At 31.4% G+C, this 144,179-nt stretch overlaps 6 protein-coding genes across 6 annotated transcripts; 2 read left to right on the top strand and 4 right to left on the bottom strand.

The window, feature by feature from the left end:
* Positions 1-11,241: 11,241 nt before the first annotated feature.
* Positions 11,242-13,275, bottom strand: LOC147065667 (general odorant-binding protein 56d-like). Its single transcript, XM_085957045.1, has 2 exons — positions 13,225-13,275; positions 11,242-11,601 (listed from the first exon to the last, which is right to left on the bottom strand). The coding sequence occupies exons 1-2, from the start codon at positions 13,273-13,275 to the stop codon at positions 11,242-11,244; spliced, it is 411 nt and encodes a 136-aa protein (XP_085813171.1).
* Positions 13,276-15,610: 2,335 nt separating this feature from the next.
* Positions 15,611-29,531, top strand: LOC147065666 (uncharacterized). The gene is made up of 4 exons (XM_085957044.1): positions 15,611-15,704; positions 17,427-17,774; positions 25,025-25,380; positions 29,067-29,531. Exons 1-4 carry the CDS (start codon positions 15,654-15,656, stop codon positions 29,455-29,457), a joined length of 1,146 nt encoding a protein of 381 aa, XP_085813170.1. The 5' UTR covers positions 15,611-15,653; the 3' UTR covers positions 29,458-29,531.
* Positions 29,532-47,515: 17,984 nt separating this feature from the next.
* LOC147065665 (B1 protein-like) lies at positions 47,516-54,024 on the bottom strand. Its single transcript, XM_085956512.1, has 2 exons — positions 53,928-54,024; positions 47,516-48,282 (listed from the first exon to the last, which is right to left on the bottom strand). The coding sequence occupies exons 1-2, from the start codon at positions 53,976-53,978 to the stop codon at positions 47,929-47,931; spliced, it is 405 nt and encodes a 134-aa protein (XP_085812638.1). The 5' UTR covers positions 53,979-54,024; the 3' UTR covers positions 47,516-47,928.
* Positions 54,025-64,664: 10,640 nt separating this feature from the next.
* On the bottom strand, positions 64,665-81,060 carry LOC147065664 (small G protein signaling modulator 3 homolog). The gene is made up of 14 exons (XM_085956511.1): positions 80,864-81,060; positions 80,563-80,730; positions 76,635-76,774; positions 75,362-75,519; positions 74,491-74,701; positions 74,279-74,409; positions 73,872-74,104; positions 72,948-73,195; positions 71,647-71,779; positions 70,768-70,915; positions 69,564-69,842; positions 69,323-69,465; positions 67,749-67,909; positions 64,665-66,154 (listed from the first exon to the last, which is right to left on the bottom strand). Exons 1-14 carry the CDS (start codon positions 80,930-80,932, stop codon positions 65,959-65,961), a joined length of 2,418 nt encoding a protein of 805 aa, XP_085812637.1. The 5' UTR covers positions 80,933-81,060; the 3' UTR covers positions 64,665-65,958.
* Positions 81,061-81,414: 354 nt separating this feature from the next.
* Positions 81,415-91,105, top strand: jagn (jagunal). Its single transcript, XM_085957275.1, has 4 exons — positions 81,415-81,636; positions 81,917-82,058; positions 85,328-85,582; positions 86,756-91,105. The coding sequence occupies exons 1-4, from the start codon at positions 81,548-81,550 to the stop codon at positions 86,885-86,887; spliced, it is 618 nt and encodes a 205-aa protein (XP_085813401.1). The 5' UTR covers positions 81,415-81,547; the 3' UTR covers positions 86,888-91,105.
* A 193-nt stretch (positions 91,106-91,298) lies between these two features.
* Positions 91,299-120,352, bottom strand: kat-60L1 (katanin p60 ATPase-containing subunit A-like 1). Its single transcript, XM_085957274.1, has 8 exons — positions 120,194-120,352; positions 100,850-101,070; positions 98,302-98,828; positions 95,944-96,123; positions 95,165-95,307; positions 94,220-94,329; positions 93,589-93,715; positions 91,299-92,611 (listed from the first exon to the last, which is right to left on the bottom strand). Exons 1-8 carry the CDS (start codon positions 120,343-120,345, stop codon positions 92,413-92,415), a joined length of 1,659 nt encoding a protein of 552 aa, XP_085813400.1. The 5' UTR covers positions 120,346-120,352; the 3' UTR covers positions 91,299-92,412.
* Between the last annotated feature and the right edge of the window lie 23,827 nt (positions 120,353-144,179).

The following is a 144,179-nucleotide window of genomic DNA, read 5'->3' as shown; positions in this document are numbered from 1 at the left end:
TCTCGAGATTCGGGATGGAAAATCTCGAAAATTTCTTGAGAATTCCCGTCCGGGAATTCCCGAAGCCCAACTCTAGTTGCAAGTATTCTTTTTTTAAATTGATCTCACGTAAAGTTGCTAATTACACCTGTGGGTCTATTCTATACTTATCGACCGCTAAAGTGATAAAGTGATAAATATTATCAAACTTAGGGTAGGTTTGTATCAAAATATTAGCACTTATTGTAACAATTACACGAAGCTGGTTTTTATTGTTGCAATAAGTGCTATATTTTAACAGCACCTATCTTGCTGCTGTTAAAATATCGCACTTATTGCAACAATAAAAACCAGCTTCGTGTAATTGTTACAATAAGTGCTAATATTTTGATACAAAGCTACCCTAAGTTTGATACTATTTATTACTTTAGTGTTCGATAAGTATAGAATAGACCCACTGAAATTATAATGATTCGGCCTTTATATATCACCTTTATAATTAATTTACCTCACAGAGCAATATAAGAACTAAATAAGTAGGTATCTACCTGATGATTTTGTCTTGACTTTATTAATCCTTGTTTCATTATTTTCAGTAAATTTATATACAAAATTGAACATACCAGCTTAGTTTACAATAACATTCGGCGCATTAAAAGTTCTTTCACAATTCCATCAATGTATGGTTTGCTAAAAACTAGTCAAGTGTAAGTTCACTCAATAGATATATTTTAAAAAAAATAACTTCAATTACTTTTAGTAAACAATCTTCAAGGAGGTTTTTTCAAGTTTAACGGACAATAATAATTATTATCTTAAAGCCTTCATTAGAACTAATGACGTGTTTATTAGTCATTGTTGTGTATGCCTTTTGTTTGTGTAAGTTTAATACTTTTTAATGTAACGTAAATAATTACATAATATGTATAAAACTATTGTCATATTAAAATGGAACGAATTTAACAAAATTTAATTCTCGTTGTTTTTGTTGTTGAGACTGGAATATGAACGAAAAATAAATACGTACGATTGATATCTGAGATGTGGTGTAGGGAGGTGTATACTATGGATTAGAGAGACCGAGCCAAAATCTTGATCCCGGTATCCCGGGACTGGTCCCTGGATTAGCATTTTTTCAAAAATTAATATATTTTTTTTATATATAAAAATAACGTTGATAAAATCGGTCAAAAATAAATCTATTATAATTTATACTATTTAAGACATTTATTGTTAGTATTGTGTACGTCCAATCTTGGAAATACATAGATTTAATGCTTCCGCTTCATAAATCTAATTAGTCAGCCAAATATGAAACTGTCGTAAAACATATGAGATCATGATGGAATCACTTCGTTAAAAGTGCGAAGCATTGGTTTTTCTAATCTTTCTCATTTTTATTAATTTATGTGAAAAAATAAAATGAATTGGCAACACATGGCTAATAAATCAAACTTCCTTCAAACTCAGTTTATTTCTAATGTAGTTATATGTTATTAAAATAAATTTTCCGTTATATTTTCGTTTTTATTTGATTTTCTATAAAAATTGATAAAAAAAATCAATCCTAAAAGTTTCGGGATTATGTTTACCAATCCCGGGATTTATATGTATCGAAAATAGTTTGGGATCCCGGGATTGAAATCCCTACTATGGATCATTAGACCGCGAAGAATGCGAATATCTCCATTATGAAATATTTGCACGTGTTATATAGAGTTCTGCAGTTATTTGATAATTTAGAAGGGAAAATAATTTGGAAAGGTTCATCGTCAATGGAAACATTGCCAAATAGACAAATTTAATGACATTACAGGCCTTTAAATACCATTTACCATGCTGTTGTGGGCAACTAGGACTTCAAATGAGGCACAATATTCAATAGTGTGTAGCATGAAAACGATCAAATAATATATCTACAGTTAGACTTATATTATAATCGTATTATTAATATATGCAAATGCGATATGTAATATGCGATGCAAATATATGGTTATGAAAATACTCGATATTATAGGATTGCTAAAATAATCGATATTTTTCGCCCACTAAATTTAATCTTCTTGTAGTTTTCTATAATATTTTCATGCTGGGCCAAATATTTATTGGAATATTTTCTTTTCCGTCTAATTTTGTGATTAAAATTACAATCAGATGAGTGAAAACGTGTGGCTCGGAGTCAATGTTATACCTCTTTGCTGGGTGTTGCAAACTCAGTGTTATAGTACCTTGCACGGTCTAAAGAAGTATATTATTTTGACAAAATTAATAGAATCCAGGGTATTAGGATGTAAATGTCCAAATGAAAAAAAATACACAGGAATTCAACAAATTCCACACAGAATCAATCGCTCATTCAAAAAAAAAATCATCGGAAAATATAAGATTTTTATCTCCATATTAGGTTGGTTTCCCATTTTTAAATTATACATATTACGTGGACTCATATTATAGTACAAATACAATCATTATAGTGCAGTTGGAAACACTGGTTTAATTAATTAATCTGATTCAGGATTGATCAGTCTACATTTGTGGACGTCTCGCGGCGTAATACTTTAATTCTAAATTACAGAAATAGTGTCGCAATGAGCAATAATTTCTTTTTTTTAGCATGGATACATGCTTTAGTCTTGGCCTCTCGGGCGGATTCGTTACGAAAAATAAAGTCACAAAAGTAGCGCGGCCGCGAGAGATTCCAGTCGGACGCGAACGGCGCTTCGGGAATGACGCGTAAGCCGCGCCTCGCAATTTATTTTATTTTCTTTCGAATTTGGACAACCAGTATTCATAGAATCAGTGGGCAAAGCAAGTTCCATGTTTAATAATTTTAGCAGTCAAGATTTAACTTTGTAATACTTACATACCTACCTAATATAAACGGGTTTTTTCTTTCTTTAATTTGTATATTAATAACTAAATATTATTACGATATTGTAGGTGTAATAAAAATACGATTACCGCTTTTATTTCTTTAATATTTTGACGCAAAATTTGAATATATTATTTGACATCGATTTTAAATAACTTCTAAATATAAATAAAAATTCTAAATTATATTAAATTAGTTACTACTCACGCCTTTCTATCTTATATTTTATAAAGAATCATATTTCGTTTTTACCATTACCATACGAAAAGGTGACTCGAAATCCTGCATTTTTTTACGTTTCGCTTACTGATAAACTGACAATCTACAATAATAATTGTACTCCACTTGTCAAATTTAACGTACCATAATCAGTATGTTTGAATTCAACCTTGAACTCAATATTTACAAAACGTATCTTATGCTAAGTTACATAGGTACTGCAGTTGCGATTTGTTTTTATTAATGAGATTTAAAACGACAATCTTTGAAGATTCATCATAGTTAGTGGATAATAATTTTCCTTTCAAATTTAACTTGATAAATATATGCTTATTACGTTTGTTGTTTTTTACTGCATTTTTTTTAATGTTCCCAGAAACAGTTAAATTTTGTGATTGCGGTAGGTAGTTATTGTTGTAAAAATAGTCGCGTGACAGAAATTTATTTATTTTATGGTAAACTAAAATCTAATTTGATACGATTAATCACTTCTGGTATATGGTTTAATTGTGATCAAGGATATAAATAAAAAAAATAGTATTGTTTGCAAAACGGTACTTGAAAACGGTGTATTTTAAAACTAATATACCATTTCCTCTACGATAACATCATTAAAAGGTACTAATAATTATTATTATTAGTACATTAGAACTTATTAATAATTTGTTTGTTTGGACTAGTTACAAAATAATATTTTCTATTTTCAAATAAATATCAGTTTTCGTTTTGTTATTAAACCCAGCAGGAATCAAACCTGCGTCTCTCGGGATTCGCGCCCACGCACAACAAAATATCTTGGAGTGATCCGTGACATCGTTTAATAATAAAAGTAATTAATACATATGTACTTTGATTTAAAATACAAAAAGCCGATTGCCAATAGTAACTCAATTTGGAAAGCGTTTCGGAGAGTATTGTAAGAGCCAATAGTTAAATTTCTTTTATTTTGTTAACTGTCAATTCATGGTGGAACTGCATTGTATTGTTGTTTTAATTTAATAAAACGCAATTTTTTTGTAGTACTTATTCCACTTTTAAGCAATAGATTAAGACCGGTTGAAAATGTCCCTCTGAGTCGGATGAAACCGGTCCTAATCTATTGATTAAAAGTGGATTTTTTTTTCGACCATGTCCGATCCTAATAGGATCATATGGGCCTCCACAGAGTAGAGGTTTGTATTAACAGATTTTGTTTTTTACGAGAAATGGATGTCAGCCACTTGCTCAACCTATTAGGTCCATACCCTGACTCACACACAAATTGAAAAACAATATGTGTACTTGCCAGACCCAGGATTTGAACCTGAGAACCACGGCGTGATAGTCCAACGCTCAAGCCGCGCGACCACCGTGGATGGAAGCGACCACGCGACCAAAGTGGAATAAGTAAAATTGCGTTTTATTAAATTAAAACAACAACCAATAGTTAAAATTAGTTTCAATTATATAGGATAGCATTGTGGTCGATGTGCGTGGGCGCGAATCCTGCTGGGTGTCGTAATTTTTCTCAAAAAAGATTTTTGAAGTTATACTAATTCTTTTGGGGACGTTTGGTAGAGAGTGAAATTGAGAACTGCGCGCGCACACCGTTACAAAAATGCGCCACAGTGTGAAGTTAGCTGCGAATCAGTCAGCTGTATACAAACGCAAGTTTGATAGTAGAATTATTCCGTTGCCTAGGCAACGAATTTATTATTGTCGGCCATTTGCAATTCCTTACGGAAACAAACGATTATACGTCAGTGACAGTTGTTACTTTAAAAATAAAAACAACGAGAAATAATTATATAGTTTAGTAATATATGTTAAAGTGTACCTATAGAAATAAACCAACGGCGCTCCAATAAGCGGCCTTTTTTCTAGAGTGTATAATTTAACACGATAATTAAGAGTTAGTCGAAGAATCTAGGTTATCACAAGTTTTGTTTTTGTTTTGTTACGCCAAAGAAGTAGGTATAACTTCTAACGCGCGTACATAAGCGTGTACATAGTACACACCGATTTTTTCTATTGGTTATATTATTTTCTCAGAAGTGTTTTCAAAATTATGTATGTTCAAAAACTAATGTTACATTCTTAAATATTTTGAATTATTTGTTGAATAATACAAATAGTTATTATACATTTAAATAATATGAATTAAAGACTGTTTTTATCAATTTTATCAATCATTGTTTCGTCGTCTTAAACGACAAAATATAATATATTAGTAAACAATTTCAAAATGAATATCTTCTTTTGATCTAATGCCAGATTAAACCGCCAAATAATAACGTCGAAAATTATTACAGGGCTATTATTGTCTATTATCATGGTCTGGGTGTCAAATGGATCAACTTTTTTGTTCAAACAGTGTCACATGTAGGGAATCCAACCCCGAGCCAAAATTTTGATCCCGGGATTTCGGGATTACAATTTGACAATCCCGGGATTGGCATTTTTTTCCCATAGTTAAGGCGAAGTCTTCACTGAGCCTTTTTTAAAGAGGCACCTAGCGGAAAAATAAGAAGCTTGCAATTTGAGACATTTTTTTGATAATTTACAATTTCAACTATATTAACGCATTCGCTGCTGAGTATATAATGGGTTTTTAATTAGCAACTTTGAAATGCACATTAATTACATCGATCGGCCGCCTGGTCATTACGCGCATGTGCGTCTTCAGCGTCCAAAGTATTAATGAATAAATATGTATCTGAAAAAATTAAAAAAAAAAATTATTTTAAGTCAAAGATAAACTTACAATTGTAAAAAATGTAATAAAATTTGAATTTGTTGAATCGGACCGCACCCCATTATTACATACATATGTTTTATGGTCATATTTATTATTAAAATTTAGTTTATTAAGTTTTCTAAGCATCACCTAAGAGATTTTTGACTAATTCATAGTTTTAATATTTTTTATATCTATTTTAAAAAACATCGATTTTTATAAAAAATATAAATGTGTATAACTTGAAATCCTTTTTATTTATATCAAATTTTACTTATGTATGGTCCTTATATTGAAGCTTGATGGAGTTTAATGGAGTAAATAATATTGTCATACAAATTCAATAATAATGTGAATTTAATATGAGATTGCTGTTTCTGATAGTAAAGAGTTAATGAATGGGTTAGCAAGATTAAAAATAGTAAAGCAAATTATGGTGTATGGCTTTTCCGCTTCATAAATCTAATTAGTCAGCAAAATATGAAACTGCCGTAAAACGTATGAGATCATGATGGAATTATTTTATTAAAAATGCGAAGCATTGTTTTTTTCCAATCTTTCTCATTTTTAATAATTTATATGAAAAAATAAAATGAATCCGCAACTTACACATGGGTATAAAATCAAACTTCATTCAAACTCAGTTTATTTCTAATGTAGTTATTTGTTATTAAAACAATTTTTTCTGTTATATTTTCGTTTTTATTTTATTTTCCATAAAAATTGATAAAAAAATAAATCCCGAAAGTTTCAGGATTATGTTTACCAATCCCGGGATTCATAGGTATCGAAAATAGCTCGGGATTGGAATCCCTAGTCACAAGGATGCTATTCGCGTAATCACACAAGAGGGCCTTCTACAATATACCGGATAAAAAATTGGTTGGGAGAACTTTACTAAAATTTTTAGATTATGTACACTGAGTATTAATATCCTCGTGGATAAGGTACTGGAAGGAGCATGCGGAAATTGGTTAGTTGAAAAGTATCCAGGAGTCTGCCAATACCCATATTTGATTATTATCTATAGTGGTCATGATGGTGATCAATGGCGCATTGGTAGTAGAACATAGTATATATGAAATATTTGACGGCTCGGCCAGAAATCTCTTTCATCAATTTGAAATTTGTGCGACATCTTTATTTTGAATCTATACGTGCGTTTGTAATTAAAGTTTATAACAAAAAAAAATGATTTTTCACTCACCACGTTATCTGTACATTCAATCATAAATATATATTTATAACACTATGGTTAGCATAAAATGGATACAACAAATAATATATTTCAGATACTTACCTACTATTTTATTATCTAGTTTTTTTAAGTTTGTGAATGATTAGTTCTTCTTCACTTAATTTTTATGGACACTTGCAATCTACACAACAGGCATCGTTGATTTCCAGATTGATTTGCTATTGCCAAAGTAAGTAGTTCTAATAGTATAGAACACTAATATTAATCAACTTCTAATATTATAATAACTCAATAGCAAATCTACATTTCGACGATCCAAATAACTCAATAATCAATCTTATCGATATTCTTCCTTTCATTCAATAGGTACCTACCTCATATAATATTCTCTACTACAAGTACGTATTGATTTTTATAATACATAGTTAAATTCAATAAAATTATTTTTGGTATATTAATTTCATTATTATGATGACTTTATGTACATGTATGTAAAATTATCGAAGCCTTTTTTAAATCACTATTAGCAGTCTTTTGACATCAATCATAACACGTTCGCCTAACCTGTTATAGGTATTGTTTTATAATAAGGACTTTATACCAATACAAAATGACCGCTCGAGTTTTACAACAGAATAAGTTTAAAATGTAGCCTAATATTTGTATTGAATTACAATTATAATATTTAATTAGAAACATTTATTATTAGTTAAAAACGAGGAAAATATATTATTACAAACCTACATTTTTAAACCACTTTTTGTGCACAGGAATTTAGGTATAAGGTACACCAATCAATCGTTTGTTTATATTATATTGAAATGAATAGTTTGTTCAAGTATGCAGAATGTACTCATAATGAACATTTAATTTCTATATAAATATTGTATACTTACATTTTCTTTGCATATTCTTTATATAATTCATGATTTTTTATACAACCAGTATGTATAATGCACATAACTGGTCGTTACATTGATTAATTAATATTCAAATAAGCAAGATTCCATATACTTATAAAAAAATATAATAAAGTTCTTTTGAAATGTATATTATATTATATTATGATATTTGTACTAATTATTTAAATATAGTGTACATATTATTGTAGCGATTAGGGCTTGCAATTACAAAATCTTTCATACCACAATTATTATTTTGTATTATAATAGTATAACTAAATATATATACTTATATTTTTCTTTTCTTTTGACCATATTCGATCCTAATAGAATCATATTTTGGACCTTCACAGAGTGGAAGTTTTTATTACGCATATAGGTAAATATTGGAAAATAATTTTCGGGGTTATTTTAACGTGATTCTTGTATACAATATTTTATTTTTGTTAAATAAAATATATATATAGGTATATGTATATATAAGATTGAATTTGATTGTTTTCTGAATGAAATCAAAACATAAATAAGAAAATAAAATCATTTCTTAATAAATCCACGTTATGTTTAACGACGAGAATCATATTATATTGATATTTAAAAATCAGTTGTTGATTTATTCGGTCGTATGAAAAATATCATAAATAATAGTTTTAATTTTTGGAAAGGTAGTAATTTTATAGCAAAAATTAGTGCGTTTGTAGTAAATCTTAAATTATTATTTTTTTCATGATTATGGGATAATACAAAGATATACACGACTGTAATACTTCTCTTCTACTCATTTATATATGCCAATTAGGTATTGTAAAATTATTGATTGGATTTATTACAAGCGTAAATTCAGACGTAGATATATTTTCACTTCCATATTATGAAAAATTTCATGTTTCTCCTATGTTCTTCCATTGAAAACGTATTTTCTAATTCCAAGACAGCGATTATATAAGTATCGCATATTACCCTCTGCTATGTATTTGTATGCCTAGTTTTTTCATTTAATACATAACATAAGTTATTCCAATTTCGTTAAAGATTAATGTAAATTAAATCAATAATGTGAATTTACCTCCGCCGCGGGTTTCAAACCAAAAACCAATGAGACATACGTTCTAATTTCTGTTCCATATTAGATGTTAGATGCCTGTTTTACCTCTAATTCTATATTTATAACGATAATGATAATCAAAGATGACTTTATTATTACAATAAAAATGAAATACATCACATAGACTTGTATGTAAATTTTAAATATATTTTAATAATACAGAACTGTGCAACAATTGACAACGATAAAATTTATTGTTCATGTTCAATGCTTTAACCTTGAATACAGCCAATGTCAACAAATCGATATTTTTAGTTCTATTTTTTATTAAAAAAAAACCCATTGTTTCACAAGTTATTGATAATAATATTATAAGAATAACAATTGCAAGAAAATATTTACAATGTAAAATATCCGCTGAAGTAAATTTTTTACATTTTCCCATAGTCTATCTTTGATTTACACTATTTTCTTTATATTTAAATAACAACTCTTAATATACACATTTGTACCTACAAGATAATGTTACACTCAAATCAATAATAAATTTAGTCATAGAATTTTTTTTTATATTCTGTACAACAGCACATAAAAATTGCACCGCATGCAACATTTTTTTTTATTAATATTTGGATGTTTCAAAAAAAATCGTTTTAACGTATATTTTTTTCTACACAGCTAAGATCCACTATACTTAGCAACTTATAATATAGTTTTTATATTTTATCTCTCACATTAAGAATGTTTATGTTTTTCCTTCGAGTGATAAATTTAATATACTTCATATAATTTAGTGAATATAATATGTCGTTAAGATTGAAAATTTTGGATAACCATGAAAATTTTCTTAATCGAATCTACGATTCATAAAATTTGTCAACAGTTTTAATGAGGATTTGAGGAAGTGATGGACCGGACCACCGAACTTCGGAATGAAGAAGCAGGGTCGAGTAAATATTAGTCATATCTTTAAAATATAATTTCAGATAACCGCAATTATATTGCTCGATAAATAATAATTTTATAAAACAGATTTAAACGAATTAAGCTAGTCTCTTCATTCCACTGTCAAAATAATATCATACATTTTTTAAGTTTAACTTTTGGAACCCTATTCGAGAGACGCTGTCATATTCCATACAAAGAATACAATATGAGCAGCAAATACACGTCATGTTGATCAAAATTTAGTTAAAATTTTAGTCAAAATTTAGTTAAAGTTAAAATTTAGTTAACCTAACCAAACCAAACCTAACCTAACCTAACCTAACCTAACCCAACCTAACCTAACCTAAACTAACCCAAACTAACAAATAATCCAGTTTATCGGCTATTTTCAAAATGCGTTTTCCGCTGTATCCGCTTTAACCGAACAGTACCTAAATAATATTTGCATAAAATAATCGGATTTTGCTACACATTTTTTTGATTGTTTTTTTTGCTCTCCTGAAAAGTTGATAATTTAGAGTTAGTGTGTTATTCCATGAGGTAGTCGATATATTTCCATTAAAAAAATAAGCTAACTAGTTGGAAACAAACACTATAAAATATTTGACAGGACTTTATTTTTTTGTCGGGTTCGCGATGTCTAGCTTACTTCCGCTGTCCTTGGACATCAAGTTATTCGTGACAATGTTTCAATGACACGTGCATACCTAAGTTAAAATTTAACCAAATATGCCACTCGCGAGTTTAGAAAGTTGTCGGGTGTTTTTTTAAATGCACCTATCTGAAACTGTAGACTCGCAATATTGTATATTGAAGCAGAGATGGCGTTTAACTTAGATTAAGTGGTATATGTTGTTGGTAATGTATCCATACAACACATTTCTTAGATATTGGAGTCATGAAAGGATGATAAAAAGTACCATATAAAAAAATGTGATGGCTTTTTGTCTAGGGACGTCACTGTGATGATGTTATCTGACAGAACTTGTAGTTTATCAGAATTATTATTAAAAACGCAACATTCTGACTCTGTTACCTGACAAACTTAATCAATATAATATTTAAATTGGTTTCAGCATTTACACTCTCACAGTATAGAAAAATTCAGTTGAATACAACTGAATTATACAAAGAAAAAATCATTGTTAAAGATATAAGACTTTTAATTAGTATATTATTAAAAAAATCACTACAAAAGTGGAACATCACAAGATACAGTATACATTTAATATAATTTATTACACATAACACAATTTCGAATTTTGAAAAAATATAACTAAAATATGATAGGTACTAATTTTGTTCATCGGACAGTGTCATTAGAGCGAAAATCAAATCTTTGTGTTGTCATATTCGAGAAATTTACATTATAGCATGATCGGGCTTCTTCTCGTGGTAACACTTGAGCATCATGAAAGCCGATTCTTGGGGATTGGTTCCCTTCTCTCCCATGCAAGCATCGATAGCCTGTTCGACCTTCTCCCTGTCGGCATCGGCGGGCAGTTTGGACATGGCTACGTCTTTCTTGAAGGTGCCGTCGTCGGTGATGAGGTCGCTCTTCTTGAACATGCAGAAGACGTAGTTGTTCAGCTTGTCATCCTTGTCTGAGAAGTCTCCTTTGCGGACGTGTTGGACCTTTTCACCTTCGACGCCAGTTTCTTTCATGCAGGCTTCATGGTTGGCTTTGATTTTAGCTTTCTGTTCATCGCTGAGGGTAGATGACTGAAAATGATTAAAAGAAGTATTTAAAAACCGTTATAATAGTATATTAGTAGGAAGGTACACAATTAAATATGTCAGTAATGCTCAAATTACATTGGCAGATTGCGTCTGGGCCAATCGACTGCCACGATTGCCAAAATCTATTATCTATGGTTTTCCGGGATCATGAACGATCGTGAGTCAAAATTGGAACCTATCCTATTTCCGTCTGCCACGATTCACGAAGATTCAAGCGAAGATTGCCGAGAACGTACGAAAATATCCGAAGCTACCGCCCGCTTGCGAGATTAGATTTGACAGCCGAGTTTTGACATAAATTTTCGAGGGGAAACTGTTCAGTGTAGCCACCAATCTAACGAAGAAATAGTTTTAGGTCAACCTATATTTTTAATAAGAGCAACATTATGTTTATTTAAACCAATCAAAAGCAAGGACCAACGCGATCGAATTGTTGCGTGTAATTGCTTATAGTGTAAAGACGTTGGTCATGACTAGGGATTCCAATCCCGGGATCCCGAACTATTTTCGATACCTATGAATCTCGGGATTGGTAAACATAATCCCGAAACTTTCGGGATTGAGTTTTTTATCAATTTTTATGGAAAATAAAATAAAAACGAAAATATAACAGGAAGAATACTTTTAATAACATACAACTACATTAGAAATAAACTGAGTTTTAATGTAGTTTGATCTATTACCCATGTGTTGCCAATTCATTTTATTTTTTCACATAAATTAATAACAATGAGAAAGATTGGAAAAAACAATGCTTCGCACTTTTAACAAAGTGATTCCACCATGTTTTTTTAATGCATTTGTCATTTTTTATTTTAATTGAACTTGTATTTGTCATCTTTTCATAAATAAATAAAACTGTTTTACGTTCACATTATTATTTATATTACTACTTATATTATTTACTCCATTAAACCTATGTATGTATTTACAAGATTGAACGTACACAATATTAACAATAAATGTCTTAAATAGTATAAATTATACTAGATTTATTTATGACCGATTTTATCAACGTTATTTGTATAAATATAAAAATTTTATATTAACTATTGAAAAAAATGCCAATCTCGGGACCAGTCCCGGAATCCCGGGATCGTCAAATCGTAATCCTGAAATCCCGGGATCAAGATTTTTGCTCGGGATTGGATTCCCTAGTCACGACGGTCGGCGTGGATCGTTGGATCTGCACGTCTGCCAAAGCCTTAATGTGATATATAATAATATGCCTTATAATGTTCACCTGTCTATTCAATTTAAATTGTGTACATATTTCGTATATTATTATAAAAATAGATTTAAAAACTCTCACAATTGAATAATAAAACAAATATTTTTATGTAGTCCAGATATCTCTGTATATCTCCATACCGATTTATAAGATTGTCAAAAATCGGGCTTGATGCGGCTACCAATTTGGTCAAAATATATTGTACTAAAATATTATTGCAACCAGATATTTTTCAATACTGTTCATTGTTCATTATTCAATGATTGATTTAGAATTAATAGAAAATATATGTTTTTCAAATGCGTGATATTATAATTCAGCTAGGTACTGAATTGTGGTTTTAAATTGTATGGCTATGAATACTGAATACTCACTTTGACTGCAACAAAAGCAGCTGCGACAAGGAAGATTACGAAGGCTTTCATTTTCGCAGAATTTACTGTAGGTATCAAACAAAACTGTTAGAAATGGAACTCTTCTGAGTGAATGAATATTCCAAAAAATATTCTTGCTTTTATACTAATTTAATATTATAAGGGAATATTATTTATACATATACACGCTAATGCTTTTTAATTATCAGGTATTTTATAATTACGATGTCAAACTACTTGTTATACTTTCATAGATATCTAGAAATATTTCACTATCACTTTAAATATTTGTTGATACGAGTATTATGTTCTAATATTGCTCAAATTCATTTTATAAATAGTTTCTTGGTCAGGTTATAAAAGAATAATTATCTAGTAGGTATCTTGCGTGGTTAATTATTTTAAGTTTTATGCCACTGTATATCATCAAAAGTTTGGGTAGGTAGATTTAATGAAAATTTGTCACCATTAAATTCAGTTAAATAAACTTTAACTATAAACTTCAAAACGAAATTTCCGTCGAAATACATAATATATGTACCTACTATAAACCAGTGACGAAGGATAGAGGTAAGCTGTTAAGATTCGACATACATAGTGCATACTAAACTTTGTAAGACATACTACTATCACATTTTAATAGTCAAAGACATAGATTATAATCAGTATCTTTAGAGTTATCTTCAAATATGGTAATCTTGCCCATTTTTTGAATAATAAAATGCTTGATTCTTGTCAGATTTGGGATCACAGAGATAATAAATATAATTTTTTATCGTAAATATTTCACTATAATAATGTTGACATAAATTTTACTAATCTATAATAAATCTATTATCTAATAAAAACTAATAAATCTAAAAAGTCTTAACACCACTGCGCATGGATGTACTGAAATATGACTATATTCTAAAAGGTTAGATCGAGAGGTTTAAAAAAATACTATTTTATGTAATAAAAATACTTTATGCAGTGATCAAATGTTTAAAATAAATATAAAGGATAGTAAGGCTTCAAAATTGTGTAAATAGATTATCCACAACAATTAAGGAATGTTCAAGCTAATGCTTTGAAAATACCATAAAATCTCCATTTTGACCTTCGTTGGGCATGTGGGCCCTCAAGTCCATACTCTGACTCATACACAAATTGAAAAACAAATGTACTTGCCAGACCCAGGATTCAAATCTAGGATCCACAACGCTGTAGGCCAGTGGTGGCGAACCTATGGAATGCGAGATGATTTTGCATGGCACAGGTTTGAAGAGACAAAAATATAATAATAATTATAATAATAAATGACAGATCGCATTGTAATAGCAGGCAAAAACTCTTCAAAAATAAACATTACGTGTAATGTAAATATATAAATGCAGAGGTCGGTCCTTAGGCTTTATGCGTCACATATAACCTAACCTAACCTCATCAGGCGGCGAGGAATGTCGCGCCACGAACCCCTAAATTTGATCGATTTACAATGCTTGAGACCACTGTAACGAAAGATTGCCTCATCTGTTCGGAGCAATTCTGGTGTCAATTTGTGCGTAAAGAACCAAACTCATTAACAAAAAAAAACTATTTATACTTACAAAAAATGACTACACCAAATAAGAAACAAAAACTTGATGAAGCTAGTTGTAGTAATTCTGCTAGCAAGTTTCAAAATTAGTGGACCGAAATGTATGACGTAATCGAAAAAGGTGATACAGCCATATGTGTGATATATTCTGTGAGTGGTATCTAGAACATCATCTAATTTTTAAAAAACTATTTTCTCCATGAAAAACTGCTTGGCAGTCGACAGTCGAATTATAATATTTGGGCGTACACGCGTATCTAAAATGGTTCTCCAACCCTGCTATAAGCCGACATTTATCGTTGGTGTGAGTTATTTAATATAATAATTAGTAAAAAAAAAAAAACAGTAGGTATTATGACACAATACTGTTGTTTCTTAATAATTTCTAGTGGTATTTTAGAACAGTATTGACAAATTCGTCTTATCAACTCAATAATATAGTAATAGATACGTATTAAATTTACTTAATCTGTTAGTGTTGTTGGCACAAAAAATCCAAAATAATCATCAATCAGGATAGTAGAGTTTTACAATATATTTAATTACCCTATCAATAAAATAGTGAACACTTTTAAAATAGTAAACATTCATTTGGCCAATGATAGAATGTAGAATAATTGAACTGACAGCGAAATATTTCATATTATTATCTATTAAAATAAAACAATAGTAGTTTTACTTCGTAATTATAAAATAACTCATAATAGAAATTATTACTGTGTTTGACTATGATTCCGTTATCACAATAATTTTGTATATATAAGCAAGAAAATATGTCACATTATATCATTCACTCAGTAGACTTCCATTTCTGACAGTTTTGTTTTGAAGTAACAGCATTTTTGTGAAAATGAAAGCCTTCGTATTCTTCCTTGTCGCAGCTGCTTTTGTGGCAGTCAACGTGAGTTTATAATAATTATATTCATAAACAATTGCTGAAGTACATTCTTACATAAATTATTACAGTATAATACATCGGATCTAAATCATGAATTAAAAAATCAATCACTAAAATCATTTCTATTTTGTTGGGCATACCTACTTGTATTCTTTTGTGACATGTATAAACAATATACATATTTTTAGAAATGGGAATTGAACTATAATAGTTTGAAAAAAAATATAACTGAATAATATAAATATTGTACAATATATAATAATATATACCTAGAACAATTCCATTTAAATACTAAGTTTTACACATTTAAAATTGAATACTTACTATTAACTTCATGTAGATATATTGTGCAAATAAGTAGATAGGTATAATCATTATAATAATTAATTTTCTTACAAATAATTCAGATAAAATGAACGTAATTTTTAAATATAAAAGTAGATGAATTAATTAAGCAGATACGTGCCTAGATAGATAGACTAACATTTATATTAAGATATTTGGCCAATATGAATTATAGGAGAACCAATTTTCCATACCCGCACAATTTGGAACAAACTCAGACACAGAAAAACCTTTAAAAAAGGACTAAATCTTAAACTCACTTCATTGCTATATAGAGGATGAGTTTTACCTATTAAGCCAACAATAAAATTATTATCCATTCTTAACAACTATGGATGTGTTATTTCTAATCGACATATTGGTTTAAGCTCGAAACGTTGTTCCATTTTATGTATGTATGTATGTATGTTTGTTGAATAAAACATGTTACATCCTTATACTTTGTTAAATGTTTATTTCATTGAGTACAAATACATATATTTTTTTAACTTCACCGATGTTTACGTGACGGATTCCATAGTACTTTTATTTTTTCTTCTTACGGTATTTTTCATTAACACACAGTAGCTAGGTACATTCGCGGTTAGAAATCGACTGGTTCGTGGAAACCTCGAGACTGTCGCTCGATCTCGTGGAAAAATTTAAATTGCGTTGCTGCTTGTGAATAGTTAAATTCATCTAAGTACCTACTTTACATATTTTAATTAAAGTTTTATATGAAACATGTGGGTCGCATGGTAAAAACATATTTAATATGACATAATATCATAAACCCGTATTTTCACAATAATGAGTTTTTGTGTTATTTTGCTAACCAGATTTTTAGGCGATTAAAATCTCTATCCAATCAAGCCTTCAGCTATTTATGAGGTTTTACTCACAATCAACACTTACTAGCTAACTAAAATGTATCCTAGAAATATTAATTATTTATTGATATAAATACATCTTCATGGATGAATTAAGTGATGAGACAAATTCTAATAAATTAATGAGTGTTTTATATTATTCCATAAGATTTGAGTTTAAAGTTTTAATAAATGTTTATGGGTAATAGATAGGAAGGGAAATAATAATACAACATTATATTATAAATTTATTTTTGCCAGTATGTTCCATAGACATGATAATATTTTCGGCTACAGCGCTCACAACCTGTGTCTATCCAAATATTCAATTGATTTTCATGTTAGAATTTTAGAGACTTATTTTATTAATATTTTCAAAGTAGCTGGTAGATCGATGTAATTAGCAAAAAAATAAAGTAAAGATCTCTCGGAATAATTATCGAATGTTCCGGTGTGCTATATTTTATATTTCAAACGCGGGGCTGTCAAAAAAATCTGTTATACTACAAATACTTCTTTTAATTGTTTGCAGTCATCTACCCTCAGCGATGAACAGAAAGCCAAAATCAAAGCCAACAACGAAGCTTGCATGAAGGAAACCGGGGTCGAAGGTGAAAAGGTCCAACACATCCGCAAAGGAGACTTCTCAGACAAGGATGACAAGCTGAACAACTACGTCTTCTGCATGTTCAAGAAGAGCGACCTCATCACTGACGACGGCACCTTCAAGAAAGACGTCGCCATGTCCAAACTGCCCGCCGATGCCGACAGGGAGAAGGTCGAACAGGCTATCGATGCTTGCATGGGAGAGAAGGGAGCCAATCCTCAAGAATCGGCTTTCATGATGCTCAAGTGTTACCACGAGAAGAAACCCGATCATGCTATAATGTAAATTCATCTAAAAATAACTACCGATACATATTTCCACCCCTACGACCCTACAAATAAAATCATTAATTACCATCCGAATAGTATACTTATATCTTTTATTCAAAATTCAAAATTATATTATTTGTGAATAGCTTTATTATTGTATATTTGTGATGTTCTATTTTAGTGAGTTTATTTTATGTATTTTAATAAAAGTATTTTATTTATATCAACTATGTTTTTCATTTCGTTTCAATCGCATGCCTTTGGCTATCCTCGTATTTCAACCTGAAAGATTATGGGTTAGATTTCCGATGAATTCACAATAAGTCTATGACGTGGTGATCTGAAAACTAGGTGTTTCTATGTTGTGTTTCACTACTGCAATGGGGCCTCTTGGCCAGTGTGGTGTAAAAAAGAAGTCACCCTTTTCATGTAACGAGTATCAATCAAATAATTAAAAATCATTCATGATTGTCAGATACCAAAAACGAAACGATGTGTCCGCGATAAAAAAAATCCAGAACTGAAAGCTACGAGTATATCAAAAAACATCATATTATGACAATAACCATTGAATATTGTAATGACAACAAAATACTAGATCATACTTAAAATCAATGATGACACAGTATGAAGTAATGATAAAGGTACACTATATGTCACAAAAACAATTTAATTAATTTGTTTGTAAACAGAAAACAATTTTGTACTTAGGTACAATATGGAAGTACAAAATTAAAAAGATTTTATTGCATGTCGAAATAATTTACATCTATTTCTCAGAAAAATGATTTTTATGGATACCTACCTATCTTAATATCGCTATTCTGCTGTGCAATGAACAATAATATTTATTTAGTAATCACTAAAATAATATTGACCACACTCCGGGGATTGAAATTTAATTATAATTAACATTGTTTTATAATTTATGTTTATACACATACTCTATAAGCTTTACGAATTACAAACTGAAAGAAGCTATCTCCTGTTATCAATAATTGTTCTGTCTGAGGACAGCCGCAATACAATATCATGCGCTTGTTAGGTTAGGTTAGCGTCGAAGACCGAATCTATAATTGTTATTATTATGTACTGCTTCATGCATTGACGCCGACACTCTCATCTGCAGGTTGTCGATCTCCCGTACTCCGAACGAGAGGAAATGCTCAAGTCGGTCCAACCAGCTGTTGGGCCCATCGGCCCGTCCGACTTGGTTGCTACTAAGGCCAATTATCTTGCTTTTAAACTACTTACTTACTTTTACTGCGGGCGTGTAGATCTCTTCACATAATTTTTCTGTCCGTATGACTAGCTTCATTTTATTTTCGTAATTTCCATGTCCTTTTTTCTTCATGGCACTTTGCATTAAAATAAACTCACTTAACTCAGTCAGAGCTCACTTTGAGCGTAGCAACCTAAGTCTTGGGCATCTACTCCCAGGACGCTCCCGGTCAAATTGTTTCATATGCTTCACATCACTTATTGTAGGGTCCCGCGATACGCTCGATTAAGACCGAGTGTGGTGCGGGGCGGGTTTCGGTGGAGGACGCTTAACTTTATCTCGAGCTGGGGAGCTGATGATCAAGTTGAAATGGTGAAAATAAGATGCCAGTAGACTTGAAAATATGGTAGGATTTGGATTCAGGCGCGGAGGTCAACACTTTATTCTGTGAGCACCAAATATCGCTGTTTGTTTGACGCGTTCGTGCTACCTGTGCTCCCGTATGACTACGCGATATGGCATCTTGCCAGGGTCCAAAGCAGCGTTGCCATGTCTACTGAAATTTCAGTAGATCTACTGATATTTTTGGCAATATACTGAATCTACTGATATTTTCTGAAATCTACTGATATTTCTCCATTTCACAAAATTCCCACCAGCCGGGAAAAAAATTAGCCATCTTTGAAAACTTGGGAACTTCAAAATTTTTCTCCTAAAAAAACGAGCCGACCATGAAAAATAGGGAACCTGCGGCCCGCTGCGAAATATTTTTCCTAAAAAAAACAAGCCGACTATGAAAATCTGGGAACCTGCGGCCCGCGACGAAATAATTTTCAAAAACAAGCCGCCGATGAAAATCTGGGAACCTGCGGCCCGCGGCCTCCTAAAAAAAACAAGCCGACTATGAAAAATTGGGAACCTGCGGCCCGCGGCGAAATTTTTTTCCTAAAACAGAAATCTACTGATTTTTTTTTACACATTCTACTGAAATTAAAAATTTTGATTTGGCAACACTGGTCCAAAGGCCTCAACTTTTGAGTTTTGAGAATTGATGTCTCCGCCTAACCTTGGAGGTACATTGGTACGACCGCGGTACAGATATTCAGTTTGTAAGCGGACCTGGGTTCGTGTATTTAAAAATAATTAAATACAGCCAATAAATTGACATATTATTCTCATTATTAGATAATAGTTTAATGTACCAAAATTGATGCTGATCTGAAAATAAGGAGAAAAGTGAGATTAGACAAGAAAGAATTTGAAACAATTCTACTTATTTCTACCCAATGATCTAATAACTGAAAAATAGTATTCTAATGCCAAATGCATAGACATACTTGAGTGTTTATTAGTATTATAGTTATTGATCTGTTAAATAACGCTAATTCTAAAATCGGCAAATTAATGGAATGGAGAAAAACATGTAGGTACCTACTTAACGCGTTATTATTTTCACTAGAACGTCTTAGTTCCGACAAATGTAACGTCGACTTCTCTGCATTTGGCGATTAAAATGCTAATAGTAAACCAATTCACACTGTTTTAAAATACCAATATATATGAACAATACCAAATGGATGAAAACCTCAGGTTCTGTTCCGAGCTCATCTTCATTCCCTTTCTTCAAGAGCCTCTATAAAATCAATAATTTTGTCTTGTATGTTACGCTCCAACATTGGAGCATAGAGCAAGTACTCTGTCCTGCCAGCTTAATCGGTCAATCTCCATGTCTCGTGCCTTCAGCTACGTAATATCTGAAGCGCGTAGATCACTTTTATAGCACAGTTGCAAGGTGAGGGAATGTTCGTCACAAAGATGTAATTCTTGAAGCTGTACAACAAGGGTACGCAGAGTCATACCGGGAAAACCTTACTTATCAGAAGACAAGGTAGAGGTAATTTTTGCACCTACATTGATGTAGCTTTTGAAGATCTCATTTCAATATCACCCATACAAACTACATCCCAAAACCCTACTCAGAACATCGCAAAAGTCTTTGGCGGGAATATTTTCGCGTGCTAAGAGTATTCAGAAGTTAAAATAATGCGTAAATTATCTTATAATAAGAATAATGGTAATATTTTGGCTGTATTTAATTATTTTTAAATACATTAATACAGTTCTCATCTAATTCATATTCAAGTAATACTTTATAATACCTATACTAATTTTACATTTTGAAGTGCTTAACAAATTGCGTTAGTTTTTAAAAATACAAATATGTTTGACTGACAAAGTTTAGTTTGCACTATTTAAGTCGAATATTAACAGCCAACCTCCACCCTTCACCACTGAGTAATACAATATTTGGTTGAACTATAATAAAGAATCCTTAATGGAAAATTATTTTTAATTCTTGTGCCATTGTCGATCATCAAAAGTTAAGGTAGACAGATTTAATGACAATTTGTCACCAAATTATAAAATTTATTTACAGTTCCAACGAAATACATAAATGTACCTCCTATATACATAATAATATGTTTGTATTTACAATATTTGTCAGAAAATTTAATTCATTTGAGTTATGGAATTGTAATTCTATACTACCTACTTGTTTTTATTTTTGGTATGATAATACGGAATAAAAATATTCTAATAATAATGACAAATGACAAGTTTTAATTTTAAGAATCACAATAAAATCACTCGTATATCTGCGGTCTTCATGATACCCAATCCCAGGGAGGTGGTCTTTCATGATACTGTATATTGTGCGGTTAACCTGTTTGATAGATGTTGATATATTTCTTTTTAAATTTTGTGGATTTATCAATAGGTACGTTAAGTCCAAGTTTATTTTTATGTTTATTCATTGAATTTTCCTGTTGCTTAAAAATTTACTTTCACTATCATATTATACTGCACTATATATTGTTTTGTTAAGTACCAGTAATTATATTTATTTTCCTTTTATATTATTTAGTAAAGATTGGCTAACGTGGAAGAGGGGTACACTACATACGATGGACAGTTTGATAGTTTAATTTTTGAAGTTATACTTCTTTTGGCGCGTTTGGGAAAACAGATCAGAGTGTATTTTTGGCGTGCGAGGCTGATGTAACGCATTTGGCGTGTGACGTGGATGTAACGCCTTTGGCGTGTGACGGAAGTTGCGCGTGCCGATGCAACACAATTTATTATTATGATTATTCATTAAGATTTGAGGCAATATTTATGTAAGTATTATTAATTATATATCAATAAATAAATACATTTTTTTGTTTTTGTTTTGAGATTTTTTTCTTCCAAAGTAGGTACATTCTGCAATAATATTATTTATTCGCATACATAATATTATTGCTGACGGTAGGTACCTATATCAATAAAATAACCCTGAGACCGAAATGAATATAATCATAATAACACGCCAATAAAATTGAATTTTATTAATTCATCATGTGCACTTCTGAATCGATTATAACCGATGTATGGCAAATATGAGTTTTTTGTTTTGTCACGCCAAAGAAGTATAACTTCTAACGCGCGTACATAAGTACACACACCGGTTTTTTATTTAAATATTTATTGTTTGCTGTATTTTCTATTCGGTCTATTATATTAAAATATTATTCTTATCTTTCAAAATATACCCATAAAACATTAAAGTGTTTTTCATCTCTCCTGAAAATTTTTAATTTTACATATTTATAGACCCCTCTTTATAGAGACGCCTTCAATAATTATATATGTAATACTTTTTCAACAATGCATGTTTTTTTTTACTATTTACAATTTTATACTTATTGTATTTTCTGTACTTTTACTGTGTAACTGTGTATGACACAATACTGTTTTTTCTTATAATTACTAGTGGTATTTTATAACAGTATTGACAAATTCGTCTTATCAACTCAATAATATAATAATAGATCCGTAATAAATTTACTCTGTTAGTGTTGTTGGCATAAAATATCCAAAATAATCGTCAATCAGGATAGTAGAGTTTTACCATATATTTAATTACCCTATCGATAAATTAGTGAACACTTTTAAAATAGTAAACATTCATTTGATCAATGATAGAATGTAGTGTAATTAAACTGACAGCGAAATATTTCATATTATTATCTATTAAAATAAAACAATAGTAGTTTTACTTCGTAATTATAAAATAACTCATAATAGAAATTATTACTGTGTTTGACTATGATTCCGTTATCACAATAATTTTGTATATATAAGCAAGAAAATATGTCACATTATATCATTCACTCAGTAGACTTCCATTTCTGACAGTTTTGTTTTGAAGTAACAACATTTTTGTGAAAATGAAAGCCTTCGTATTCTTCCTTGTCGCAGCTGCTTTTGTGGCAGTCAACGTGAGTTTATAATAATTATATTCATAAACAATTGCTGAAGTACATTCTTACATAAATTATTATAGTATAATACATCGGATCTAAATCATGAATTAAAAAATCAATCACTAAAATCATTTGTATTTTGATTAGCATACCTACTTGTATTCTTTTGTGTCATGTTTAAACAATACCTATACATGTTTTAAAAATATATAATTTTTACAAAATATAACTGTATAATATAAATATTGTACAATATAGAATTTTAATGTAGAGTTTTACACATTTAAAATTAAATGTTTCTCTTAACTTCATGTAGATATATTATTATACAAATAAGCAGATAGGTATAATCATTATAATAATTAATTTTCTTACATATAATTCAGATAAAATGAACGTAATTTTTCAATATAAAAGTAGATGAATTAATTATTAAAATTAGCATAATATAAAAAGCAGAATTGCATAGTGCCTAAATATATTTATATTAAGATATTTTTGAGCAATATGAATTATAGGATAAGCAATTTTCCATACCCGTACAATTTGGAGAAATACAGAAAAACCTTTTAAAAAGTACTTAATCTTAAACACACATTCATTGCTATATGGAGATGAGTTTTACCTATTTAGCCAACAATAAAATTGTTATCCATTCTTAACAACTATGGATTTGTTATTTCTAATCGACATATTGGTTTAAGCTCGAAACGTTGTTCCATTTTATGTATGTATGTTGAATAAAACATGTTACATCCTTATACTTTGTTACATGTTTGTTTCATTGACTACAAATATATATATATTATAACTCCACCATGTTTACGTGACGAATTCCATATTACTTTTATTTTTTCTTGTTATAACAATATTCATACGATTTTTTCATTATCACACAGTAGCTTGGTAGATTCGCGGTTAGAAATCGACTGGTTCGTGGAAACCTCGAGACTGTCGCTCGGTATCCAATTGCGTTGCTGCTTGTGAATAGTTAAATTCATCTAAGACTTAGATTCTAAGTACTTTACATATTTTTATTAAAATTTTATATGAAACACGTGGGTCGCATGGTAAAAACATATTTAATATGACATAATATCGTATACCCATATTTCACAAGCAATAATGAATGAGTTTTTATGTTATTTTGCTACCAAGATTTTTATGCGATTTAAATTTGTATCCAACTAGCCTTCAGCTATTTATGGGGTTTTACGCATAATCAACTCTAGCTGACTAAAATTTATCCTGGAAATAATAATTATTTATTGATATAAATACACCTTCATGGATGAATTAAGTGATACAAATTCTAATAAATTAATGAGCGTTTTATATTATTCCATAAGATTTGAGTTTAAAGTTTTAATAATTAATGTTTATGGGTATTAGATAGGAAGGGAAATAGTAATACAACATTATATTATAAAATTATTTTTGACAATATATATTCCGAAGACATGATAATATTTTCGGCTACAGCGCTCACAGCCTGTGTCTATCCAAATATTCAATTGATTTTCATGTTAGAATTTTAGAGACTTATTTCATTATTTCATTAATATCTTCAAGGTAGCTGGTGTATCGATGTAATTAGCAAAAAAATAAAGTAAAGATCTATCGGAAAAATTATCGAATGTTCCGGTGTGCAATATTTTATATTTCAAACGCTGGGCTGTCAAAAAAATCTGTTATACTACAAATACTTCTTTTAATTATTTGCAGTCATCTACCCTCAGCGATGAACAGAAAGCCAAAATCAAAGCCAACAACGAAGCCTGCATGAAGGAAACCGGCGTCGAAGGTGAAAAGGTCCAACACATCCGCAAAGGAGACTTCTCAGACAAGGATGACAAGCTGAACAACTACGTCTTCTGCATGTTCAAGAAGAGTGACCTCATCACTGACGACGGCACCTTCAAGAAAGACGTCGCCATGTCCAAACTGCCCGCCGATGCCGACAGGGAGAAGGTCGAACAGGCTATCGATGCTTGCATGGGAGAGAAGGGAGCCAATCCTCAAGAATCGGCTTTCATGATGCTCAAGTGTTACCACGAGAAGAAACCCGATCATGCTATGATGTAAATTTCTCTAAATATAACTACTGACATAATATATTTCCACCCCTACGACCCTACGAACAAAATCATTCATTATCATCATAATAGTATATACTCTTTTTTCAAAATTCAAAATTATACTATTTGTAATTAGCTGTAGGTATTGTATATTTTTGATGTTCTATTTTAGTGAATTTAATTTACGTATTATAATAAAAGTATTTTATTTATATCAACTATGTTTTTCATTTTTTTTCAATCGCATGCCTTTGCATTTTTGCATGCATTTCAACATCACCCATACAAACTACATCCCAAAACCCCACTCAGTACATCCTATAAATACAATACAAATATAAATACTATCCCATAAAAGCCTTTTATTAATCTGTTGGTGTTGTTGTCACAAAAAAATCCAAAATAATCATCAATCAGGATAGTGGAGTTTTATAATAGTATTTAATAACCCTATAAATAAATTTGTGAACTATTTTTAAAATAGTAAACATTCAATTGATCAACTGAGAGTGAAATATTTCATGATATTATTTATTAATAATTACAAGATAAAAAGAACTTTTTATATACCACGTTTTTAAATTTTCTGTTGAATCATATAAACTTGACAATTCTATGTATTAATAAAAACTTTTTATTGTACTTGATAGAAATACTGAAATATCATTTTGACATGTCATATTGATCTCCATAGTAACGCACGTATATATTAATAATTTAGTTGCTAGGACCCTCTTAGCAACCAACAATAATAAATTTCCATACAAAACAGAATTAACTGAAATTGAATTCAATTCTGCTTAAAAATGGCTCAAGTATTAAAATAATGCATTGTTGTCGTGTTCAGGTATATTCTAAAAGTTTCAAATGTCTAGCTAGCCGAGAAGTTAGTTAAAAATCTTCAATCGTCCAATACAAATCTTGGACAAACAAGAAAAAATTTATACTGGACACACAGGAAAAAATAAATAAGAATACGAGCTAATAAAAACGTGGTAAAATAAAACAATAGTAGTTTTACTTCGTAATTATAAAATAACTTATAATAAAAATTATTACTGTGTTTGACTATTACTCCGTTCTCACATAAATTTAGTATATAAGCAAGAAAATCTGTCACATTATATCATTCACTCAGTAGACTTCCATTTCTGATTTGTTTTGAAGTCACAGTATTTTTGTGAAAATGAAAGCCTTCGTATTCTTCCTTCTCGCAGCCGCTTTTGTGGCAGTAAAAGTGAGTTTACAATAAACATATAAGTATATAAAAAAATTACTGAAGTACATTCTCACATAAATTATAACAGTATAATAAATACATCGGATCTAAATCATGAATTAAAAAATCAATCACTAAAATCATTTGTATTTTGTTGGGCATACCTACTTACATTCTTTTGTGTCATATTTAAACAATATACATATTATTTGGTAATTGGAATAAAACTATAATAGTTTGAAAAAAAATATAACTGAATAATATGAATATTGTACAATATTGAATATATATCTAGAATAATTCCATTTAAATACTAAGCTTTACATATTTAAAAAAAATGCTTACTATTAACTTCATGTAGATATATTATACAAATAAGTAGATAGGTATAATCATTATAATAATTAATTTTCTTACAAATAATTCAGATAAAATTAACGTAATTTTTAAATATAAAAGTAGATGAATTACTAAAATTAGTATAATTTAAAAAGTAGAATTGCATATTATTGTTTATACGTGCCTAGATAGATAGACTAACATTTATATTAAGATATTTGGCTAATATGAATTATAGGAGAACCAATTTTCCATACCCGCACAATTTGGAACAAACTCAGACACAGAAAAACCTTTAAAAAAGTACTTAATCTTAAACTCACTTCATTGCTATATGGAGGATGAGTTTTACCTATTAAGCCAACAATAAAATTGTTATCCATTCTTAACAACTATGGATGTGTTATTTCTAATCGACATATTGGTTTAAGCTCGAAACGTTGTTGCATTTTATGTATGTATTTTCAATAAAACATGTTACTTTCTTACACTCTGTGCATGTTTGTTTCATTGAATACAAAATATTTTTTTAATTCACAGAAGTTTACGTGGTGGACTCCAATATAGTGCTTTTATTTTTTCTTGTTATTACAAATTATTCCTACGATTTTTTCATTAAATAATACACCTAGGTACATTCGCGGTTAGAAATCGACTGTGGAAAAAATAAAATTGCGTTGCAGCTTGTCAATAGTTATTATATATAATATTATTTTCTTTAATGTTTAATAAATTAAGCTTGTCGGTCGGATGGTAAAAAAATATTTACGAAATATATCAGACGTGGGCAAACGCGGCTCTTCGTTGGGTTAAGTGCGGCTCCCAATATCTCTTGATAAAAATATAGGTACTTTCTTTCCCCATTATACTTATGTTTTCGCGAGTTTTCCTTTAAATCAATTAATTAATAACTAATATTTTTTCTTTAATTTAATAAAAGTTGAATTTTTGTATTTAATACTAAGTGAGAACGTGATTATGGTGTGGCTCTTTATATGCATGCAGTGTGGCTCTCGTTGACCTCACGCCCAACCTTGACATATATCGTAAATCCGTAAAGAAGCATTAATGAGCTTTTGTGTTCTTTTGCTACCAAGATTTTAAGCATATTTCAATCTCCGTCCAATTCAGCCTTCAGTGATTTATAGAATTTTACTCATAATCAAACACTAGCTAACTAAAGTGTACACTGGAAATGAAGCGTCTAATTTCAAAAAGCGATAAGTCCACATTTGGTCAAAATCGAGTGAAAAAATACCCACGTATTCTTTGTATAATTTTACACGATATGTATTGATCTATAAATTCCAAAACGCGACAAAACCCTACGAAAAAAATATTTTAAGTCTACAAAAAGCCCCAAGTCCGTGTTTCATATTATTTAAAGCTTGGTTGATTTCGCGCGTGTTTAAGTCAGACAATAAGGGAACGTTCAATGTTGGAAATGCCGTCCCCCATGCTGTAGCATCCGGTAAACTCTCGACAGTGCCACGGAAATATGTGCCTTATGCGGAATAAATTAAAAAGTGAGGTTCAAGTAGTGCTACGTCCAATTTTATTTTGCCTTTATTTATTACATTTAAGAGTTTATCGGCTGAAGCAAATTGCAATTTGGTTCTAAATTCGACATAGAATACAACGAAAAAAATAATCTCACGTTAAAACAAATAATTGAAGCTTGAAACATAAAAACGATTTTCCCCCCGCAAATATCGAATTGTGGACACGCTTTTTGTAATTAGACGCCTCAAATAATAATTATTTATTGATATAAGTATAATAAAAATTATAATTATTAATGAGAGTTTTGTACTATTCCATAAAGTTTGAGTTTAACGTTTTAATAAGTGCTTATGTGCAATGGGAAGGGAATATTATATTATAAAATTATTTTTGACAGTATATTCTGTAGAGATGACAATATTTTCGGTTACAGCGCTCACAAGTTGTGTCTATTTAATTATTCAATTGATTTTCATGTTAGATAGAATTTTGGAGACTTATTTCATTTAAAGTAGACATAATATAGCAAAAAAATCGAATGTTCCGGTCTGCAATATTTACTATTTCAAACGCTGGGTTACAAAAAAATTTCTAATGACTACAAATGCCTTATAAGCGCTGGTTGAATTTTTTACTGCACCAGTTTTAATTATTTCCAGTCATCTACCCTCAGCGATGAACAGAACGCCGAAATTAAAGCCAACCATGAAGCCTGCTTGAAAAAAACCGGCGTCGAAGGTGAAAAGGTCCAACACATCCGCAAAGGAGACTTCTCAGACAAGGATGGCAAGCTGAACAACTACGTCTTCTGCATGTTCAAGAAGAGCGACCTCATCACTGACGACGGCACCTTCAAGAAAGACGTCGCCATGTCCAAGGCGCCTGCCGGTGCCGACAAGAAGAAGGTCGAACAGGCCATCGATGCTTGCATGAAAAAGAAGGGAGCTAATCCTCAAGAATCGGCTTTCATGATGCTCAAGTGTTACCACGAGAAGAATCCCGATCATGCTATAATGTAAATTGATCTAAAAATAACTACCGGCACAATACATTTCCACCCCTACGACCCTACAAATAAAATCATTCATTATTATCCGAATAGTATATACTTTTTTATCAAAATTCAAAATTATATTATTTGTAATTAGCTGTAGGTATTGTATATTTGTGATATTCTATTTTAGTGAATTAATTATATTTATTTTAATAAAAGTATTTTATTTATATCAACTATGTTTTTTATTTGGTTTCAATCGCATGCATTTGGTAAACGAATATCTTAAAAATAATACTAAATACTTAACCATGCCAACGTGCAAAATTATGGATTAGTTTGCCGATAAAGTCACAATACGTATATGACGCGATGATCTCTAAACTATGTATTTCTATGATGTGCTTCACTACTGCAGTTGGGCCTCTTGGCCAGTGTTGTGTAAAAATGAAGTCACCCTTTTTACGTGACGAGTGTCAATCAGACAATCAAAAATTATTCAAGGTTGTCAGATACCAAAAACGAAACGATTGTGTCCTCGACAATAATTTGCCAGAACTTAAAGTTACATAAAAAAAACATCATATTAATAGCCATTGTATATTGTAATTTATAATAGATAAAAAAAAACGTGACCAGACTTAAAATCAATGATGATATCGGCACATACAATATATCACAAAAACAATTCAAATAATTTGGTTGTGAACAGAAAACGATTTTGTACCTTTTTCCTTTTTGTAATCGAAATAATTTACAAATATATTTCTCAGAGAAATGATTTTAATGGGTATGTCAATGACATATTATTCTGCTGTGGAATGAGCACTAATATTAACATGTATTCACTGAGATATTAACCACTCCGAGGATTAGGCCGGAACTGGCTTCTGACGGTCGTATAACCAGTAGTAAGCTGAAATTTAGCTAAGATTAATATTAATTTATACTTTATGTTCGATAATTATAAAACTATAACATATTCTATAAGCTTTAAGAATTGTAAAATGTATGAAGCCACCCACTGAAATCAAATGTTCTGTCTGAGGAGAGCCGCAATACTGTTTTATTATTATTAACCAATGACATTAATATGGACGAAGCAACTGGAAAAAAAATGACACTCACTTTTTTGTCGGGTCTGCCGAATGATCGGGTCTAACGCCATTATAATAAAGGTGATATTGCTATAAATTCCCGATGCGTGATATCGAATAGTGACGTCTACCTATACATGTGCGAATGTCGGTATGCGCGAATTTACTTGCTAGCTACTGTATTGAGTGCGTAGTCCATTAATAATGTCATTGTTATTAACCATGCCCTTTCTTTATCGTACAAGGTGGTTGTTGGTAATTTGAACAATCACAAACACCCAGGCTTTGAGAAAATCACTTAAATGTATTGTGTCGTCACCGGAAATCGAACCCGGAGCATCTGGGTGGAAGGCCAGCGCATTACGCACTGCACCACAAGAGCCGCTCTCAATTATATATTATGCGATTGTTAGGTTAGGTTAGCGACGAAGACCGAATCTATATTATGTAATGCTACATGCCAATATACCAACACTCCTCTGCGGGATGTCGGTCTCCTTGTCGAACTGGGTAGCTGGTGATCAAGTTGAAATGGTGAGAATAAGATGCGACGGTTATGGCCATCTTTCCAGTAGACTTGAAAATCCGCATGGATATGGCGGGTTTGCATTCAGCCAACTTAAGGTTGCGCCAAGGTCAACACTGTACTCTGTGAGGACCAAGTGCTGTTTTTTCAACGCATTCATGCTGCCTAGTGTGCTCCCGTATGTCTACGAGACATGGTATCTTACCAAATGCCAAAGGCCTCAACCTAGGGGCAGTAGGTTATATGAAAATATGGTGAAGCAGGCAGGTATAGTGAAAAAGTATGGTGAGGCAGGCTGGTAATCAAGTTGCGGCAAAATTTCCACGTTAACATTATATTATATGGGTACGTTATAATGACCAAGTAAATCCTCCTGCATTTTTTTTTCGCATCGCTATTTCTCGTAAGTTGCCGACTATTGTTGGCCTGCTTCATTCAGTTGCATGAGAAATCCGATTCCTTGCCCCTCTTTTTATTTAATACCTCTATGGCCTCAACTTTTGAGTTTTGAGAATCGATATCTCCGCCTAGCCTTGGGGGTACATTGGTACGACCGCGTTTCAGATATTCAGTTTGTAAGCGGACCTGTGTTTGTGTATTTAAAAATAATTAAATTCAGCAAATAAGTTGACATGTTGTCATTATTAGATAATAATTTACGTATTGTTATAATTTATCTATAATTATATATATATATATATATTATAAATATAATATCTATATATATAAATTATAAATATAATATCTATAGTTATATCTTCTATAATTAATACTCTGAGCGCGCGAAAATATTCGCGCCAAACGCTACTGCGATGTACTGAGTAGAATTTGGAGATGTAGTTTGTATGGTTGAAATGCGGTCTCCAAAGGCTACATCGATTTTGGTGTAAAAATTACCTCTACGTTGCTTTCTGATAAGGTTTGCCCGGTATGGTACTGTGTACCCTAGTGGGACAACCTCAAGAATTCCGTCCCTGTTATCGATCCAACCGTGCTTTAAGTCGCTAGATTTCAAAATCAGTCAAGTCCATAATGGATGAATAGGAGAAAAACAGTTTTTTGTTTTCTCAAGTACACAGTCACGAGGGTGAAAGTTTATATTATTTCGATAATAGTATATTTAAACTTAGCAAGTTCCATATTTCGATAATGCAGAAATGTTAAAAAGCAGTAGTTCTTCAGCAATTCACAAAAAAGTCAAAAATACCTAAAGGTGGACTTGGCTGATTTTGAAATATAGCAACTATTGATCTGCGCGCTTCAGATCTACGTAGCTGAAAGCACGGCATGACCGATTGAGCTCGCAGGGCATTATAGTTGCCCTATGCTCCAAATGTAAGACGAAATTATTGATTACATAAAATGCACTTGAAGAAAGGTAATGAAGATGAGCTCGAAATGGAACCTGACGTTTTCATCCATCCAGGAGATTCTAAACCTTAAAGAGCCCGATGTTCACCGCTCCGTTTACCGATCGTATGCAAATACATAGAAACTACAAACTGTATGTTAAATGCATTACAAATTAAAGACGAAAGAAATTCGCCATTGCAATATTACGGTAATTACGACTAAGTAGGTACTGAGAAATCCCGGGTCCTGTGGCTAGCTCGGGATGTTGGTAGGAGGACCCGGGATTCACAAAAATTAAATAAATAAATGATAAGTCTTTCTTTGTTGAACACGTGGCTGTATATTTTCAACGGTTATTTTAACAAAGAAACTTATGTTTAACAGTATCCAAATTAATCTTATATTGTTACGTTCCTAATGTTAATTATATCTTAACATCGCTTATATCCTAATTAATAATTATCTGAATTCGTTTTATTGTGTTTTTAGAGCGGGAATTCGCGAACTCAATTCCGCGTCCTCCCGCGACTATGTATTTTTTATGACTCCTGAGTCGTGAGGGCCGGTGCTCACACTTTAAGTGGCGACCCTAGACTGATTTTTTTATATCGAGCAGTGTCGCCATCTTTTTTTTACATGTTGAACATTTTGACAGTTAATCAAGGAATTTTGGACGTACGTACGCCCATCGTTGACTAGAGGTCAGGTGACATGGTTACACCTAATAATTACGTAATTTAGACTATCGGGAGAGGCCCAATAATCATGGGTGTAACCAGTGTTGCCAACCGTACTATAATTATAATACAATACTATAATTTTGATTCTGCAAAAAATGTAAAATACTATAACTTTACGCCAAATATGCCAAAATACTATATTTGTAAAGGATTTAAAATGAAGAGAAATGTTCTTGTACTATATTTTTTAAAGAAATACTATAATTTTTACGTCTTTGTACTATAATCAGCATAGAAAAAGATGTCAACACTGGGTGTAACAGTACCTACATACTTGCTTTGCATTCACAATCAATCAACTCGGCAAATTCTTCACGTCAGTATGTTAAAATATAATATTATGAATTCCAGAGAATTTGTGTAAATTACATAAATATTATAACATTATTATTGCGATAACTGACTGATAATAATTGATAACATAATAATTATTATTGCAACACCAAAATGACTTTTACTAAATATTATCACCGCAGGAAGTTTAAATGCGATATAATAATTGTTATTTAATATTTATTTAGGAGGTACAATTCATATCGTCGAATTCTTGAAAAAGTCACGCACACGATGAACTCTTTAAAAATACCTAATATTGTTTACTGCAACTGTATACAATAATTATAATATTATAATCTGTTTTCGACTGAAATACTTTATACACATACACATATATATTATGTTATCATATATAATTTTGAAAACACTTCTGAGAAAATATATTATGTATATCCAATAGAAAAAATCTTAAAGCAAGACACCCGCAGGAATCGAACCTACATCTCTCGGGTTTCGTGCCCATCTATATATACCACTATGTTAAAGGCGTCATACTTAATTGTGACAATTTATAACTAATGGCTTTTAATACTCTCTGAAGCGCTTTCCAAATTGAGCTACTATTGGCGATCGGCTTTTGTATTTATCGGATCGGATATATAAGTGAGTAGTGAGGGGTGGAGGTAGGCTGTTAAGCATGGCCCCCACATCCTGGAGCGGGCCCCCCTACCTATCGCTAAGGGTAAATGGTGGTAAAATAGTGTACGCGGTAAATTAATTCAGGTATATTTTTAACGTGTTTTTGTATTTTTTTGTATATTCATTTGAATTATGGAGTCGTCGAGTATCAGCACACAGTTAAAATTGCTTTGTACAACCAAATATTTTCAATTATTAATATCATTAAAGTAAAATAAGCAGACGACTTTTTTTTACTGTGAGAGCAAATTTATGATATAAAAAATATATCTCTGTTTACCTCACTTATCTGGTCGACTTGTCACGCCGGGCCCTTCCTGAGCCCGGGCCCCAAGGCTACAGCCTTGTCAGCCCCCCTTTGTGGGGGCCATGCTGTTAAGATTCGTCATAAATATTGCACATTAAACTGTGTCAGTCATACTTATTACAATGTCAATTAAACCCTGCCTAAGCCAAACCATAATAGTTTACTGGTATGCTACGGGCGATCAGACAGAAATAGTGCACATTTTATCAGTTATATTTATTTGTTTTCTTCGTATTAAGAATGCATATTACAGATGGTGTAGATTCGTTTTTTTTAATTCATTAACCAAACCAAACCATAGTCGATAAAAAAATATCTATAAATTATCTAAAATTATGTACGGTGTAACGGAATAATTTTAGATATTGTATAGATAAATTAATATTTTTTTGATTATTATCTACTATGGCTTGGATTAGGCAGAACTTAATTTCATTTTAAAAACTAAGAAACACCATCTTCATAAATTGTAGTCTTAGTTCATCATTGATTTGACCAGTCCAGAGTACTGTATATCCAGCAACTAGCCAAAGAATTATTGAAGAGTTCATATCAGATTAATCGTTCATGGGATTCTGGAACTACACCTCGGACACGACATCTCAAAACAATCGATAGTTTATCGACTCGCTGTTTCTATGACGTTTATGTTACCGCTGTTTGCATTAAGAAAAAAACAAGTTCAGTACGAGATGGTTTTGAGTCGACATTAGTTAACTCCATTTTTTCAAATATTAATCATACAATTTAAGGTTTAAGGCCATGCATTAGTTGAGGCACGGTCTAAAAAGATCGTTGCTAGGCGATGCGCGGATTGCGGGTCGCGGGTGCAAATGACGCCTGTCAAACGAAATATTACTTGTCATATAAATCCAACACACGTCCATTTTATGTTCTCTTTATTGTTCTATTAGTAACAATAATAATATATTCATTGACATGTTTTCTTTTTAAAGTAAATGGGTAACGTTTTTAGTCATCTTTACACGATGTTAGAATTAATTGACCCGTCGCCATCACGCAGCAAAGTGACGTGTTTCTGGCTCGACATTCTCTCACTGAATGGCAGCGAGTCCAATATTTCGTCGCGCCTACAGTTGAAAATTATTTGGCGTTTCACTGATGCGTCACCTTAACGGCCCACATGCCCAACGTAGGTCAAAATGGAGATTTTATGGTATTTTCAAAGCATTAGCCTGAACATTCCTTAAACGTTGTAGATAATCTATTTATATGATTGTGAAGCCTTATTATCCTTATATCTTATACCTTATATCTTATTATATTATTTATGACTGCATAAAGTATTTTTATTACAAAAAATAGTATTCTTTTAAACCTCTCGACCTAATGTTTTAGAATATAGTCATATTTCAGTACATCCATGTGCAGTGATGCTTAGATTTTTTAGATTTATTAATTTTTAAATGCATTTATAAAATCACTAGTAAAATTAATGTTAACATTATATAGTGAAATATTTACAATAAAAAATTTATTTTATAATCTCTGTGATCCCAAATTTGACAAGAATTAGGCATTTTATTATTCAAAAAATTGGCACGATTAACACATTTGAAGATAATTCTAAAGATACTCAAAGACGCCAGAACATATACGAACACCTACGAATTGGTAATTCCTATACCGGCTCGCCGAACGCCGCATCCAAATATCTATACGTTTCGAAAGGTTACGTGCAACTGTCGCTAGGTAGATGTGCGCGGTCTTCATATGCAACATCCGTTCCTAGAAATTTTGATTAATGACTGTGCGGCAGATGAGATAAGTTTTGATGAGAGCCGGCTAATTCTTTCTCTTCACTCCATCGGCCCAGTAAAGTAGTTATAGTCTTTCCACATTTAATTTCCCATCTGAGTGTGTGAAGATTATTTTCCGAATGCGTATGTTTAACACACGCACGGTACGCAAGTCCTCTCAACATGAACCGAAGCATTGGAGAGCCAGGATATATTGCACATATTTACAATCTATATATTATTTAACAAAGTAAACTAAAATGTCAACTTTCAAGCTAAGTATATTTACCTCCACAGGATGAAGGTTATAGTAATGGTTTTTTAGGACGATTATTATTTTAGCTGTTTTCCCAAGCCACAGAACAGATAATAAATAGAATTCCTATATATAATATATATACCAATACAGTAATTTTTGACGCAGGGTTTTGAATGTGTGAGTGTCCTACGAAAATTAACCACGCATTATAGACGTGCAATACTGTGTGTTATACACCTATATTAAATGAACGTCAATGCATAAACTGACAGTAGTTGTCAGTATTCGACGTATGACGTATTCTTGACACGTGTTTAAATTTATCTCGTATTCTTCCTTACTAGAGATCGGTTGCTTGCTTCTCCTTACCCATTGGGTATTTCAGTTTCCATTATTTCTGAGTGCCCTGACCCCAGCCGTTGGGATTAAACACGCGACCTGTGACACTATAGACTGCCGCTCTACCAAACAGGTTAACATTATGCTTGTTAATTAATTTGAGTGTATATAAGATTTGAGTCCGAGAACCACATATCACAAGCAGTGACGTCTCTAGACAAAATGTCGCCCCTAGGCAGCGCCAAAATACCGCCCCATTGTTTATACATTATTTATTATCACCCTTTCATGACTCCAATATATAATAAACCCTTATATGGATACATTACTAACAAACTATATATGTACTTACCACTAATACATACAAAATTAAACTTAGATATAAAAAGCGAATAAATATACCCAAAGCATCAGAGTCTAAGTTTCTATGTGGTTGATGTTTTACTCACATTTGGTTGTACCATTAAATTTACACCATTTTTACTATCCTATTATTGTAGGCATGTCCAAATGATTCTCCTCGATTTGCTGCCCTTCGAGTAACTGCCGCCCCCAAGCGACGCTCAATCTGCCTACCCCCACGGGACGTCACTGATCACAAGACTAATAATATACTCGTCTATGCTGTACAATACGTGAAAAATTTTAATATCTAAATATTTAGATTTTCACTTCTAACAAACAAATGATTATTTAGAAACGTTATCAAGGTTATATAACCTTTATTCCTCATAATTAATACCTAATAATATCATTATAGAAAACAGCTGTTAATTAATAATAATTCTAACAAGTGTGTTTATTAAATAATAATAATAATGTCCGTCTAGTTAGTATTCATAATATTATAGTTATATAATAATAAATATATATTCATTATTCATAATATGCAGTTAGTTACTCAGTCAAGGTTGCATAAAACAAGATTGCAATTGAATAAGAAATATATACAGTATTGATTTCAAGACCATTTTTGCAATAACTTCTGCGCAAACTTTCATGTTAACCTCACAATTTCTATAAGAAGCTAATAGTTGTCCTTTTTTACACCGACAAGCATTCAAGTGCCAATAGTAATATATTACCATAAAAACCTCTAGTGTAGGACATAACAAGTCAGGTGGAAAACTGTAAACGAGCTAATTCGGTGTCACAATATCCTTATTATGTGTACGGCCGAACAATAGGGTGGCACATAGACTATAGATACATCTAGACGCCACCCGTTGCATTGCTAAATGAAGCTGCGTGCCGTGCGTTTGGTTTGTGGACGAGCGAATGCATTCGTCTACAAATGTTCGAGACCATAGACCATTTCGCTAGTGCTCGCCCAGAGTGCTCGCACTTGACGCTCAGAATTAAAATATAATTTTCTATTTTTTTACGTTATATAGTATTTTTAAGCGGTCAAAATGCAACCATTAGGTAAAGTTATCCATAATTTAAGTTATTTTAAAGAAACACTAGGTCACTGATATTAAAATATATAATAATACACAAATAAATTATCACGAACATGTATCAGCTTACCTATGAAACGTAATACCATCTTCTTGCTTACCAGTAAGGCTACCATATTTTAATACAACACACAAAACCATCTTTCCTTCTTAATTAACTAAAAATATTTACCACTGACTTTATGTTTAACACAAAAATAGCAATTTCAGCAACACGAGCTCGCAGGTTATCGACGCTACGTGAAGCGATTCAGCACGATTTGCCGGCGATACTTTTGGAAACTAACTCACACGTATGTAGACTTTTTATCGTACTCTAGCGCGTGTCGCAGAGATTATAAGAGTGCCGAATACTTTCTCACTCGCACTTATGCATCGTTTTTGTTCAGTGGTATTTATGAATGATTCCTATACAAGTACCCAATCCAAAGTGAATGCATAGTGTTAAGATATTATTGGGTTTAATATTACCTATTATTAAAATAGTATTTAACGCCTTATTCTATCATAAGTGCAAGAACGTAGTGGTCGCGCGGAGGAGGTGCGGCGGCGTCTTGCGCAACTCAAACGTATAACCGTATGTGAAATGTTCGTAGACCGTGTGTTTTTTGGGGCATAATACACACGGTTATACGTTTGAGTTTTGCAAGACGCCGCCGCGCCATTGCCCGCCCGTCACTGTGGCCAAGCGCTGATAAACAGAGTAGTTAGACTTGGGCGTATTTATTTTTTTGAAACGTTATTTTTAACATGGAATATGTTTTACTCATGATATCCGACGCAAAAGCGTTACGAAAAATAGACGTAGAATAACTATACGCGCAGCCCTCCCGCGGCCCGCGCCCCGCACCGATTACTTACGCGCGCCGATTATTTTCATTTTACGTTCAGTAGCTTACATTCTGTGCGACGTATTATTCGTCTTTTATTATTACTTCTTTCGTTTTATTATTGTAATCACATAATTTTCAGAAAAGTAAAATTGTTTAAACCCTTTGGATTCGGTTACTTTGAGAAATAAATTTTCTTTCGAATTTGGACAACCAGCATTCAGAGAATCAGTAGGCAAAGTATGTTTCATCTTAAATAATTTTAGCCGTCAGAGCTTAAGTAACCATCATCTGAGGGGCTCAGGGGGGCAGAGCCCCCCCCCCCCCCGCGAGGCTCAAAGCGCCAAGTTTTTTAAATATATATATATATTATACAATATAATGTATTTTTACATATCACATTTTACATGGCATCGCCAATGGTAGGTGAGTTCTGCTCCTTGGGAGAACAAAAAACGGATGCTCCAGATTTCTAAAATAGTTATCAAGGACACATTACTACCAAGAATGAAAAAAATACGTGGCCAAATATTGATATCTTCTATCATTTAAACAACAGTATGTAAGCATACCTAAGAGAAAGCCAGCTGGATAAAGCCACGGATAGTATCAATATAACCTCAAATAAAGGAGTCTCATAATATTAGTCTGAATACAAACATAATTTAATTATTGAAGTCCGCGATGTTATTCATTGGTAATCTACGATTGACATTTATTTCCCGGACTTTTATTAGTAGACTATTTATGTTTTCGCACATAGGCGGTCACAATTAAGGTGGGAAAGGATGCTAGGAATTTGTAAAATACTTAACATCTCTTATGAAGACACTTCATAATATACCATATCCGCTCTTTAATTAGAGTATGGTTATTAAAGACAGCGTGCGGCTTATCTAAGAATCCGTATCACCTTTCGTACTAAACACAAAAAGTAATTATTTCACTATTTTTTTATTCAACGAATAATTCACAAGTGTTAAGAATATAACATTCTAATTATTATTGAACATACATAATTGAAAACACTTAAACAATAGAAAAAATCTTTTTGAAACAAGTCGCAGGAATCGAACCTGCATCTCTCAGGTATTGCGCCCACGCACATTGACCACAATGCTAAAGGAGTCGATGGAATTACGACAAATTTTAACTAATGGCTTTTAAATTGAGCTACATTGGCGATCAACTTTTGTATTTTTAATCAAAGTAGGTATGTACCTATTACTTTAATTCGACGTCCAAAAGTATGTTTTCTCCATGACGGAGTATTTAGCGAAATCAGACGAGTACTTGCCGACTAAACAGATTGTAACTATTTTCTCGGTATAAATCTAAACTTGCTAAATGAACTTGATTCTAGTGAATTAATTTTAAACAATAAAAATATTTCATGCTTCCTCGATTGTGTTAATGGTTATATTGTTTTGTGCCAAGGATGGTCAAAATTGTATATCTTGGTTAAGTCAACTGTCCAGATTCATTATAAATGTCGTAGTAAATGATTCATTGTTAAGTTACTTTTTTAAAACTTTTTATGTCGTTATGGGCTTCGATCACGCCGTTACGATATCGTGAATGTCCGTGTCAAGTTTACAATAAATAAACAGCTGATTGTAGTGCGTGTGGAAGTGATTCTCAAACTTATTTAGGTTTAAGGAACCTTTGAAATATTTTGTGAAACCTCGAGGAATTCAAATGTATTCATTTTTACATACGGTAAACATTACAAATGATAAATAATTTAAGACATTCACAACGTGACATTTAAAAACAATGAAACACTGGTGGTCCGCGAAGATTTTTGGGTGGGCCGCAACAATTTCCGCAGTTCAAAAAAAATAGCTAGTATCAATTTTTAAAAGCTTATATTAAATTTCAAGTAATAAATCTTTCAGAATTCGTGCACCTAAAAGGGTTCACAATGAATTGAATCCGGAATGAATGACACTATTTTATAGTATAGTCGTGGTATAGGACGGGGGCGTGGTTTACCTATAAACCCAACATTTGAAGTGGGGTTGTAATATATTTCGACAATTGTTTCAAAAATAGTGTAAATATAAATATTTATTATTTTATTGCAATGTTGATGGTCCGCAAAACATTTTTTTTAATTTTTTTGTGGTTCGCAGATGTAAAAAAGGTTAAGAAATATTTATTTAAACTACAGTATGTAAGCATACCTAAGAAAAAGCCAGTTAGATAAAGCCACGGATAGTATCCATATAACCTCAAATTAAGAAGTCTCAATCACGGCAAGTCAAATCGTTTTTGAAAATTTTTGCAAATTCTTTCGGAACCCCGTCACGACCTCGCGGAACCTTACTTGAGAATCACTGACGTAGGGCGACCTTTTTATCGTTACGCTCTAGGGCTTGCTGCAAAAAAAAGCCAAATGGTAATAAGTTACTATGAGATATACCTATACCTACTTATTTTAAAGTCGTATTATTTTCCTATACATATTCGTTGGAAACCTCTAGTTTAAGTTGAAAAAAGGATGATAATATTAAGGCTGTTTAGTGAAAACTGATGGGCATTATGTACTTGTATGTACTTATGTACTTGTACTAATATAACCAATTCAACTTTATAAATAAGCCACTTTAAAAGTTGCCGTTTAGTGGCAACACTTTATTTATAATCACGTAGGTATATCGTGTTAACTGGCAATAATTATTGGAAACACATTAAGGTGTCGCCACGTCTCGCGTATTCCGTATGTCAGAATTGCAGCACGTAGATCGCTTTTGTGGCACCGCTACAAAGGGTGAAGAGGAAAAATGGCCACGATGACGAAATCTTTGAAGCTATGATGTTAGGATATGGAGCTCTATCTCGCGGCATCATGCCCATACCACACGAAGCGTTTCTTCATTGTTAGGTACGTCAATTACCGAGGATTTGTCAAGATAATACTATATAGATGGCGTATTTAATATAGGTATTTTTTAAAAATAAATATCAGGATTGGCTTTTGATCATTGAAGAATGTCTTGGTAAGCGGACGAAACCGGTCATGGTCATTGTTTAATTATATGGAATGAGTGCCTTATATTATATTACATAATTTAATATTGTGTTTTATTTTAATGTCTAAATATGTAATACTTCTTCTTTTTAGTCCGTTTCTGCTCCTTAGTCGGAGCATATGGGCACCACACGTCGCCCCCAAAAATCTCTGGTTCCGGCGAATCTTATTGTCATCTTACCAGATCATGACAGCATCCCGTGTATCTTCCATATATACCACATAACTCAATTCCAAAATCAATAGAAAAGTGATAAATATGATAATGTCGTATTCAGGCAGTTAATTATCCCGGAAAGTTAACTGTCATGTTTTTTAACGGCCGAATATGACAGCGTTAACAGTTAGCTATCAAATGTTGTTAAGGCGAATTCTTCACTGAGCCTTTTTTAAAGAGGCACCTAGCGGAAAAATACGAAGCTTGCAATTTGAGACATTTTTTTGATAATTTACACTTTCAACTGTATTAATGAATACATATGTATCTGAAAACATTAAAAATAAAAATATTTTTTATTTTAAGTCAAAGACAAACTTACAATTGTAAAAAATGTAATAAAATGTGAATTTGTTCTATCGGTCCGCACCCTATTATTACATATATTTTATGGTCATATTTATTATTAAAATTTAGTTTATTAAGTTTTCTAAGCATCACCTAAGCGATTTTTGACAAATTCATAGTTTTAATATTTTTTATATCTATTTTAAAAAACATCAATTTTTATAAAAAATGTAAATGTGTATAACTTGAAATCCTTTTTATTTATATTAATATAAATATTTTATTTATATTTATAAAAATAATTGATTTGATATAAATAAAAAGGATTTCAAGTTATACACATTTATATTTTTTATAAAAATCGATGTTTTTTAAAATAGATATTAAAAATATTAAAACTATGAATTAGTCAAAAATCGCTTAGGTGATGCTTAGAAAACTTAATGAACTAAATTTTAATAATAAATATGACCATAAAATATATGTAATAATAGGGTGCGGACCGATAGAACAAATTCACATTTTATTACATTTTTTTCAATTGTAAGTTTGTCTTTGACTTAAAATAAAAAATATTTTTATTTTTAATGTTTTCAGATACATATTTATTCATTTATACAGTTGAAATTGTAAATTATCAAAAAAATGTCTCAAATTGCAAGCTTCGTATTTTTCCGCTAGGTGCCTCTTTAAAAAAGGCTCAGTGAAGAATTCGCCTTAAATAACACAGTTAACACGATGTCTTACTTAATTCGACATCCATAGCATTAGATAAAAAAGGTCGATTTAGAGATTCTATTCGAATGTATTAAATGAAATCAAGTAAGACGTGTTAACTGTGCTTAGAATTATTGTAGATAATCGCCTTATTTATGGAATTTCTCCGAGTGATATCCATGTTATTTTGAAGCAATAAAACAATGAAAACGTGTTCCCGTGTTAGAATAAAATTGCCCTGCTAATGTTTAGAAAAGCCGACTTTCAAGACCTTAGTAATGCCGGACTAATCTAATCACCTTGCCTCCCAATTAACAACGCGCTTCAGCAGCCTCGGATGACCACCGGCTATGTTTTAAAAAAATGTCACACAAAATAACGAAACAAGATACTCTAAGTTCTAAGAAGTAAAAGCAGTAACTACCTGTATGTATTATAGAAGATACATATTTTGAAATCTTCAGAAAAAATAGGTCCTGGTGGAACTCGAACTCGACTCATTGTGTATTTTCTATAACACATAATTTCACATTTTAAAATCTTGTATGTATTAAATAAAAAAAATAGTAATCTATCTATGATATGACCCCAAGATGCAATACAAATTAAAAATGATTGTTTTTTTCATTGACAATACGATATGATTCTTTAATGAGGTGTATTAAAGTATTTTACGAAAACCTTCATAGATGTCACTGGTGAGGGGTGGAGGTATAGGCTGTTAAGGCGAATTCTTCACTGAGCCTTTTTTAAAGAGGCACCTAGCGGAAAAATACGAAGCTTGCAATTTGAGACATTTTTTTAATAATTTACACTTTCAACTGTATTAATGAATACATATGTATCTGAAAACATTAAAAATAAAAATATTTTTTATTTTAAGTCAAAGACAAACTTACAATTGTAAAAAATGTAATAAAATGTGAATTTGTTCTATCGGTCCGCACCCTATTATTACATATATTTTATGGTCATATTTATTATTAAAATTTGGTTTATTAAGTTTTCTAAGTATCACCTAAGCGATTTTTGACAAATTCATAGTTTTAATATTTTTTATATCTATTTTAAAAAACATCAATTTTTATAAAAAATATAAATGTGTATAACTTGAAATCCTTTTTATTTATATTAATATAAATATTTTATTTATATTTATAAAAATAATTGATTTGATATAAATAAAAAGGATTTCAAGTTATACACATTTATATTTTTTATAAAAATCGATGTTTTTTAAAATAGATATTAAAAATATTAAAACTATGAATTAGTCAAAAATCGCTTAGGTGATGCTTAGAAAACTTAATGAACTAAATTTTAATAATAAATATGACCATAAAATATATGTAATAATAGGGTGCGGACCGATAGAACAAATTCACATTTTATTCCTTTTTTTACAATTGTAAGTTTGTCTTTGACTTAAAATAAAAAATATTTTTATTTTTAATGTTTTCAGATACATATTTATTCATTAATACAGTTGAAATTGTAAATTATCAAAAAAATGTCTCAAATTGCAAGCTTCGTATTTTTCCGCTAGGTGCCTCTTTAAAAAAGGCTCAGTGAAGAATTCGCCTTAAGATTCGGTATGCATAATGCATACTAAACTTTGTTACTCATTCTAATTTGATTTTTCTGAACTAAGTATACAATAGAAACAAATGATGCTGGTTAGTTTTTTTAAATTCAATTACACACTGCCTAAAGTTCAGTCATACTTATTTATTTCGTGGAATTAAAAATACATGTCACAATATTAATGGTGTTGGTTAGTTTTTTTTTAATTCATTAAGCCCTGCCTAAAGCAAACCGCAATCGTCAAAAAATATTTAATAGATAAATAAATATTTTTTGACTGTTATCTACTATGGCTTGGATTATGCAGGGTTTAGTTTAATTTTAAAAACTAACAAACACTATTTGCACATTGTAGTCTTAGTTCAATGAAAACAAATACGATTGACAGATAAATTTTAGTGTGCACTATTTATGTCGGATCTTAATAGTCTACCTCCACCCCTTGCCACTGGTAGGTAGGTACTTTTTTAAATTATAACTTTTTAATGAATTTGCTGATATATTATCAGCATTTTTATATCTAAACATCTAGTCATTTGTTTTCAAATTGACTTATCAGTAGTTGATTTGGAGCTAACGGTATTATTATTTTAAGAGGGCATAATAATTGAATACGTGTATTAATTAAGGCGCTAAGTACCAAAAAAATAAAAACTGACATTTTTATAGAAAAATGTTCTACATACCAACGCCAATAACTTCAACTATAGTCTAAGTGCCTCGAGCAAGTCAAAAAAATACAGCAAAATAATTAAACCTGTCGACGTTGTAAGTCCGTTGGCGTGTTTTATTTATAATGGTATAAGTAGCACTGCAGTGGTCAACGGCATTCAGTATGAAATAGCTGACGATGGTGTGTTGATACTTGCGAGTTCTTAATACCTAAAATTATAGAAGCTGCCGTGATTGCTTCACACTGTAAAACTACATTTTTCAAAAGGTCTGATTCATGAAATTTTACTGCAATGACTCGGTATTTTGTAACTACAGGCAATACTACTTTTTGGTACTTAGAGCCTTATTTAATACACGTATTCAATTATTATAAAATATGTCTGCCTCCAACCTTCTTTTAGTTAGTCCAAACACTTTGGAATACTTAAGTAGGTACATACTACATAACATTACCAATACATCATTTTACATTTTCCGAAAAATAAAGCCTGAAATGCGTACGGATCAAGGTCTAAGCTTACTATAAGTGCGAGTAAGCAAGCATTCGGCGCGCGTTTAAAGCTTCAATTACATTGGGCTTCTTTACGAGCTGTTTGTTGGCGAATTTATAATCTGCCTGTAAAGTCGCCCAGTGTAATCATCGAACATGTTAGCTTGTTCGATGATTACACTATGTGAATTTACAGGCAGATTATAAATTCGCCAACAAACAGCTCGTAAAGAATCTCAATGTAATTGACGCTTAAGATCTGCAGTACGCGTTAGAGTAAGATGGAAGATATATGAATAAACGACTTAAATATTGGATATAAGCCGGTAAATTTTGATTTGACTAATTTTCTAATGCCAAAATCGGGAGTACCTACACATTGCTGAAATATATAGTTTTGTGTGAAATATAAAGTTTGTGGTAAATATTTGTGTTTAAATGTTGCAGCTGTTCTTAAAAGCGAGATGATGGTACCTATAACGTTTCATATGTAAGTTAAATTAAAATTGAGGTTCTACTGTACGCCATATGCAAAGAAAATGACTTCATCTAGTTAGCTGGACAATAATATCCCCTTATATTTAGTATTCTTGTTTTGAAGTACGGATCCTTTGCGCAGTTCCAATTTTAAAAATTGATGACATTTATAAACAAAACAAACAGTCATTCACATTACGTACTGAAAAAAGAGTTTTTTAATACGTGTGTATTTAATGTAGTGATCCCTTAAAATAATGGCGAACATTTCGCTAAGCATCAAAAAGATTTATTGAGAAATATTAAAAAAACATTCGGGCATTTTGGTTGACTTGATCAATTATTAATTTATTATAGAAATGATACTTTAACATACGCAAGACATTTTCATTCGTGCGGTAACTTTATATGGAGACTTTAGGCAATCTTTTCTGTTAATTTACACCACGCACGTTCTTAATTTAATTATACATGCCTAGATGCCAAGCTAAGTTTCTAATAATTAACACGGGCTTTTTAAATTGTATTGATATAATTCTCTAAATCCCCTCTTTATACCACAGATTTATTTTTATGGTATTATGATATTAATTTATTTTATAATAGTACCCAACGTAATAATAAAATTGTAAAAAATTTAAAATATCAAAAATAATAATTAATAGACACAGTAACACAGACAATCGTTGGACAAATTTAGTCATCCAGTGGCATCCAAAAGGTACAAAACGTCCGCAAGGTAGACCTGGAGACCGCTGGATCGATGAAATGATAAAGTTCTGCGGAAGTACGTGGAAACGCAACGCACAGGACCAAGAGAAGTGGAATCAGCTTGGAGAGGCCTTCATCTATCAGTGGATAAATTCAGGCTGATGATGATGATGAGACACAGTACATACATTAACAAAAACTATCATGTTTGGTAAATCTTTTTATTTTTCACGGTTGATGGATAGGTACATTATGTAAATCAGCGCTGTTTCTTTTTTATTTTAAACAAAATTAATTCCACATTTTATAAAAATAAATGTAGAAAAAAAAGAAGTTATTTTTGTATTTTTCTGGGTTTTTTCTTGCGGTCATTTGTTGTTGCGACAGGACGTGCCTGGAGTATTAAATGCCCCATACTCACGTGTAAAAACTGAAGAAGACATTTATATATAACGAATAAAATTAAAATATTCTTCAGACTATAATCAACGTGAGATTAAAATCAGAAACTATATAAAATAAATCAATAATTCAAATAACTTTACAAGCTTGAAGAAATAGAATCAGTAAATATTTTGTATTCTCTTTGAGAATATATTAAAATTGAATGATTTCGTTTTTTATGTTATTTTATTTTTAGCGTATTGAACATAAAATTTACAGAATGGGGTGTTTTGGGTTCTTCTCGTGGTAACACTTAACATAATTCCACGCTGATTGTTCAGGAGTGTTTCCCTTGATTGCAAGGCAAGCATCGATGACTTTCTCTACAGCAGCCCTGTCTCCATCGACCGGAACCTTAGCCAAAGCAACATCCTTCTTGAACTTGCCTTCCTTGGTCATCAGCTCTGACTTGATCATGGTGCAGAGCGCGAACTTCTTCAGATCCTCGTTCTCGATCTTATAATCTCCAAGGCGTACCTTCTGGATTAGGCTCGGCTCTACACCGGTTTCGGCCAAGCATTCGGAGTGGTGTCTCTTGAGTTTTGCTTTCTGCTCATCCGTCAGACCCTGTGAACAAAGTTTAATCAATGTGTACAGTTTATTATTGTCAATAGAATCATGTAAAAATGACTCATAAATGTTTCTACAATTCTAAGTTTAAAGTCAAACAACATTATCTGTATGCTTATGTGAGATAAAAATTTGGGGACAATTAATAAACTTTTCATAAATTCAATGAACATTAAACTTGGGCATGTGTCTTCATGATTGTATACAAAGACGCAATACAATAGAAACATAGTTTCATGACCAAATTTATAAAAAAAATTGTGGGAAGCATAGAGACATAAAAACGAAGGGTTATAATAATATATCAAATATCATCATTAAACTTTTAAAACCTCTGATGTGATAATTTTGTCAAAATGTTGACGAATCACACACTCAATTATGACGAGCCCTCCGCTACGTATAATTAATACTACATAATCAAGAGTTATTAAGAGACTTTAAAAAACTTAATATGTACTTTCATTGATGTGCTTATAAATATAAATCAATTTTTGTATCTCCTCTGACTGACTATAATATACCTAGAACAGCAAAAAACACGTTTTAAGCTCTCGAATAATTGGTAGGTACTACTAGAAAATTACTGTGAACATTGCATAAAATATATCTAATACTGATAATATGAAATTAAATCGATGTCATTTAAAAATTTACATGTACCTACCTAATATAATAAACTGACTAAAAATATATTATCCATTTGAAACATGACATTTTCAATATAGCGTGCAAGATTATGTTGATAACCAATGATTTTTTAAAATGAAAGGTGCCCGATAGGCATAGTTGATATGGAATTATTAGTTAATATACAAAATAATTACTAGTATTATTATATAATATATATTATTGTGTTATATAATCTGTACTGTCATATTTTAAAGTAAATACGCTATGTAGTCCTACTGTCTAATTTACTATTATAATAGCCGTTTAAATCAAATTAAGATGTGCGGTGTAGCATCCATTTGTAAATATTAAAAAATAATAAAATTGGCATGTATTTTTTTAATTTATACTCGTACTTACCTGGTCACTTACACGTATACACATCCTACTCAGGCTGATGTATTGAACTTTGTTCTGTATACCTACTGATTTTGGACAAAGATATTTTTTACCTTTTCAAACAAGTAACCATGCAGAATTTTTGACTGATCGAAATAATATAATTGGATATCTGTCAAATATACAATATATTATTATTATTATTTGGTTGAATAATTAATATCGTTGAATGTATTATGCAATATCAGAAAGGCTGCTATACTAATTCTGGGAATCATTAATGTTGTATTGAAGCTGTAGAATAAAAAAAGCACTTATTGTTATTTTAAAATCGATATATATTATTATATATACATATACGTCATATAATATGATAATGCCCACAGCAGGGATATGTCGATAACTCGCAACGTGCATTACCTTGTTCCGTGTTTTTTATTCGCTACAATGTGTATGTTTTGTATTATATTGATATGATATTTATTGAACTAATGGGACTTCACACCCTGGCCACCTTCAGACCCCCGTTCGAAATCCCGACCGGTCTACCGTGGCGAAGAGTGGAGGTAGGCTGTTAAGATCCGTCATAAATAGTCCACACTATACTTAGTCAGTCATGCGTTTTTGTTTTCAATGAAATGATACTACAATTTACAGAAGATTTTAAAATTCAATTAAATTATGCGAAAACCAAGCCATAATAGATAATAGTAAACAAATACTCGTCCATCTATAACATTTTAATTCAATTCAAATTATGCAATATACCTACATAACTTTGGATTTTTTTATAGTGATATAACAATATGTTTTATCTATTATAGTTTGGTTAGGCAGGGCCTAATAAATTTAATAAAATGAACCAATAATATGTGTAACATGTTTTTAATCCAACGAAAACAAAATAAGTATGAATGAAAAAGTGTGCACAATATTGTCGTATCGCCCAAAGTATACCAAAGCTATTACGGTTTGGTTTAGGTGCTGTTTCGTTGATTTTTAAAAACTAATCAACACCATATTCTGTAAATTATAGTCTTAGTTTAATAAAAATAAATATGTATGTCTAACAAAGTTTAATGTGCACTATTTATAGCGGATCTTATCAGCCTACCTCCTCCCTTCGCCACTGCGACCAGAGCCCCTACCCTAGCCATCTTTCGCGACAAACGCAAAACGACAACGCGCATTATATAATTTTAATAAGTTACATTATCTTGAAAAGTAAATCGACAACACAAATATTTTTTTTTACGTTTATTTATATTTTTGAAACCGTTATATACATATATAGGTATATATAAATTGTTTTATATGATGTGGGTACATCAAATTTTTGGAATATATACCATTAAAACCTATTTCGACTTTCGAGTAGGTACCATTAACATCACCGCTTTAAAGAATTTCACGTCACAATGTATATGGGAAATAGGTGAAAAAGCTTTTTAGCAGGACAAAAAAATGTGACAAAACTGCAGAAAAACGTTAAAGATTTTAACCCATCTCTTAAATTAAAGTATTAGATATTTTAACATATAAATAATACAACTTTAATTTTGCAGTGATTCACAATAATAATTATAAAAATTGGTACTATCTAGATTATAGACTTTGTTTATCATTCTAGAAGCTACAGTGATTTATTTTGAATTTTGGCTTCGCTCAATGATATAAAAAGTGAACTAAGTATGTGATTGTTGAAATAATATAAAGAACAGTTTGCATTGTATTCGATTTGAAATCTAGCTCCACGATCCAATGTTAAAATGCTACAAAAAATCGAAAAAAAGATCGTATTCGGAAAAATATTTTTGAGAGCTTGTTGTGTTGGTGTCAGTCAATCATTTCACGTAAGTATCTTTAAAAAAACACTAAAAGACAGAAAATGCACGTCATCAACGAAAATTAAATTATCAATAGCATAAATAAACTGTACCTACCTACTTACCTAGTTATATTGAATGCCGTATGTCCTAATATACAATTAGGTATCTACAATATTACATAAGTTATCTCGGACCTAGTTATTTCAATTTTGCTACCAGCTTAACAGTTTATATTATACCTTCTTAGATATTATTTTTATGGATAAGTCCATAAAAAATATTATTTAGTTAATTTCAAAACGATTGTAAAATTGTCATTCTACCTAAAAAGTGGCATTCTATCAATGAAAAATAACAAATGTGGCCATAATTAAAAAAAAAAAATATTCAGAATAAGTACATATCGGTAAAGTTAACAAAGAGTGGTTTTAACTATATTGCATTTAACTCAAAAAGTTTGTACATCCGTGCAGGGCCAGGTTAAAACTTTGACTTAGAGGACCTATGATGTCTCTGATGTCGTTCTACTGATAAAAATACTGTTATGCTGTCAATCCAAAACAAATTTGAAGGTAGATATCGATTTTTTTTTTATTTGAAAGCACTTTATTTTACATAACTTATTATATTATAATATTGACACGTTGGGATCTTCATTCTGTGATACATAATATCAGTAGCGAAGAGTGGATGTAGGCTGTTAAGATTCGCCATAAATAATAGTGCACATTAAACTTCGTTTGTCATACATATTTGTTTTATTGAACTATGACTACGATTAATTTACAGGTGGTGATGGTTAGTTCTTAAAAATCAGTTAAACCCTACCTATACCAAACCACAATAGTTTTGGTATACTTTGGGCGATACGATAAAATTGGGCACACTTTTTCATTCATACTTATTTGTTTTCGTTGGATTAAGAATACATATGAATACGTGTATTAATTAAGGCTCTAAGTACCAAAAAGTAGTATTGCCTGTAGATACAAAATACCGAGTCATTGCAGTAAAATTTCATGAAGCAGACCTTTTGAAAAATGTGGTTTTAAAGTGTGAAGCAATCACGGCAGCTTCTATAATTTTAGGTATTAGGAAGTCGCAAGTGTCAACACACCATCGTCAGCCATTTTATATTGAATGAAGTTGACCACTGTAGTGCTATTTACACCATTATAAATAAAACAGGCCAACGGACTTACAACGTCGACAGGTTTAAATATTTTGCTGTATTTTTTTGACTTGCTTGAGGCACTTAGACCATAGCTGAAGTTATTGGCGTTAGTATGTAGAACACTTTTCTATAAAAATGTCAGTTTTTTTGTTTTTGGTACTTAGAGCCTTATTTAATACACGTATTCATATTATATTATTACACATATTGCTGGTTCATTTTTTAAATTCATTAAGCCCTGTCTTACTTAACCAAGCCATAATAGATAAAAAAACTCTATCTATAAAACATCCGAAGTTATGTATGATTTAATTGCATAATTTTAGATATTTTATAGGTAGACGAGTATTTTTTGACTATTGTTTATTATGGCTTGGTTTCGCAGGGATTAATTGAATTATAAAAACTAACCAACACCGTAAATAATTGTAGTCTTATTTCAATTAAAACAAATACGTATGTCTGAAAAAGCTTAGTGTGCACTATTTATGGCTGATCTTAACAGCCTACCTCCATCATTCGCCACTGCATAATATTATGAAGTATTATATAGATACTTATATTGTAATTTTAATTTAGATCTAATTATAATTAAGCATTAGTTATATTTATAAAACTCGTTTATTGACATTAAGATTATAAAACCAAATTAAACTTCGATTGCATAAAAAATATCTCTTTTGGTTTTTGAAAATATATTACCGAGGTGATTCACAGTAGATACGTGTAGCTCAGCGGTCTAAAAAGTCTCAATTCAGCCCAACATGGTGTGTAAATATAGACAAGTTAATCAATATTCGCACATTTATGATAATTTAGTTAGTAGTTGACGCCAAACCTGGGTGGTTCAAATTTGCAAAAAATCCGAATAATAAAATTTGCACAGTATGTATAATATTTTACTAGTAAGTATTCAATTAGGTATTACAATAAAATAAATTATTAAATCATAATGTAGGTCCTGACGATGTACATAATGATCACAAAAAATATACTCAGTGTATTTAGTTAAAGTATTCCAAGTATCAATCAGTTTGATTAAAGTTTAGTACTTAATAATAATTTAAAAAAAAACCTGGTAATGCAAAGCTCTACTCTGTGGAGGCCACAAAACAGATTAATAAATATAAATGTAAAAGCCATCGCAATGGACCAATGTTCTGAAGCAGGGTAGTTTATGGCCTGACCGCCAGCAAACCCAAGTTAAAAATTGAAAGGACGTTACATTAACGTGACAAACTAAAATACATACCAGTAACTAATGAAAATAGCATATTCTTTAACACGTGTTTAAGTTTATCCCACATTTTTCCAAACTTGAGATATTTAGCCTGTTATACCACAACCAGTAGCCAGGGATAGCCAGTTCCCATTAATTTTGTGTTCCCTGCATACGGGCCTCCACAAAAATAATACCTACCTACTTACTTACAATTTATAATAATATTTAATTAGGTAGATATTCTTTATTCGAGACACCAGAGATTAAAATAAAAATATGCTTCTGGAATATCTACAGAAATATACATATTAGAAAAATCATTTTTTTTTAATCAATTTAAGTAATAATTATATTAATAATGTAAGTAAACATAATATAGGTACCTACATACTTTTATTTTTCTTACCTCAACCACTATCAAAAAGCACGCAGCGAACACAACAACGAATGCCTTCATCTTGAATAACTGGTCCTAATCGATGGAACAAACTTGTGAGACGAGGTCCACCAGCACAATGATTAGTCCTTAAGGATCCCTTCGGCATTTATATGAAAAGGGGAGCAAATAATCGAAATCTTGATTGACGGCCAGGATCAACAGCCGGAGAATAAATAGTCAGTGGTCCGACTTTTGACACGACGATAAGAGATTAATCTCCAGTCCACGAATTGCTTGTTAAACAATTTATGGCTCGCCGCCATTATTGACAAGATATGGGAACGGGAAGATAAACTTCACCCACGATTCAACAACAAACATTCACTTAAGTACATTATATTATAGCAAGGGTATTTCAATCATATTTTATAATATTATGCCCTCTTAAAATAATAATACCGTTAGCTCCAAATCAACTACTGATAAGTCAATTTGAAAACAAATGACTAGATGTTTAGATATAAAAATGCTGATAATATATCAGCAAATGCATTAAAAAGTTATAATTTAAAAAAAGTACCTACCAACCAGTAGCAAGGGGTGGAGGTAGACTATTAAGATTCGACATAAATAGTGTACACTAAACTTTGTCAGTCACACTTATTTGTTTTCATTGAACTAAGAATACAATTTGCAGATGGTGGTGGTTATTTTTTTAAATTCAATTAAACCCTGCCCTTAACCAAACCATGATAGTTTAGTTATGCTATGGCGATCCGAAAAAAATAGAGCACACATTTTCAGCCATACATATTAAATATGTACAAATTTTGTTTTCGTAGAATTATGAATACATAATAATATTGCAAATGGTCTTGGTTAGTTTTCATTAATTAAATCATAAATTAATTAATTCATTAATCCCTCCCTGCTTAAACCAAAGCACAATCAATAAAAAATATTATTCTACCTATAAAATATCTAAAATTATGTATGTTTTAATGGCATAACTTGACACATTTTATAGAATAACGAATATTTTTTTACTATTATCTACTATGGCTTGGATTAGGTATGCAGGGTTTAATTGAATTTAAAAAACTAACAAACACCATCTACATATTGTCACAATGCACAAGCACAATGAAAACAAATACTTTCATTGAAAATGTTTACGTGCACTATTTATGTCGGATCTTAACAGCCTGCCACTGCTACCTAAGCTAAGTAGGAGGAACGGGCTCTGTGACGGCCCGGCGTGGTGGGTCGACCTGATAAGTGAGATAAACACACATCACAAAATTTCCCAAATTGAAAAAAAATCGCATGTGGCGCTATTTAACTTAAAGGGTGTTAAAAATTTTAAATGTCTAGTTGTGTGATGCATTGATTATTGTGTGTCGATATTCAACAGCTCCATAGGTCAAGTGGATTTATTCAACAATACAAAAAATCGTTAAAAATACACCGAATATCCTAAATTTTACCTGTAACAACGTTTTATATAACGATTTTGTGTAGAGCGTCCTATTGCCTTTAACCCTAGCGATTGGTAGAGGGCCGTCTAAGATCCTGGCCTGGGGGCCTGCTTCAAGATATGGGGGCTATTATTACCAATTATTATCATAAAATACTTCGATAACCTCTACAGGTTCAACCAATACAGGGTTATGGAAAAAGGTAGATACGATACACACCAATACTAATTATTAATTCCAGCAACCAGAATACTAACTCCACTAATTAATTTTACAATCAGAATATACTATATTGGTTGTTATTAAGTATTTTAACGTAAAAATAATAAATACAAATTCAATTTGAACTACCCTAACCTTACAAAGGCAATTATTATTCAAGACTGTTAGAGGTTAACCGATTTGTTTATTCGCTTAAAAATGAATCCAGCGTCTGATATTGTTTTACTTTTTTGAACATTGCCATCCTATGTTGCCTAACTTACATCCAGAACAGTTGTTACGTAAATAATAGTAGTTGAACAATATTTATTATGTAGGTACCTAATTGCACACTGCTACATAAAGGCACTTTTTATCAGTATGCTACCTCCAGACGAAACAAATCATAGGATGTGGATAAACCATAATATAAGTTTTATGAGAACTGTTTGTGTGAAAGAAAAAACGCACAAATGTCCCGGATCCAAATTGTAATGTGTTTTTAACGTGATAATTATTATCATGATGCGCGGATGGAAAACAATATTATTATTATTGAGTAAGCAGGCATAAGCAATCGAATATTGTTTATTATGGTGGACATATTGAAAGTCAATGACTGTAGGTATATGAAAACAAGTCCAAAAATTGGAATCCAGTAAGTGTCCAACTTGTTTGAGCGAAAAAAATCTTATTGCTTAACACGGTTATTCACAACATTTTTAAAAGTATCAGTATTAATACTGAAATTACTTCCGCAAGAAACCCTAAAAATGTTCTCGATTTTTTATGTTTTAAATAAATAATATCACTCTACAACAGTTTTCCATATTTTTTACACATCTACATTTTACGAAAAGTGGGTTAAAAATATAATACCTAGGTATTTCTGAATACACGGGCATTTTTCGGGAATGGGACAACTGGACGCCAGGACAATTGAACGCTGCACTGTCGAATGGAATAAATAGACGTTCGTTACGATTGTATACAGAAAGTAGACGAGGAAGTTTAAATCTACCTCTTAGTAGTTTTAATTCATTTTGCTCTCAACATATTTTTTGAAAATTATCATGCCTGAGGCTTTATATAAAGATAAAAGAACTCTCTTCTCGTTGGAACTTAAACATATGCACAATTAAATCATCATTTACGTGTGCATATTTAAATTCTGACCAAGTATTAAATAATCAATTAAATATAAATGCTTAATAAAATTAAACATATATTTTAAAAGTAAGTACTTAAGTACCTACCTATTATCACGAGTCTATTAATTATTTTTGAATTTCATTCGATTGTGCGGCGCCCAGTTGTCCCGGCGCCGAATCGTCCTAGACCCTATTTTTCGTATTGGAACTAAATTATTGTGTTTTGGCTTAAATAATAATTAATTTATAGTACCCACTTGTAACTTGTTATTTTAGGGGAAACCAAAAATACAATACGGTTGGCATATTATATGCCCTGCAAATTTTTGAATGATTTTTCCGATAAAAACACTAAATATGATTCATAAAAAAGCAATAATTATGCTAGTATAGTATTCTCTTCTGAGTATAGGAAATTAGTACCTACCTATTCGCGAAGATATAATTATACAAATGCTATACTGCCCTTCCAAGGAAGAAAGCAGTAACTCGTAAAATTTGTGAAATTGAGTTATGAATGCCATCCGTTAGGTTATTTTGAAAGCTATATATTCTGTTCACTTTAAAATCAGTATTATCACTAAAATACTGTTAAATCCTTAGTGAAAAAATAGACATCTTCTAAAATAATACAATGTTTTTTAGCAAAAAGACAGTAATTGCACCTATTCATTGCAGTTACTGCTTGTTTATTATTATTTTGTATTTTAACATCATACTAATAAAAATTATCACCGTTTTTTATTAATTCACAGGACTAAAGATTGAAAAAAAAAACACATTATGGTATCTATAGTCTAAGACATTATGTCATTTATCTCGAAAGTGTGTGAGAGTCAGTTACTGCCTACTTCCTTAGAAGTGCAGTATAGAGCTGTTCACTAAGTTGCAGCAAAATAAAATTTAAACATGATAATATTATCGGATAAAAGCATTTTAACATGATTAACTGAAAAATTCTAGTCTAGGTAATTATGAATTATTATGAAAGTTTTCCGTATAAGTAGGTAAAATCATTTCGTGGGTGTACTGCAATAAATGGCTAGGAGGATCGAATGCAAATGATTGACACCACTGGGTTAATGCAATAGAACAAAATCCTTAAATAAATAAGTGAATTAATAAATGTTTGATTAGTACATATTTGCCATGGTTATAATAATTATAAGCATACCTAAATCATCATCAGATGATATTATGACTAATTTTTCAAATATGGGTATACATACATACTATTAATAAAATTATCAGCTCTTTATTACTTACCTACTTCAGTTAGGCAAATATCTAAATCATAGTATCTACATACCTAATATATTATAAGTACACTACTTTATCTCTACAATAAATAGTCTCACAATATTGTGTGATATAATAAAATATTGATATATAATTATTGAGATTTGACCTTACCATTTGTTTAAAATTAACAAATAATCCTATTATTATCAACTGATATCAGATTGTAAATATTTATTTTTTGTTATATTTTTACAACACACATATTTATTTTCTGTTGTTATTAATGATGGCTCATTGGAAATAATTGTGTCAAAATGAGTAAAGAAACCCAATTTTACCTCTTAGACTGTCATCTTCTATCGAAAGTTGACTACCGAATTACTGTACCCCTGTCATTTCCTAGTTGCATTAATTCTCTAACATTCCCAATTCTCAATCAATTTCATCAAGTTGCAAAGCAAAAATAACCTAATTTTTACTACGTTTCTACCGTCTTCAATCTATTGCCAAAATCTTACCTAGTATCATAAACACAATATTAGAAGCATGGATAGGTAATAAATACCTACTATTTTACTGAAGTATTCATTGATTTAATTCACTGTGAAATAGACAAATCTGTATTTTACGTTTTTCTTAGCTCGGATTCTTATTTGTCCGGTGGTTCTTTGTCCGGTACAAATCTTGCAATCGATTTTTAACTAACTTTCCGACTATCTAGACATTTGAAACTTTTAGAATACATCAGAACACGATGCCAATGCATTTTTTAAATACTTAAGTAGAATTGAATTCATTTTCAGTTAATTCTGTTTTGTATCAAAAGTTATTTCGACACCATTATTGGTCGCTAGGGGGTCTGGAGTCCTAGCAACTAAATTATTAATATATACGTGCGTTACTATGGAAATCAATATGACATGTCAATATGACATTTCAGTATTATTTCTGTCAAGTACAAATTTTGTTGATCGTTTAAGCTAGTCAAGTCAAGTTTATATGATTCAACAGAAAATTTAAAAACATTATAAATAGTTCTTTTTATCTTGTATACTGTATATCTGGCATACGTTTGGAAGAAAATCTTATTCTTCATGTGCTGTCTTCTAAACCAGTGCTTCTCAAACCCATGGCTCGTAGGGTTTCTGCGAGGGGCCACGAATTTTTTTAAATAGAACTACAAATAATATTTGTTATGTAAAAACATTCCACTCATTGAATTGTTTTTGTAGGCTTTGCGTATAGTAAATTTTACTTATTTTATTTTGTTTGTGATAAATAATATGTATTACATAAATAAAGGTTTCGCTAACTAAAATGATTTATTTTTCGACAAGGGGGCAGGTGATTTTTTTTTAAATTTTGGGACCCGTGTTATGAAAAAGTTTCGCAACCCTATTCAAAAGAAAGGTTGAGTAAGTATATTTTTTTTTATCCCAAACTACTGATGCAGATTCTTCAGCCAAGAAATGTATCTTCTTTTTCCCTTTATCTTCCCATGTATGATTAAATGAATCAGTGTATATTAATTGTCTTGTATGGATAGGTATGGCCAAATAATTTAAGTATTCATTTCTTCATATTGAATGAATTAAATGCCAGAGTTTAACACATTCCTGCAAGTAGTAAAACATTGTTAGGTATATCCTAATGATTCTTCGGTTAACCCGCATGAAGAAAAGTCAACGAACATAACTAATTTTCAATGCAAACATCTAAAAGAAGGATGAATAAACAGTTAAGTATATGAATAGGCAGACTATATTGTTACGAAATTGGTGATGGAAGTCATGGAATGGATAAAAGACTCACGGCCGGTCAAAAGCTTACTAGAATGACAGGATAAATGGGTCGGGTAGAGAAATCCCAGCAAACAACCAAGATGAATGATGTAACAGGTGGATATACCTGAAATTCGCAGAGGATGGAAGACAACCAAAGAAGATATAGAATAATACAGACAGTTTGTAATGTGAACAATATAATATATTTAGAAAAACATAACTTAGCACAAGGAATGATAAAATTTAAAAGCATGTTGTTTGATCAAATAAATCTCATAGAAAAATTATGTATAATATTGTTATAGGTAGTAAGGAAAAATAATGTTAACTGAGGTGCTGAGGTTTAAACGAGTTCAAGTAATATATAGTTAAAAAATTATAGAGTAGTTTTCACATCACCACATACTCCTTTATATGTGAAACAGGATTCAAATATGTAAGCAACTGCTTTGTATGAAAAAATATAAGCATTTTATTCCAGAGTATAATTTGAATTATTGTTCTTTTTCAAACTCTAATAACATTAATAAATTAAACATATTTTTTTTTTTTTAATATTTGGCACCGTGATAACTGGGTGCCACGTAATCGAATGAAATTTGAAAATAAATAGACATTCGTGAATTATAGGTACTTTTAAAATATATATTTAATATTATTATATATATTTAAGTTTCAACGAGAAGAGGGTTCTTTTATGTTTATATAAAGCCTCAGTAAAAAACATTATGTTAAGAGCAAAATGAATTAAAACCACTAAGTAGTAGATAGAAACTGATTACAATTCCTCGTCTACTTTCTGTATAAAATAAAATAAAATAAAAACATAACGAACGTCTATTTAATTCATTCGACAGTGCGGCGCACAATTATCCTGGCGCCCTGTTGTCGTCAAAGTAGGTTTACTCTACTTGGTCACTGATATATCCGTTCAATGTTCAGCACCTCAAGTTATTTGATCGCACTTTAACCTAAAACAGCAAACTAAGAAGTGGTAAGGAGAAATTATTAACGTACTATTAAAAATCAAAGGCCAATAAAAATTAATATTATTTTCTACATATTTATTAGGTATGTAATTGAGACACTTGTGGTAATGCTACGGAAATAAATAATTCAACAAAATGTATTGAATAGTCACTGATATTTACAGATTATTTTATTAATAAGTAGGTAATTAATTCTATGGTTTGCTTTGGAAGAAGCTAGAATATAATATTGATAGTCAGGAAATCCAATACAGAAACATATTGAAAATAGGTATGTATAATTATATTGGACAGAAAAAACACTTAACCTTTTCTATGTGTCACGATATTACTAAGGCAGTATCTGACAGGCCGCAGATTTTTAACGACACACGTTAAATGTAGAGCGAAGCTCTTACTTTAATCGCTAATACCGATAATTTGTGGCTTAGTATTTCATAACTATTCAAACAGATGTCACTGTGTGCTTAATTTTTTAGATTATGCAAATCTATCGACAGCGGCTAGTAATTTGAGTTTAAAGTCGAGCGAGATAATTCACAAAATTTGTATGTGCGGCCAGTCGATCACAGCCTCATAGAGCGAGATAACTCGCTGAAGGTATTGAACCGGTTAATAAAATTTTCTGAGGTCAATTAAAAAAAAAATGTAAGTAGGTATCATAATATTGGACTTGTTTTCAGATATCACAAAATGCATTTTTGTGGAATGGAACCAAAAGATTTTTCATTAAGATTAGATTAACACTTACAAACGTGTGATAATATTTAATATGCAGATCAATAATATTGAAATAAAACGTCTTAAACATAGTGATACGCAATAAATTATTATAGCCTACGAAATTCACAATGTGAGTTAGAAAATTCGTAAAATAAAATTTAGTCATAAAGAAATTTCAATAAGATTTAGATATATACAAAAGATATAAGTATAAATATAAATTATGTTGAATTGCAGAAGCAGCTCTTGGCTACGCAACCTCCATAAGTGGCTAAATGTTCACGATGTTGAAGATCTAGATTAGGGAGATGTAACGGAATTTGGTCACCAATCTTCGAGATGACTCCAGAAGTTAAATTTTATTATAATATGTATTACAACATATTACATAATATATTATGGTTATTTATTTAAAATATCTGGACATCTGTTTAAAGTATATGAAAATTGATTATATTATGTATATGTACACATTTTACAAACTTCACACTATTACACGATAATTAAAATTATCGGCAAGATTTTGTGTTATTTTTTTCTAATGTTAATTTTAAATCAATAATTATATAAGCACATTTGAGTAATATACCTATATTTCAAGAGCTGCATTAGCTACAAACTTTTTCAATGAACTTTTTTCGACTTGAAAATACTATCGTTTTCATTCAAGTGAGCTACTTGTGTATCATCTATATTAGTATGTACACCTTTAACATGATTTTGCAGATTAACAAAATAATGCCCTTGTACATACTAAAGTATTTTTAAAAAATTTCGCTGCCTGTACAACATAATACATAATATTATGAAATATATTTACAAATTTTAAATCTAGCACATAGCAAGTTAAATTAAACTGAAGAATAAGAATATACTATATTTTGAAAGTTGTACATAAAGAGTTCCTATATACAAATTCAGTGCAATCACAACTCGTCAATTTTGTCTAAGTAATTAAGTTTACTTTACATCCACAAAAAGCTTACAATCAACTGCACTGACACACAGTAATGTTTATTGTAAAAATTTGCTGTGTTGCCAACAAAATCAAACCGTGCTATAGTGTGTTTAATGCATATTGTAAAATTACAACTATTGCTTCTTCTTTTTAGACCATGTTCACTCCTTAAATGGAGCATATAGAATTGTCAAATAGGAGTGTCATTGGCGTACTCCAGGTTGTACAGCTTTACAATGGACGTGATAGTTAAGTGGTAATGACGTACGTAGTATAAAACCAAAGATGATGATAAAGAGAAGCGGAACAAAGATGCAACTTTGTCGACTCGTCGCGGTCCTGAACCATTCTGTGACAATGTCGCTAATACCGACCGACACAGCAATCACTATCCATATACAGAACCACTATTATGAAATGCAGTATGCATTACCAGTAATGTTCGATTATTTGGGGAGAAAACAACACATTATTGTGGGATGGGCACCAATTCAATACAACAGGCGTGATATAAATAGAGTCAGCAATAGTAACCATAGGGCATAGACAACATACACATTAGCCCCGTGCACCCTACTTCTTACACATGAGAAGAAAACGCATCCGTGCATATAAATGGTGAAGCGGCGGTTCCACTATTAGGGTTTTTAATTGTCATTCGTATTATTTTATACATTAATTGTGAGAGAACATTACATAGAAAATTAATGAAATACACATTATGATAATAATTATGAATGTATTCATTACTACTTTCTAGTGTCAGTAAAGGCATTTTGTTTACAATGAAATTATATTATTAGTCAATGTTGCATTGTTTCTCTGTATGCGAACTGCTTTAGATTCTTGCATTTTCATTGGAATATTAATATAATTCATTGACAGGGAAAATTTTCCGAAACTATTAAATACAGTTTTTTTAAATGGTAAAAAGTAATATTAATATTTACAAACCTACAATTGCCATTGAAAGCTACGTGTGTGACTTAAATTTAAATGATATAAAATATTAATGAGAATTTTAATAAAAAGATCATATTATCCAATGTAGCGAATGCAGAACAATGTATCAACCCTGTGTTATTGGAAGGATATAAGTTAATGCACACCATAATATGTATATACACTTAAATACCTGTAAAATATTGCAAAGTCCACTGCTTTACCTAGAAGCATATATTATGGTGGGATCAAAATCTATAGTGCTGGAGTCACTTTAATTAAAAATTTAGAAACTAATGGAATCAAAGCTTTGATACACATACTAAATTTAAAAGTAAACTTAACATAAATTTGATTCTGTCGTTTAAAAGAACTATATTATAAAAATCTCGTCTGAATCAAACAAAAAATACATGAAACAGTGAGTCTGTTAGATAATAAATTAATTACTTTGGCTTAATAAGAAAAAATACACAAGGTCTATAATTATACTCTATATTAGCAAGGCCCACTATAGTCAGGTTGGCCTTGGGTTTATTATAGTTATTTAAGATATTTAAATGGGTCTAGGATGATTTGGCGCCACGACAACAGGACGCCACGCAATTCGAAAATAAATAGACTTTAGGTACTTTTAAAGAAAATATTTAATATTATCATTTATATTTAAATTATTATATTATGATTTAATAGTTGGTGAGAATTTAAATATGCACACGTAAATAATGATTTAATCGTGCACATGTTTAAGTTCCAACGAAAAGAGTTTTTTTTATTTTATATAAAACCTTAGGCATGCAATAAAAAAAACATTATGTTAAGAGTAAAATGAATTAACGCAGTAGATAGAAACTGATTAAAATTCCTCGTCTACGTTCTGCATACGTGTCTATGACAGTGTGGCGTCCAGTTGTCCCATTCCCATTTAAATAAGATCGTTAGGAAGTTATTCCTTCGCTGCCAACTGTAGAGCAAAGGTATGTATTGCGTTTCTGAAAAAATGTGTCATATGTTCGAATCCCGTTGGCTGGGTAAAATTCAGATGTCTTTCTACAAAATGTGTACTTATGTACTTTGGTAAAGAGCTGCATCCAAACGATAGAGCGAATAACCAATAACCAATCCTCACAAAGTCTTTTATAATATTTCTTATATCAGTGAAATTTAAAATCTGCATTGCAGGTTGTTTGACTATAATAATAATTCCAGATATTCTTACTTTAATTTGCTGGTGCATGATCTCAGTGATAGATTAGTATGCTTTAGTGACTGTTATTTTAATTCTTCTTCTTCTTTGACAATGTCTGATCGAATATCATATTATTATGGGCCTCCACAGAGTGGAGGTTTGAATTAACAAATTTAGTTTTTACGAGAAATGGATGTCAGCCACTTGCTCAACCTATTAGGTCCATACTCTGACTCATACACAAATTGAAAAACAATATATGAACTTGCCAGACCCAGGATTCGAACCTAGGACCCACGACGCTATATACAGTATGCTTGACTTAACCTCTGAACAACTAATCACTAGTCCACATCTTTCAGAAAAGTTTTAAAAAAGCTGTTGAATATGATTCTGAAAGAAAAGTATTTTTTAGGCCGCCGTGAAATGATAAAATATGAAAACCACTGCATACAATATTAAACTTTATGTTACTAATGTAATGCTTATGACAATACAGACCTACAAACTTATCTAAAGAATGGAAGGGGGAGCCACCATCGAAAACTACCCAATCAAGACTCGCAACTGGACAGAATCCGACATTCGAATGACGTTTTCAAAATGGGGTCCATATGGTAGTTCATAGTTCCATTTTTGAGCGTTCTTTAGATAAGTTTGTAGGACTGTAAGTATTTTAACTTTTAAGCCAATGTTCAAACTTTTAACAACACATTATACCCAATTTACACATGCATGGATTTACTGCTGAGAGTACCTAAGTATTATCGCGGCCATAACAAAAAAATGCATATGTAAACACGTATTATCGTGCAAGTTGCAAGATTGCATGCATGAATCAAAACAGTTCAGTAGCTTCTGAATTTTCACGTGATAATTGGACTGTGCGATATCTGCGCCTGCGCAGTAGAACGGTAGTGGCGAACCTGACGGAAAAAAAACGAACTACACCGCATCATTCATAAACTCATTTTGACGTCTACCGATTTTCACAATCTGTCAAATAGAACCATATAATAACATTGTCTTGCTTACTCTTGAAGAATAATATTGGCGAGACAGTCATTATATATCTATTATAGTTATTATCGCGATAGTTTAAAATACATACTATTGGTGCGAGTAAATCCATGCACGTGAAGAGGTGCTATTAGTACATAATAATATAAGTTATATAGGAAAGAATTAAATAGAAAACAAAAGAAAATACAATGTAGTCTTTAGTACGCAGCTGTTATTAAGTATGAAGTGCCTATGCAACAAATTACAATTTAAAATATCTTTCACAAAACTCCTAAAAAATGATGTGATTGGTGTCATTTAATTTGCAGTAAGTGTATAATACTTTTACGAACATTTTTTTACAATTGGAGTGCCTACATTACGTTAATTACAATTAATTTATAGATCCCACGAGAAGAGATGATGCTTGACTAACATATCCCGGACGCCGTCTTTCAACGGCTGGCTCTGAGTCTCTTTCTTTGCTGGCAGCTCCCAGTCAGGATTAAGGTTGAATGCAAACTGGGATAGGATCCGGAGTTCACATTTTATTTGCACCCAACCAGGCGAATTCATAAATGACCATGGGTGATACCTGAAATGAACAGTATTAAGTTATTATTCAGCTTATAATATACAAGTAATATATCAGGATAATCTGAAACCTTTGGTTGTAATTTAGTTAAAATACATTAATGCTGCGATTACATTATGATCATGTCACGTGCCATCACATGCTGGTACGGCGACAAATTTAGTCTATGGTTTCATCATTCCGCAGAATATTTTGAATGATCACTATCTCTATAAATTCAATTATGGAAAGTGCCAACCTACGAGCGGCAGGTTATATGAAAGTATGGTGAAACAGGCAGATTATATAAAGGTATGGTGTGGTAAATTAAGTTGCAGCAAAACTTCCACGTTAACATTATTATATTATATTATGGGTCAAATGACGGTCAAAAGGCCAAAGTAAATCCTCCGTGATGCCCTGCATTTTTTTATCGTGTCGCTATTTCTCGTAAGTTGTCGGCTATTGTTGGCCTGCTTCATTCAGTTGTATGAGATAGCCGATTCTTTGCCCTTCTTTTTATTTAATACCTCTATGGTGCCAACTCTAATTTATTAGTTTTTTTGAATTATTATTCACTATTCATGGTAATTTTAATTACTTGCGATATTGCATCCATAAATAATATTTTGAACAGAACCCAACCAACAGACCATAGATAATAGACGTAAACACCAGACATAGATAATAATTTAATAGAAAATCCATAGAGAAAAAAAATAAAAACAAAGAGCATGCGTTTTGACGTGAGTCGGAAATGTATAGGCATGCAGAACATAATAAAAAAGTTGATTGAGTCATGTGAATGCCGATGTAGCGCGGTACGCGTGAGGTGACCTCATTATTGTTCTGGCAATTTCGGCAGATTTTGCTAACTGACAATCTTCGTTTAAAGGTTCAAAATGTGCTATGGCATGGGAGCATCAGTCTGATAACATTTTAAATACCAAGAAAAACGACATTACACACATTTTTCTTGTAGCGGCAGCTTACTATGACAGCACTAACGTGATGATAATGTATTTGAAGCATAAGTCTCGTCACACAGAAAGTAGCAGTCTAGGTGTGCATTTCAGGGACAAATAGACTATGGGAATATTACGTCGGGGTGTATTGCACACCTATCAATTCAGGGCATGATCAAAGAAACTGTTCGGTAGTTTTTTTCCAAAAGTCAATGTCACGGTCATTGTTTATGCCTTAAGTTCTTTATCGATAGTTAACCAATGACATATACTTTAATATGGAAGACAAAAAAACTAACAAAGATACGAGTGATTCAACACACATTTGAAAGTAAAATCAATAAATATGTATTTATATAATACTTAATTTATATAATATAATAATAATGTAATTGTACTTACCTACTTACTGGCTACATATTAAGAATTAAATATTATGGTGAAATATTATAGTTGACATTACTAATATTTTTCCCATGGATCGAATGCCCTCCCTTATACACCTATTTTGGATTATTTTCCCTTCAGTATCAGATTTTTGAATTAAAAAGTAATGTAAAAAGTAGCCCTAATATTTTGGGATTACAATATTTTCAATCACAATTTGATTCAAAATAATAAAAATACACAAGTATAAATAAATTGCTTACCACTTTTGAACGACATCAACACAGGAACAAAGGACTTCAAGCCAAAGATGCAGGGCTTGTTCGTTGAGCCCGAGACAAACCAATGATCTTAATTTAACATCCATTTGTGCGTGTGCGTTATCATGAGAAAGATTGATAGCCTGCACGCATCTATACAGTAGCTGAAATTTTTTTATTATTATTTAATTGGGTAAAGAGAAATGGTCACTGCTTGCTTTATTTGTTTGTTCAAAGGTGGAACAAGGAAGTGAATGGCATTGAAGAGGTTAATTTATATTCAGCCTCTATCATATCATAATCATTTCTCATTTATCTAAAACGATAATAGTCCAGAACGTTAAGTGGACGTATCATAATCGAATATTTAAAATAACTCATAATTTAGCATTATTACAGTGAGTATGACTAATTATCTAGCTTTTTTGTCACTAACAGCTATATTATATTATCATGATAATATAAAATCCTTCGGGGAAATCATTCAAAACTCATAAATAAAAGATATCAAAAATATGCATTATTGTGCGATTATGTTAGTATTATTTTAATGAAAACTGAAGAAAACTGTTCTGCAGGCGATATTTTGGGTTGTTGTTTTTATTTAATAAAATGCAATTTTTTGTAGTACGTATTCCACTTTTAATCAATAGATTAGGACCGGTTTCGTCCGCCTCAGTGGGACATTTTCAACTGAGGCGGACGAAACCGGTCCTAATCTATTGATTAAAAGTGGAATAAGTACTACAAAAAATTGCGTTTTATTAAATAAAAACAACAATACAATGCAGTTCCACCATGAATTGACAGTTAACAAAATAAAAGATATTTTGGGTGTTAAAAGTATAGATTATGAGAACATTGAATGAAAACCATTATTCTAATTATTCATAATAATTAATCATGGGCGGTTTCAAATATTTTCTGAGGATTCAAAGCTTCCGAGAGCTACTGGTTGGACATCACTAAACCTTTTTCAGGAGGTTATGAGAGAGAGCAGATAAAATTATATCATGAACAGAGATTTTACCACGTTTTTATTAGCACTTATTCTTGTTTGCCCAGTACCTACTAATTTTTTCTTGTGTGTCCAGTACATATTTTTTCTTGTTTGTCCAAGATTTGTATTGGATGATTGAAGATTTTTAGCTAACTTCCCGACTAGCTAGACATTTGAAACTTTTAGAATATATCAGAACACGACGACAATGCATTTTTTTAATACTTTTAGCCATAGCAGAATTGAATTCATTTTTAATTAATTCTGTTTTGTATGGTAAGTTATTGTTGGTTGCTAAGTGGGTCCTAGCAACTAAATTATTAATATATACGTGCGTTACTATGGAAATCAATATGAAATGTCAAAATGACATTTCAGTAAGTATTCTATATTTATTCAGTATTTCTATCAAGTACAATAAAAAGATTTTATTAATACATAGAATTGTCAAGTTTATATGATTCAATAGAAAATTTTAAAAACATGGTATATAAAAAGTTCTTTTTATCTTGTAATTATTTATGAATTTGTTTCCTTATGTAGAATAAAAAGTAAGTATCTAATGATCAATATTTACCTCTTCAGGGGTAAGGACTTTTCCATCTTCATCCAATCGGTACGTTTTACACAAAACCAATCTACTGTAGACGGAATTAAAATCTTTTTCAACTTCTCTTGATGCAGCTTCTTCAATAAACAGCCAAGGGTGACAAGGACCGCCTGAAATGATATGAAGCAATATTTTTATTACATAGATATAATTCACATTATTAGTACGATCAGAACTATGGTGAAATAAATCATTGATTAGTACCTACCAAGAAAACTAGGTCTCCGGATACCATGAAGTAAAACTCTTCTAAAAGCAGGAGCCAAAGTTCCTCTGACAAGATGCGTGATCCTCTGCGAGACCGCATCATCACCAGCTGTACAGTAGCGCTTACTTCTTTCATCCAACGGCTGAACAAAGCGAGCTGGAAACCAGCCTCGCAGGCCATTCAATTCACCGACCCAACAATGTTCGTCGCGGTGGGATACGATTGTGATTACATCATTTTTCCGGAATCCTAATTCATCGTCATCACTCCGTTCAAAATCTGAAATGGCAGTGACTATTGTCAGTCCTCTCTTATCTTTTGAAACTGTCAATAAGATAAGGTAATAATTTATTTTTTATAGTCATTCTTGGTGGGAAAAAAATGACAAAAAAAATTAATAACAACACAATTATTAATATTATTATACATACATAATTTGGAACACCACAAAAACATATGTATCTATTAGGGAAAAAAATAGAAAAGTATTTGTACTAAATGGGACTCGAAACTATACCCATCGCAATCCGTACGCTGTGCTTACCTATAAATGCAATAAATTTACAGCTTAATTTGTGAAGCACCTATATACTTACTTTCTTAGTACCTTCAGCGATGTTGAATATTATGAAAATGGAGAAAAAAATAAAATGTTTCTGAGGTATTTCAAATTATGAATGTTACATTCCTAAATCTTATGGATTATTCGTTGAATAATAAATAGTTTAATTAAAATATAATTATTATAATATTCAATTGATGTTGTAAGATGAAACGTATTTGGTATATTTTTATAAATGTGGAAAGGTTACATACTAACGTTATATTAAAATATTAATTTAACAGGCAGAATAGTAATTATTATTGTGTTGTTATTTCATTTAACAAGATAAGATAACTCAGCCAATATTCATTCATTCTTCAGTTTTACATTCCAACATTTGTATTTAAAGCTCAATTCAAAAATGAAACTATTTTGGCAAAATGCCAGACAGTTTTTAATTGTTTTCATATTTTTTTCAAAAACAAACAAACTCTTGCTTAATGTATCGAGAGGAATTTAAAACACTCTCTTCCTGTCAAGACAACGCTGACTCATAGGAAATTGTAAAACAATAAAAAAATGACAATTTTCTCAACACAATTTATGCGGTTGTATAATTTTGTCTGTAGTTGACGTTTAAAACTAAATTTTTGTACGTACCTAAGAGTGCTTTAGCTCGTCGTTTTCTATTCCGAGATACATTTATAAAATTGTCATGATCCGTTGTATGGCTCTGCATATTATAATCAGCTACAAGAGAAACTTGACTCGTCAACTGTGGTTCAACTGTCAAAAAATGCCTCGCCACCTATTCAAATAAACATAAATCGTGTATGTATGTCATAAAGTACGCAAAAATGTTTTTAAATCTATACCAGGGGCTTCTAACCTATTCTTTACCCCTCAGCAAATGTTTGATTAATGTCCGTACACTCTTCAACAATTGGTACATAAATTAATAAGATCTTCCTTTTGGAAAGAATTTAGATTCATAACACGTTCTGAAATTTTTAGGTCTTCACTTTTCAAACACAGTAGGAATGTTGAATTCAATATTATCAACATCTGAAGTGAAGAAATTTTTGAGAGATTGCCTCTTTCAAGCCATAACTAAATCAACCATCACCAAACACCAAATGAGTAACATTTTTTTGAAGCCTTCAATATGTTTGTCCCTTTTCCTTGAAGATTAACACTTAAAACATTCATACAAGTGAAAATTTAAGCCAGCAATTGGACAAATTCAGGCATTTCTAACACCCCAACCATATCACATTCATGCGCTTCAGAAAAACATTGATTTATTCTTGATGTTCAAAGAAACAGTTTAAAGATTCTCATGACAACAAATTGACTTTTATGTGGAAAATTAGTCAGATCTCCTGAAATGTTGTCTCGTATCACCTGGGGGATGCGGACCATGTTAGGAACCCATGGTTTATATGCTTGTTATCTTGGTACTATATACGTCAATAACCGCATCATTGTCATCCATAAACTAGGATTAAAGCCTAAGATTATGAGTAAAAATTAGGTTACCTGCAATATAGCTTCTCGAAGGTCTACGAGAACTTCTGTTTGTTTGACATTTTTACATTTAGCATCATCATCTGTTGTCTCATCACCAAATAAAAGCATCTGAATCATTGATTTGCTTTTCTTAACTTGTCTCCTAAAAAGTTTTATGATTATATTATTATAGAAGGCGTAAGTAATTACATATATTGATTGATTGATGTAAAATTTCTATACCTAGCACTTGTATTCCGTAAAGATAAGTACTATTTGTTTGATGTATATATGTACTATTTTATAGTAGTGTCACGCTAAATATCAAGGGATTGGGACAACTGGACACCAGGACAATTGGGCGCCGCACAGTCGAATGAAATAAATAGATGTTCATTACAATTTTATACAGAAAGTAGATGAAGAAATTAAATCAGTTTCTATTTACTACGTCATTGAGTAGTTTTAATTCATTTGCTCTTAACATACTGTGTTTTATTGCGGATTGAGAATTATAATGCCGGAGGCTTTATATAAAAATAAGAGAACTCTCTTCTCATTACAATTAAATCATTATTTACGTGGGCATATTTAAATTCTCAGTATTAAATTAAATATAAATAATAATAGTCTACAATTCACGAATGTCTATTTATATTCAAATTTCATTCAATTGCATGGCGCCCAGTTGTCCCGGCGCCGAATCATCCTAAACCCCATATCAATGGCTAAAAATAGCTTTATGCTGAGCTTGAAAGCATATCGGTAGTATGAAAATGCAACATTATAAAAAAATGTAGTCACAAGAGAACGGATTACACAGCCCATGAGATTAAAGATATAATATATTACTAGTCTTAGACGCATGCTATGAATGTCTTGAAGGGGCCCAAAAGAAATAAGAAGCCATAAAAAGAAGATGTGATCAGCCAACATGACAAAAGATTTATTTAATATGGAAACAAATATAATTTTACACAGTTGAATACTTTATAATGTAGAAAGGGGGGTCGAGGTACAAGACTCCGTCTCTGTCCTGTCTTTGCTACTGATAATAATGGCGAGAAGAATCTGCAAACCAATGTTACACTATTCATAGAATAGGTCTAGCCTGGTCGACTACCAAATACAAGTGTTTCCCATGTTTCTAGATTGCGATAATTTTGTTTATTTTAATCAGAACGTGCTCGCCGCCATTCATGTAAATTATATGAAACTTTTTTACTGATGACATCTAGGAAAAATTAAATTTTAACAACGTATGTTTAACTATGTAAATTTCTAACTATTATAACATGTACACATCACTTATATTGGTCACAGTTATATACCTTGCCAATTGCTGTTTGGGTAAATTAGCCGCTGCGGAAGGGTCTCCACCAAGAAGTGCTCCCTGGTCAGCCATCAAATAGGCGAGGTGTCTTCTTCTTTGGGTATCAATAAGGATCTGTGTAAGAGTTCCACCTCCGGACTCTTCAGACATTGAGATCAGCTGCTCCACATCATCTAACCGGCCGGGCAGATCGGATAAAGCGTTGAAGATTTGAGCGGAGTTTGACAGCTCTGTCAAACTTGGTTCCTACAACAAAATCACATAATTGTAATTGTAGTACTACAGATTTAGTGTATCGTAAGTCAAATAAGAACACATTCAGGAAAATGCAATTGAAGATTTTTCAGCTATTTGATTTTGGGAATTTCAGGTTTTGTTGTGAATATACTTAAAAGACGAATTGTCCTATGTACTTAGAGAACAACTTACTACATACGTACACTTAATTAATTTTTTGTACAATCATACATACAACACCCTGGCTACAGATAATAATATGATTGTCTGATAAAATACTATTACATACATTCAATGTTCATGCAAAAAACCATTTCATTCTTCCTTCAAGAAGTGATTGTTTATCCAACTATGTAACTGGACGATAATATATGAACCACAATGATACAGTAAGTTTAATTTAATATTAATAATCGAGTACACAAATTTGCGTAGTTGGTAGAGCCATGGATCGCAGATTCGATACCAGTGGTGATGTCTATTTGATCCAGTACAAGGATTAAATAGGTTGAACAAATTGTCATTGTAAAAAGAGTTTGTTAATGTAACTTCCATTCTGGAGGCCAGTATATTCCACTTAGGAGTGAAAACGATAATTTATTTATATAAATACCATATTTTGTAGACAAGCATTATTAAGTTTGTTCACTATGAATTGCAGAAAAGAAATAAAAAATTCACAAACCTTTATTTTGAACATTGCCAAGGTGATTTGAAATAAAATAATAGATCCATCCAGAAAGAACAAGTCCCATATCCTCAAAAGAATTTTCATATGCACAACATTGGCGAAGAGTGTAAGGAACCAATGCAGGGTGATGATGGACAGTTCGATATCGTGATTGCTGAGGACTTGGTCAACTGTCGGGAGGTAGCTGGTGATCAATGAACGTAATACCTTCTGATCAGCTTGAATCCCTGAAAATATAGAAAACATTAATAAAATGTGTACCTACAGATAACCTAGATTCAATAAAGATAACACACCGGATGATATGTGTAGAATACTCCATGAATATAACTTGAATGATAAGCATAATCCTAAGCAAAATAGTAGACAGCAAAACTATCAAAATTCTCTTGTCAACGTACCGATTAATGTGGATGAATAATATGACGCGGGCAGTAAGTCTTCAACAATTGTAGCAAGCATCCAAAACGCATCTTCCTCTTCCATCAACAATAGCAATGATGCAGCAATCATACCAGTTCCTTGACAGTACCTGATGAATAATCCATAAGTAATAGGAATCTTGTTTACTATTTGTCTGTTTTTTTTTTACAATAATTAACAAATCAATTACCCGATTTCCGGATAGAGCCATGCCAGACCCCTCAGTACCCGCCTCAAGCGAGGTATTCCGGTGCTGGTGAGATGTGAAAAGCAAGCGTTGCTGGGCAAAGTCCGCACCAGATCTTTTTCAATTTGTTTTGAAGTCATCAAACCATCATCACTCGAGGCCTTTTCAATATCCTTGTATGAAACATCAGATTGATTCTTTTTTTGGAGGGCACCTACAATAAAGATTTATCTCTGTTATTATTATTTAATAATCAAAAATACATACAAATAGCGTAGTGCGACAATCAAAACAGTTGCTGACAGAAAAAACTGATTTGTGAAATTTTGAATACAACTATAATAAAAAGAAATTCTACCATATCAATAAATTATACTTCTTGATTTAATAAGTCACTTAATATACACTCAAAAAAGAACGTATTAATATCTTCAATTCATTGAAGTATTAAATTAAGTTTAGAAGGAAATAGACCCTATGAAATTATGAATAGTGAGATATTGTTCTCCAGTCAAGATACCGTACCACTATCTATTTATTAAATTTATCCTATTAAATAAAATAATTCATAATCTTCATCATTTACATTACATATTGTGACGTTAAATCTTCATTACGTTTAAGTTAACATAAGACATGTAGCTACATAAATCGTCACACAGATTTCCCATCAGCTAAGATATCCTGCAAGGTGATACAACTTCAGCCAAACCATTCACTTCCACTCTGGAAGATCTAATCAGGTGACTTGACTACGAGAACAGATGAATTTCCATTAATGCCGAATATGTAATTATGTTAGGCATGCTTTTCCGATGACATATTATGTAGTTGTCTCTGAAAAAAAATGATAAACATAATTGACGATAATCACCTGAAAACCGCATCCACATTTGCGGTCGGAGTGAATGTGGTATTCCTTGCTTGACCATGGACCTTAGTTTTTCTGTTCGTGGCAGCCTGCCATCAGCGTTTTCTGTTGAGAGATCCATCTCTCTATTAGAAAACTCAATGTGCGCCAACCATTGCAATCTGTAATAGACAATCAAGTGTGATTACTACAAAATATAATATGCAGATACCTCATCCAGGTGAATGTACGGATAAAAGAAAGTCAAATAATTATATCTTTAAAGAGTTTTGCTCAGCATTCTGTCGGTGAAACATAAATAGAAGTGATCTTTCTCTGGTTATTTTAGAATTTATTGAATGACAAAGAATAGACGTCGATATTAGAACATGCAAAATCAATCCCAAATAGATTCTAAAATATTGCAATTTCTTTTAAAGTCAATTACAAACGCGAATAGATAATTTGCCAAATAATTTTGACAGGATAATGCGAAGTTAAAAAAAAATTTAAATTATAATGTTGGTGCTCACAAAAGAATAATTCGAAAAAATACAATAACAACAGGTATCTTGTGTATTGAAATATGGTTGTATTCAAAATAATTACAAGATAAAAAGAACTTTTTATATACAACGTTTTTAAATTTTCTGTTGAACCATATAAACTTGACTTGACTAGCTTAAACGATCAAAAAAAATTGTACTTGACATGTCATATTGATTTCCATTTTAACGCGGGTATATATTAATAATTTAGTTGCTAGACCCCAGACCCCCTAGCAACCAATAATGGTGTCGAAATAACTTTTCATACAAAACAGAATTAACTGAAAATGAATTCAATTCTACTTAAAGATGAATTACAATGCCTGTCACCCACAACATCAATATATTTTTTAAAGCAATTCCAGAATACCTTTTATCATAATCATTATATTTTTTTCTTGGTATAGAAGGAATTATTATAAAATTTTTGGTGCAAAAAACCTATTTTGTGAAATTTATGCACATAGCCGATTTTGAAGGCGCAACGATGGTATACAATAATATTAAATTATGCCATTTTATATGGACATTATGTTGTGTTTGTATCATGGTATGATAAGAAAAAAGAGCATCATAATGAGAAAAATATTTTATGGATTTGTTTAGACTTTAACAATAAATTTATTATTGTGCTTTTTAATATTTTAGTCTTCATCAAAAACCTTGAAATAATTTACACTCCATATCGCTTTGAATGTCGTATGCACGACATAAATAAATCGATTTATTTAATCAAAGTAAATAAATACCGATGTTGATCATCCTCCTCAAAAGTAGTGGCCAGGAGTTTACTAGAATTCTGTTCGGGACCATCTTCCTCTTCAACACGGAAGCCGAATTCATCAAACTGGTAATCGGGCTGTTCATTGCCACCGTTTGCACCCTCACACTGTAAATGATAAACCACGAAGCATTAACAAAACGCGGTATTAGTAAAATTAATTCTTTTAGAATTATTTTTTGCAAGTTTATTTTACAGATCAACCATACTTACTTAAATGCATCAGCGATTGTGGTGATTTCGGAACTAAAAATTCACATCTATTAGTCTATCGGGATTCTCATATGACTTGCTTAAAGCATTATGTGGGACAAGCATTAATTGAAAGGTATATTATGTGTACTCGTTTAAATAACAAATGGGCTAACTACAAGTTTGATGAGTCAGTAATAAATTATAAACACTACCAAAGTTATGATAAGAATTTATTTCAATTGCATTAATTTAGTGGTCTGATTAAATTTATAAAATATGTATGGTGAGCAGGCTAAAAGTCTAGCTAAGTCTAAAATACAGTCGAACTTGATTATTACGAGGACGATGGGACCGACTGAATTTACTCGTTATAAGCATTTCTCGTTATATCAGAGAAAAGGTATTTTTAAAAGAGCGGTCACATAACACAAAAAGTCGCAATTCAAACAAAAATACACAATTAGAATTTTTTCCCGAAACAAGCACGGCATTCATAAACTACAAAAGTTTTTTATTGTAATGAACGCTGGTATGTACCACCTGACTTCAGCTTGGATTTTTTACATGAAATTTCAACCATATGCGTGGATACTTTTTCAATGATGTTGGCGAAAACACCAATCAGGTAGTTAACTAGTGTCATAAACGTAATCCGATCCCGGCGGCATCGGTCTACGGTCGGATATTATTGCTTGTTATATTAGTATTATGGGTCGAAAATATTTTTCAACGATCGACACATTTAAGTTTTACGACAAGTTTTAAGAAAATTTTTGACGATATTTTTTCTCGGTATATCCGATAAGTAGCTCGTTATAAAAGTGAATAAATGTATGGAGAAAATCATAAACTAAAATGTCAATGAATGTTTCCTCATTACATCTGAGATCTTGCTATGTCCGTGATCGTAATAACCGAGTACGACTGTTTGCCGTCAGTAAGGCACCCCGGTACCGTATATGAGACTTAAAGAATTAATGGTTCTTGTCGGTTTACAGGAAGCCAGCGGCAAACAAATTTTGAAAATAGCCAATATACTGGATGATTTGTTAGGTTAGGTTAGGTTAGTGATACACTCTCACATTAGCCTATTGCTAGTGCCTACACTGTAACTTCAAAAATGGCTGAAACATGTTACCAAATCTCAAAAATCGTTGGCTTAACAAAACATGCAACCAAGCTCCTTGATAACCCGTCAATATATTTTAGTTATTAAATAATTGTTTAGTAGATAAAATTTTAACGTTGTATTACCCTAATTGTTGTATTAAATGTCTAAAGTTGTAAATTGAATCGTATAAACAATAATATGTAAACAGTGTGAAGGATGCAGTGTGTGAGTTGTACCTGACGAATGAGATGTTAAATAATAGTATAATTAATATTAAGGTTATGTAAAATGTATATTAAATGTTTAGTTAATAAAACGTAAATTATACAGCGTAATGATCGAATATAATTTAAATTCAGTAGAATCGTTTGTAATAGTAAAATCATAATTCTAAATAATAAATACGCAGTAATATTAAAATGATAACACCATTAGATAATACATTGTAAATTTATTGTTTTGTCGTGTTATTAAATAAGGAGAACCCCGTCGCGTGTCCACTATTTTTTTCTTGACTGGGTACTGTGAACCCTGTCGAAGTTAGTTAGCATCTTAGACTCAACCGCTAAACACTTACTGTCGGGAAGTTTATTATATAAGAGAAAGCTCGTGCGAGCAACAAATAGCCAATTAAGAATAAATATAACTTTTAATTAATTATCTATTAAGAAAAGTTAACCCTTAACACTCGAGTGCCGCCATATCGGCGGCATTAGAAGTTTCCCGTATTACTCGAGTGCCGCCGTAGCGGCGGCACGCCAATAAAGTCATTTTTTGTAATATTTTCAGCAATTTTTATAATGCGATTTCAATCAAGTTAGAATGAATAATAATAGGTTATTACATTTATCTGAGAAAGAAGTCGGCAAAAGAATACTGCGTGCGTAATTTCTACATAGTATTTTTATCGGAATCTTCTCTTTTTTTATTCGTAGGTCGCTTGCTTGCAAGCAATGTTTTTTGTCACATAAATTTTATTTATTGAACGTTCCCAGACTAGAGTGAACTGAAGTGTTTGTCACGCATGATTTTGAAGTGTGTTTATATTTTTTATAGACTGTTTTTGATGACAATACTTACTAGTATATTATGCCGATTCAGAACCTTACAAATATAATGTGAAATACTCTAATGAGTCAAATGAAAATTATTACATATCGATTTATTATTTTTTGAGAAATCTTTTGATAATGTGTACCGCACTGGGAATGAGTTGTTATGAGCCCGAAACTAATTTAGAAAATTTACGAGACGGCCGCTTATATTACAAGTGTATTTGAAGGCAATTCATTTGGATCATATTTACAGTCATAACTATATGTATGGACGATTTACACTTTATAGCCACTTCTCTACATACCGCTATTTCATTACGATTCTGTGATAAGCCAGGATTACATATTGGAGATTGCTTTGTGAAATACCACACAATGAAGAATTATAAATAAACTAAAAATTAGTACAGTAGGTATATTCATTATAAATCTATTTTATAGAAATAATCAAAAAAAAAAAATTTTTTTTTTACATTTTTTTCACCAATTAAATGTTTTATATTGAAATTATGCTTTTTACGGAAAAAAGTCTAGAGTGGGTGGTATATACCTATAAAAAAAATTTCGAGTGGAAAAGGTTAAAATAATGTGCTCTTAAAAAGAAAAATATAATAAAAGTGAATCTACCAAAAATTTGTGTTGCCCGTAAATTACCTACTATCTCACCCGTGTCTCTTTATGACACTACAGTCCCGAATCTACCGAAACGAAAGTGAATAAATATAATAAAATCTTTGACACCTCGGGTCGCCCGACTGAGCAAGCCGAGAAAGACCCTGAGGATATGTCATTAGGTTTTCATTCTTGAATTCATGAATTTTGCCAAAATCGGCTATGAAAATTAGCGTGGTTCCTGCCTGGCTTCCTATAAACCGACTTGTAAGTACCAAATTAAGTAATAAAATGTTAATAGGTATTAAGACTATAATATTAATTAATAATAAGACAATGATTTTCCATCACAAAGATGTTGGGATCATAGATAAATTAATATTGTTAACAACTATACCTATTTTCAAAACTTGACCTCATTTTATCATAATTTGACTCAGGTGTTATACTCTCTCTACAATACAAATGTACGCCAATTGTGCAATTTCATAAAAAAATTTAACTCATATTCAATAGCAATGGATGTTTATAATAAAGGTTATTCAAAATATTACGAATGTTTCAGTTGATTGCTAGGCTTACCGCCATGGCAATTGCATGATATGTAATCGAGCACACTATGGTAGGTACCTAAAGGAATATATAAATGTCAGAATAAAAGTGAGTTGAGATCTACTCTCCGTAGGATAAGGTCAGTTTCAGAAATACATAATTTTTTGTATATTAACACACTTAAGTAAATAAATACCTGTCAACATTTTTCATAGTATTCTAAAAAAAATTATTAGGGTTTCTTTAATGTCGTACAATTTTACATTAGCGAGACAATGTTTAGACCACGCTAGTGTCCATACAAACCTATCTTACGCATAAGTACTTCAAACCTCAAAAGTAAATCAAAAATTATTATGGAGAACGCTCACCTCTGGTTGGCCTAATTTAGCTAAAAGATTTTGTGGCCACATGCTTGGAGTCAATGCAGAGAATGGACCACCAGGAGTAGGATGTATTTTTTCAGATATCTGCATCCCTTCAACCATGTCACAAAAATCTTCAGCATCTTCCTCGGAAAGTGCGGCATTTAGTTTACGCTGTAAATATTAAAAGGAATATAACATTAGAGTCTTAATTGTATTATTTCAATATGAATAACATTAAAATTGATGTTATTATTGATACAGCGAAAAATGTAAGCAACAAAATAACATATTGTATTTCACGTACATCATGATCTTCCTTTCCGACATAGCCTTCGTGGTCCCGTGAGGTAAAGAGGGATTTGGCGATATCCATTTTGTAGATTTATTATTGAATTGGTGGTAAATTTATATATACCATTATTTATATTATTAATAAAAACAATACTCTATATTATTATTTATATAGATTTTAGGTATCTATCTGACAGCAGTGACAGCGTAATGGAACGTCAAAGTAGTACTGCCAACGGTACCATTTTACATTATGTTGGCAACCGACTAGATTTATACTCAATGCCAATTTATACTTGTTCTACTGCGTAGGTAGGTAAATAAATATACCTATGTTTTATTTTACTATTTAAAGTATCAACCGCAGGATCGTGCATCATTTGCTAATTGTATTTTGATTGCTTGTTCAATTTTACAAATAAAATATTATAATAACAGCAATTTACGCTTGTAAGTTTGCAGGATTTTAATATTATGGCTTAGTATCCATAATATTAGATTTTTATTGATTTTATGCAATGTTTTTTACACATCGTATTTTTTGCATCTGTCAGCAACACCGTACAGACGTGAAGGGTGTCGCTGACTCGCTGCTCACGTCGAATAATAATTATGTAGCTGAAGCTGGGCTAATGTATTAAAATAGTTTCAAATGCGTGGATAGCGAGTCAGATTATCAGTGAAATATTGAAATAAAATGGCTTCGAGAGGTGGGCCTACGGTCCTCGGGACCGATGGCGCTGATTTTGAACATCGGCAAAGGGTGGCAGCTCAATATCAAGCCAGGTAAGAAAATAATTCATAAGCTTCAGCTGCCAGACATGAAATATGGATTTTTGCTAACGTGTTTGACAGTTGTCATGAATACAAGATACCCATGAATTCGCTCAATATCAAATATTTTTTCATTTCATCGCTTATTTTTATAAGTATCTTTTATGGCGTGTATTCTTTTTATTTTTACGATGTACATTTTCTCGTCGATCAAAAAATATCAAAGGCCAAAATTAAAAATATATTATATTTTTGCTTTTTCTGTAATGGAGTAAATGTAATCTTGTTTCAGTGCACTCAACAAATCCCGGCTAAAGTATTGCATATTTTTTCACTACCTTCTATTTTTTGTTATGCTTGCAAAACTGTCTGCTGACATACTAGACAAATTAGATATATTTGTATTAGAAATTGAAGAACTACAAATTCCTCAGGTAAAAATATTTTCAACATTACTTTTTATCATTATATTTTGTAGATACTCCTTATCTCCCAGTTATCCCAGTTTTTAATATCCTCCTTTAGGTAAATATGCCGTAGCCAAAACATCTCACCGCAAAACGATGGAAGATTTTTTCTCGATATGTCGGTAGATAAATAGAATCACACGAATTATAATTGTATAATCCATCCATAAAAGATTTTTTATCACCATTCAAATAAACAAGTAGGTATTGTACAATCAATAATAGCAGATAAATGATTTCTCATCTTAACTTACTTACTTAACAATGTTTCATGTTAAACATAAACCATAAATAATGAAAATAAATTTCCCACACATATTATACATTATTTTTTTACTAGACTTTTACTAGTATAGGTCGATAACCTTGTAGTTTATTTAGCAATTATATTAATTAACACAATGTCTCTCAATTAAAGAATTAAATTTAATAATAGTCTTATTAAAAAGTAGTCACTCGATTCATACATTGTTTATTTGCAGTGTTTACCTTTACATAAACATGCATAACAGAAAATATGTTGTAGTTGTACCAGTAGTCAGCGCATGATACCATTCCAATTAACGTGTTTTTTTTTTTTATAAAACTAACGTTACAATCAATAGAATCCATTTTTACGTTCTTGAGTTCAATACAAACAGTTTTCGTGCCTATTTTTTATCTCCGTGTGTAAATTTTTATGTGCAGTAAAATACTTTTCTTAGTTGGTTTCGATTTTTGTAGTCAGCATGAAATTTTGAATTTATTTGCCTTTCATATTAATAATATTCTGTAAATAAGACATGTATTTTGTGTTTATTAACGACTGCCGGAGAAAGAACCGAACTACCTTCATCGGTGCTGTGATGGCAAATGGATATATTATGTATCACATTAACTGTCAATTCTTTGTGGAAAGACATTGTATTAATTTAAATAAAACACAATGTGTTATACTTATTCCACATGATTTAATAATACAGCCTAAGTACTTGCTAACTACGATCTTATTAATGTTTTCTGTAAAACTAGGTAAATTCAATTGACATATTTGTGAAAAGAGAATTTCTTAGAATGTAGTATGTAATTTAAGTAGCGTTTTATAAATTTGATCGTATAAAATAGCTGTAAAAATGTATATATTATAAATAAACTAATAATTCACAAGATTTGAGAATGTCCTGTTTAAGTGGACGCAACCAGTCCTAATCAATATTAAACTATGTGCAATAAGTACCTGCTATACATACTATATTTTAATGTAATTAATAAATGGCTATGTCTAACTGGAACACCATTTTGCAGGAGAGCAAAAAGGTAGTCTTGGTCATCTCACCGTGAATGTAAAACCAAGGCATCTGCAAAATACATATTTTGGATATATTAGGGTTTGAAGTCTTAGTTTTGTTAGGAGAAAATAGAGTTTCTAAAAAAAACCATAATATTTGGTTTATATCTACATTATATTGCATGTTCTTTCAGTTATTTCACTTTTACATTATCAAGTTCATGACTTTTGCAGTTGTTTTGCATTTAATCTCGAAATTTAAAAATTTGCAGATACCTTGGTTTTACACTCACGGTGCTATAAGTATGTTCAGGGTTTTCAAATAGCATACAGAAAAATGTTTTCTCAGTTAGGTAAATACCAGTTGTATGCTTTTGATATCAAAGAGTATACCATTTGGAAAATTTCCTGTAAAGAAACTAAAAAATGACATTAACTTCATAATTTGTTATCATCTACCATCATAATACCTCTTAATAAATTATAATCCATATATATATTTTTTTTTATTTGAACAACTGTAATTTTTTCATATACAGTCGAACTCGATTATTACAATCTCGGATGTAATGAAGAAACATTCGTTGACATTTTGGTTTATGATTTTCTCCATACATTTATTCACTGTTATAACGAGCAACTTATCGGATATACCGAGCTAAAATACTGTTAATGTGTCGATGGTTTAAAAACATTTCGACCCTTAGCAATAAAATCCGATTGGACAGAATGCCGCCGAGGATGGATTACGTTTATGACACTAGTTAAGTGTCTAAGTACCTACCTAATTGTTGTTTTCGCTGACAATAATGAAAAAGTATCAACACATATGGTTGAAAAATCCAAGGTTTGTGAAGTCCGTAGGTACCTACCAGCGTTCATTACAATAAACAACTTATTTTGTAGTTTATGAAGGCCTTGCTTGTTTCAGGGATTTTTACGATGGTTTTCAGATTTTTTATTTTCAACTTTTTTTGTTATGTGACCGCTCATTTAAAAATACCTATTCTCTGATATAACGAGTACCGCTTATAACGAGCAAATCCAGTCGGTCCCATTTTCCTCGTAATAACCAAGTTCGACTGTATTTAGAAATCTCTATTGAACTCAATTTCTTCACCTGATCTTAGTATGTATAAACATTACATTTTTTTTGTATTCGTGTGAGTGTCATCTGTTTGTAATTAATCATTCTTTTTAACATAATATAATTACTTACACAGATGCATTTTTTTTAAATTTAATATTTAATTATTTTTTTTATATTTACATTTAATTGGTTATGAATCGTTCTAAGGAATGTAAGCACTTACAGGCATTAGTACATTCTTACAGTAAGAAATCAAAACTCCTTGTAGAAAAAGCTTTGAAAATTCAGGATCTATAATATTATTCAGTGTACTCTCAATATGATGACAGCGTTAGTTTGCACTTAAACATCCATGTCAATGTGCTTGTAATAATTCACTTATTTTGATGAGTAAAAACATATTCCATTCAGCAGTAGACCAGTTAATGACAGTGACAAAGTCAGATACAGCTACCAATCTTAATAATGAAGAGGAAAGACCGTTTGCTCCATAAAATGGTTTAGAAAAAATTCTACTTGAGTATTGAAGGGGCTATGTAAAATCAGTGGAATCAATTCTCACTCACACAATTAAACTTTCTGGGGTTATTAACACAATCATTCTGACATTCAACACATATAATTTATAGAAAATATAAAAAACACACAGCTGAATAAAAATACGTCAAAGCTTTCTAAAATGGCTATAGATAGATAATATACACATAGGTATTATAGATAGGCTATAAAGCAAAATATGAGATTGCACGCTAATCCAGCTTTGAATATCCATTAGAAGGGTTCCATTTATGTAAAATGAACCAAAGTAGGCCTTATTTTCTGTAGTGGATAGTTTTTCTGGAGAAAATTATTATAAAAAATAAATACTTTATGTTTTAGCCTCTGTTATGGGAATACATATGGTGCCTTTCCATATTATCGTCATTTCTGGGGCTGGCGGCGATCAAGCGTAACCGAGTTGTCGCCATGATGCGCTACATTATCGCAATCGTCGTCCTCGGTTATCTTCCTATTATGTTTTGCCTCATTTATTACTTCTCCGACTGTTGGCGTTATCTCACTGAAGATGTCAGCCAAGACGAAGACTCATCAGACGAAGACATACTCGACGAGAACTCGATAGTGCTATGGCAGGTAAACAAAATTATCAAACTTACCTATTCAATCAAAAGTCATATAGTAACCATAACCCTACGTAATTAAGTCTGCTTATGCGCTAGTCAGCCGAGTTTCAGATAAATAATGCATAAGATCAGATAAGTAAACGGGTGGCGAAACAATGAAGCAAAAGTGAGAGTTAAAAGTTATTAAAATTAGAAATACAGTATATAGAACAAGATTGTATTGACTATCTACCAATTATCTATGCAAACACCAACCAAGAAACAATGAATAATTTGCGGCATTTAATTGTTGAAAATTTTGTGAACATTAATAAACACCACATGTTGCCATTTCAATTATAAATAAAAATACTTAATACTGGGAATACTTTATTCACAGTGTATGCAGTATTCATTAAATTATTTCAAGTTCATATTAACTATTAATTTCTAATCATTCAATTAATATTGTGTATTTTGCATACCTTCTCCGTTGTATGTGAATGAAATATTTTAATAATTTTTGGATAATAGTGATTTCAAAACATTTCTAATCACAGGTAGCGACGTTGCCATATTAGTTGTTTGCTTATCTGTCATTCAATTTTCATCTATGATTAACTTTTTTAACCAGTTAGTTTTGCATAATGAAGACATTCATAATCATTTATACTTTAATATAGTTTCAATAAATAAAAGAATATTAAAAATATGTTGGTTAGGGGCGCAATTAGGTTTTGGTCATCTCAAGTACATAATTTTGTTTTCATTATATACAAAATATCATTTCTCACAATTCTATAGGAAGAACAAATAAATTATTACAGTATAACTTTATTAATTAGAACTCCAAAGAAAAAATATATTGCATTTGTATAATACACAAAGGAAATGATTAAAGTAAAATTTTGTTAGAGTAGGTATTCCAATGAATTTTTTTTAAAGGCACATTTATTTTAAATCTCTTATTGAAAATAGTTTTTTAGTAACCATTAAAAACTTTAATTTATGGGTAATATTTATGGAATGGCTAAATGTATCAGTAACTAAATTTATATGACATCTTTATGCAATGGTGTGAGTCTGGATCGGACACTGTTTGATTCTGCCAATATCCCATGTATACTTATATCATGGAGATTTTATTACACCCCTATGCTATTATACTATTTATGTAATAAACTATGTATTGTAATTGTTTCAGGGTTATCCATATGGTCTTCTCTGGTTTGGATTTGTCTTGTTGGCATCTCAGGTTCACGCCTTCTCTATATATTTTGCCTGGAACTTGATAAACGCATGGAAAGCGAGAGGGGCATTAAGGAAACAGCAATAAAAACCTTCCTACTACTATAATCTTTATTCTTTAAATCTCCAGCCACTCTCGAGCTTATTACAAATTTTACGAATAATAATCCTGCAGCCGGGTACCACATTATTTTAGACGAATCATTTGCTCTTATACAAATATTACTTGGTATTAGACCTGAGAGCATAATTTAGTCAAAATGAAATCTTGCCTTTTGTCAATTGTGTTAATTCTGTAAGCAATAACTTCTTAATTAGCTTTCAAATAAATGTTATACACTTAGTCATTATAAAACTGTTTTAAAAATATATATAACTGTATCAGAAAAACTGGTTACGAAATAATTTTGCAACATTGCATATGTAATACCTACATACATTATTTATTTGGTATTTTAATACAAATCTCATGGTAATGTACGCTGAATTGTCAAGTTAGTTGTTGTTAAAAGCTAGTTACCTATTCGATATAATTATAAATTAGTGGTATTTAATGAATATATTCAATACGTACAGTCAATATTTGAATTAAATTAACCTATCACCTTTTTTATTTAAATACATACTTTAATATGTTTTGGGACAATAAATTGATAATTGCAGAGCTTTGTTCCATTTTGAACGTTGGCGAGATAATATTGAATAGAAATATAAATACATAGCATTGTTAACTACATATTTTCAATAGTTAGCATCATCCTACAATGGCAGAATACATATTTTTCACCATTTGAAAAGAGTACACTTCCACTATGAATGAAAAGGTATCGTATTCTTGAATGTTTTAGCTTTAAAAATATTTATTCGTTACGCTAAGAGAAGTTAGTGTGAAATTTCAATAATATATTGTAATACTCCTATTTATAAATGGCAATACATAATTATATTTAAATAGATATTTTAATATTACGTAGTCTTAAATGAATACAAATATCCTAATTACACATTTCAATTTAAATATTTTGTGGACGAAAAAATATATTTAGAGTTTTGCAGTAATTTTAGTTATACATTTTTATTAAGAAGTAAATGCTCAAAGCATGTTACCATTTTTCAATCATATTTTGTAAATTAATTTAAATTTATGGACTTCCTTAAATTGTGCTCAAGATCTCAATTAAATTTTGATTAGATTCAGCTGAGCCTTATTAACTGTCAATATTTCATTTCAATTACGTAAGAAAAATGGCCTAAAACCTGGAAAAAATAAATTCACTCATTCTGCTCTACCTGTCTACTGTATCTAAATACATATAGTACAGTGAATAGCTGCTGTACGTGAAGGCATCTATATACCAATTTAAATAATTGTTCAATCGTTTGACTGGATAACCGTGATTTTTTATCAATTGACACAGAATACACTTGAAATATTTTTGTAGATCACTGTCTATGAAATCCTTAGCTTTGGCAAGAATTGCCCGACTTGCATAAAATCGTTGCTTTGGCTATATGAATAAAGTACAATAATACTTACTGCCGTAAATGTTGTCAATGTCTGCGCTTTAATATTTTATAGTAGTGTTTTTTTAATTAATTAATCAGTAGAGACAATATTCAAAGAACATTATTAGCCTATTGAAGATAATTTGTGTTCAAGTGTTTTTAGAACATGTGAATGTATTTATTTTGATATTGCATCGTGAATTTGTAATTTATATTGTATGACTGTATCAAGTAAGTGCAGCAAGAGTAGCCGTTCATCTGTGAATATCATAAACTATGTCATTATTGCTATAATATTAATATAAGAACGCAAGTGTTCCGCTATTTATCAAAATTATAATAATAATAATTATAATATGTAATTTTATATAACACCCCTTTTGTACAGATGATATAAATATTTATTGATGTTTTTTACTAAAATACAACTTAATTTTTTACCCACTGGAGCTAATTATTTTGTATGTTTCGAAAATGTAATTCTTACACACTTTTTTGAAATTATTAACACACATGTGTATGACTCTTTAATTAAAATATATTATAGATAAATCCTGATGTTCCTATTTCATGGAATTAATTTATTGATATTGTTACTTGGTATGTTTAAATTTTAAACAGCTGGTGTCCTTTTTATAGCTCCAGCTCTCCTCTCTCTCTTAGGATACTTAGATGTTAGGTGTATTCTTTTTAAACTTGTATCTATTAATGGTGGCAAAAATACTTAAAATAATTTTCATTTTAAAAGTTTCTTTTCATACGTAAACAAATTCGCCTATACTATTTTCACCAATTTTTTCTTGATGACATTATAAAAACCGTTTTCGTTAACCCATTTTTTCTCATTTCCTCAAAGCGTTAAAAACAACTAGAAATATCTAATATTCTTTTTACTGCATATGAAATATTATTGTTATAAAACTAGACACATCAGTGAAAATGAACGAGGCGAATTTGAGATGTAATGTATTTGCTCATTCTGTTTTTTTTTTTTTTTTACTTTTTTGTAATAATTTTCTTTATTACATAGTCAACTTGTGACTTGGCGTAAAGATTAATTTTAATTTTAAATGTGGTAAGTACTGCAATAGTTTTATAAATTGTCATAGAGCTGTTAATACCTCCTCCGATGTGACAATTTTGGCAAAATTTAGTATACTAAACCCTCAATATTCGATATACATACTGCCGAAATTAAAATACTTATAATTTACCTACTTAACATAAGTATTTCATTTTAATAAGACTAATAACCTTCAATTTTTGTTGTAATCGCATCAGAGCTATTAGCCGGCTCTCATATCAAAACTCGTCTCGCCTGCAACATGTCGATGTGATGTCATCATTATTCAAAAAATGCACGTTGCCAAATGGAGCTCTGCAGATTGGTCGAATGCGACTTTTTAGTTTGAAAAAAACATCTACTGCTGCAATCGACAAGTTGCATGCTTCTTGGGCTGCGAGTCGAAGATGCCAGGACGCATACGAACACCTACGAAATGGTCATTCCAACACCGGCGAGCCGATCACCGCATCCAAATATCTATACGTTTCGAAGGTTACATGTGACTGTCGCTAGGTAGATGTGCGCAGTCTTCAAATGCAACACCAGATCAACATTCTTGGAAGGTTTGATTTATGGCTGTGCGGCAGACGAGGCGATTTTAGATGTGAGAGCCGGCTTACAAACACTCAAATGACAAGCCCTTAACTAACCGTTATTTAGATAAATGAAGTTTATCAAAACAATCAAATGTTTGTTCTTACAGAGCAGTGTTTTGTCTCCTGTAAAATTGCAAATTTGTCTCAGAGGTTTTAGCAACTTAATGACAATTCATAAACCATTTTCACTTCTGTTAAGATTTTGTATTATATATTCTGTCTATTAATCGAGATATGATAATTCTTCTAAGGTCCCTTTTTGTATTTTTGCCACTTAGATGTTTGCTGTTGTGGTTTCTTTTTTCTTATCTTACTTCTATCTCATTACAGGGCAATGCCCCGCATTGCCAAGAATTGTTGAAACAATCAGTTGAAAGTAGTTTAGGCTCGTAGGCACTTGTTTTAGAAAACTGACCTATGTACTTGGTGTGCGGTAAGTATTCGTTTAGACTGAATCAAAAAACACACCAAGATTTCAGTTTTCTTTCTTGCGCAACTATATTTCTTTGTCACGAATGCGATTGATATGCTATTTAAAAATGAATTGAACAACGTCGTATCGATCGCATTGTGTGATGATCTATATTACTCTATACTTCTTAGCTCTATTGTCTATCAATGTTGTCTTGTAACAATAAATATCACTTAGGAATATTAATTGTATTTGTACTCTCGATGACAGCTTAGTGTCGATATCTTTAAATAGAGCTAGATTCAAAATATGTCAAGTATGCTTCTTCTCTTAGATCTGTACTACATATTAGATTTGTTTGGTAGTAGTTATTACTCACAAATATTTAAAACGCATAAATCGGTTGTGAAAGATTTTCAAAGAGTTATCAGAGCTAACTGAATGGGCAAAGGGTAAAAATGTGTACCTTCAGATGCATGCTAGTCTTATGAATATTTATTTACACATATTATGGAAATAAAACAGTAGTGATGACGAATAATTAGTAGAATTGTTACGTGACCCATTGTAACCTGATGTTTATCCTGAAATGGATGTTGTGCCTCTCTGTCTACCATGTAATGATTATATCTTTGTAATAATAATGATTGTGGATTCAATATTTATCACCAAAATTGCTGTATTTTTAACTAGAATGAAGACATTAAATGTTACGATTTAAACCCTGCAACGCATTTTATTTACAAAACTTCCATTCGTATACATAATATAAAGTAAACCTGTTCACAGTGTAGAAAATGAATTAAAACAAGATCTGAATTAATTTCGTGTATGTATGCGGATGTATAGATCGTAAGTATCTACCATAGGATGATCATGACCTCATACCAGTGCACTAAAATTAATAATGACACCGTTTATCGATTCATATTTTATTACTTTATTAAGTAGGTATAAATAACAAAATGTTTATAACATGTACTACAATAAATAAATTTCTATAACGTGCTGTTATAATTAATAACGTAAAATTATGAATAACATCATTAATAAAAACATTACTGGAATATTATAAAAAGCCTTAGTCTAAGTATGACTGATTATTTGTTTATGGCAGCATTTCCGGCAGCTGGTTGTCTATTAACTAACTTATTTAAAAAAACACACTCTAAAACTAGTTCATTTATTTAGTAAATCAGTGTCATTCAATATTGATTGTTTCACACAATGTAAATTATGTTTTCATTGGGAACTTGTATTTCTATAAAGACACTGATATACTTATAGGTGAATGTATATAATATTTGTTATCCTTGTAATTTTTTATTCAAATTTATTATTTGAAGAGTAATCAGGCATAAACAAAAAAAATATGATTCATGATATTATATTTATTTAGTTATATGCCTAAATAGGTATTTGGAGATTATTGTAATTTCCATGTTTATTGGGTAGTATTTATAATTTTGATTCCAATCTTTGTTTAACTTCAAATTATTATTATATTAAGGATTTTATCATTGTCCTCTAGTTATGTAGTACATAAATTTATTACAGTATAAGATGAGTGGAATACAATCGCATATGAAATAGCTTTCATTATCAGGTCCACATTATTTATGAGAAATAGTGTATTTTTCACCGATAGTCGTCATTCTTCCAAGGAGAGGGACACTGAAAATATCTTCTCATTGTGCCATCAGCCAAAATGCAATAGGTATGTCGTTTTATCCTGGGCAAATTGTTTTAATTCACCTACATTCTGGATTAAGCTGATTTCTGTGATTTCGTAACCAAGAAAGCTGTCACTTGGCAAGGCATCAATAATTGTCACTGTTGCGTAATTTGCTGTTTCGTAGACAAAGTTATTTCTCATTGCAGAAAATGTGACCAATTAACAGTTCTGATCAATATTTCATGTCACGTATAATACAGGACTGGGATGAAACTCTTTGTTGTGTAATTATTTACTTAAAAAACGAGAATATTAGCCTAAGAAAGTCTCTTTTTTTGTGCCGGAAACGCTTTTCATACTAGGAAGCACCGAAATCCTCCATCCAGCCATTGTATCGCGCAATGTCAACTGCCGATACTGTCTTCTTGCACTTGGCCATGGCATCTTGAAAGTCCGTCAGCGTGACTGGCAAATCGATATCTTCTATTTTGATGCGCTTTATTTCTTCAGGACTCCGTCCGGTTATCTTTCTTCTCATAGACATCATAGATGCATCCCTAAAAACAAGTAAATAAAATATTATGGATTTCGTGACCAATGAGAGACCTGTTAAGGCTATACCTCAGTTGAGGCATGGTCTAAAAAGATCGTGGCTAGGCGATGCGCGGATTTCGGGTCGTGGGTGCATGCCGAACGAAATATAATTTGTCATATAAATCCAACATGCGTCCATTTAATGTTCTGTATATTGTTCTATTAGTAACAATAATAATATATTCATTGACATGTTTTCTTTTTCAAGTAAATGGGTAATGTTTTTAGTCATCTTTACCCGATTTAAGAATTATTACCCCCATCGCCATCACGAAACAAATTGACGTATTCACACCTCGATGTTCACTCTCCGAATGCCAGTGAGTACGAAATTTCGTCGCGCCTATAGTTGAAAATTATTTGCTGTTTCACTGATGTATCGTCTTAAGAATTTTTCAAATAATATTGGTAACACCACAAGCATATTTCTCTAAATTTAAAATATAATTGGTTTTATGTCTTATAATATTTAGGTAAATATTTAAATTGTGATTTGTGCATATTCATTTGTATTTTATTGATAAGACATGAAATGAATTTTTATTCTGTTTCTTAGTTGGAGAAATAATTCTATGGTGTTCGTCCATATCAACTTCACATGAAAAATGAAAAAAAATACTCTTATTAGATGCAATTGTCCATAGAGTATAGGAAATTAGATACACCCATACCTACACATAACTGAGTAAAATGGTATTCCCAACTTTTTTTTGTAAATTGTAACACAACATACCTAAATTAATTTATGCTCAATGAGAGAATGGGTCTTTCATTCATTATAAAAATTGTCCTTATTGAATTTATTTATTTGAAACCCGAACACTACCGAAATAATGTTTCGAACATTTCTTTTTTGTGATAATTTTAAGTACCTAATGGGTAGCATAAGAGTCAAATTATCACAGATATATGTGCTATCGATTATAGACATTCTATTCACCTGCATACGTTGCTTATATCGGAGCCAGTGTATCCGTCCAATTTTTCTGACAGTGTCTTCATATCTAATCCTTCCTCAGTTCTGACATCTTGCATGCAGAGGGTTAACAATGCTGAACGAGTTTCGTCTGTATATGAAAAAGAACAGAGTTATTTTAGCATACTTGATTGCAGTGCTTTTTTATAGGAAAAAGTGGACAATATTATATTGTATTATAGGTGGGCACTATATCTTTTTTAACAAAAATGGATGTACATATTTTAATGGTCTTTTTTTAGCTTCAAAATCTTCAAATATTTCAACTGTATGGTCAAAGCTAGTTTTTTATGCAAATCTAATTTTAAAATCTTCAAGAACATCAAAACAATAATAATAGAAATTCAAATAATTAATTAATAATCAATTAAGAATTCTGAAGTTAACTTGAGTCAAAAAATAAAAAAATATTTGGTGCACAACAAGCGTATCACAGATATTAATTTGTATGCATTTATTCTAGGTATATCATGATTAAATCTCTTTTTGAATTACTGCTTTCATTGAGTATTTATGCTGAATTGATCTGGTGACATGTTATCATCTATCTCCTGTTATATACAAGGTATTTCCTTTCCTTAATTGTATGACTTACCATCAGGTAGTCCAAGATAGACACGCTTTTCGAATCTCCGTCGGAAGGCATCGTCAATATCCCAAGGGTGGTTAGTAGCTGCCAGAACCATGATGACTTTGTCGTCATTCCTTTTGATAAATTAGAAACATTAGCATAAAAATGACAAACCTTTTACAAAGTTACAGTTAATAATGTTTAAACAAAACTATGCTTATAACCTACTAAATTTGGTGAACACTCTAAAATAATATGTCTGTATTTATTTCATACAAAAGCTTTGCACCAATCCATGTTAGTTATAACGTCAGTATTTTCTTTAAAAACAATAGTTATGATTATATAGACTTTAGAGGATATTAATTAGATACAAAAAGTTTTTAAAATAACATTGGTCTTATCTCACCCCATTACAAGGTACATATCGTCACTGTTCTGGCAGAAGACACTAATTCGAAAAAATGACATATTGAGTTATACTAAGATGTTCCTTATTTCAAACTTTACCGTCTGGAAACCTTCTTAATAAATAAACAGCCTTTATTTTAAAGTCATCCTTTTTACGATTACTTGATAAACTCACATGATAGACCATTTCAAACATTTAAACAACTTCAAAGTCTAATTACTCAAAACTAGTATTCGCCAGTTAGTGTGTTCTGCCAGAACAGAGACGATATTTATTTCGTTACGCATAAAAAAAATAGATATAATCATGATATTTTCAATAAATGAACTCAAAACAACTGCAAAAAATTCCAACTAGAGAAAAGATACCGAATGATTTGACATTGAAAAAAAAATATCAATATCAAAGTATCGGTTAAAAGCTGTCGATGCTTCAAGCTATTGATAGTTTTTGACAGCATTAATGATTACTGAGGATGTTTATATATTGAATCATTCTACATTTGATTCATGGAGGGTATCTGGAGATAATCACAATAGTTATAATGGATTTCTTACAAAGAGGCATCGAGTCCATCCATTTGTATGAGGAGTTCGGCTTTGAATCTTCGGCTTGCTTCATGTTCAGTGTCTGTCCCTCGTGCTGCACACAGCGAGTCAACTTCATCGATGAAGATGGTGCTGGGAGCATGAAACCGGGCCTGAAAACATTACATATTTATTATTTATACATTTGGGTATGATATTTTACTTCCCAATAAATTGCAAATTACATAACGTTTCATTAAGCTATCAATTTGTAACAGTTAATTCAATAATATTTATTTCTCTTATAATATTTGTACGAAAGAAGAAGATAGTTAATAACAGTGTTTCGTCCATTTCTGCATCGAATATGCAAGAATGATATTGTAGGTCTAGAGAAGCGTGGCTGCCACAGGTTAGATCTACATGAAGCTACTTGCAGCTGCAACTACCTATGATATTTTTCAAAAAAACTAACTATCTTAATGATCCTATCGATTTCCACATTGGAATGTAAAAAAACATGTATGTTATTGATTTACTTTTCAAGCTAATGGAACTTAAACATTGTATCGCATTTTGGTAGAGACTTCGGCGGTCAAATGAACGCATCTAACCAGATAAAGATTTGGACATGCCGGTGAGTGAGTCATTTAAATCAGTTCTATTTATTAAATATCGCCCTACGGAAATGAATAGTTCGAACTTGGTTAAGTTGAAAAAATGAATTTAAATTTGAAATACCCCTTTGAGTAGAGTGCCATAGGGGCCTGCTATTATTATTTTATTTTTTTAATATTACAATTGATCACCATTTCAAACAGCAGCCTGACAAGTTTTTCTGATTCGCCTCTGTATTTGGATGTGAGTGTACTCGAAGAAACATTGAAGAAGGTCGTTCGGCATTCTGTGGCAACTGCTTTCGCCAGGAGTGTTTTGCCTGTCCCCGGAGGACCCACCATAAGAACACCTTTCCATGGTCGTCTTATACCCTGAAAAGAGATGTAAAAATACTATAATGAAGTGTCTAGTATAGACCAGGGATGGCGAACCTATGACCCGCGGGTCAGACACTGACCCACGCAGGCTTTTTAAATGACCCACGCGTTGATTTTTATAAACTTAATTTTTATATCATAAAAGAGAGAAGACAATCAAAAATATTAAAAACATAAAGTATATATTATATCTAATGTCGAATTCATAAAAAAATATTTCCATGTGGAGATTGGCTAGATAATTTTCTATCGTATCACTGCACCTGTGTATGAGGTATATGGTCGTAAAACGTCGTGTTTCGTCCTTTTGTCGCGAAGCGTGTATGAAAAGAATAAAACGACTGTGTGTGTAATTTGCCATATACTGCCTTTCTTAGGAAGAAGGCAGTAACTGCCTCTTACACACTTTCGAGATTAATGACATAATGTGTTTTTTCTCAATCTTTAGTACTGTGAATTAATAAAAAAACGGTGGTAATTTTTATTAGTAAGATGATAAAATACAAACAAAGTAAAAATAAACAAGCAGTAACTGCAATGAATAGGTGCAATTACTGTCTTTTTGCTAAAAAAAATGTATTATTTTAAAAGATGTCTATTTTTCACTAAGGATTTTAACGGTATTTTAGTGATAATACTGATTTTAAAGTGAACAGAATATATAGCTTTCAAAATTACCTAACGGATGGCATTCATAACTCAATTTTACAACTTTTGCGAGTTACAGCCTTCTTCCTTAGAAGGGCAGTATAAACAATTGTATCAAAATTCAGGACCGGAGTCGTCAGATTAAATGAACATTCTCAAATAAATCAATTGGTATACAAGTGGATAGTAACCAAGTCTAGTAAAGCGACTTTAATCATAAATTTGCATTTATTTATTTTATTCGACAACTATTTTAAGCAATCGGTAAATGAAGTTTGGTACTTAAATAATACATTATTCCTATATCGACAAATACTATTATTATTTCTTTATGTTTTTTAGTATTCGGAAGGGTACAAATAAATCTCCTCTAATAAAAAAACGTCGTGACCCACGAGCTAGTACTAAAAAAATAATGAACAAAATTTGAACCACTTCTCAAAAAGGTTCGCCATCCCTGGTATAGACTATCATATTTTTATACCATTATTTATATGTGCTTTATGGTTTTTTTCTTTCTTTAATCAGATGATATTATAGGTATTCATTATGGTTAATATATTATTCTAAGTACTCGTAGGTATATTACTATACCTACGATCAAGATAATATCTTAGTTTTAGGTACTGTCATAATATTCTATATCTTTATCTATTATTGTGTTTGGTCTAGTCATGATACATTCCTTGACTAAAGAAACTAGGTAAGAATCAATTCTGATATTTGATCTGTAATATATTAAATTATAATAAAATTAAAGTATTTTATACATGGACCTCCTATTCCAAGGGCAGACAAACGCATTTTTTTTTTCAAATATAAAGTATAAAGTTATTAATCGGGCACGGTGGTTATGCCTCCAAGTTCTATCAGCTTGGCGTAACAAAATCTCCGACATGCTTATGTGGCAAATTGCAGGATACCGATCCCACTGGGAGCTTCTCAGGTCGGTCCAACCCTCAGTTGGACCAGTAGGCCATTACGACTTGCTAAAATTTCTCAGATTTCAAAGAGTTTGCAACATTTTACGGCGAGCGAGAAGGTTTTTTCTCATCGAGAATTGACCGTAATTTACTATGAATATCAAAATAGGAATCACGCACGCTAACCAAGGTGTTGAGAAGTTACTCCTGGAACATTCTAAGTACAATTTTGAAGGGTGCCTAACGTTAGTTACGCCACGGTATTCGCATGCATAACGGGTGTTGAGACGTGGCGGGTGGTAGACGAAAAAAGCAAATATTTAATACGTAATGTAGGAGATACCTATTGATAATTAATAATCAAAAATCGACCACCATATTAATTAAACTGAGATGTAAGTATGTGGTAAAACTCTCATTAGAATTGTTTGGTAAAACCTTTTGTTATTTAATTCTATAATAATTATTGATAAGTTATAGTTTTACCCTCCTGACGATGGGTTTATAGCCTCAATAACTATATTTTTTCAAAACCACCAAGAATCCAGGTACGAACCGACAGTTATTATAAGTAGTTAGAATAATCATTTTATTTACCAACCTTAAAAAAATTTGGCATAATACTAGGCAAGACCATGGCTTCTTGCAGGATCGCTTTAGCTTCACTCAATCCCGCGACATCATTCCACTGGACCGCAGGATTCCTCTGCAGGATCTCCTTCTCTAGGGTCTCCACGAGATGCGCCTCAAACCCAGCCGGACTGAATATCCTCTCCTCTTTCTCGACTTCCGGAATGGTATCGCCATTACACGACGCCCCGGAAGCGTTGTCTTCTCCAGACGAGGATTTCTTAATGATTCCATGCCTGATTGGCAGCAGACTGGCTCCAATTCTTCTTTCCTTGAAGGCTTTAGGCAGTCGCTCGACCGATCTGGACTTGCGGGACAAGTTTGATGAGGTGGTTCTTCCGCGTAGGTGGATTGATGGCAGTGTTGGCTGGATTTCAGGGTCTCTCTTCCGGAGTGACGCGATCCATTTGTCAGTTACTGTGTCGGATTGTGGGGTCGTTGGCTGCTTTGATAAACCGATGTCGGCTTCCGGTGGAGGTGGAGCTTGTTGTTTTGGTTCTAAAAACAATATGTCAATATAAAATATATTTCTTATTTTTTTATTCAAACGAATATTACACAAAATGTAGTTTTTATTATCCCGCTCGGTACAGATTATTAATTGTACTATATATATTTCTTTGGTGTAAAAATATATAGGTAGGATTGTATACTTACATAATAAAATATCACTATTTTTGTTCTGTGATGAATTTCATTTTGTTAACTAGGAAAACGCATTATGTTGTAAATCGCGTTATACGACATAGTTTTTCAAATCTATTTTCTCATCTTAGTTTTTTTGTCGAGGGAAGGTTTTATACTTACTTGACATAAGTATGTACCTACACATTATTATTTCAATATTTCTATTCTAGATGGCCGGTTCGAATCCTGGGTCTGGCAAGTACACATATATTTTTGTTTTTCAATTTGTGTATGCGTCGGAGTATGGACCTAATAGATTGAGCAAGTAGCTGACATCCATTTCTCGTAAAAACAAAATCTGTTAATACAATCCTCCAATTTGTGGAGGCCCATATGATCATATTAGCATCGGATATGGTCAAACATTTTCTATAAGTGCCCCTATAAAATAAAACCTAACTTGAACTCTACACTGGGTGATTTGACCGAAGTTTTAGAGATAAAAATGGTCAAATGTCTTTAATATGCTATAAAGTCAGTGAAGGGGGTTATGAACTTAGAGGCCTGCGGCACTGACAGATTTTAAATGGTAAAAATGGTTTATGGTAAAAAAACAATTCAAACCCATAAATTCCAATAACCATCATAGTTAAAATATCAGTGTATCTCTTTCTTAAAACCACATCCAGTAACTAAAAATATTTTATATCAAAAATTCAGTAACAACACAATACTATTAATGTTTTTTAAGTATAAACGTACTTGATGAGTGGTTATGTTATGAGCACCTGTGATATTTATTTATTTATTATGGAATAATTTAATAATTATTGTACGACATATTTGAACTGTTTCGAGGCCTCCTTTTAAATATTATGACGAATCGACTGCGTCATCTACGTCAAAATAAATGGCAGTTTAATAAACTGATCGGATGAGATATTATGATTCCACTCTTTATAAATTAAAATATTTACAGTAAAACCAAAACAAATGATTCGGTTCGTGGATTGTGTGTACGAATACGTATAAGTACTGTCGTCAGCGCTACGAGTACATCGGCTGCCAGTTAATTAGTAGCTCCAGTAGGGGTAAACATCCGCAAGCACACCATTGACCATCCTAATCATTGTTTTGTTTTTACCTCGTTGATTAATGAAAAAGGCCAAATACATCTAATGAAATGTTAAAATTTCCCTAATATTTAAGGCTATACCTCAGCTGGGGCACGGTCTAAAAAGATCGATAGGCGATGCGCATATTGTGTAAATGACGCGTGCCGAGCGAAATATAATTTGTCATAAAAATTAAACATGCGTCCATTTAATGTTCTGTTTATTATTCTATTAGTAACAATAATAATATATTCATTGACATGTTTTCCTTTTCAAGTAAATGGGTAACGTTTTTTAGTCATCTTTACACGATTTAAGAATTAATACCCCCGTCGCCATCACGAAACAAATTGACGTGTTCACAGCTCGACTTTCGCTCTCCGATTGCCAGCGAGTCCAAAATTTCGTCGTGCCTATAGTTGAAAATTATTTGCCGTTTCACTGAAGTACGCTCTTAACATGTTTGATGAGCAGCTATAGTAAACAAACAGCACACATTGACTCAATTTGTCAAAAGTGAGTTAAGGCGTTTCATTCTATTAGACTGTTAGTCTTAGTCTAGTTAGTGTACTATTAGTTTGGTATCTACCTAATTGGTAAGAGACAGAATTGCATTTTGTTCTCTTTTTCTATTCATATGGATAGATACATACTCATTTTTTTTTATATCGTAGTAGGTACTTACTCCACCTGTAGAGACGATAAACCACCTTTATGTTGTGTTTTAAATAATATATTATAGAAAATATTTTTAAATAAATTCCAAGACATTTTTACCTTTATTAACATTCTTCGGTTGCTTCGGAGGAGCAGGCTGACCTCCGCCTTGTGCAGGAAAATTCCTCGACGCCGCTGAGGCTCCGTTCCTCTTTCCACCATTTGGGCGAGGTCCGCGATGCGTCGTCGTTATCTTGGTGAACGAAAACGGCTGCAGGTTGTCTAGGATCAATGAGTCCATCATGCGCGCCATGTGGTGCAGACCATGGCCTGGCGATGGGCTGAAATAAAAAGATAAATAAATGATTTTTTTGAGTTACTATTTAACTATCTATCTCCATACATTATCGGAATGTTAAATTTAATATTATATTATTAAAATATAAGATAGTCGCGATTGGTTACTTCTACAGTGTAGATCTAAGGTCCACTGTGTCATTTAGAAGAGATCTTTATGCTACGTATTTTAATCGACTAATACAAGGTATAAAATATGAGAACTCTGCCATTATGGGCAGTGTTGACCTGTGTCCCCCTGATAACTGTCTTAGAAATAGAGTGCATCAGTTGTTTATTCTCCCAAGGTGCAGAACCAACCTGCCACTGGTAATGCCAATTGGGAGGACGATAACTATTTTCAACCAAATTTCTTTCGGGTGTTGTGAGGGTGAGTTAGGTGGACGCTATTTTATAAATTCTTAAAATAGGGTCTCCTTATTAGCAAAGTCGGTGTACTTATTAGAACTTATATAGTTGTATAATTGTATTTTCACTGCTTTTTATGTTTATATTATGTTCTCTTTTATCGTTTTTACTATATGTTTCTTTATAATAATGTTTCATGTCATGTTGTGAAAGTTATAAACTTATAATTTGTAATATCCATAATATGTTAAAAAATTAAATTAAATTCAAATAATAGTTCTAGGGTATTTTAGTTCTCTTTATTGGGAAAAAAATACTTTTTTGAATTTTTCACTGGTTATCACAAATGTGTGCATTGTCATATTTTATCAATTAGCTATCACCGACAAAACTCTCTGCTACTTGGAATTATTTTACTTCGGCGGTCGATGCCCGCTACGACCAATAATCGCATTTATTATTTGGGTTCGATCTTCAGAGTCGATTAACCCAAAACATATAAATCGCAATTCCAACAAGTTAGAACTGGGGCGATGACTGGTTGAAGGTACGATATCGATTGTATATTATTGTAGGTACCTACTCAAAAAGTATAAGTGAGGGCTTTGGATAAAAAAACGGCAGATTATATTTTCATAGGTATTATCTCTGAAAGTTTTTTAAAATGTTATTTATTATTAAAATACAATTTTTCAGAAATTATATGTATAAGAAAGAAATGAGACATTTTTATTGACTTGCCAATAGGTATGTTACGTAATTACAAATCGCTATTTTTATTTACAATTTTCCCACTTGGCTTGACTGTAATATTATTACCTATATTATTTTACACATCCCTATTGAATTTTAACATTAAATTATATTATATTGGATATTATAGTTATATATTATATACTATCAATTACATAGGTACAGGGCTCAAAATGGACCTAAGCCAATCGGTAAAACTATCGCTCCGTCTCGTGGAAAAAAAATACTTTGATCGTCTGAGCTAGATAGGCCATATAATAGAAAATCTAACACACTTGTTTTTGTAAAATACACATAAAATTTGATAATTATGTAAGACTAATATCTTCAGAAAATTGCCGATCGCTCCGGTTCGTAAACTTTTCTATTTCGAGCGCTGCATAATTATGTAGGTACTCCTAATAATCGATTTTATTTTTAGAGTATAAGTACAAAAAATAATTACAAAGACATTTAGTCCGATACATTTAATTATATTTATTGCGCTAGTTATGACCATTATCAGTTACCATCCAAGATTGACGCGTCCCTGGTTAATGATTTATATAATATAAGTACTAATTCCATTTAAAATGCAAAATCTTTAAATATCATCTCCTGTTAAAGAGTGTCATATAGACTAGCCAAGCCAGAAACCATCTGTCATCAGAAAATCTATATTACAAAAATTCTAATAGGTACCTATATACCGTAAAATAAAAATTATCACATTTAAAAATCAATCATGCAGAGTGGTTTATTTGTTTGAACCCCTTAAAAGCCTGATGAGTGTAGACTCAACCATTCTAGAGAGGCATGGAAAAAAAATTGAATACACCTATGACATCACAGCCCGTCTTCTCGATATGTCATGGCGCGTGTTGTATAATAATTATAGCAGTAAACCTTTGCCGTGAAATGTGAAACAATCACCTGAAAAAATCAAAAACTGTACTAAAAACCAGTCTGTTTACGGTCTGTTGCCATGGCAATGTGCGAGCACACGAATTCAATGATATCCAGAGGCGTTCTGGCTAGCAAATCAACTGCCTACTGTGAAATTAAAAATTTTGTATTGAAAAAATATTTTAACTCAACAAATTGTACACCTACTGAAAATTATTACTTTTATTAATATTTTACGAGTGAAGTCAGGGTTTAGCGTAGTTAGTACAGACTAATTATTTAGTTGTAACTTAAGTTAACTAAAATATTAAGTGGTGCATGGAAATAATCAGATTGACTCCTTCCCAGTTTTTAACCGGACATGCTGGTTTTGTCTCCAAGCCATGCCAACTTGATCATATAGAATATCCTACTTGCGAATTGCAGAATGTTGATGTGTCCCCATATGTTAGTTGAAAGAGATGAGCATGGACCTCAGTTGGACCGGCCAGCCATACGAGGAAAAATGTATCAGCTTTCAAAATGTTTTCGACGTTTTACAGTAACCTAGAAGGTACTCTGAAAATGTATTACACACGCTCCAGCGCACGTCAAGAAAGCTCTTTATAAGTTGCCACTGAACAGAACAACAAAGGGTGTCTATCGTTTGTTACGCTACACCCTATTGTATACACACGCATAACGAGTGTTGAAACATCGCGGATGGTGGAGGGAAAATCAAGGTATATATATACGTAGTTTGACTATTGCTATCTTATAAAAATATGCATGTTAGGCGTAACGCCGAAAGACCATAAAAACAACGAATAATTACGCAGACATAAATACCCTATATGATAAAGGTCGCTAAATTAGTGAAAATGTTATTATAGAATCTGAAAAATAACTCTTTTAATTGTCTGTAAATTAGAATTGGTAACAATTATAAAGTAGATATTTCGATTTATATTATCAGATGATTACTTTTGGTGAAACAAAGTGTCACTATACAAGTATGTACTGTTTTGTAACGTCATGGTGATGATTATTTTTTTCCCAGATTACAGTGAATACTAAGAATATAATTATATTAACCATCAAATACTATCAATATTTCATTAATTTGAATTGACCACACGATACTCAAAACTGTGTAGTCATCTCAAAACTCAAAGAAGAAACTATCTATGTAGGTAGATATAAAATAAGTATGTCAATGGTTCGTTAAAGTATTTTTATTCGTAAAATAGTTATGAAACGGGAAAATTCAGCCGCATTCCAGACGGTCGATAGTTTGTCCCAATGGACGCTGGTCAAACACGTAAGTTTGTAGGGAGCTTTAAAAGCTTCTATATTTTCCCCCAGGACCACGTGTAAAAGTCTATGCACTAATAATATTCAAAGCTGCGACACGGAAAGGCTAGCTGGGCTACTTGTTTATACTTGCATCGCACGTGTGTTGGTAGGTTGTGTTCTTAGTCCCATTTTCGAAACCAATGGCTAGCGGGCCAATTATTTGTCAATATATATTTTTTTCATGTAAGCTAATAAATAGTTATTATAATTAATCCCTATACCAATATTATTTACTACCTTAAAAAGTATTGTATGTGTTACGCCGAATGTGCGAAATTGACTATTACATGAAATGGGCAAAATTTTGGCTAATTCATGTAATAGTCAAGCCTGTTGCCTTATTCATGAATTGGGTAAATTTTCTGCCAAGTAAGTACATGAATTCACCAGGGTATGGAATTATTAAACTGTCAACATGACAGTAGAAAAAGTAAATTTAATACGGATGGTTTTATTAGTTATAATTGGACATAAGATAATATTATTATTATTAGGTTAGGTTTGGTTTTGTAATTCTGAATTATTCAACTGAATGTCCATTTTGAGGTTAGCTAACAAGTGTCAACAAGCTATCACAATCGACCATTGCACGATTGATACCCAAGCACGAATCAAATCGCGAAAATACCTTTCAATAAAATCCTTCTGTTATCATATTATAAGTTATAGATTTTTTTGCGCATAGTAAATGGATATGAACGTCATTGTAGTTATTGATTGGTATATTTTTATATTATAATCAATGACATTTGACACATTTGGTTAGTTTGATTAGTTGCAAAAATCACCACCGGAGCGCGACCGTCTATTTTGACCATAGATAATATACGTATATTTTGACCAATGCATGAGCATTTCACACATTTAGTTTAGTTGCTATCTAATTTATCCAATACATGAACTAGGCAGAAAAATTACTGCCGAATTCACGCACTCGCCAGATATTTTGTCTAATTCACGAATAAGGCAACGGGCTTGCATTTTTCATGATTTAGGCAAAATTTTGCCCATTTCATGTAATAGTCAATTTCGCACATTCGGTGTAACATATGCACTATTAATTAACTGTACATGTCATGCTTAGATATACTATCTCCTCATTGTCTTGATCCAGAGATTTCTGAATTAAAATTATAGAATTCTCCGTATATCGACAGTGCTTTTTTTACATTCTTTTTGTCAAAGAATACATTTTTCAAATTTTATTTAAAAACAACGGCTGATTAAAAAAACATTAAATCTCAGAAACAATACCATTCATTTCATAACTCTCACTGCGTTAAGTTCATGATCAGAAATAATATGTAGTACCATTATAAATCTTCGTATAAACAAAATCATCAATCAAAATAGTGTTACTAAATATAATTTATGTCTACCTGTGGGTCTATTCTATACTTATCGAACACTAAATTGATAAATAGTATCAAACTTAGGGTAGGTTTGTATCAAAATATTAGCACTTATTGTAACAATTACACGAAGCCGGTTTTTATTGTTGCAATAAGTGCGATATTTTAACAGCAGCAAGATAGGTGCTGTTAAAATATAGCACTTATTGCAACAATAAAAACCGGCTTCGTGTAATTGTTACAATAAGTGCTAATATTTTGATATAAACCTACCCTAAGTTTGATAATATTTTTCACTTTTTCACTTTAGCGGTCGATAAGCATAGAATAGACCCACTGGGACTAATAAAATTTTTGATCTAAATTAATTTGAATTTTTAATTGAATAACCTATTAACCTACGAACAGAAACAATTAAGGTACTGTTCGGTTATACGGAATACAGCAGAAAACGCATTTTGAAAATAGCCGATAAACCGGATTATTTGTTAGTTTGGGTTAGTTTAGGTTGGGTTAGGTTAGGTCAGGTTAGGTTTAGTTAGGTTAACCTAACAAATAATCCAGTTTATCGGCTATTTTCAAAATGTGTTTTCCGCTGTATTCCGTTTAACCGAACAGTACCACATTTAATAAACTGATTTTTTTATTACATTTCACAATTTAGTCCATAGCTATTCCGGTTATCACCGTTATCACGGTTATCACTGTTATAAATTAGTCTAGTAAATACTCCTGAACTTGGTACGGCAACGGAACTATTCATTGACTACAAATTTTACATAACATTTAATATTTTAAATCCTATATTAAACACATTTACTTTTAAATATATTTTCATTGTTTATTGAGCAATTCGTATATTTTTGATAGATACCTCTTCATGACTGAAAGTTTTTTTATAAATACTCTTATAAATTAATAATAGTAAATGTGCCCATAAAAAGGTTGGATATCCCTGCTTAAGCCTTTGTTAAAGAGCGCTGACCGCTAGATCGATATGAAAACGAAAAATAACACTTGTGGACATTACGTGCGGGAAGGCATAAAGACTGTGCCAATTTTTAAATAAAATGATTTATTCGTTATGTATAATAACCTCCCTATTAAAAATATATAAATAATTAAATATTATGTTTGTGTGAAATTATTCGGCTACAAAGAAATCTTCACGTTCATGATGAACGTTCAATGTGAACAATTGAATATTTTCTTAAATTCTGTAAAATCCGGCACTCGATCACCTAGTCTTAGTCAGATCATAATTTATTTATTTTTAAATTACTAAAATACCATTTCTGCTCCAAAGCAAAGCGTATGAACCACCACAGTAATGAGGTTATATATTTACAGAATTATTGAGAGGAATTGCGGCACTGCATCGAACACACATTGAAAAAAACAACAGCGAACAGACTACTTATCACTATAGAGACAGACATATCAAAAGACTATTACCATGGGTTCTTTTATTTTAATTAAAAATTAATAAATGCGGTGCTGAAATTAAAACAATACTTAGGTACTACGCTATAAATACATAAATAGTTTCTTTTTCTCTGCAAAACTTGTTACCAGGGGACACAAAATTAATGGGAACTGAAATACCTAACGGGTGTGAAGTAACAGCCAACCGATCTCGAGTGTGGAAGAATATGGGATAAACTTAAACAATTCTCAAGAATGCGTCATTCTAAACTTATCCTTCGTTCTGACAACTGCTCTCGGCTTATGCACTGACGCTCATTCAATATTGGTATATTTGAAGGTTGCAACACGCACTTTTTCACGTTTATAATATGTGTTTTGTTTTCGTAGGACACTCACACATTCAAAAACCTGCTTCAAAATGTATTCTATTTGGGGTATAGCCTATCGGAATTCGGTTCTGTGCTTGTTACTTATTACTTTATGTACATAACATTTTTTATTTTTATTAAATTACGAATTATCTTCATACATACCATAGATTTTAAACCAACGCTGATCGATATAGATGTTAAACAATGAATACTTATACAATGGTTTGGGTGAATAGCGAACAATACTATTCTTCGTAAAAAAAAGTATGTTAAGACAAGCTCCACTCTGTGAAGGCTCATATTAATTATTATGCTCTCTGCTTTTTTATTTAATTATTACAAAAACATATTGTCTTAATATTAGGTACATATTATATAAAAGATTATTTGAAATAAGTTACCATTACTGAGATTATTAATTGTAAATATTGTTAAAAATACCAATAAGTACCCATCTTAAAAAATCTGGCCAATAGGTATACCTAGTCTTATCGAATTCGCTAAAATGAAATAATTTCCAGCATTGATTTATAAATTAGTAATTACTGTTGTTCCTTATTCAAATTTTCGGTAAGGTACAATAATATTCGGTGGCTTTGAACTCAGTGGATATTATTTTGACCTGTAGTTACAGTACAGATAGCCTACAAGCGGGCATGTTTCCAACCAATTTAGTAATTTGTGCTTTATTTAAAATTCAAGATTGAAAGATAACTATGGCCAACTGGGTATATTAAAAGACTTATTTCGAGGTTCATTGAACGTGATTCATTGCCAGACATTGAAAGGTCCGTCATTTAATTAGTTTTATGTTGCAACATGCAATTTTTAGGTGCAATGCAAAATGCGTTTACAGGTTTTTTGGCGAGACATGGATTTTATTTATTATTGCTGGGCTTTTGTGAATTAATTAAAACAGTATTAAGTATTACGCTCGTTTGACAGTCGGTGATAGTTAAGAAGATCAATGATTTCTAACCATGTCCGCGAGCTGTACCAGGGGTTTTATGAGAATTTTCAAAAGATTGCTAGAAACATCATTGAAATATCTTATCCAAGACTCCAAAGAATAGGCAATAAATCATTTATTTAAAAAAAATAGTAAATTGTTATTTTCTAAGCCTCCTGGTCGTGATATCCAGTGTGGATAGATAGATCATGCATCGTTTATGGGTGGAACATTCTAAAGGACATTAAATTAAGGCAGGAATTCTAGTAAGTACTAGATTCCGTGGAAATTACATTTTTTCATCCGTGGCACAATGGATACATAGCAATTATTGTCTGTTAGGGTGTATATCAGAAATTGAATAAAAGATTGTAACATTCCTAAATTTTATAAATTATTAATCGTTAAATATAAAAAAATACTTATTACATTATTAGCAAGTGCAAGTACCTACAATAAAATTAAAATATAGAAAATGTCTAACGTCGGTTATAAGGTACCTAATGAATGAAATCATAGCTTGATTTAAGTCACAAAAACCGATCGCCAAAAACTAACGCATTTTATTGATCATTTCAAGTCGTAAAAACTACTAGTTAATTTCGTCGTAAATCTATAGGATGCACATGGCTCAATTGTTAAAGTACATTGGCGTGAATCTAGTGGATGCGTAATCAATTCCCGCTGGGGGTAGTATTTTTTTCAAAAAGATTTTTTCTAATATGTATTGTATAAAATCTTGTGAATTATTCGTTGAATAATAAAATAGTTTATTGAATTCTATTACGTATTAAAACTACTAGTAGATATTACAACCATTGATATATTTAACTAAATATATCAATGATGATGGTGTATATCTAGTTTTTACTAAAATTATTAAACATAACCCTGCATCTACACCATACTTATATGCTGTACACATATTGTACGTCTGAATCTGAATGAATTTGAGGTGATCTTGTCTCACTCAAGATTATAAATAAACTCGCCTTCTTAATATCAATCAATTAAAATTTTCTCAAAACATACAAATCTAGCATATATATATATTGCTAATAGGTACCTTTTCTATAAATAACAGCAATTAATTAACTATATAGAGAATCTGTAGTAAACAACGTATATTATGTGTGTGTTAGAAAAACATCCAAGGTGAAAGTTTGTTTGGAACACAGCTCATCAAATATTTACAGGAAGGATGAGTCTCGTATACGATAGATTAACTCTCGGGTGATTCCCTACAGCCAATAAGCAAAGTGCTGCAATGGGTAGGAAAGAAAAGGGATGAGAAAAGTGTAAGTAATATGAAAAAAATACGTAAATTTTGCTCAAGGCGAAATATGTTAGCATAATAGCTTTTATGAAAATATATAATATGATTTATTATTTTCGTTTTTTTTTGCAATACGTCATCACTTATGTTATTAAATTGGTGTAAATTCTGTTGTTTTAAAAAGGAAAATAAAACACGTCAAAAACATTAAGTAGATCATATATTTTTTTAACATTTGTTTTAAGTTATTCGGTGATAAGTTAATAGAGTATTGTTTGAAAGCAGATAAATATTACTGACTCTGACATCTCCTTATTTTTTGTTACTAAATATTACATGGTAGTTACTATACATATTATCTCAGTTCACTGTTGTTTTGACTTATTCCTATTTTCCATTACACTACATTGTTTCAAAAATATTAGAATCAATGCTCGAAATGGACCGGAGCGCACCGGAGAGCCGTTCCGGTTCATAAAATCCCCAAAACTATCGCTCCGTCTCATGGAACAAATTATTTGATCGTCTGAGCTAGATAGGTTATATAACAAAAATCGAACACACTTATTTTTATAAAATACATATAAAATTAAATACCTAATTATGTTAATATTTTCGTAAAATTATCAAGCGCTCCGGTTCGTAAAATTTTCCATTTCGAGCGCTGATTAGAATGCAGTTCTACCACATAAAAGCTAGTTCAATAATTGAAATTATTAATTATTAATATACGAGGGTGGGTCAATAATTCCTTAGAAAAAAGCATTAAAACAGTTTTTATTTTTGTATTTTTTTTTATTTCTCAACATAATCCCCTTGGAGCTCAATACACTTGGTTAGACGTTTCTCAATTTTTTTAAACCGTCAGAAAAATAAGTTTTCGGAAGGTCCTCAAAATAAGCATTTGTCCGATCGATGACTTCTTCATTTGAAAAAAAACGTTGTCCACTTAGCCATTTTTTTAAGTTTGGGAAAAGGAAAAAGTCACTGGGGGCTAAATCTGGCGAATACGGTGGGTGGTGGACCAATTCGAACTTCAATTCTTCAATTTTAGCCATTGATCGTAAACATGTGTGAACACGGGCATTGTCCTGATAAAACAGGATTTTTTTCCTGTTTAAATGAGGCCGTTTTTCTTCAATTTTGTTTTTTAGCTGGTCCAATAAAGATGCATAATAATCCCCTGTTATTGTTTTTCCTTTTTCCAAATAGTCAACGAAAATAATTCCACGTGCATCCCAAAATACAGTAGCCATAACCTTACCAGCTGATTTTACGGTTTTCGCTTTCTTTGGACATGGTTCGCCTTTCGCAATCCACTGCTTTGACTGTTCTTTCGTCTCGGGAGTATAGTGGTGTATCCATGTTTCATCTACAGTCACAAAGCGACGAAAAAATTCATCCGGATTGCGTTGCATGAGCGACAACAGGGCTTTAGAGGCCACCACCCTATTGCGTTTATTGTCGACTGTGAGCAAACGCGGCACCCATCTTGCAGAAATTTTTTTCATGCCCAATTTGTCATGTAAAATAGAAATGACGCTACCTTTTGAGATCCCTGTAACCTCAATTATCTCACTCAACTTTAATCTTCGGTCACTTAACACCATATCGTGGATTTTATTGATCATTTCTGGTGTAGTCACCTCTACAGGACGTCCTGAGCGTGGTTCATCCTTTGTTGATGTACGACCACGTTTAAATTCATTTAACCAGTTATAAATAGTTGCAAGTGAAGTAGCAGATATGCCGTGAACTAAATCCAACTCATTTTTTATTTCCTTTGCTGTTAACCCTTTTATATTAAAATGTTTAATAACAGCTCTAAACTAAATTTTCTCCATTTTCCATTTTTCCATTTTCCACAAGCAAATTTTTTTTTTAAATGTACGAGAAACACACAACAACCCGACCAATCTGATTGAAACTTCGCAGCATACTGAATCGGTAGTGCCGCTGCATGAAAACAAACCGCTTACAGTACTAGTCGCGCCACCTGTCGGCTTTTCTAAGGACTTATTGACCCACCCTCGTATTACTTTTACTACTTACTACGTAACGTAGGTCAGCTTGGGCATTCGGGCATATTACTCGGTCCAATATTCATTGAAAAATTCCAATGGTACCCAAGAGATACGAAATAGCCACACAGGAATCTGCTGAATTCTAAATAAGTACATAATATATGCTTTTTGGCTGTCAATCGATGTACAATGATTAATACGATATGTCCTTTTACGAGCAGTTATAAACCACAGTTTTGTATTATAATGTATATGTTACGCCGAATGTGCGAAATTGAATATTACATGAAATGGGCAAAATTTTGCCTAAATCATGAAAAATGCAAGCCCGTTGCCTTATTCATGAATTAGACAAAATATATGGAGAGTGCGTGAATTCGGCAGTAATTTTTCTGCCTAGTTCATGTATTGGACAAATTAGATAGTAGCGCTACGGTGGTATTTTTTTGCAACTAAACTAAATGTATCAAATGCTCATGCATTGGTCAAAATGTACATATTATATTATCTATGGTCAAAATAGATGATCGCGCTCCGGTGGTGTTTTTTGCAACTAATCAAACTAAACAAATGTGTCAAATGTCATTGATTATAATATAAAAATATACCAATCAATAACTACAATGACTATTTGACAATATTTTACAGTTACGGATAGTTTTTTCTTTAATCGTCTTAATTGTCAATTGTTAACATTTATTACCAATAAATTTAATGTTTTCTTAGACTATATCAGCCCCTTAGTTGGAGCGTATGAACACAACGCAGCCCGTCCAAGAATCCCTATCTGTAAATTTAATCTAACATACAATATTTAGGTGATAACAAAATTAGGTAACTTATTATTTTTTGATTGTATAACAGGTATTTATTAGTTGCAAAACAATCACTCTCGTTAAATAAATATACCTTGTTCTCGCAAAACAATGTTCAAAATTATAAACATTTTCAATACAATATATTTTTTTTATATATGAAAATTTGGGTTTTTTTTCTGTCAATTAACTTAATTTATATTCTTACATACCATTATCTGGCAATTTTTTGCCATTGGCAACACTGATTGAATTATGAATTCAAATAAAACACAATATGTAATACTTATTCCACACAATTATATGGAATGAGTACTAAATATAGTGTGTTTAAAGTTTTCAGATATTTAAGCTACGTCTTCTAGAAAAGATTTTATTCAACGCCTTGAAACCTTTAAATTGTATTAATTAACCTTAGAACATAATGACTCAATCTATCGACCGTAACGCTAAATGAAAGTAAGTGAATTCTAGCAAATTTTTCACCCCTGACTATTCGCGAGTGTGACGCACGTCGTGGTCACTATTGGAGGCTTTCAACTTCGCCATTTTGGAAACAGGAAGTTCCCTTGGCAAACCGGAAAAAGTAAGCCAGCGGTTTTGACCTCAAGAAAATATACGAGGCGTTTTCCACACGCAACGTCTTTTGCCTGCTTGCTGTGTAACTTATTAATTTCATAGCATTAGCCATTACAACAAAATAAACTGGCCGTTTTATTCGGATTACAGCATTCTTTAGAAAAAATCTTCATTATAATATTATACGAGATGTATAATACTATTTGAAGTCTTATAGGATATAAGCTTTATTTTTCAGAAAAGCTTTGAACATCTCAAACCACAGAGAAATAACTTTTTAATTGAGTGTACTATTACAATAATTATTGCAACATTTTTTTTCGACCATGTCCGATCTTCGTAAGATCATATGGGTCTCCACAGAGTGGAGGTTTGTATTAACAGATTTTGTTTTTACGATAAATGGATGTCAGCCACTTGCTCAACCTATTAGGTCCATACTCTGACTCATACACAAATTGAAGAACAATGTGTACTTGCCTGACTCAGGAATCGAACCTGGGACCCACGACGTTATAGACCGACGCTTAAGCCGCTCAATATACATTTGTACTCTAGATGTTGAAGGAAATCTTCTTCTTCGAAGATGTAGTATTTTCACATAAATTTGAAGATAATAAATAAGATTACTAATTTTAACATTTATATTATATAACATTTATATTATATGCAAGTTATTCTGTATTGCAGATTCATTTTATAATAATCTTAAGACATGTGCTCTGAGTATCCTTTACCACTGTCTCTCGCATTAGTGTTGTACACAATTTTAAATTACTATTATTATTATTATTTAGATAATCAATCACTTAAATATTGTAAATATTTTAATGTAAGAAAACAAACTTCAATACAAACAAAAATTATGTCTTTAATTCAAATTTAAGACAAATTAATCACTCTTAAATCGTTCTGGAATCGCTCATAATATTTTAATGAAAAATCATTAAATCATACAATAATATATATAAGTAATACATAAGTAAAATAAATCAAACACTTAGTGTCGTATTTTTTGTAGGTACCTTAATTCACATGAATCGATATAAAATATTTATGTTTTACAATATAGTTATTGAATGAAATGTATATACAAATAATAGTACCTACCTACCTACCTACCTAATGGATCTTATAGTAGAAAATAAGTATTTTTATATTATTCAACTTATTGTTAAATTCTAATGGATTTAAGTTTTGTACTACATATTCCATTTGAGTACTCAACCATACTCTAATGGAATAGTACACAGCTTAAATCCATTAGAATTTAAATTCAAATTCCATCAGTACCTTCGGTCAATAGTATTAATATTATTGTTAAATATTTCAAACGAAACCTTCCAGTTGAATGATGTAAAATAATATTAATAAAATATCGGTATGCATAAAATAAAAATTAATCATTCATTCATTCGTAATTTGCAGAACACGCATTGATGGCAAGAACTATAGTTTTTAAATTTAAATCTTTTATATATTTTAGATTAAAAAAATATAACATACGTACGATGCAATATTACAAATAAAATATAGTTATTGTAGAAAAATACTTAAAAAGTGATTAGTTAAAAATAGAAAATATACCAAAATATATTTTCAGGTCTGAAGCGATTTCATACCATCTGAATTATATTAGCATATCACTGATAAGGTAAGCGTTTTGACCTCTACGCCGACCGTAGAGGCGCTACGCGACTTTAAAAAAATATGCATACCTACACTCAACGTACGTAGTATAGATATAATTTTACTCTCCACTGGCTATTCAAATCGATAAAATGTTCGAAATTATACATTAACGGCAGTTGCAGTAAATGACACGAATGCACGACTGTATGATACAAACAGTACTCAATACAATATTTATGAAATGACTACGATGGCTGAACAAGGGGGATAAAATATAAAACGACTGCAATGAAATGGTTCTAACTATTTAAAAATTCTTTTATATTACCTACTGACTTTCTTTTTATGATTATTTGAAGTTCTGTTCTGGCAGAACACACTAACTGTAGAATACTAGTTTTGAGTAATTTGACTTTGAAGTTGTTAAAATGTTTGAAATGGTCTATCATGTGAGTTTATTAAGTAATAGTAAAAAGGATGACTTTAAAATAAAGACAGTTTATTTATTAAGAAGGTTTCCAGACGGTAAAGTTTGAAATAAGGAACATTTTGGTATAACTAACTCAATATGTAATTTTTTCGAATTAGTATCTTCTTCCAGAACAGTAACGATATTATCATTCGAATTCTAGAGGAAATACACCAAAGGTAATTTTCTGTAAGCAAGAATACAGTCATTAATACGATATTTATGAAATGACTACTTAACAAGGGGGATAAAATATAAAATGACTGCAATAAAATGGTTTAACTGTTTACAAATTCTTTTATATTACACACTAACTTTCTTTTTATGATTAATTGAGGTTGCTTATATTTTTTTTCTGTATTAATGTTTAATATTAGGTATCATTCGACTTCTAAAGGAAATACACCAATGGTAATTTTCTGGAAGCAAGCATACAGTCAATTGGTAGCATAAACACAGTTCACTGTTGTAAAAATCTATATAAGTACACCAATTTTATGCAAATTAATTCCTGGAAAAAGTAATTAAAATGAAGCCGTTGGCGCAACAACCAAAGAATTTTGACTATAGAAGGAGTCTTATACGATATTTCTGTTAAACTATTTTGCAACCACATAAAGTGCGAATCATTAAGTTAGTGAACTTCACAAATATTAAGATCGCTCAATTGCCATTCTGATTTCATTACGTACGCAATGGTGACCATTTTTTATGTTCATTGTTTTTACTTACTTGAGTGCACTGTTATAAACGGTTTTACATAAATTTTACATGATTTTTCAATTAAATAATAATTCCGAAGTATAGTATTATTGGCTGATAATCTATCCATCTTATCAGATTGTATTTTTTGATCAGTGAAAGAATAAAGTTTTTTCGATATGAAACTACTTATAATAATATTTTATGCGGTTGTCAACTTTTTCTCTGCGTGTACACGATTTTGCGCTATACAGTTCATGTAGTTCATGCATTAAAATATTTTTATTCATACTGTAGGTAGTATATAAAAATGTACAATGGATTAGTGGTAGGCGAATGGCTAATAACCGTAAAACTTAAAAAGAATTGTTATAAAACCACTCACTATGTCTATGAGGTCCGATAATTCTATTATTAAATAGTTAATTCAATTTTTTTAAGGCAGTGTTTCCCAAAATGTGATACACGTACCCCCTGGGGTATTAATACAACATCCATGCTAGAAGGTTTATCGCATGCGCAAGACGAGCAATTATTGTTGGAATTCAGACGGATTCTTGAAAAATAAATATAAGGACTGTACTTTAACACCATTCTGGTTGCAAATGCAACATGTGTATCCAGTTTTAACAGGGAAAATCCTGACATACATCTTGCCTTTTCCAACTTCATATCTATGCGAAGTTGCTTTTTCAGCATTTGTAGACAGTACGTCAAAAAAAAGGGAACAGGCTTTTGGATGTGTAACCGCATCTCAGATTAAAGTTAACAACCAGGGAGTTTTATTTATATTTTATTATGAATAAATTTTATTTTTTGTAAAATATTATTTTGTTTATGTACTAAAAAAGGTAAAAATAAATATTTTTTGATCATTATTAAAGTATATACATTTTTTTTGACGAGGGGTACTTAGTGTTACGAAAATTATAGAATGTCGAAAGTTTGAGAAACACTGTTATAATGTAATTTAACTATTTGTAACTACATGAAACATCTACTGTGAGTAAAATTATGCATAAGACGTGTTTAGATTGTAAGCTCTAATATGTGATATCATCTCGTTACATTTCAAACTAGACGTGATTAAAATTTGCGTAGTAATGACAACATCCCACAAAAAATTCAAAATTACTTCTAACTTAATGAAGACTAACAATAATGGTCATTGTGTCCGAATGTCGGTCAGTTAAGAATCTGAAAATTAAGAGCAATGTCATATTCTATTATTATTTTAACTAGTTTTTTTGATGGTGCAAAATTGAAGGTGTTAGCCATAAAGCCCATTGACGCAGCGAGTGCGGCGCTCGCGCAAAATTTCTACAAGTGGCGCGTAAATCAACGAAAATACAACGTAATCAAATACGCCAGCGCCCACTGGATTTCACGACGCATTATAGGCGCCCGCCGCATGAATCATCGTTTTTTGGCGAATCACCGCTTCTCGGCGATACGAATGAAAGAAAATACAATGGAGTCCATTCATTGAACACGGCTACCAAAATTACGCTGCTCGAAGCCTCGTCGATCGACGGGCGAAAAGCAATTATTTAATAACAGAGAATGATTGTTTAATTTTATTGCGTGTCAAGTTTATCGCTGGTTGAATAATGCCGTCGTAAATATTTATTACAAGCCCCGAAATAATATAATATTTTTATTGCTTTGTTATGAGAGACGCTTTAAAAATAATTGTTTTGTGCTGCTTGGGCCGCTTATTACATAGGTGAAGGGTAATGCGCGGCACGAGACGTGTGATTATGGTTATGAATAAACACTGCATACGCGGACTTCGTCCGCTCGATGCGATCTGTGTGCACCATCGCTTAAAGATACAGATCTAGCAACAGCTGCTTGTAAAATATTAAATAATTAAATTTAAAAAATCAAACGGAGATAGTATACGCACAAATGGCTTGTTGGTACAATATACATACTCTAAGAATACTATTGACTTTGCTTGTATAGTTTTTAATTTTATTTTTTTATAATATTTATTTTTGTTCTCATCTTGGGACCCATTCTTTTCATTTAAATTTAAGCTATTCATCAAATTCCGAAATAGGCTCAGCAGTTATCCCACAGTTTCGAATATAATACGGAATTTGCCGATTTAATATAAGACAAGGCGAAATTATAAAGATAATTCATCTTTATTTTAAGAGAAAGTCCCTTAATTTGTAAATGCACAACGCTGCCTTACCTTACCAACCTTTTAAGCAATAGGACTGATTTATTGTGAAACTGTACGAGGGCCGCATATATTACAATATTATATTCTTTCTGGTGTCATCAAACATACATCATATTTTAAACGACAGGGAAGTGAACAATTTTAGGTTTTTATTTTTTTAATTCACAATTACACACATTCGTCGTAATATGCGCCACGCATAAAAAAATTGCTAACGTAATATAACTATTTTACTATAGCATAGATCAATTATATACCTTTTAGCACAATAACCAATATAAGTTAGAGTTAGGTAATATATTTTTTTTATAATTTAAGCATAATGTACTGAATCCCTGTCTAGGTTATTAATATGTAAGGATTTTTCCACAGAGACATTGAGACATTGGGCCGCAATAAACAGTATGGAGAGCCGAGGGTTGTGCATCACTATAGTATAAATTAAGATAAATATATTCGCGTTTGAAATAAAACTTAAAGGGCTTTGTAGATTTTTTGGGGTAAATGGGGTAAATACTGTATCGTTAATATATTAGTTGACAATGTTGACATAGTTTTAAGAACATCTGTGAATGTTTTATTCGAATCCATTAACCCATTTTTCGCAATTATATGTTCGAAAGCTCACTTCACGTGAAAGTAAGTAACACAAAACGACTAAATAATTATCATTTTGTACTTGGTATCAAGGTTTTTGTAACAAACCCCATAAAAAATGTCTCATAAATACCTACCATTCAAAGTCAGTCATCATTGACGACTTTATAAAATATTAATTTGCAAATTAGACCAGTTGATTTTTTGAAAGCATACAAAACTGTACCAATAGATTACAATTGAATATAAATAGGTACAATATTGTAGATAATTATTATATAAAAAATAAATACATAAAATAAATTCAACTACAAATAATTAGAATAAAAAAATCAGCGATCACTTAACTAGTGGCATGGGATAGTGACTTTTCCATTAAAAGGTTGATCTTTTGCATTTAGAACATTTACTTCAAATATAATTTTTGAGTAGGTACCTTTACCACCTATGGATAGTTTGATAACTGAATATAATATTCCTGTAAAATAGTTCAATTAGATTAGAGAGTAAAATTGATTACCTCGGACAAGAAAACGAATTTATTATATATTATTGATTCCACTATTTTGTTATACAGATAAAAAAGAAAACTTCACTGGGGTAACTCATTCAATATGTTTTGCACACGAATTATAAAAAAATATAAAAGAAATATTCTAATTCATATAATAATATTATTAAATATTATTTGTGAATAAATAAAATTATCAACACAATTATTGTCATTGTAATTATTTTTCATCATCGCAGTGATTGATAGTGTTTTTAAATATTCTTGTACATCTGTCCGCGTAGCATTTATTCTATGAAAGTGGAAAAAGTGAAATGAGCTTAAAAGCTTTTAACGCCTTTTTTATATGATATATTAAATTGTATATCATATTGAATTTTAGTAAAATTTTTGTGTGAATTTATCAATGACATATTAATGTCATTGGAATTTATGTCTGTTTCTGTAGAAAATGTGCTAAATTTACAGTCAATCAAATCATACACTTTCGCATATGTATTATGGTTAATCCGTTATAGCCTCACATGTTTCAAAATTTCAGACTTATCTCCTTTTTTCAGTTACACACAAAAATGTTATTGATATCAATTGTCCCGATTCATAAACATTCATTAACAACTCACCAGAAAATGATTAAGAAGGTTATTGAACATGAATCTATATGCTTGATAGATATTATATAATATATATATATATATATGTAATTTGGGATAGCAATAAATTTTCCTTTAGGGACATAATAATATAAGTTATAATATAATAGTTTGTGTATTATTGGTATGTAGACACAAAAAATAAATTAGAGCACATGTAACCAACACAGGTACACATGATATCTTAATACAAATCATGAAAAAATGCTCTAAAATCTTTGAATGTTCACTCACCAGGAAAGGTCCCACAACGAATGAAAGGGTCCCCGTGCATGCATCCCGATTGGGACAGTGAGACACACCTGCAGTTGCAGTTCAGTGGGAGGAAGTTGGGAGGGGGCGGCAGAGTCTCCCGGAGGGACGCACTCTCCCTGCTGAGGTCCCATCGCGACTGCCCGCGGGTCACTAGCCCTCCAATGCCACGGCTAGCGGGGACTACCCCCCAATACCCCCTGGCTCGGACATGTGATATTGTGATTCCGGAAAAGTGAGCGATAGATTTTTAGACCGATTTAGACACCGGTAAAAATATTTACACAACATTAAAACCTCTTCTCTCCTTTCACTTCGCAGAGAGTGAGTGGATGATGATTTCAAGTTGAGGAGCTCAGTGTATTTACGATAAACGTAGATGATGTATTATATCAAAGGTTTTGACAATATTTTAATATGATTTTAAACTTAATTTATAAAACACAGAAAAAATGGCCTGTGAATAAGCGTCGTACTTTATTAACTCCGAAAATAATGATGCAATAAATTGACATGTTAAATTTTACTTGGAAAATACGTTGATAAGATTGAATGATTTGTGTGCACATAAGTCGATCAGATAAGTCAAAATCAAATATCGGTGACACCTATAACAGTACTGATCACATTAGTAAGTAAATGATTATTGCTTTTATTTGTATTCAGTACAATAGGTAAAAGGATTTTTTTTCTGAAATAAAAGATAAATACATAAATAGTGATTGACAAGTACAAAGATCTCAAAACTAAATTTGGAGACATTCTGAGACCATCTTTGAATCAAGTAATCTTGATAATCATGAAGATGGTAGCCATTATTGACGGAATTTGAAAATACTTAGAGGCAAGAGCTTAGAGAATGCTTACATTGCTTATAGAGAAAAGACGTTGAACTTTTTATGTATTTTCCTGGATAAAAATAATATAGAATCAAAGTTTAATTCTTACAAAAAAATTGTCAAAAGTATTTTTTAGCTTTTCTTTTATAAAACAAATGGTTTCGCTTGAGTACCTAATGGTTTTTAAGCTCTTTTAGAAATTCTTTCCGAAAGATCAACTTTCGCATAGAAAATAAAAATATGCACCGAGTTCACATATTTGTCAGTTGCAAGGTTTCCTCAGTACCCATTCAAATTCCTGTACGATTTTCTGCGTTCTGGTTGAGGTTATACAATAATTCTTTCGGGTGCCAACATGTCAACAACGTGCATATAACGTATTATAGGTATTAACTGAAGGATTAGTACGTGGGTTGCCTAATTGTGAGATCTCTCGCAGAATTTTTCTAAAACATTTTTCCATGTCATGTATGTACTTATATGTATTCACTTTCACACAACATAATTAACTGAAAATATTGTAAATATAAATATAGAAAACACATGTAGGTACATCGTAGTTCTAAAATAACTGCAATATAATTTTACTGAAAGTGAGCAATAAAAGCTTTATAGTATAATTATTATTGTATACTATTCATAAAAAAAACATCATCGTTCTCCATTGGCGAATCCGGTTATATACCCTACAAACAAATAATGGTTGACCGCTTATTAGCCCCCACCCGCAATCTAAACAGTGCCGTGCAATAAATTTTCGCATTGGATGTTATTTTTATCGATCATTTATTATCATAACTATTAATTGAATGTGACAGGTTTTGGTACTGTAAATTCGTCCAGTTAATGCTTCCATTGCACATTAATAATTGAATGTTGTTAGGTATTCGATATTTTATACTGATTTTTCCGTTTGTCGGATATCTATTAATTTGGTATTTTTCTGTATAGAGCTAACTTTAGTCAATATCAATCAACTTTCATGAGACAATTAAAGAGAAATAAACAAAACCTAAATTTTATCAACATTTTGTACACGAATTTTAAAAATTGAATATTCGTTATTGATTGTACCTACATGATTTGGAACATTTCGGATATATCCATTAGGATAAAAAAAAAAATGTACTGAGCAGGATACAAACCTTGCATCTATTGGATGCCTTCTAATGAAGTTTACAATATTCTATAAAATTATAAATAACTCTATCAATTTTTATATTATAGAAAAATATGTATGCAATGAATATCTGGGTCTCGGACGATTTGGCACCAGATAACTGGACGCCACGGAATTCGAATATAAATAGACGTTAGGTACTTATAGGTTCTTTAAAAAAAATATCCAATATTATTATTTATATTTAAATGATTATATTATGATGCAAAAGTTGGTGAGAATGTAAATATGCAGATGTAAACAATGATTTAATGGTGCATATGTTTAAGTTCCAACGAAAAAAGAGTTTTTAATTTTATATAAAGCCTTAGGCATGGTTATTCTCAATCCTCGATAAAGAATACATTATGTTAAGAGTAAAATTAATTCAAACTACTAATTTGTAGATAGGAACTGATTAAAATACCTCGTCTACGTTCTGTATACGTGTCTACGACAGTGCGGCGTCCAATTGTCCGGAGGCCAGTCATCCTATTCCCGAATATCTTTATAAAATCGCGTACATGTCAGTTACAGAACAGTTTAACTCGCAGACGATTGGATACGGGGTTATATTTACAAAATTGAAAATTTGTGTATTGACTATTTTTACCAGAAAGAACGTTTAATAAAACAGATTATAGTATCGCCTCTAATTTTGAGCAATTCTAATTACCATTAAATTAAATGGATACCAGTGACTTTTTTCCATCGATAAACGAAATATGAAACACGGAAAAGAATCCAGGAATTAAAATATATCATCTATTAGAAATTTCCTATAAACTATTAATTATAAGTCTTATCTGTATCTCAAAGTTTCTACGCCTTTGGATTCTAGTTTTTCCTAAAAATAGCATTGAAAGTGATGGTTAAGTAAAATTTATAGCCAATAAACCAAAAGAGAAAGTCTAAGCTATTATTGGAATGTTATTAAATCAAAAATCATCCATATGTCGTATTACGTATGCCAAAATTATTACAGTGTTTATTTTTGCTCAGCGGAAAAACTAATTTCAATTTACATCTTACGTCAAGGGTCTACAAACTTTTCAGACTTGAAGACTGCATACTTTTTAAAGTTTTAATAATAAAGTCGCACGTGTTTAACAGGATACAGGGTGTGTAAAAAATAATTGCAAATTATTATTAATGGTTTATGAAAATGAAACCGATTGAAAAATTATTTTATTGTAATATATTGTATGGGTGTGAAACTTGGAATCTTCGAGTATGTACTAGTCACGAAATGGATCAAAGAGTTTGAGAATTGGTACTACAGGAGAATTTTTCGAGTTTTAAAATAAATATATATCACAAGAATCCTCCTGAAAATGGCGAAAATATGAAAAATCACCTGCTTCAGATACTTCATGCTCTATCTAAGTAAGTAGATATAATATTCTCTGAAGTATAACTAAGTGGAAATTGTGGAATCACGATGAATATAGAGAAAATGCTTGCCCTGATTGAACAGCATGAGATACCCACTAGACTGGAATTAATTCAGTTGATGACTTTTCTACGTAGCCATGAAATACTCTGCCAGAGACAAGATGCTGACGCCTGAACCGGAAAAGTACTGGACAACGATGTAGACGTTGTAACATTTTTTATTCAATTTGAATTTATCAGATATGTTAAGTTTGTATTAGTGGCAGTAATTGTCACTAATTTCTCCCAACCTTCTTATCGGTATAGTCCGACCGTTTTGTCTGACTGTAGAGTATTCTTTTCTAGCAGTTGGCCAAATACATTTAAAGTTATGACAATATATTATTATATATTACGATGAACCAGAGTGATCTTATGATTTTTGATAATTAGTAAGGGAAGAAATATTTCAACTGATGCCATTTCAGTAGCCACTTAACACGGCTTAAATTTTCTTATCGGCTGTTGACAATGAATAAAAAATGACGTGAATAATCTGATTACGTCAGATAAATCACATGTTGTGTTATCGTTTTGTGTAAATAAACAAAACTTTTGCTACTGGTCTGCTAAAAATCTAAGAGACCTCCATCAACGTGCAAAAGTGACTGCCCATTGCGGAGTAGGTAGGTAGTGCACACGGAGAATTCGTAGAAATTACTGCAATTCCATAGCAAATTTTACTTCCCTTAATTGGAAATCTGAAAAACTAATTATAAGTATGTATGCGGAGAAAAGGAAAGCAACTAAGCGATTTTCTATAAATAATACAAACGGCATTCAAATAATAGTTGTACCTAGTTATTTATTTATAAAATTGTGCGTAAATATTGCTTACAAATTCATTAAACCCTGTAATTATATAATATACCTACATATAGAACCTAAGTGAAGTTAATATACAATTAGTAATAAAAAGATAAACCGCGCTGATTATAATATAGGCAATTGAAAAATTCTAGAATAGCTTAAAGCTTTCTAAAGCACAAATTATAATGTATTCTCATTGACAACGAAATTCCGACTTACATAGCTAGACATAATAAAACTAAGCGCTATCAGACTAGCGTGGTCAAGGTAATATATAATATAATTATATATACTTACTCACAATCGTCTATAGTATTAATGACAAATAGCACTGGACATAAAATCGAACTATCGGTCAATTTATCAGCCATGGATTCGTCATAGAATAAAATGAGTAATGTCTTTTTGATATCATTTTACTAATACGTTTTTCATTTCTAACAATTTTAACGACCGTGTAAAACTTCGCAGAAATATTTCATGTCAGCAGTAGTTTAAAGAAGATAATATATTATACAATTGTCTAAAAATGTTTAGGTGGAATTTGTTATCAAATATCGAAAGCTCTGGAATAAAAAAAAAAACCAAAATCTATTGTAAAAAGGATAGATTTTTAATAGACTTGTAAATGGAAAAATGTAAAAAAAATCAAAGACGTAAAATGGAGTCTTTTAGGTGTGATGGTGTTGGAGGCAGGCGCATGCTAAGGATTCCAGGGTCATCAAAGATGAGGAATATCATCGAGAAAAAATAAATGTAATTGACTGTTTTTCTAGACAAAGTTGTTGGTCACATACCCATAATATGAAATGATAATTTAGAAAGGCTAATCGTGGGTGAATACATTAAGGGTCAAAGACACCTTCAAACCTACCTATCCCGCAGCACACTCGGTCTTAATCGAGCGTATCACGTGGGTCAACGCAGAAGAGAAAGGTCACCTACTCGAAGCTTCGGTCAAGTGAGGGATACCACAGGTCTCTCAATATTTTCAACTATGTGGCCGGCCGATCGCTGGACTATGGACTTATAACTGAAATATTGAAAATATAAACGATCTGAAACAGTAAGGAACATAAAAATAAAGTCAGAATGAATTATTTGATATAACTTTGTTTCCGTATCTCTAGAAATACCGATTTGTAGTTCCTCAAAGTTTTTTATCCAAATAATTTTAACAAAGATCAGAACCTATTTTATCTGCTTTGACAGATGTTCTGCACCTTTTCTCTTAGTATAAATAAACACATAGGATGGTTAATTTATAAAATAGAAACACTTCCGGTTTAGTAGTTGTTCTGAGTTAACAGAGATTAATCAACAATAACAGAGAATACTTCAAACGGCACACATAAATAGGTTAACAAGATAAGGTGACTCTCTCGACCAAATAACCACAAGAACTCGCCAGATAATTAGTTCAGGTCAGGTAGGTATCGCATTTAACAAGTTGATAACCGCACTTAACAATAGAAACGAATCTCGTTAGTATAGGGTGCTTAATTTCAAAATAGAGGACCTGTATGATCGAAAAAGTCAGGGCTAATTAGACTAAGCCGAGGTTGTGAGATTGTGACAGTGTTGCCAAGTCAAAATTTTAAATTTCAGTAGATTTTGACAAAAAATTCAGTAGATTTTGGAAAATGTAGTAATTAGATATGATTTAAGACTAATAAGAATAACAATAACTAATAATATTTCATTTTTTATTAACAACTAATTATTATGTTAGTTGGGTAGAGTTACAGGTACAATATTTTTTTTTGTCAATGTAGAAGTGTCAGACATCAAAAAATGGCGTGCGTAAACCATTTCACGTTTATTATTAAAATAATCATCAGTTTACTTAAAATTATGGAAAAAAGACAAATATCAGTAGGTATCATGTATTTCGAAAAAAAAAACAAAAATTCAGTATATTGGCAAAAAATATCAGTAGATCTGCTGAAATTTCAGTAGACATGGCAACACTGGATTATGAGACGGATTTAATCTAGGCTTAAATCCTAATCCGTCAACATGACGCTTGCAACATCCAGGCAATGGCAGCGCCATCTGTGGGTCTCTTTTCGAAGTCATGCCGCTATAACACAGTATTATAATAATACAGACTAGAGAAATGTTTACAAATGTCATTGTAGAAACATCCAAGAACGAACTAACTAACTTCTCGCATCGTTCGGTACTATGTGACTTTTAAGTTTGAGAATAGAAGGAAAAGGAATACGCCTTATTTCTCAAATTCAATTAATAATGTTGTTTATATTGCTATGTCGTGCGTGCTTGTGAACTTCCAATGCTATCTTAGTACGTACCCAAAGTCTTGTTTAATGCCATCTAGGACGGGGTAATTGAAGGACTTTTATGTAATTAAAACAGTTACACTATAGCAAAAGGTATTTTCCTTAGGTAGAGCCTTAGTTATGAAATATAAAAGCCTTCTTATCATACTCTAAATCATTCAGTTACTGGCAGTTCGGTTTGAATGATCGCCTAAAGTTGGTATCCCACAATATGTTAACTCGCAAAATGTATGAATGCATTTTTTTTTTATTTATATGTGATGTACATGAATTCATTACCTATTTTTTGCACATAACTACCGACAAACATATACCTAACATTTATTTTACAAAAATAAAATTTATGTGCTTGTGTTCCAAAATGATATATTAAAAAACAATAGAAATAGCATAATGTATGTAACCATATTAATTAGTATTGTATTCAAACTACAATTATTAATATTTTGCGGTTTATATATTATTGAGCGTATAAAGGATAAAGGGCGTAACCCTCAGTTTTTTTAAAATAGGGTTTATTGCAGGATAACGTTGTACACGACTAAATAAACGTTTTGTCCAAATGATTTAGGCTGCAAATGCTGATTTATGAATAAAATTTAGCTAGCAATTAAAAAAAAAAAAAAAAGTGATGTGCAAAAAACGACATAACCATCATTTTTTTTTAATTTACTCAAAATTAATATCAGATTAGGAATTTAAAAACCAAAGTATTAATTATCATATACTTCGAGGCTTTGTCTATTTTGTATTTTAACTTTAACCGAAAACCGTAGAAAAAACGTTTTTATGCCTTCTGTAAATTTTTATTTGTGTTGATTACGACCTTTTTTCTTTCCATAGTCGTTATGTAATAAGCACAAAATCTCTGCCCGCTGCGGCGTGGTGTGGGTCGGGTTTCATTGGTGGACATCAGTTAATTGTAGACGTCCATACGTATGTTACGTTTATGAATTGTCTATTAAACATAGAATATTCCGTCGTCTGACACATGCTTTATTATTTCCACCACACGCCATTTCGACAGAAAAAAACCCATTTCCGTGTGACGTATACAACACTATAAAGAAAATGTCCACAGAATTTTCACAAACTTTTCAACTGCAGTACGGATAACAATCGCCGTAATTACTCTGGACTTGATGAACGTATTGTGTGTTTGACTTTATGGACAAGTTAAAGTAGTATCCAATTATGGTTTTACACTTAGGTCGTATTATAATGGAATTATGCATGATATATAAAAAACGACTGTAACCTAAATTTGAAAACCATTGAACTGTTTGAGTTCAACGATCTCATTCTAAAGTTAGAATACCATTAATGTTGATATCTGATAGTTACTATGCCTGAAAATGTAAAAGTGTAGACTGAGTAGATTCACGGGTTCTCAGCCTATGGGTCGCCAACGTAATAGTACATTGAAAAAACACTCGTCGACCGAAAATCAGAAAATTCTGTGTAAAGTGGGAAGGGACAGTTGAGTTGTTATAAAAATAATTACAAGATAAAAAGAAGTTTTTTTATACAACGTTTTCAAATTTTCTGTTGAATCATATAAACATGACTTGACTAGCTTAAACGATCAAAAAAAATGTACTTGATAGAAATACTGAATAAATATAGAATACTGAAATGTCATTTTGACATTTCATATTGATTTCCATAGTAACGCACTGTATAATAATAATTTAGTTGCTAGGACCCCAGACCCCTGGCAACCAATAGTGTTTTACTTTTTACGGATTTCTTCCGAAATAACTTTTCATACAAAACAGAATCAACTGAAAATTAATTCAATTCTACTTAAAGATGGCTAAAAGTATTAGAAGAATGCATTGGCATCGTGTTCTGGTATATTCTAAAAGTATCAAATGTCTAGCTAGTCGGGAAGTTAATTAAAAATCGCTTGTAAGATCTGTACTGGATAAACAACCACCGGACCAACAAGAATACGACCTAATAAAAACATTGTAAAAAAGAAACGAATACATACCTAATAGTATAATATCCACAAAGAAAAAGATTCAGTTGCCAGTGGATAACATAAAATATAGCTTTAAATATACTATAAAAAGTGAAAGTAAACAAATCTTTAATAAAATGAATAAAACTGTGGTGATTGATAAAGATAATTATTTTAAAATTATTTTTGCACTATTTGTGCACTACGGGGTCCCGATAAAACTGCCCGAACCAAGACCGCCCGGACATTACCGCCCAGACATTGCCGCCAAAACAATTTAGAAATAAGACAATTTTTATTTTGACATAATATTATATTTTAGATACACAAATAAAAAACATACGAATAAAAACAATAATTTCAATATTGTGTGGCAACCTTCTTGAATATTCTAAATTATATATACCTACTACCATACAAAAGCATTAACTATGTGTTAAAAGCTGATGATTTTAAATTATTACTCCACTATCAGCTGCAACGGTAAATCTCAAATTACAGTGATTATCGTAAGTATGTAAATTTCTATCGATACACAATTCGAAAATCCAAAAAAGCGCTTGTTTTATTTTTTATATTTTTGCGGGCGGTTTTGTCAAGGCGGATTTGTCCGGGTGGTTTTGTCGTATATGTGGCAATGGAGGCGCAGGTTATTTGACTATTATTAAAGTTGATAGACGGCTCGAAAAGGGTTGGGAATCCGTGTATTAGACTGATTCATATATTAACTTTTGTATTACGTGGCTTTATTGTTTTTCCAGAACGTTTTTAGTCTGGTTTCATTAATAGACAAAGACAAATTTATATTATATGCCTTAGCATCATTAAAAAAATACGGCAGAAACAATATGGCGGACTGTTTTGATGTTTTGTTAATCAAATCAAATCGTGAGCCTAATACTACAAGGTTCTAAGTGTTCATCCTTGAAAAAACAAACCCAACAAAGAAGTAGTATTCTAAGCTGCCTCATTGTTACTTTTGTTTCTCCAAGGACAAACACAAAAAAATATTTAGACGCCATGAAAAAAAAATCTCGGAGCACAGTGTGATGATTGGTAAAAAATAATTTCGCGGTTTTCTCGTCAAAGCCTAGTCCAGACTCTAGACCAATGTCCATATGCCAGCATATAAATTATACAAAAGTTTTCCGCCACACAAATGCACGTGCACAATCAGTTATTGCATTGAAACTTAACGAATAACAACACTTGCAAACAATCCTATAAAATTAAGTATGGTTCAAATAAGTGTAGACACTTGATAAGACCACGCGTCACTCCTTCTGATAAAACAGCATTTTTTTTCACAAATAAGGCCGCACTTGCTTATTTGTATAAGTTTTCCATTTGCGGTGGAATACAAAGAACCACGTGATTATACAAATGATTGCGCGCTCACGATTACCGAGCGGTTACGTATTAGACCTATAATGTCGTGGGTCCCGGATTCAAATCCCGAGTCTGGAAAATTCACATATTGTTTTTCAATGTGTTTGGACCCAGAATATGGATCTAATAGGTTGAACAAAAAGCTAACATCTATTTCTCGCAAAAAAACAAAAATATGTTAATACAACCTCCACATTGTGTACGCCCATATTATGATCTTCTCAAGATCGGACATGATTAAAATTGAAAAAATAAATTTGGCTCTTAATAGTATTTATAATATATTTATTTTTATCTGCTGACCCTTACGGGTGAACGTAATATATTCGTCTGAACTAGGCATCATGAGTCAGTATTTCTCGTGGTATTTGTCACAATATAGTCAGTATTTTATTTGGTCATCATAAAAAATATCGTGTAAATTAGGTGAATATTTCCTACATATTGTGTGTGTGTAACATAGAATTGATGAACAAATATACTACTACTAGTTTTGAATGTATGAGTGTCCTACGAAAATGAACCACACATTATAGACATGCAATAGTGTGTGTTGCAACCTTCAAATACACCAATATTGAATAAGCGTCAGTGCATAAACCGAGAGCAGTTGTCAGAACGAAGGATAAGCGTATTATTAACACGTGTTTAAGTTAATCCCATATTTTTCCACAATCGAGATCGGTTACCTGTTACTCCATACCCGTTAGGTATTTCAGTTCCCTGATCGTTGTATTTATTATTTAATTCATACAAGTTCTATCATCTGTCATTTTGTAAGAATTGAAAAGAAATATTACGCCAATTCCAGCAGCCGTCTTTAATTTACTACCTACATACTTACCAGTGGCGAAGGCTCCATAGTAGGCGATTATTTAAAGCCTACCTACTAAGAAAAAAAGATCTTCAAGCAAATAATTTAAATTAATACTTTGGACGCGGAAGACGCACACGGTGCGTAATGACCAGGCGGCCGATCGATGTAATTAACGTGCATTTTAAAGGGGGCAATTAAAATCTCATTATCTATTCAGCAGCGAAAGCGTTAAAAAAAATACAGTGAAAAATCCAAGATAATTGATAGTCATCTATCGTCAAAATTCAGAAGTAGATAGCTTTATTTTATAAATTAGTAAGGTTTATAACCATAACTACTGCCGCATGGATTCAACTATGTTATGAAATATTCGATGGGAATTTAAGATGTGGCTTGTATGCGTTTTTAGTCACATGACGCCACTGGCGCCAGTCTCTGTCTGGCTTTTTATTCCGAAATCATAGGTTGTTTAGTTAGCGCTTACATCCGCACATTTATTCAAAATATTTTAAAAAATAATTTCTATGGGATTCAATCACATATAAATATTGATTGTTGTTAAAAATATAAAATAATTTATCTCGCGATTTTTATTTATCAGTTATTTATACCTAAGTCTGTCTTTTAAATATATAAGTACTTATTTTAAAATGTCTAGTTTTACGGGTTATATTTATAAATTGTTATGGAACATATTATTATTTATACACAACAACGGATATTTTCAAAGATGATAGATAATATATTTTGAGCGTATGTTACGTTTATAGGAAACTACATAATTCAATCTAATTGCTCATTTATAGACTAATTATATCAAACTAATTCAGATTTTGAAATTTCATCGATTTAGTGTACTTATTCATCAGTAGTATTATAGGGTTGTCTTCTTATTTCCCGTAAATATATTTGACAAGCTTGGTTACTCCACAGCCTACCTCTTTCCATAAGTCGCTTTTTGCCACTGATACTTACGTAGTCTATTCTTATTGTTTTTATTCATGTTAAAACACATGGCCACTGTAGAACACCTATAGATTTTTTGTCTTTCGTGTGCACGAATGACACAAACGAAGTACCCATTATCAATTACCTAACCCCCGAATCGTGACTATATCCTGTTTACTTAAATTCCACGTAAATTAACATATGACCAAGTATCACAATACTTATCATGACAATTTAAAAATTTTGGCTCACTCATTTTTACCTTACTTCTCCCTTCACACATTAGGTACTAAACCTCTCAATGGTCATCGGTTTTAATTGATTTTTCAACTATTAGTAAAAAATTTGCACGTAAATAATTACTTCCTTTTTGGTCTTAGTCATCAAAAATTTTTTCTTGTACTCTACTATCCATACAAGTTTCATCGTCTTGCATTTAGAGGTTTACAAAAGAAATAGTACAACAAAAGTGAAGTGGGTCAGTACTAACGACCCACACGCGAACAAATGCGATGGACTGATGATTAATGTCAATTCGGCTTAAAGAAATGTTTGCATTTGTACAAAAAAAAATAAGTCATTTTTAATCTAAATGTACTCAAAATAATGTTTGTGTATTGTAAGAATAATAAAATATAAGTCAACCCTTTCTTCGACCATTCACTACAAAATCTTGCATTAATTTTTACATTGGTATATTTTTGGATGACCGGAATTTTTCAAATATTTGGGTCGTCGGTTTTTTTTCTTTATTGCACGTGAATATTTACGTTTTTTTCGTGATTACCTATATTTAAAGTTTTTTGAGCTTTTATTGTTTTAAAAGTGTGATTTGCATAGGTAAGGTATATATTTAAATAATACAGTGTTATTGGCTCAAAACACAAATTTAAATTATTTGAGTTCCTTAAAACTCCAAGTGTTGTAATTTTGATAACATATCCGTTATGATAATATTATTTGTATTAATTATTTATACATAATAATATATACAATATTTTCTTTGACTTATTTGTAAGCGTAATTGAGGGCAATACGTGCAAACCCGTTACTATTTAGTATTTGTCGGTTTAGAGCCAGCTAGGTACTTTTAACAAAATTGTATGATAATAATGCCACCACATGCAGACTTCTTTTATATGAAAGTGCATCTTAAAAACTTTATACTTATTATGAATGAATGTGATTGCAAAACGTTAAATAATTGTAGGTTCCCATCTCCACCATCATGATGTACAGCCGTGGATATGTAGGACTGCCTTATAATATGATGCTTAAAACGTGTCTGAAAGAAAAGATTTGACGTGCTCACTCTGCTATCCCGATACGGAGCCGCACGGTACTGATGTAACAACCATACACTGTAGTGCTTAAAAAAAGAATTTGGAGAGAAAAGAAAAAGGTTGCACTGGCTCAGCTAGTCTCGGTGATATTAAGACGTGTCCTCTGTATCTGCATACTGAATATTAAGATTTGAATCTATCCGATTAATCTGCTCTCACTTGCCTCAAAGTAGGGCTGAGTTAATATAATATCAAGTCTGCATGACCAAGTGTAGGGACGGACCCTGGCAAACAACTCCGGTCGCTTAAAATTCATAAGCGAGCAATCCCAGATAACGTGATCAACGTCTTGGTGGTCATGTCCTGTTTTTAAATGATGGAAATTATTTGGTTTAAAGTTAAACATGTTTATAATTTAAGGAAGCGGTATTCAAACTGTGCGCCAATACCTGGACCAATACCCAGGGTGCCTCAAGCTATTGGAAAAATGTAATTATTCCAGAAAATGTTAATATAACATAGTGGTGCACATTCATAATACTAGATGGCATTGTTGCACCAATTTTTGTCATCCAATGCTTCCTGGTACGATATAAATTATTCTTGAACAGCATATAGGTAACTCACCTTAGCAAGACGTGGTTTCAAAAATACAACTAATAATGCGTGGATTTGATATCTCATAGAAATAACAGTAGCTGCCGTAATATCCTGCAAAATAGGAGGTCACGCTTTGCTCAAAGATGGAGGGAGTAAATTCCATGGTGCAGCGCTAATGACATTTGAATAATATGTATATCGGAATTTTAAAAATCTTCACTTGTATCCGTTTAAAATAGCGAAAATATTTGCTAGCCATACTAATAATATAGCGGGCATTTTGAGTTTACTCAAGTTTAACATTTTATCTTGGAATCTCACTAGATAGCTAGTAGAGATTTAAAAAAAATGTGTTGGTTACAGCTGGCTGACCCAATCGACTCTAATTGGTAATTTAGGACGTCGTTAGCAAATATTTAAAAACAAAGGGTTCCCGTGAGATTATTTTTTTTTGAAAACCTCTGATTTAATAGTTACATGTTATATTAAATTCTCTTTCCTCAAATATTTCGACGCCATTTATAAAACTATTCTATAACAATAATATCACTCAAATAAAAAAAAATTATAGTATTTAAGCTCTTCTAGTGATATCAGTAATACCATAAAATATGTGAATAAAATAAAACTATTTCCCTACATCACTGACCGCGTGAGTGTAACAATTATTATTATTATATTATATTTTTAATTACTTGTTCTTAGAATTTTTATTTCTCCTTAGAATATTGCCACTATCCTGCTGCATCTTCCTTAGTAACGTAAAACATCTATTCAACGTATCTAATTAGCAGTTCGTAAAATCGTCATTCCATTCAAAATAAACACCTGTTATGATGACGTTTTATTGCAGTCTTGTTTTTTTTTTGTTTTTATAGGATTTATGACAAAAATTGATTTTTTAATATACTTGTTTACATATTTAAAACATTTTGATTCATTAAAAATGGAAATATTAGTATAATATCAGTAATTTCACAATATTTAATTTATTATTGGATTGACATACTAAATTAAAAATAATTATTATAAAACTTCGTTTTTACCTAATCATAATAGTTTTCACGCCATAAATTCATATTATATCGGTAAAACAAAATTAGTTTCTGTCTTATCTAGTCTAATCCCGGGAATTAAAAAATACTAATCCGGTAATCACTGAATTGAATTTTCATTAATTCGTAGTCAAAACATAATCAATTGAACTCGACTACAGGTATCGGTACATTCGACAACTTAATAATCAATATTAACCAATTTATCTAAATCATTTAATAATTATTATGCGTACGACATTATAATTAGCCTCCTAGCCACATTAAAATTATATATATATATATTTCTACATTCATCCAATTACCTACTCGTGACGTATAGACATAACATACGAGGGTGGGTCAATAATTCCTTAGAAAAAAGCTTAAAACAGGTTTTATTTTTTTTTTTTTTTTTATTTCTCAACATAATTTCCTTGGAGCTCAATACACTTGGTTAGACGTTTCTCAATTTTTTTTAAACCGTCAGAAAAATAAGTTTTCGGAAGGTCCTCAAAATAAGCATTTGTCCGATCGATGACTTCTTCATTTGAAAAAAAACGTTGTCCACTTAGCCATTTTTTTAAGTTTGGGAAAAGGAAAAAGTCACTGGGGGCTAAATCTGGCGAATACGGTGGGTGGTCGACCAATTCGAACTTCAATTCTTCAATTTTAGCCATTGATCGTAAACATGTGTGAACACCGGCATTGTCCTGATGAAAGAGAATTTTTTTCCTGTTTAAATGAGGCCGTTTTTCTTCAATTTTGTTTTTTAGCTGGTCCAATAAAGATGCATAATAATCCCCTGTTATTGTTTTTCCTTTTTCCAAATAGTCAACGAAAATAATTTCACGTGCATCCCAAAATACAGTAGCCATAACCTTACCAGCTGATTTTACGGTTTTCGTCTTCTTTGGACATGGTTTGCCTTCGCAATCCACTGCTTTGACTGTTCTTTCGTCTCGGGAGTATAGTGGTGTATCCATGTTTCATCTACAGTCACAAAGCGACGAAAAAATTCATCCGGATTGCGTTGCATGAGCGACAACAGGGCTTTAGAGGCCACCACCCTACTGCGTTTATTGTCAACTGTGAGCAAACGCGGCACCCATCTTGCAGAAATATTTTTCATGCCCAATTTGTCATGTAAAATAGAAATGACGCTACCTTTTGAGATCCCTGTAACCTCAATTATCTCACTCAACTTTAATCTTCGGTCACTTAACACCATATCGTGGATTTTATTGATCATTTCTGGTGTAGTCACCTCTACAGGACGTCCTGAGCGTGGTTCATCCTTTGTTGATGTACGACCACGTTGAAATTCATTTAACCAGTTATAAATAGTTGCAAGTGAAGGAGCAGATATGCCGTGAACTAAATCCAACTCATTTTTTATTTCCTTTGCTGTTAACCCTTTTATATTAAAATGTTTAATAACAACTCTAAACTCAATTTTCTCCATTTTCCATTTTTCCATTTTCCACAAGCAATTTTTTTTTTTAAATGTACGAGAAACACACAACAACCCGACCAATCTGATTGAAACTTCGCAGCATACTGAATCGGTAGTGCCGCTGCATGAAAACAAACCGCTTGCAGTACTAGTCGCGCCACCTGTCGGCTTTTCTAAGGACTTATTGACCCACCCTCGTAACACAATACGACAGTATAATAATTAGCATTCTTTTTACACGTTTCAATTTTGTTTAATGGTGATATATGGAAAGCTAAATATGATAGATAACACATCTTATAACCTACATATATGTACGAAAGTATTACAATATCCGTTGTCATTATAGTATCATTTTCAAATAACTATCAATATAGGTAATCAATCAATTGTCTTTGACAGAATTAAACCAATGAACGACCAATAAAGAAATGAACTTTCATTGGTCAAAGTGAAAAGTAAATAAAATTATTCTTAGTTATTATATACTTACACCACAGGCGGCAAAAGCAGCCCCGATCGAAACTCCATGTGCTCCCTCGTTATGAATTCTTCTTGCCTCATTTTTATAGTTTTTTTTTTCAATTTAAGTTTCAGTCTTTTTTATCACAAGCTGTTCATCAGCTGACTTTGTACATTTCTAAAATATCACTAATTAAAAATTATTTAGCACATAATTGTTGTTCAAAAGTCATCACGACACTTGTTGATATTTGTATAATGTTTCAATGTTGCTAAAATACAACCAACTTTATAGTACACTCGCTAGACATATTTGATAAGATTTTAGAACTTACAATTATTATTATATTACCACCCCTTAATAATATATTAAGATAAGTAAATTTATTTTTTACTATGATTTGATAAATAAAATAATATAGGAATTCATATTTTTTTAAGAAACTATCCATCTCTGAACATTGCAAAAAATCAGGGACGTTCCGTGAGGGCGAGCAGGCTATGCGTTGTGTAGGGGCGGCACATAATAAAGGGCGGCGAATGAAGGAAAGAATACAATTATTACAACTTTTTGAATAAACTGGGGGTTTTCATTGAACCAGACGATGCGGTCGGTTCGATCCATGAGACAATATCGACATATTAGTTTAAAAAAATAATCGAAAACAACATCACTATATAATAAATGTTGTTATGGCGATTTATCGCACATATAACATTTTCACAAGAGTGCCTCCAAACCGGACAGCGCCACAGAACTCCGTGTACTTAAAACCACCACTGTTTGACAGTATGTTTCAAATACTCTAATTCTCAGTAGATGGTGTGTGTGTATCAATTTAAGATTTTTGGCGTACCTATTTGTCTGTTTAAGGTAGCCGAAAATACATAATAACATAGCTAAGTATGTACTAACAAAATTTCAAACAATTTGAAACAAAAAATACATAACATGGCATTCCACGTCCGCTTAAGGGCGGCCCTTTGCCTAGGGACGTCACTGACAATAATTATTCATCAGTTGACAGTATTCGTCTAAGTACATAATATATTTAACAGACTTATATTTTATTTAATATAATGCCTGTCTACCAAGAATTGACAGTGAAGTTAACTGCAATAAATTTGGTGTGTATAATCACTTCAGTGGTGAAGGGTGGAGGTAGGCTGTTAAGATTCTCCATAAATGGTGCACACTAAACTTTGTCAGTCATACGTATTTGTTTTCATTCAAATAAGACTACAAGTTACAGATGCTGTTGGTTAGTTTTTGAAATTCAATTAAATCCCGCGAAACCAAGCCATAATAATCCAAAATTATGCAATTAAATCATATATAACTTTGAATATTTTATAGATACAATAATATTTTTATCTATTATAGTTTGGTTAGACAGTGCTTAATTAATTTAAAAAAATGAACCATCATTATGTGTAATGTGTATTAATTCTTAATCCAACGAAAACAAATTAGTATGAATGAAAAAGAGTGCACAATTTTGTCGTATCGCCCAAAATATATCGAAACTATTATGGTTTGGTTTAGGCAGAGTTTAATTCGTTTATAAAAACTTACCAATACTATCTTTAAATTGTAGTCTTAGTTCAATAAAAACAAATACGTATGACTATCAAAGTTCAATGTGCACTTTTTATGGCAGATCTTAACAGCCTACTTCCACCCTTCGCTACTTGTATAATTTATATCTAAAATATGGTTTTACAGTCACAATAAATCAATTTATTTTGATGGGATTATTTAAACGGCAACCTGCAAGCAGCCAGTACGTAGTATGTATTATACACTCATAATTCTTTACGTAGGTATTCGTAAAAAAAGCATAACATGAAGTTTTAGGTTATGTTTAATTGTATGTAAAACATTTCACCGTAGCACAGTTCGCCGTGAGCTTTCTATCGGAAAGAGATGACCGTATACTATACGGGCTGCAATTTTCAATATGAACGTTAATTCAATTTTCATACACGATTTTGGCAAAATTCATGAATTCAAGAATGAAAATCTAACCTAACCTAACCTAAAAAATTTAATAATCCAGTATATCAGCTATTTTCAAAATTTGGTTGCCGCTGGCTTCCTGTAATCTAACAAGAACCGTGTTTTATTAAGACATAAATTTTATCTCAGTACTATACGACCCAAAGAGGTTGGACGGTTTTTGATACACTACCATATAATATTTCCGATACAGCATTTCGCGGTGAAGTGTGACACGGTGAACTGAATACGTACAAATTTCCGTTAATTTATATTTAAATTATAACGTCACTATATTTCATTAATTTCATAATGGAACCTTTTGATATTTTATGGAATCGTATGCTGGTTTCTCACTATGGTAAAATAAAATTATACTGCCTATGTCATATTTCATCCCCATGGTGGAGTAGTTATATAGTCTACCTCTGATGATATGGTTCCTCGTGATGTTTTTTCAATATATGCGTTCGGACACAAGATATTAAGTGAATTTATTATGAGCAAAACTTTGAATATAAATACTATAAATAATTATTCTAACATGCAATTTATTTACAATCTAATATTGTTTTAAAAAATATCGTAATGGCAGTTAAAAATTAATAATACTTTAATATTTAACACAAAATTATTACATTACAAAAACACGTGCAAAAATATCACCGCATCACAACAAAACAACGAACGCGCTACCTAGTTTTTTCTTTCAATTTTCACCGGGGTAAAATTTTCTATTGTGTTTCCTCGAAGCGTTATCGCTCCAGGAATATTTCCCTGTACTATTATTAATGACTCACGATATAAAATTTTCCTAAGTATAGCACGAAACGCGAACCACTCGAAACACGTCCGTCAGGTCGGGGAGGCGGTCGTATACTGAGGGTGTCAAATGGACGCCGGCCATAGTCTTGCCCGGTGTAAATAGTTATGGAGCTTTCGATAAGTTTTCGGCGAGGAAAAGCTCAATATATTTGCTTTATTACATTAAAACTACCGACTGTCTGTAGATGATTGTATTTAAATTTAAATAATTACTAATTGGGCTTAGTTTTTTTATTATTCTAATATTCTATAATAAAAACTATTCCGTTATTATTTGAACTTGTGTTTACCTGTTTGTATTTCTTGAATATTACGATTGGTTAATCTTCGTACCCCAAGACCATAATGAATATCCTGCTTTCTTTAAAATTGCTACCTTCCAATAAAATTTAGTGCTATGTTCGTTCACATTATCTTAGTCACTCATGCGTTTTGATTGTTATTATTCTGAATGATGCAGTCATAATAAAATTGAGTTGAGAAATATTCTTCAGTCGTTATATGCTCTGATCACCCCGATGATGGCCAACTTCCGCTAGGGGGTGACACAATAAGAATAAGTTATATGTCATACCCCAGCGACACCGGTTGAATCCTTGGTAATAATATTTGTAATGGTTTATTTTTCATTGACAATTAAATATTTCCAAATTCCTTTTTTCGAAGACAATATAGTAGGGATTTATTTTCTTAGAGGTTTTCAAAAATCAAATTTCAGATTACTATTCCTTCAAAGACTGTTGATCATTTTTAAATATAAATTAATTAGCAACATATAATACCTACCTATTATGAGTTAAAAATCTACAAATGTATAAAGGTTTTTACGACAGCTTAAGAATACAGAAGACATAGCTGTAGATCAATTTAGGATAGGTATTTGTGAAACTGTCGTAACAAGGAATTCTGCTTAATTCTGTAGTCACGACAAATTTTTCAATATCAATAAAATGATTATTAATTTAAAATTATCTACCTACATTTTTAGAATAGATTTTGAATGCATTAAAAGTTACGTTAATTTTTATCCTTTTGGCATTCTTTGATATTTATTAATTTTGTATCTATCTGAAAACGTATCATTCATAGAATACTTACACACATATTTGCATTTAATAAAACATACTCGTTTATAGGTATATAAATGAAATAAAATTTATTATCAAATAATACAAAATCTCCTTAGAGCTGTAAATCTTTAAATATAGTTTATTGTGTTTATTGTAAGAACCTGAAAATATGTATCTGTCAACCAACCGAACGCTCCTTTCAAATCACCCTTGATGCCACAAGCCGCTTTAAACTGCCTTGATACTTTTCTCAGGGACTGACCGCTTTATTAATAAATTTAGCAAAATTAGGTCAAAAGTGTATGACCAAACTATGACAAGTCTACGGAATCTCCAGTATATCATAAGTACTTAAAATGCGGGCCGTGAGATTCGGCTAAATTAAATAATTCAGTTTGAAATTACTTAATCGTGCTGATTTGCATTTAAATTTAAAAACTAAAACTACACATTTTTTAAGTTGTTCGCAGAATCGCATAATAATTAAGAGTTTTTTTTTACTGTTTATGATAAAATATAGTGTTAATATTAAAACAATTGTATCATTTTATATATTACCATTATTTTTAAGTTCAGCATTGTTCAGTAAGATTATTATGTTATTAAGATAATAACACAATGAAATACGTGTGTTATATGACGTGTATATTGTTTATTATTTTTCTTTTAGATTATGTTTATCTGTACAGTTCAGTTAAATTGTAGAAATACCAAAAATAATATTCATTAAGTGCATTCAAATTATCTAAAAAGCTAGATAATAAATATTGGAATACCTATATTGAGAAGACTTTTCGGATCCGTAAGCGATAGAAATAACATTTATTATAACGATTCAACTATACGGATTTTCCCTTTGTCGTCTCACAGTTGAGATTGGACTACTAAGTTAGTTTTCTCAAGAATTGAAAACACACAGCCACCCAAGAGGCTCCTCTTTTATAGACAAAAAAGGGAAAGCAGGTTTGGGAAACCTAGACTTTGTAGATAGAGAGGCATCATGAGTGAAGTGAAGATATGATGAAATGAACTGATGATAGTAGATGATGATGATGAAAAATAATACAATTTATGTCTTTTTTTTTAATTTAACTAAACTCACAATGATAATTAGTGTTAAATTGAGATTAATTATATAGATTTTACGTGACATATTCTTTTTCTAGAGATTAATAAGTTTTAGTAAATGTACCTACCTGCATAGAAAATAGTACATAATTTTATAAAACTTTGACATTTTTAAAAGCACTTGATTAAAGCATTTTAATTACATATTTTCACGCTGATTAATAAAACATAGAACACTTAATTAAATTGATAAACGTTTTATCTGAAGGCTAAAAAGAAAGTAGAGTATTAAACTCCGAAATTCCAAAGTTCGCATTTCACGGCCAAAGAAAGTGTTACAATATTCTCGCGAACCCAAAAATAAAATTCAATATACCGTAAGTTCACTAGGTCGCAAGTTCGATGATTCCGCTATATCATCATTATTTAAGTTTATTAATGCTAACCTTCCTTCTGAATGAGCTTTTCATGAAACGTAATCACATTAACGGCCATGACTTTAAGATATTAGACATAAGCTTTCTATCAAATTGGTTGGTAGATCTCTGTATATTACTGAAATATATATACGATAAGCATAATTATGAGTACATCGGCAGTGTTCAATTTTCTTTATTGAAAATGCTAATTTTTCACATTAAGGCAAAGTGCTCGTGTAATTTAATTTACTAGGTAATGTAAAATGTACACCAATTTGGTTGAAAAGTAATTTATAAATAGGTATTCTTAGTATAGACAATACCCGGTAGGTACTATTACAATAATTCTAGCTTCAAGTTCATATTTACCTGGTTTGGAATCGTAACAAGGTGACTGCCTCTAATTCCATGAATCATGGTTTCAAATCAAAAGCATGCTCAACCCTTATGTTGATTTTTACATTGTGTATCACAGAAGAAACAATATTGTCTTTAGTGAATAGTTAACTACCAAAAAGTATGTATACCTACTCCAAATTGAATAAGCAGAGAAAGATAGGTAAACACTTCATTTTTTCACGATGCATGTTCACAGTAAATAAGGTCATGGATGTAGGAGAAACACATTATCTTTTCCTCAGAGTGGTGTTACGTTATATGCATAAAGATGCAGATAGAAAGACGAAGTTAGTTAAACAGATGATACGGATGAGCTTCCCGAAAAAAATGATTATGTTTATAACGAGAATTATTTTGTAGCGTGTTATTGGGCGCATAACGCTTGCAAAAAGCTGATCATGTCACACATATGGTCTCAAAGTGTCAAACAAAGTGTCAGACGTTTAGTAGACAATAAAAATGCACGATTTCGTTGGCTTGCTAGTATCCAGAAAGACGATCATTGTGACTGAATAATTGAAGAAGAGCAGAAGTTCGAGCGGAATCATAAAAAAAAAATAAGTTCACTCTGTCATGATCTCTAAAAATTCATGGAATACCCTTAAATTTACTTCACAGAATCCTGGGGTTCCATGGAACACCATTTGGGACATGCTGTTGTAGAGTATCACACTTTTACTTAACCTTTACGATAGATCGAGGGGCCCGCCAAATACCTTGTCCTGGGAGCCCGTTTCAGGATGTCAGGGCCATCCACTTAGTTGTAATGTCACAAAAAATATATATAACCTACATCAAATACACTATTTTGTTTATCTCAGCACTCAGGTAGGTAATACATTATTATTCATGACAAGAAAAACATTTATTATTGGACAATCTTCCTGCGATCATCTCTTTCTTATAATTAATTCTGACAATTATAATGTAAGTATAATTATATACAAATATTTATGTTTCATACTTTGTATCTATTTTTATTTAACTTAACTTTACTTTTTAAGATACAACACTAACTTGCATGTCGGTGAAAAAATTACTCAGTTAAACTGTGAAGTTATTATACAGTTGCATTTTATTTGGGTCATTCAAAATTAGTTCTGTTTTATGATCGAAATTGTTTTATCGACATACGGCCAAAGGTACCGGTCATTTATAATGCGGGAATGTTCAAATATTTATGGACCTGCCTCTTGCGTTGGAAAATGGGCCACTGAACCTGTATGACCAGTTATCGTGAATACTTTGCTATACATTTTGAACTCGTTTTCACACAACCATCAATGTATTAAAAAATGCTTCAATTAAATTTGCAATGTAGTCAAATCGTGATACTTCAAATTTTGCTAACATTTACTTTATATATTGAACATATTACATAATTTGAAAACACTTCAGAAAAATATAAACAACTAAAAAATTTTTTGAACCTTTTAAGGCTATATACTTAAGTTGAGCCATGGTATAAAAAGATCGTGGCTAGGCGATGCGCGGATTGTGCAAATGACGCGTGTCGAACGAAATATAATTTGTCATAAAAATCTAACATGCGTCCATTTTAATGTTATATATATTGTTATATTACTAATAATAATAGTATATTCATTGACATGTTTTCTTTTTTAAGTTCGTACGTAAAGTTTTTTAGTCATCTTTACACGATTTAAGAATATTTTCATCCGATGCCA

This window comes from Rhyacophila brunnea, unplaced genomic scaffold (genome assembly GCF_057557595.1).
Source record: "Rhyacophila brunnea isolate RB1 unplaced genomic scaffold, BYU_Rbru_1.0 scaffold_6, whole genome shotgun sequence".
Taxonomy (NCBI): Eukaryota; Metazoa; Arthropoda; class Insecta; order Trichoptera; family Rhyacophilidae; genus Rhyacophila; species Rhyacophila brunnea.
The sequence above is the reverse complement of the archived record's forward strand: the minus strand, read 5'-3'. Positions and strand labels throughout refer to the sequence as shown.

Bases quoted from the DNA above. Each gene is read 5' to 3' on its own strand.
- LOC147065667 (XM_085957045.1), bottom strand. From the start codon at position 13,275: ATGAAAGCCTTCGTAATCTTCCTTGTCGCAGCTGCTTTTGTTGCAGTC. The intron at 11,602-13,224 runs GTGAGTATTCAG...AATCATTTTCAG, and splicing joins CTGCTTTTGTTGCAGTCAAA to TCATCTACCCTCAGCGATGA.
- LOC147065664 (XM_085956511.1), bottom strand. From the start codon at position 80,932: ATGGATATCGCCAAATCCCTCTTTACCTCACGGGACCACGAAGGCTAT. The intron at 71,780-72,947 runs GTATATAACTGT...AAAACTTTTTAG, and splicing joins CCCAAACAGCAATTGGCAAG to GAGACAAGTTAAGAAAAGCA. The intron at 70,916-71,646 runs GTAACCTAATTT...TTATTTGAATAG, and splicing joins TTCGAGAAGCTATATTGCAG to GTGGCGAGGCATTTTTTGAC.
- kat-60L1 (XM_085957274.1), bottom strand. From the start codon at position 120,345: ATGGGACCTCAGCAGGGAGAGTGCGTCCCTCCGGGAGACTCTGCCGCC. The intron at 98,829-100,849 runs GTAAAAATGTCT...TATTGTTTTTAG, and splicing joins ACCGAAGAATGTTAATAAAG to AACCAAAACAACAAGCTCCA. The intron at 94,330-95,164 runs GTAAGAAATCCA...ATTTATCAAAAG, and splicing joins GATGGACTCGATGCCTCTTT to GAATGACGACAAAGTCATCA.
- LOC147065666 (XM_085957044.1), top strand. From the start codon at position 15,654: ATGAAAGCCTTCGTATTCTTCCTTGTCGCAGCTGCTTTTGTGGCAGTC. The intron at 15,705-17,426 runs GTGAGTTTATAA...AATTGTTTGCAG, and splicing joins CTGCTTTTGTGGCAGTCAAC to TCATCTACCCTCAGCGATGA. The intron at 17,775-25,024 runs GCTATAATGTAA...AATTATTTGCAG, and splicing joins ACGAGAAGAAACCCGATCAT to TCATCTACCCTCAGCGATGA.
- LOC147065665 (XM_085956512.1), bottom strand. From the start codon at position 53,978: ATGAAGGCATTCGTTGTTGTGTTCGCTGCGTGCTTTTTGATAGTGGTT. The intron at 48,283-53,927 runs GTAAGAAAAATA...CTTTGTTCACAG, and splicing joins GCTTTTTGATAGTGGTTGAG to GGTCTGACGGATGAGCAGAA.
- jagn (XM_085957275.1), top strand. From the start codon at position 81,548: ATGGCTTCGAGAGGTGGGCCTACGGTCCTCGGGACCGATGGCGCTGAT. The intron at 81,637-81,916 runs GTAAGAAAATAA...ATCTTGTTTCAG, and splicing joins GCAGCTCAATATCAAGCCAG to TGCACTCAACAAATCCCGGC. The intron at 85,583-86,755 runs GTAAACAAAATT...TAATTGTTTCAG, and splicing joins ACTCGATAGTGCTATGGCAG to GGTTATCCATATGGTCTTCT.